The sequence below is a fragment of the Sorex fumeus genome, unplaced genomic scaffold (assembly GCF_029834395.1).
Source record: "Sorex fumeus unplaced genomic scaffold, SorFum_2.1 ptg000129l, whole genome shotgun sequence".
Taxonomy (NCBI): domain Eukaryota; kingdom Metazoa; phylum Chordata; class Mammalia; order Eulipotyphla; family Soricidae; genus Sorex; species Sorex fumeus.
This window is the reverse complement of record NW_026606186.1, coordinates 8,452,016-8,576,094: the sequence shown is the minus strand read 5'-3', so window position 1 is coordinate 8,576,094 and position 124,079 is coordinate 8,452,016. Positions and strand designations below refer to the sequence as shown.

The 124,079-nt window shown below is 51.5% G+C and overlaps 2 protein-coding genes across 2 annotated transcripts; one reads left to right on the top strand and one right to left on the bottom strand.

The window, feature by feature from the left end:
* Window positions 1–10,731: 10,731 nt before the first annotated feature.
* Window positions 10,732–35,402, bottom strand: RBM18 (RNA binding motif protein 18). Its single transcript, XM_056138612.1, has 6 exons — window positions 35,270–35,402; window positions 31,374–31,502; window positions 24,476–24,602; window positions 20,552–20,638; window positions 17,836–17,921; window positions 10,732–12,705 (listed from the first exon to the last, which is right to left on the bottom strand). Exons 2-6 carry the CDS (start codon window positions 31,484–31,486, stop codon window positions 12,546–12,548), a joined length of 573 nt encoding a protein of 190 aa, XP_055994587.1. The 5' UTR covers window positions 31,487–31,502; window positions 35,270–35,402; the 3' UTR covers window positions 10,732–12,545.
* A 10,510-nt stretch (window positions 35,403–45,912) lies between these two features.
* MRRF (mitochondrial ribosome recycling factor) lies at window positions 45,913–99,086 on the top strand. The gene is made up of 6 exons (XM_056138691.1): window positions 45,913–46,106; window positions 53,028–53,183; window positions 59,590–59,708; window positions 66,153–66,244; window positions 90,413–90,572; window positions 98,571–99,086. The coding sequence occupies exons 1-6, from the start codon at window positions 45,923–45,925 to the stop codon at window positions 98,646–98,648; spliced, it is 789 nt and encodes a 262-aa protein (XP_055994666.1). The 5' UTR covers window positions 45,913–45,922; the 3' UTR covers window positions 98,649–99,086.
* The last annotated feature ends 24,993 nt before the right edge of the window (window positions 99,087–124,079 follow it).

The window sequence follows — 124,079 nt, the reverse complement described above, 5'->3', positions numbered from 1 at the left end:
CACCTGCACACAGCGCCTCACCCCTGCCCCACATCTCTGCACCTCTGCCGTCACCCTCATTCACACATGAGCCCTCCTGGAACTGTTCCTACACGTGTGCACAGCTCTGGGCTCAAAGGAGAACAGGCTACCATAAAGCTTCCAGACCCATGTGAAACCTCGTGTCCTTTGCACAGCACAGACGTGAGCACACACACACACACACACACACACACACACACACACACATCTCTAGAGATGGTGAGAAAAATATTTCTAGAATATTTCTAGGCAGAGAAAGCTCATATACCTCTGCAGACACTGATTCCCAACAGTTGCAGGCTCGGGCACGTGCACACACAGTCACATCCTTGTGCACACAGCAGACAGCCTCTGCCTACCAGTGTGGGCTAAAGTCTCACACCTCCCCTCCCCCAGAAATCACAGGATCTGTGTGTTCCAGGACAGACAAACTGAGGTACACGGAAACAGCCTGGTCCTGGCCTTGGCTTCTACCTCCAGTATTCTAAGCCATTCATTGCTTGGAGGTACCAAAGTTTAGAGCGAAAAGTTCCTGTTCTTTTACAGTGTGATTGTGTGGTGAGGATTACTGAGGTGCGTGCATTCACTTGTGTGTGTGTGTTAGTGCGCGCGCATATACTCACATGCATGCACATGCACAAACACACACACACACACATGCACGCTCCCACCTTCAAACACCCACATCACCCACAGATCTCTTTTTCAAAGATCTCTTTCGTGCTTGATACACTCAACTATGACTCCTGGGTACTTTTGTCTGTGAAGGGCTTTGCAGGGGCCTGTTTTAATTACACACTAAGGGGAGGTGCCTGTTACACTCACGGCACTGATGAAGTCACCGAGGTGCGACACATCATGGGACATGCCACAAAGGGTGTCACGTGCCTTGTCATTGTCAGAGCCAGAATTTAAAACCAGATTCATCTGACATCAGAGCTCATACTTTTTATTTCCAGGCTGCATGCATGAGTGTGTATACTCTCTGCGTATGTGTGTGTGTGGGGGCGTGTGCGCGCGCGCGCACACACACACACACACATACACTGTATACTACCTAACAGGATCTGACTCCTGGCCTCGATGTGGGAAATATCTCTTTCTCTTTTTCTTAGTTTTGGGGTCACACTTGGTAGTGCTTAGGGGACCAAAAGGAGGGGGATGAAAATCAAACCTGGGTTGGCAATGGGCAAGGCAAGCGCCCTGCCCGTGGTGTTATCTCTTCATCTCTCTTTTAACTTATCTTCCTCCCTTTTGTCCTGAAGAGAGATGCTGGGTATAAAAGAGCCTAATAAACATTAGGCAGTGCTCGGCAGTGTCTTCTGACGGGACCAGTTCAAGAACTGAGACCAGGAGGATGACTCTGGCTTTGCCATCTCAAACAACAAGTGTGGTGGCGTTTTGAGCTACAGTAAAAGGCAGTTGAAAGTTGACTGCAGGTGGGGCTGGAGTGATAGGACAGCGGGTAGAACGTTTGCCTTGCATATGCCCCGATTTGACCCCTGACACCCCATATGGTCCCCTGAGCACCACGAGGAGTGATTCCTGAGTGCAGAGTCAGGAGTAATCCCTGTGCATCGCTGAGTGGAGGGCCCAAGAGCAAACAAAAAAAAAAAAAAAGAAAGGAAAGTTGGGTGCATCTGGAGGTGAGAGAAAATCTTTCAGAGAGAAGACTACAAAGAAGTGGGGCTGGAGGAAATGCTGCCTCTTCCTCCTCCTCTTCCTCCTCTTCCTCCTTCTCTTCCATTTCCTTTTTCTTTGGGTTTTGGGCCACACCTGGTGGTGCTCAGGGCTTTCTTCTGGCAATGCTTGACCAAATTCTTCATTCCTCCACTCGAATCTCAGTTCTTCATCTGTAAAGTGGGGATGAGTCCACTTCCTGTGCTCATGGGAATGAATTCACAACGGCCAAGCAGAAGATAGCCAGCATCATTCAAGTCCCTTCCTTGTATAACATCTAGTCTCCATGTTCAATGTCATCTGTATCTGTCATGGACGAGGTCTTCCTGTGCTCAGCCCAGGCTCGCAGCAGACCCTGGAGGTGAACTTGGCCATCCTCCTCCACCTGAGTCTAGGTTCAAGGTTTGGCTTTAAAGCAGGACTTTGTGAGTAACCAGATCGTTCTGTGGGAGCGCCCCCAGCAGAGGTTCGACCCCGCCGGGGAGTAATTCTAGGAAGGTAATGTGAGCTGGGGGAGACGGCAGAGCCAGCTTCACATTTATTTACTCTGACAGCTAAATTGCTGAGCAAGGGGGGAAGTCAGATGAAAGCCATTTCAGAGTAAATACGAAGTACAAGATTGAAACATTCCGGTTGGGACAAATGGGAAGGAGGTGATGGGGAGAGACGTGGGCAGCACTCACGTCTCCCCCACTCAGGACCCTCTTCCTGGGTGTCACCCTTCTGGGCATTTCCTGTTTGAGTTGGGGAAGGCCACACAGGACATGGGTGTGGATGGCGTGACCTCAGGCAAGCTTGTGCCTCTCGTGACTTCTCCTCAGCATCCTTCTGGATGTAGCTGAGTTCTTTGAATTGGATAATTGGGAAGGGACGGACAGGCCGGAATCCCAGGTCTTCCCCTTCCTCGCTGGGTGAACTCACATGGGAACCTCAGTGTCCTGAACCAGGGGCGACCACCCTGGGTGGAGAACGTGAGACAGGCAGTGTGATGGCATTTTTGGGCCTCAGAGCATGTGACAAAAGCCAGCCATTCTTGCCAGCCCTCGTTCCCTGCCTTTCTGACACCCGCTGCATACACACGGGTCAGCAGACACTTAGGAAACACTTTGTGTCTGGCTTCAAACCAGACGCAAAACAAACCCCAACAACCTCCATCCCACCTGGGGCCCAGCCAGAGCCAGTTGGACGTGGCCATAGCACAGGTGTTTCTCAAAGGATAGCCAGAAGGAGGGAGGCAGGGAGGATGGGGAAAGGGTCAGGTGTGAAGAGAGCCATGATTGCTTGAATAGGACCACACCAACCAGGATGCTAGGGAGGGAGCAAGGCGCCAGACTGGGGAAGGCGGGGTGCAGAGCTGAAGACTTTGTTTCTTCCAGAGCTCCTGGAGGTCGCAGGCTCTCTGCAGATGGTCAGGGCCTGCTGCATGAGGATTGGAGTCAAAGAGATAGTACAGTGGTTAAGGCGCTGGCTTTTCATGCACCACGTCTGCCTTCAATCCCCACCACCAAATATGGTTCCCTGGAGCACTGCCTGGAGTGATCCCCTGAGCACGAAGCCCTGAGTTCTGTTGGGTGTGGCTCCCAAGTTACAAAATAACCCCCTCTCCCCCAAATGGCTTCAGGTTTGAGTCAGGAGGTCTGAGTTGGTGCCCGGAGATATTTCCCACTGGTTGTGGGGCTCAAGTCACAAATTCTAGAGCCTTAGTTTCCTCCATTGCCACTTTGGCACCCCAAGAAAACTCCACTGATGAGAGCTGTGATGGCTTTAGGCACCCGGGAGCATGTGCAGGGCAAGAGCATGGCCCCAGCCTGGCGTCCCAGCGTCCTGTCATCATTGATGGAGAGTGTCAGGAGCACAGAGGCCTGAGCCGAGTGGGGAGGGAGTCATCCAGTGCTATGTACTGCCTCCCAAGAGAACTTCATCCCAGATACATGATCTGAAGCAAATCTCTGTCTCTCTCTGTCTCTCTCTCTCTGTCTCTCTCTTTCTCTTTCTCTTTGTCTCTCTGGCTTTTGTGATCATACTTGATGATGTTCAGGGCTTACTCCTGGCTCTGCACTCAGAAATTACTCCTTGCAGTGCTGGGTGAACCATATGGGATGTTGAGGATCGAACTTGGGTTGGTCACGTGCAAGGCAAATGCCCCACCCACCATACTATCACTCCAGCTCCTGAAGCAAATCTCTCATTAATCTTATTTTTTTTCCAGTAGAGAGGAGGGAAAACTTAAAACAGGCTAGACTGGAATAAACCTTGAATGAAGGATGCTTCTGATGATGGAGTTTCAAAGTATAAAGGGCGAAACCTCATGGGTGGTTTCTGAGTGTGTAGGAGACCGGGTCCTGTTGGGGGTTTGGGACACGACTGAGATACAGGTTGGGGACAGATTTGAGGGGAGTTCTTTCTGGAGTGTTGAAGGGATTGGAAGAATGTCAGTGAGAATCCTGAGGTAGCCAGAGGCAAGAATAGGAAGAAGGAATATAATAAAAATGAATTATGTGCTACTTGATTATAATATGATCATTTGGGGAAGGGTATGTCACATCTGGTGGTGACCAGAAATATTCCAAGTTCAGGGCATATGGATCACTCCAGTGTACATGGCTGGAGTCCATGTGCTACCAAGGATCGAACCCGGGTCTCCTGCATGCGAAGCATGTGCTCATCCCATTGAGCTCTCTCTCCCCAAGCAATATGATCATTTAAAACATAACAGGGGCCGGAGAGTTGGCTCTGTGTCCTGAGCGCAGGCTCTGCAGACAGGAGGCCTCTACAGAATTCCCCGAGCACTGGGGCATCTCTGGTGTGGCCTCAAAACAAAACCCAGATAAATGTAATCTATACATATTCATATGACATAACCATGTGAACCTTGACACGTGGGACACATAAAAGTTAGATCTGATGTTACACAGAATCCTGTAATATACATGTCATCTGATGATACATCACACCACTAACTTTTTATATGAAGCTGGTGGTTTAGGGAACTGCTCCTGAAGGCCACAAGTGGACAGCTGCTGGATCTCTCATTTTTTTCTTCACTGTGTTGTTTCAAAGACACCACGGCAGTGCCTGGGGAATGGAGGGAGAAAGGGGCCAGTTTCGGTTTCTTGGAGATGGTGCCAGGTGGCTGAACTGGTCGTGTGTGTTTCTAGCTCAGGGGACAGGCTAGAGCCATAGCTGGGCACTTCAGGATGTCAGAACAGGGATGGGGGCAGAAATGGGGCAGTGACCAGGGCTTATTCCGCAGGCAGAGAAAAGGCGACTTGTGTGCTTCCCAGTTTGAGGAGGAAGCAACGGACTCTGGTTCTTCTTTTCTATGCAAATACTTCTTGGTTTTATTATTTTATTTGGTCATATCCAGTGATGCTCAGGGCTTACGTCTGGCTCTGAGCTCACGGATGACTCCTGGCGGTGATCGGGAATCACTCCTGGTGGGACTCGGATCACTTCTGGCAGGGCTCAGGAACGTGTACGCGGTTCCTGGGATTGAACGTGATTTGGCAGCATGCAATACCAGCACCTCACCGGTGGTACTGTCTCCCCAGCCCCTGTATATCCCTTTTATGATGATTTTTGTTCTGGTGCCACACCCAGAAGTGCTCAGGGCTCACTCCTGGCTCTGCACTCAGGATCACTCCTGGCAGGCTCTGAGGGGTAACCACATGGGGTGCGAGGGACTGAACCCGGGTTAGCCGCATGCAAAGCAAGCGCCATACCCGCTGTACTATCTCTCTGGCCCCAGCGATTCCTTTTTTAAAACGATGAAGTATATCTCAGGGATAAGTGCTAAAACAGAAGCCTGTACTGAAGAAGCAGGAAGGAGCAGCAACTGCCTTGCAGGGGTGAGGATGGGCGGGAAGACAGGGAATGGTGCTGGGAGGTGGTGCGTGCGGAAAGGATTGTGCAGCCAGAAGGAACATCCTGTTCAGAGACACCGGGGTTGGGAGGTTGCCTTGTGCTTGGGGTGTTCCGTTGGGGTAGGTGGGGAGTGGATGCCGGAGAGAATGGAGACTGGGTGAGGCCCTGACTCCTAGTTCGCCTGGTGTGGAGAGGTAGCTGGAAGCACCGTTGTTTTGTGAGGGAGAGCGGGCTCATATTACCCAGCTCGGGTCAGGGCTTACTCCAGACTCTGTGCTCAGGGGGACACTCTTGGGACACTAAGTGGGGGGCCTGGGGATTGAACCAGGACTGGCTGTGTGACAAGTGAACCTCTGTACTTTTTAGCCCCTAAATCTACAATTAAAAAAAATTTTTTTTTTTTTTTGCTTTTTGGGTCACACCTGGCGATGCACAGGGGTCACTCCTGGCTCCGCACTCAGGAATTACTCCTGGCGGTGCTCAGGGGTCCATATGGGATGCTGAAATTGAACCCGGGTTGGCCACATGCAAGGCAAATGCCCTACCTGCTGTGCTCTATCACTCCTGCCCCTACAACTAAAATTTTACCTCTAGTTTGGAAAGCTCACAGAGTACATTCCCAACGATGTCATTTTGTAGAAGCAGTGATCTGAGCCAAGTAATGCTGACCGCAGAGGAAGGAAGATACGATCTTAAGTCCAAAGATAAATTATGGCAGATTTTAGAAAAGATTTGTTTTGGGTCTACACCTGGAGATGTTCAGGGCTTATTTCTGGCTCTGTGCTCTGGGGTGACTCCTGGCGGGGCTTAGGAAAACATGTGGGGTACTAGGGATTGTACCTGGGCTCAGCCATGTGCAAAGCATGAGTCTTACCCCCTGTACTATCTCTCTGATCTTTTTTTGTTAAATCTAGAATTCACCCTCCCCCACCTTTGGATACTTCTAGAAAAGCTTGCCTGAGAACGAAACTAGCTAGTCCAAAGGAAAACACAATCTCAATTCCTGGGTCAGACAGATGATATAGAGGCTCAAGGTTTGCCCTGCACACCGCTGACCCAGGTTTGACTCCAGTATGCTGCATATAATCCCCTGAGCCCTGCCAGAAGCACTGAGCACTGTCAAATCCCCAAACAAATCGTGAGCGATTCCTGATCAGATCATTCATTTTTCTGATTTTCAGAAAATCAGATGGGCCGGACACGTAATGCACTTTGGAGATGACTGCTGGACTAGAGCCATTACCGACTGGATTCCACAGGACATCAAGAGAACGCCTCGCTGCCCACCTACGAGATAGATGGTCAGACTTCTTCGTCAAGACCCTGAACGAACGGTTTGATGCTCTTCGTGTTCCTGGAGAGAGCAGACACCATTGAGCTACACTAGCACGCAACAGGGACAAACGAAGACGTTACTGGCGTCCGCTCGAGCAAATCGATGAGCAATGGGATGACAAGTGATGCAAGTGATCATTCATTTGAACATTTAAGACTGTTCTGTTCCATGTGCCGATACTTTTCCCTCTGTTGGGAGTGAGGAACTTTTTGTCATTGGAATCGAGTCTTGCCCGACTGGCTGGCACTGCTGGGGCTGGAAGTGCACCTGAGGCCTAGTTGATTGCCGGACTCTCAGGGCAACCTCACCTGTATGAAGGAACACAACATGCATGGGATCTGCGTGAGACGTGTGTAGAGGTTTGAAGAGGGACCACAACACTCACTGTTCGTCATTTCCTCCTCCTTCCTCTTTCCGCTGCTTCTCAGTTATTTTTTGGGGGGGAGTGCGGGGGGGGGGGTGCTGGGACTACTCCTGGCTCTGTGCTCAGATGTGACCCCTGGTGGTGCATGGGGGAGGCATATGTAGTGCCAGGGATTCAAAGCAGGGTGGGGGTGTGGGGGGACAGACCTGTGCTTGGCAAACTCCTAAAGCCCTATTCTGCCTGTCCAGCCCCCGCTGCTTTTCAACTCTGCTCCTAACACCAGAACTCTGGACCCACCAAAGATGAAAAGACATGGGATGTCACTCATGGGATGTCATGGACAGCAGGTGCACAGCCTGGAGAAGGTGAGAGGGTGGATTTCGTCAGCTCTCTGGGCCATTGGATCTGCTGAATTACTCAGCTGTACTATTCTGCAGTAGGAAGAACAGCATTCAAGGGTATGTAAATGGACAGGCATGGCTGCTATCCAGTAAATGTTTATTTATGGACACCAACACTTGAAATGCATGTAATTCACACGTATCAAAAACAGTATTCTTGGGGCTGGAGCAATAGCACAGCGGGTAGGGCGTTTGCCTTGCACGCGGCCGACCCGGGTTCGATTCCCAGCATCCCATATGGTCCCCTGAGCACCGCCAGGGATAATTCCTGAGCACAGAGCCAGGAGAAAACCCTGTGCATTGCCGGGTGTGACCCAAAAAGCAAAAAAAAAAAAAAAAACAAACAAAAAAAACAGTATTCTTTTGATCTCCCTAAGTCATTTGAGAAACACAGAAGCCACTCTTGGCTTGTGAATGACACAAAAAGAAGGTCATGGGCTAGTTTGCTGGTGTGGCAAGCCCCGCCTTGGTGTTTGCAGATCTGGGTTCTAGCGAGCGCCCTCTCACTGCCTCTGACTCTGGCCAGGCCATGTTATCTCTGCGTTTCCACGTTCTCCTCTTTTGCACAACGAGGCAACACAGCACAGCAGCCACAACGATCCAGCTCTCAAATGCCTCAATCCTATTTCATCAACGAGTATTTATTGAGGGGCTGGAGCAATAGTATAGTGGGTAGGGCGTTTGCCTTGCACGAAGCTGACTCAGGTTCGATCCTCAGCATCCCATATGGTCCCCTGAGCACCACCAGAGGTAATTCCTGAGTGCAGAGGCAGAAATAACCCCTGAGCATTGCCAGGTGTGACCCAAAAAGCACACACACACAAAATTATTGAATGTGTTTCCAACGATGGGGATAGAGCAGTGAATGTTCCTGCTTACATGGAACCAACATCTTTTGTTTTGGGGCCACACCCAGTGATGCTCATGGTTACTCCTGGCGGTGCTGTGGGACCATATGGGATGCCAGGGATCTAATCTGTTTGGTTGTGTGCAAGACAAGCATCCTATTTATTTCTATATCGTTCTGGGGAACTAATATTTTAATTGAGAGGAAAAAAAAGATACATTACCTACCATCTGGAGTCATGATGAGTGGTACTTAGAAGGAGGAGAATAAAAGACTGTGGAGGGACATGGACAATATTAATTTTAAATGTTTGTGGGCCACACCTGGCTTGGCATTCAGGGGTCACTCCTGACTGTGCTCAGGGGTCTACCTGAGATGTTGGGGATCAAACTAGGGTCGGCTGCACACAAGACAATCGCCCTACCCACTGTCCTCTCTCTGGTTCCAGGGCGGGAATTTAGGGAGGGAGGTTGGGATAGATGGTGTCTGGATCACCGACTTTTGAACAGAACCAGGAAAGGGCTGTGTGGAGAGAGACGTACGGGAGGAGAGTTAGGCCAGTGCGGCTGGAGAACAGCAACCAAGGCGTGAGCTGGCAGGCAGGGCTGAGTCTTTACGGCTTTGCAGGTCTCTGCATTTCATGGCGCGGGTGAAGGAAAGGCCTGGGGAACTCTCTCAGGCCGTGGGCATGGAAAGCAGGGCTGATGGGGTTCTTGAAGGACTTGCAAGACTCCAGAGAGAAAAAGAGAAAGCAAAGATAAATCTACGATGATGTGGGGGGAGGGTTGGAGTGATAGGACAGCGGGTAGGGCATTTGCCCTGCACGAAGCCAACCCGGGTTTGATCCCCGGGATCCCATATGGTCCCCCAGAATTAATTCCTGAGCAAGGCCAGAATTAATTCCTGAGTGTAGAGCCAGTAGTCTCTGAGCATCACTGGGTGTGACCCAAATAATTAAGAAAAAAAAAAGATCTACGATGATCAGATTCTATTTTAGGAACTAGCAATTATAGATAGGAAATATTTGTAAGGCAAGAATGAACCCCATTTTCTTTTCTATATGGGGTGTCGGGGATCAAAATGGTTGGCCACATGCAAGGCAAGCGCCCTACCCTCTATAGTATCTCTCCGGTCCCTGAGCCCCATTCTTTTAAGAAATCAGACAGGCTCGCTGATTTAGAAACCAACTGCTCATGCTTTCTAAAAAGGATCAGGGTTTCATTATTTTTTGTTTTTTGCTTTTTGGGTCACACCTGGCTATGCACAGGGGATACTCCTGGCTCTGCACTCAGGAATTATTCCTGGTGGTACTCAGGGGACCATATGGGATGCTGGGAATTGAACCAGGGTCGGCCGCATGCAAGGCAAATGCCCTACCTGCTGTGCTGTCGCTCTAGCCCCCAGGATCAGAGTTTTAGAAAAGTTCTGAAAATGTGCAAGTTTCTCGCTTTTAAAAATCTTTCCTGTGTTCTTCTTCCCCATTGCTGAGAGCAAATGACAGTTAACTGGGGAACATTAACTTTGTCAAGTCGGAAAGTTGGAAATGAGACTTGGAAGACTGTCCTCACCTCTCTGCTGCTGAACAGCTCATTTCCTCATCCCTGTATAAATAAAAACACTTTTAGAAAAAAAAAAAACAGAACCCCAAACCTTTTACTAGACTGCTTTCAGCTTGTTGATGACATAAAACTCATTTGTTGGAAAGCTTTTTTTTTCCCCTTTCCCTCTTTTGGGGGTCTCAAATCTCTCTCTCTCTCTTTGGCTTTTTGGGTCACATCTGGTGATGCTCAGGGGTTCCTTCTGGCTCTGCACTAGGGAATTACTTGTGGCAGTGCTCAGAGGACCATATGGGATGCTGGGGATTGAACCTGGGTCAGCCGCGCGCAAGGCAAATGCCCCATCCACTGTACTATTGCTCCAGCCCCTCACTGGAAAATTCTACTTTGAGAGAGGGCCAGTGTGACCCAAAACACAGGACGTTCTCAGGGGTTTCCACCACAGACCTGCAGGGGGAACAGCTCATCTCTTTGTTCTCAGTGCAGAAACTGGCAGGCGTATATGTGGAGAGGTATGCTGGGTCACGAGAGCTGAAACCTTATGCAAAGAGGTTGATGAGACAGCACACTGGCTGGGGTGGAGTCTGAGTCCCAAGCAGAAATGGCCCGTCGAGAGGCACCGTTGTGAGCGGAGGAAGCGTGGAAGAGAAGACACCACCACACACAATGTCTTGCGTTTATTCACACAGAAGAGTAAGAATCGGTACAAATAAACACTGCTTTAAATACAAATAAATAGCTCTGTTTTCTAAAGGAAACGATTCTCTAGAATCCAAAGTTAAGTATTTTCTAAGATCCTATTAAAAATAGAAGACGATTTTGCATTAAGTCCGTCCGAGTCCTAGTCCACCATCACCCGCTGAGAACTTAAGGAGAAAATGGTGAGCTCTATGTTCTACGAAGTTACCAGACCAAAAAAAAAAGGGGGTGGGGTGGGGTGGGGGAGAGCCAGTGCATGTCCCTCCTGGATCTAACCCTCAGAATGGAAGGGAAGCATGTCAAATCACTAACAAACGCAGAAACTACGCAACAGTTCTAAAGTCTCTAAAAAGAGCTACCCAGGGAAAGGCTCTAAGAATTTCTCGGACTCAGTTCTAAGAACCTGTAGATCTCGCCATGCTGCCAGTTTGGGTTCAAGAATCTTAAACTCACGGAGGCCTCCTGGGAGACTTGATGTTCCTCTAATCCAAGTTTTCTCTTGCTAGGAACAGTCCTTGAGAGAGTCACTTGCCGAGGGAAGCAGCAATGCTGTGGCCCCTGAGACCAAGGTTACGGACAGAAATTAAGTGACTGCCGTCACCGACGCTGCCAGGCCTGTGGCTTCACCCGGGGCTCTGCTGCTCTCCTCAGCATGTTCCATGCAGCAGAGCCTGGCTGGGGAGAAGCACGTTCTGAAAAGAAGTTCTGTCCTCTCCCAAGGCTTTTAAACCGGAAACGGGGGGCTCGCTGCGACAGTGCTGCCAGGCTGGGGCTCACGCCCATGGCCTCTGCATCCTCTCCCTGCACCTGGCACTCACGTGTCCTCTGCTTGGACTCTCGTAAAACAACTAGAAAATGATGTCTGCGAGCCATCAGCGAATGGTGGCTAGGTTTTCAAAGAAAAAGCTTGCTTTCCTATTTACTTTGACCAGGATGCAATTCCAAATGGAACATTCTCATGCGATAAAAACAACCTCATGCACTAAGAGCGATTTAAAAAGTCCCACAGCTAAATAACACTTGATATTACAGAAGGTGGCAGGGCTATTTAAAAAAACAAAAAAATCACTACAGAATAAAAGTTGGGTTTCCAAATAGAATTTCATTATGGTTGGTGTATACTAAATTTTATTCTTGTTTTGCTGATGCAGAGTTTTAAGCCATACACCACGTCTGCCTAGATGAGATTTTTGAATCAATAAGCAACATTTGAAAAAAGACCTCAATCCTTGTTCTAAAAACCAGCTTTCTTTGGCTGAGGACTTTCTCTTTCAGCCCAGCTAGAGGGACTGCTGCAGGGAACTCGGGAACACCAGCTCCTAACATGATTCCAAATATTTTACTTCCTTCCCCGTCTCTCACTTTTATGTTGCAAAGACACTTGAGCACCAGAAAAAAAATGCTCTATTATTTTTAAGACGGATGTTAATAAATTTAGTTTCCTGATTGAAATAGTAACTTTTTAAAAAGTTTGCCTTTCTGGCACCAATATATGTTGTTTCTGGAGCTACAAATTCAAACAGACCAGCCAACTAGCGCATCCCAGAGTTTGAGTCACAGATTTGGAGAGAATCCTATTTATTCTGGACAATGCTCAATTCCACACATACTTCAGGGAAGCAAGAGCCGTGAGAACATCCAAAAACGTTACGTCACCACGGTCTACCGTGTGCTTTGTGCTCTGTTGGACAGTACCGGTCACACCGAGGGAGGACAGAGGCAGAGGAGCTAAGGGGTCGGGATCCGTGTGCTTGCACGGGGACAGGAACTGCAGCCATCACCTCCGGGACTTCCAGGCTGTTCTTGAGTAAGGAGTAGTCCTTTTTTTATCGGGCGGCTTGAAGTAGGAATACACCGGGGCGGCAGGGTACTCGGCATCCGGGTTCTCAGCCATCATCTTCAGCTTAGCCTCAATGGCTTTGATCTTCGCGGTGACACTGCGGAGAGGACAGTAGAGGGTCAGAGTTGGGCTGCAGATGGCAGGCCCAGGACACACACACACACACACACACACACACACACACACACACACACACACACACACACACGCTCGTTTTAAGAAAGATGCAAGATTCTGGACGTTCTGCGGTGAGGTATTCACCTGTCTGGGGCCCTTTACGCATAATAGAAGACCAAGCAAGGCATCCGAATATGGACAGACAGACACACACATGAACTAACGTGCTCGTTTTAAGAAAGACTCGAGAGTCTGGACGCTCTGCAGTGAGGTGCTCACCTGTCTGGGGCCCCTTTTGCATACTGGAGAAGCAAGCAAGGCACCTGAATATGAACAGACACACAGACACAAAGACAAAGACAGACACACACACACACACGAACTAATGTGCTGGTTTTAAGAAAGATGCAAGGGTCTGGATGCTCTGTGGTGAGGTGCCTCCTGATGGCAGGCAGAGTACGTGGCTCAGGTGGCTTTGTGGCTGTGCCGGTCTCTATCATCCAATCACACACACACACACACACACACACACTCTCAGAGACCCTCCAAGAACCACTTTCATGTACCCGCGACACCTAAATGTTGTGAAGCACCAGACAGCTTTACAGGTTCTGCTAGGAGCCCAGATACCTTCGGGAGTGTTTCAATCATCACCACGTGGAATCCCCAGGGCCAGACGCTGCTCACCGCCTCATGCCTGGCAGTGAACAGGGACTCAAAATTAATTTGTGGAGGAAGCAACAGCAGGGTTGGGAAGAGGTAGTGTACACCCAAAATGTTTTGCTTCCCCGCCCTCCCCCTCTGTGTTTTGTTTTTGGGCCTCTGTTCTCAGGGCTTACTCCTGGCTGTTCTCAGGGATCACTCCTGGCAGTGCCTGGGCAGTGGGGAACATTTGGGGTTCTGGTATCTGCCTTTTTGAGACAGACCTGTTTCACTACTTCACTGTTTGATTCAGCTTATGTGAGAGACTAGCAGTCATTCAAATCACAGGCACAAAGTAGGCGGTGGCTGCTGGGGGCAGGTGGTGGGAGAAGTAGAAACAAAGTTACTGTTTAACAGGTATCAAGTTTTCAAATTACAAGATGAAAACAACTACAGAGGTAGATGGTAGTGAAGGTTGGGCAACACTATAAATTATTTAGTAACAACTGATGATATACTTGAAAATAATTAGGATGGTGAATTTTGTCATGGGTGTTTTGTAACGAAAAACATTGCAAGAACAGGGCCAGAGCAACAGTACTGTGGGGAAGGCACTGACCTTGCACGTGGCTGGCCCAGGTTTAACTCCCGGCACCCCATATGTTCCCCCAATCCCCAACTTGGAGTGACCCTTGAACACAGAGCCAGGAGTAAGCACCCCAAGGGTGTCCCGAAAACAACAACTGAAATTGCGAACAAATTCATGAAGGGCTGAAAGCAGTATTGCAAGGGAGGTTTTGGGTTTTATTTTGCAGATAAAAAGAAGGCACAGAAAGCGGTTAGTTGCCCAGTGTTCTCTAGCTGAGACCCGAGGGCAGTCTGACTCTAAGGTCCATTCTACTGACTTGCATACTAACTTCTGGATCATTAACAATGTAAAAAAAACTCATGGGAAATCATTAGAAACCTTTTTCTCTCTTAACAAAATTGTCTGTACAGCTGTCATTTACATGGTGATTACGCAGAGTCAGGCCGTGCCCAACGCCTCCTGGAGCCTCTTGAATCCTTGCAACAACCTTGGAAGGTTTTATTTCATGTATTTTTGCTTTAGGGCCACAGACCCAGTAACTTGGTTCTGGGCCCAGGGATTACTTGGGGACTATATGTGGTGAGAGGGACAGAATTTGGGTTAGCTGCATTCAAGGCAAGAACACTGCCATCTGTACTGTCTCTCGGGCCCATTCTTTTCTTTTCTCTCTCTTTTTTTTTTTTTTTTTGGCTTTTTGGGTCACACCCGGCAATGCACAGCATTTACTCCTGGCTCATGCACTCAGGAATTACTCCTGGCGGTGCTCGGGGGACCATATGGGATGCTGGGAATCAAACCCGGGTTGGCTGCATGCAAGGCAAATGCCCTACCCGCTGTACTATCGCTCCAGCCCCTCGGGCCCATTTTTGTAAGGTTTTAGAAGGAAAAAGCAAATACAGAGGGCAGAGTATGCCCAAGGCTCACACATCTGACAAGTCGAGGGGTGTGGACTCACTCAAGTCCAGTTTGCTGATGCCCAAAGCCCTTGCTCGCTCTTTCTTCTCCACCAGGCTGGAAGCGGAGCAGGGCGTGAGAGAAAAGAGGAGGAAACGGCGCAGAAGCTGAGCGGGATTCCCTCACGCTGTGGGCTAGTGCTGGGTCAGAAAGCAAAGCACACGGGCAACAGGCATTTCCTATTTCTGACGCTGTCAACGGTCTATGGACAGAGGGACTTTAGCGAACACAACGTGGACATTCAGACCCCCTCAAGAGTAATGGCTCCTCTTGGGGTTGGAACTATAGTACAGCAGGGAGGGCGTCTGCCTTGCACACAGCGACCCCGATTAGATTCCCAGCATCCCATATGGTCCCCTGAGCACCGCCAGGAGCAATTCCTGAGTGTAGAGCCAGGAGGAACCTCTGTGCATTGCCGGTGTGACCCAAAAAGGAAAAAAAAAGAGTAATGGCTCCTCTTTATCCAGGGCGCTGGGACATTCGCAGATGCAGCAACAGGGCAAAGGGGGATGGAACTTTACCAAGGGGCAGCCCAGCAGCTGCTCCATGAGTGAGGCCAGGCAGCCACGCCTTCCCGCAGCTTGAATCCCAGGGCAATAGCCTTCCCGAATCAGGCAAGGATGTGACGGGAAAGATGTTAAGCTCAGGCTCTCGAGATTCGAAATCTGATGATGAGCTGCGGCACTAGTGCAGTGGGGAGGGCGTTGGTGGTGTATGACCCAGATCTGATTCACAGGATGTCATATGGTCCCCCGAACACCACCAAGCGTAACTCCTGACCGCAGAGCCAGGAGTAACCTCTGAGTATCACCAGGTGTGGCCCCCAAATTAAAAAAATGTAAAAAATTCAAAAAAAAGTAGATGAAAAACACTAGTGCAAAGTACCAACTTGGAAAATAAACCAGAGCGGAGTTCACTGCTTTATGAGGCTGTCACCAAGCACAAATGCAGCCACCTGTCTGTGATCAAGGTTAAATTCTTAGGGGGAAGAGGCTGGAGAGAGAGCACAGTGGGGAGGGCACTCGCCTTGCAAGCAGCTGACCAGGGTTCCATCCCTGGCACCCCATATGGTCACCTGAACCCTCTAGGAGTGAGCCCCGAGGGCAGAGCCCAGGAGCCATCCCTCAGCACTCCTGGGCGTGACCCCAAAACTAAAACATAAACACCCCCAACCCCAAACATCAGCAGTAGGAAAGTTAATACCAACAAAAGTGGACAAATTAGAAGCTGCAAAAGAAAAATAATAAAAATCTGTTTTGGAGTTTTTTTTTTTTAAAGATTTACTTTTTTAATTTTTTACACCATGCATGGGGTTGCTCAGAGCTTACTCCTGGCTCTGCACTCAGGGATTGTACCTGGCTGGGCTTGGAGGACCAACCATACGTGGTGTTGGGATTGAACCAGGGTTGGCTGTGTACAAGGTAAGTGCCCTGCCCCTGGTACTACCTCTCTGGCCCCAATCATCATTCTTTCTTCCTAACCAGCCGCACCTGTTGTCACTCAGGGGCCACACCTGGCTCCGTGCTCAGGGCCACAGAAGCAGAGCTGGGACTCGCACCGTTGTCGTGGCTGCAGCCACGTGCGAGGCAACTGCCTTAGCCTTTGTAGTAGGTTCTGGACCTGGCACAGTTAATTTCAGTCTGTTGATCTTGTCTTTCTTAAAAACGTCTCAGGCTTCCTCCCTTCCCCGGCAGTTTAACGATATGCATGCGCCTCTTTGGCATGGTTCAGAAAGGATATGAGAAAGCCTTCTGGCTCTGCTCCCTAGCCGCTGTCACACAGCCACTGCCTTCCTGACCGTGGGGCAGAGCACTGACCTCTGAGTCTTTTGAGACAGTGAAATTGCTCCCTAGTACTTGCTCTCGTACTCTGTCTGTCTCTCTCTCTCTCGGCGTGTGTCTAGTTTTCTGGGCCACACCCAGGTGTTGCTCTGGAATCACTCCTGGCAGGCGTGGAGGACCAGATGGGCTGCCGGGAACCGAACCCAGGTCAGCTGCGTGCAAGGCAAGCTGCTGTGTCTCCGGCCCCATCCTTCATGCACCTTCCCTGCTTTCTGGATTAGTTTAGAGCTGCACAAAGCCCGGAGTGTCCCTGAAGAGGTGACGAGGCTGGGGGCCCAACAGTCCCAGCTGTAATCTGGACTCTGCTCTTTGCATTCCAGGCCGAGGTATTTTACCCCACTAGGTTTGTCTCCTCCTATGTAAAATGAGTGTAACAGAACTTTTACCAAAATATTTATGATAATTCACTGACATACAGCATCTGAAGTATTTAGCACGGGCAGTGCCTGCTTCGTAGCAAGCTCCTTAAATCCTGGCTATTGTTAGAGTTATTGTTATAATTTCTCCCGAGGTTAGGATGCAAAAATAAAAAAAAGAAAGAAGGGGAAAAAAAATTCCTTCTACTTCTGCTCAGCCATCCACTTCCCCTTTCTCTACCCAACCCATAGCTCCTTCTGTTTTGAATTAACTCCAAAGAAGTAACTGACAATTTGTACATATTAGAACCCAAACTGTTATAGTTACTGAAATGGCACAGCGAAGGGAAGCACTGCACAGAGAGTCTGACGGGGAGGAGCTGAAGTGACCAACACCACAGACCCTCACGGTGAGTCCAATGTTTGTTTTGAGGTGACCGGCTGGGCTGGAGGCAGCTGCCTTCCCAGGACTAAGGCTGGGAGCAGCAATTCTGCCTCCTTTTTGGAGTGAATGGATTCTATAAATGGGTAACACGCGATCCTGAGGCGACAGGAGGAGAGACGCACATTCTGGAGACTAACCGAGCCCATCTTTCAGTGTGCCAAAATTTAGCGGATGCTATTGTCAATGCCCGTCTGGAGATTTCCCGGACCGCAAAGGAAGGCTTGCCGGGAGGAAGTGGCCGGGCTCTGGGGGAGCGTGTGTCCCTCCCCGGGGCCCCGCTTACCTCAGGTTGGACTGAGCGGGCTCAGTGCTGGAGGATGGCTCGAGGCTGATGGGGAGGATCTTATCATTCTTGTTGTGATCGTACCTCTGGAAGGAAGGAAAAGGGAAACCACTTTGCTGAGCACACACCAGTCCTGCTCTGCGGGGTGGAGCTCCAGAAAACCCCTGTCCCACTAGAGTGTGATCAGCTCACTTACAGACACTTGACAACTGCTTTCCATGGGGAAACAATGCAAACTCCACTATTTTGGCTCTTAAAAAAATTCTTAGAATAAGCATCCCATCGAGTTGTAAGTCCTCATTTCATATAGGAAGAACCTCAACTTTTTTTTTCCTTTTGCTTTTTGGGTCACACCTGGCGATGCACAGGGGTTACTCCTGGCTTATGTACGCAGGAATTACTCCTGGTGGTGCTCGGGGGCATATGGGATACTGGGAATCGAACCCGGGTCAGCCGCGTGCAAGGGAAGTACCCTACCTGCTGTACTATTACTCCAACCCCCAAGAACCTCAACTTTTAAATTCATATACAGCACAAAACACAGCGAGTTGCACTATTACAATCTTATTTTAAAAACTGTTTTTTTTGGGGGGGTTGGGGGCGGGGAGACACAACTGGTCTGGCAGTGCAGGGCTTACTCCTGGCTCCGCACTCAAGGACCACTCCAGGCGGGTTTCAGGGGATCATAGGTGGTCCTGGGAATCCAACCGGAGTGGGTCACGTACAAGACAAGCACCCTCCCTGCTGTGCTATCGCTCCAGCCCACTAGACTTAAATCAACTGTTACCTATTGCGGCTTAGCTAATTTCTTTGGCTGTATTCAAAATATTTACCCCCCCCACCCCCCACCACATGATCCCTGCTCCCTGAGCAGAGCTGGGAGTAGCCCTCAAGCACCACCAGATGAAGCCCAACTTGCCCAGCCCCCTTTCCACTTCGAATGAAACCACAATACTTATTGGTAGGGTTTCACAAAGTACTGAGCATTTAATGTTCAACTCCTTTTTTTGGGGTTCCGGCTTTGCACAGGGGTTACTCCTGGCTCATGCACTCAGAAATTACTCCTGGCAGTGCTCAGGGGACCATATGGGATGCTGGGAATTGACCCCAGATGGGCTGTGTGCAAGGCAAACACCCTACCTGATGTACTATCATTCCCGTCCCCCAATGTTCAACTATTAATTGATCTGCACAAACAAGAAAAGGAGGAACAGTGTTTTCAGTCACTGATAATACAACGTTCTATACTAAGGGTTAAGTTTAGTAACAGATAATCACATACTTCTGGTAAAAGGTATGATATTAGCAGTCAGGAACCTCTGGTCAAAAAAGAGTTGCCAGAGAAGAGAAGCATGAGGCAAGAGGGGGTCTCGAATGAGACAAGAGCCATGATTTCTCCTGCATGTCTGTTCAATGAGACGCAGGAGCGGAACACGACAGCTTGGCAATCGAGACCTGATTTTTTTTCTTGCGTAGAAAATGCATTTGGTAATCCTTCTCGTTGTTTCTGTTTTAACTGAGAAGGCCCTGTGATTACCTGAACACTCAGAAGACTCCTAAGAGTCTGATTTTCAGCTTGGATGCCGAGCTCAAAGTGTGTGGTTCTCTGCGTCTCTCCTGAGCAGTTTCCGTTCAGAGGCCGCTCACAGAGCTACAGAGCGACATGGGCAATCTGAATGGAAATCTCTTGATAGCGAGGCCTGTTAAGACCCCACTGTACGAGGGAGCCCCAAGGGCGTCCTGCAGGCTACATCCAGTTCTAGTCTCAGCACTGCACGCCCCTGCCCCCAGCACTGCTGGGGGGGGGGAGGGGGGAACCCTGAGCACAGAGCCTGGTACAGCGCCTCAGCCGAAAGGTCGCACCGTGGGAGGAAGGGAATCAACTCAGCACCGCACCCACCTCTGTACCGGGTCTGAGGGAATGCCACCCGTCTTCTCCGGCACGTTCTAAGAGACCAACCACCGGATGAATAAAAGCAGTTTGCCCTTTTCAGGCCTTCCAAGGGGGGAAAAATGCAGATACTGTAAAGCTCCACAAAAGAACCCTCCAATTCTCTGGAGTGAGGAGAAGCCGGTGCTTAGAGCAGTCCTTCTGACGACCCGTTTCCCAAGCTCTTAGAATAAACACATGCAAACTCCCCACAGAACTGGGACGCTGGGAAGAGTCTAATAATGCCTAAAGCAGCTAATTTAAAAAATAAATACAATTTTCCTCCCGAAGAATGTGAGAGAGGGAGCATGTGCACGCATGAGAGACAGAGAGAGAGAGAGGGAGGGAAAGAGGAGACAGGGAGGGAGAGAGGAAGAGAGAGGGAGTAAGGAAGGGACAGAGGGAGAAAAAGAGGGAGGAAGGGAGAGGGAGAGAGAGGGGGTTGGAGAGGGAGGGAGGGAGAGAGAGAGAGAGAGAGAGAAAGAGAGAAAGAGAGAGAGAGGGAGTCTGAGCGTACACATCAGCCACATGGAAAAATCAATCAAAAACAGAATCTGTGGGTATGTGGAGAGAAACAACGAAGGAACTTAATCCCTCCTGAGATGTTTCTCAAAAGAAAAATCTGGCAACACACATGGTAAATACAAGTAGGAGACCGAAGTCTGCCTGTTCCAGATGTGGAGAGGCCGGGAGGCGAACGGTGAGTGGAGAGTGGTCTCTCGGCGGCTTGTTTGCGAGGGCCATCACGTAGTCTCTCGGCATCCCCTGACCCCCACTCCGACTTACCTTTACTTGGGCATGTGCCCACCGTACCACCAGTTTCTTGGACAGAGCCAGCTTGCCATTGAGACACTGGATGGCTTGTTCCGCTTCCTGTCCGGGAAAGGGCTGATGTTAGTAGACAAGGAGGAGGCCCAGGACGCTGCCTGTCCTGCTGGAGGACCTCACCCACTGCTAACCCACTGCTCTTGGGAAGCGACTGGCTAAAGGCAATGACTGATAAACACGGGCAGACTAACAGAAAAGGGCACGGGTTCCTTAAGAGTCACGCCGGAAAGAATCTGCACCCTGGCCCCGTCCCTGGCTGCGTCTCACTGGTGTGTGTGTCTGTGTGTGTGTGTGTACTCGGAGCTTGGAGCCTGGATGAGCTGCTTCCCTGGAGTGGACGAGTCAGCAATGTCTCACAGGTGTGTGTGTGTGTGTGTGTGTGTGTGTGTGTGTATGTGTGTGTGTGTGTGTGCGCGCGCGCGCACGGAGCCTGTTTCAAGCACCGCATTGATGTTTGATAGCAGTATTTTTTTGTTTTTTTGTTTTGGGTGCCTGGCAGTACTGAAGGCTCACTCCTGGATCTGTGCTCAGGGCTCTCTGCTGGTGGACTCAGGGGACCAAATGGGGTGCCAGGGGATCGAACCCAGGTCGGTCGCACGCCAAGAAGATGCCCTACCTGCTGTACTATTGCTCCAGCCCTGGACAACAGTATTGCTAATTTTCCACATAGTTCACTTGGGTGAGGTAGCACCTACTCTCTCAAAATGGTTATTTTAGGGGCCTCTATCCAGGGCTAAGGCTATACCCGGATCAGGGCTGCGCCTTCCTGAACTCAAACCGAGAAACAGCATTGGCTTCAAAGGACATGGGAGGGCAGGGAGGGCAGGGAACCAGGCCGGAAAAAGCAGGAGTGAGTCAAAGTGACCATGAGCAAGGTATTGGTGCGGGCCAATTGAGGCACCTGGCTTGCAGAGCCAGGAACTCCCTGACCCTTTCCCTATCGGAGAGGCGAGCAACAAGCTTGAAAGGAATTCCTGACACTGGGTAATAGTCACTCCGGGCCATTCCCAGGAAGCCTGGCCGTACTTTCCCATCCTGCCAAACCCCTGCTTCGTGTGTGTGCAGGAGGCATGGGGCCAAGTGTACCCCATGCTGACCGGGGGCGAAGGAGCCCTTGAAGGAACAGGAAGAGAAACACAAGAGTCTATCTGAGGCCACAGTGGGATCCCACGGGCAGTCCAGGCTGCATACGGAAGAGCTGCTCATTCCCCGGAGCCCGCCAGCACGCCTGCCCGTGAGGATTTATGGAGAATCACCAGGACTCGTCTTCCTGGATTACATCAGTAAGTTGGTCTTTAAGTTTCTGGTCAAATGTCACTTAGTGAATGTGAACTTGGAAGGTCTTTTTGAAACAAACAAACAAACAAACAAAGAAAAAAACCAAAAACGAATTTTGTAGTGCCAGCAGTAATACAGTATCAGCATGACATCTTATTTCAAAGTTAATTTCCTATCTCAGCGTATCATTTCCAAGTTCATGGAGTCGACAATACCATTAGATGCCTATGGTGGGGCTGGAGTGATAGCACAGCGGGGAGGGTGTTTGCCTTGCATGCAGCCAACCCGGGTTCGATTCCCAGCATCCCGTATGGTCCCCTGAGCGCTGCCAGGAGTAATTCCTGAGTGCAGAGCCAGGAGTAACCCCTGTGCATTGCTAGGTATGCCCCAAAAAGAAAAAAGAAGAAAAAAAAAAGCCTATAGTGACTGATGGGCCTTCGTCGATCCCGACTTCCTGTGTCTCCTCCCCCCACTGCTGGTGCTCTCACATTCAGCCCCGGTGCCCACCTGGCACCGCCCTCCCGAGGTTCTCTTATGTTCTGGTCAGGGTGATGGAGGCTGTGCCCTCTCGTGGTGCTGCTGGAGTTTCGGGGAGGCTGGACACTGCTTGCAGCATGGGGGATCACCGACACAACTGCCCGACATAACTGCCTATTCGGGAATCTACTCAGGAAGAGATGGTGGGGTGGTGACTGCCCTGTCTTGCAGGTATAAGGCTATGAGCCAGAGCCCCAACCCCATGCCACAGTCCACTGCACCCGGGGGCCAGGGGGCGTGGAACCCTGGGAGAGCGCCACAACCAGGCACCACAACCTGGGTCATCACATCCCCACCAGAAGTGGGAATGCTAAGCACACGGGCCATGCCTTCAGCACCCTCAGAAATATTTGAAGAATTAGAATACATCACTTATTGTCTATCGGACTTGCAAATATTTTAGAAAATAAAAATTTCCAATATAAAAGACATTTGACATCTTCCTACAATCTCAGAACACAGCGGGTTTTTTGAAGGTAAGTTGGCAGTTCTATTAAGAAAAAAAATGTTTTTTTGCTGATGTCCTTTGTTTTCATAAACATAGAAAACATGCATACTGTCAGACCTACATGAGATTCCCAACGGGTATCTATGCTTTTATGGGACAGCCTGAATTGCAAATTTAGAGAATCTGTCTAATAATTTACCAGATGATCATATGAAATGACATTTTATGCAGTTGTCAAAGTGATACTGATGTGTTCTTGTTTACTTCTGAGTGTTGGGGCCGTCCCTGGCTGTGCTCAGGGGCTACTCTGGCTCTGTTAGTAGCGGTCCTTGGAGGTGCTTGGGGGGCCTTATATGACATCGGGGATTCTAAGTGGGGTTGGTGGCCTGCAAGCAAGTGCACTAGCCCCCGTTCTCTCTGTCTAGTTGCTATTCTCCCATTTTTTGGGGGGTGGTTTGTTTTCAAATTGAGGACTGCTTTTTGTTATTTTGGGGCCACATGCAGCGATGTCCAGGATTACTCCTGGCTCTGCACTTAGGAATCACTCCTGGCAATGCTCAGGGGACAATGTGGGATGCAGAGATCGAATCCAGGTCGGCTGCATGGAAGGCAAACGCACTACCCACTGTGCTATTGCTCGGACCCCAGAGGCTTAATGGATAATAAAATGCATAAACGTCAAGAATACAGCTACCTTGAATTTTCACATGTGTACATATATTCATAGCCACTGTAGTAAAATCACAGTATCACGACATATAATATTATTTTGAAGTGTGTTAGTTGACAGAAAAATTTTAATGCACCTAGTGGTAAACACGATAATATGATCCTATCTGTGCTATGAACTATGAATGAATGTGGAAAAACAAGAAAAATACGTAACTATTAGCGTGATTATTTCAAGCTGAGTGAAGCTACTTATCCATATTTTCATCTATAAATAAGCAGGTTTAAAATAAGAAAAATATCCAAATATAATTACTAATAAAGTAATTAACCAGGCAATGTTTTTACATACGAATTATCAAGCCATCGCAGGTACTAAGAAGTGCCTCTGCGTTTAATAACATTCAGATTCAGTTTCTTTATAAACGCATGTCAACCCCCAGGTGCAGACTGCAGACTGCCTCACGAAAAGATACCTGTGTGTGTCCTGGATGGGGCAGGACTCTCTTTTCTACGTACATTCGCCTGTGCCTGCATTTGTTCTGGGCCCGAGACAGGCGCATTTTAAGGAAAATTCAAAAGAGCCTGTGGGTGGCTCACCACAGACGGGAGGGGGGGGGGCTTCAGCAGCACGGGGCAGAGCTACTGAAAGAAAAGGAGGCTTTGTTGGCCAACCGCTGACGGAAAAACAAAACAGAACAGGGAGGAGGCGGCCATGTGCTCTGTGCGGGCATCCTAGAGCGTTTGGTTGGGAAAGTGGGTCAGGCGCCTTCCCGCGTGGGCCCAGGGAGGGCAGATGTGCAAAGTGGTCACGAGGTCAGTGGGGCTGAGGTGCAGCTCAGGGAGGCGCTCAGAGCCCTACCAGATGTGGCTCCGGCTAGGGAGGGCCACCGGGATCAAGGTCCCCTAACGCCCAGGGCAGGGGTGCCTGGAGGGAGGGATGGTGTTACCTGCTTAGTCTCGAAGTTCACAAAGCAGTACCCGCGAGGCTGGCCCTCCAGGGCACCTGACTTGTGAAAGAGGAAGTCAAACTGCTTCACTGTGCCGAACTTCTGCAGGAGCTTGAGGAGGTGGTATCTGTGGGGAGACAGAGCCTGTGAGCCCGCCGGTCACGCAAAACCTCGAGCTAATTTGTTTTGTATTTTTTTTTTTTTGGCCATCTCTTGTGATACTCATGGGTCGCTACTGGCGGTTCTTGGAGGCCCCACATGGGATGCCGGGGATCAAACCCGGGTCGGCCGTGTGCAAGGCAAGCGCCCTATCCACTGCACTATCTCTCTGGCTCCCGGAGTTAACGTACCCCAGGAATAAACTTGAGAACCCCTGGCCCGTGTCCTCTACCCAAACTGCTGCGCTCCTTTATTTGGCAAGCAGGGTTGTTTGCCTGTAGGTGGAACAGAAACTGTCGTGGCTATGGGTCTGTCCGGCACAAAAATACCAAACAACAACAACAACAACAACAAAACCCCACACCTAACAAACAGCTGTCTGGCCCACAAACAGGGAAAAAGCTCAAAAATAGCCCCGATTTATTTTTAATTTCTTGGCAACGCAATTGCATTTGTGAATAACTCGAACTTCAGCAGAAACACACGCGCCCACAACCCAATGCCAGTCTGTCTATCCTATCTCAGAAACAGAGCAGCCTGCACCCACACGGCCGCGTCAACAATGCGATGGCCTGGCCGCCATCCCCGCTGGCTCCCCCCAATTGCAGTGGGAGACAGCCCAAACCCACGCTGTGGCGAGTAGCATGTCTGCAAGTGCTCGGGCGTGACTGCACATTAGGACCGTGACCGAGGCGGGTCCCACACAGGGCCGGGGGAGCTGGGCCCATCCTACCAATCTTCCCGCCGTGGGTCCCCAGACACCCCAGGTGCCTGCACGGCCGATCTGGGATCAAGAACACAGACAGGCGGAGGAAGAGAGGCCTCCTGCCGGGGGGCTGCCCCCGAGCGCCTGCCACTCTGGCCCTCGTCCTGGGCTCGGTTTCTATGGAGCTTTCAAGTGACTCAAACAGATGTGGCCAATCTCAACTCCGACTTCCTGTCATCTGAGGTGAGGGTGAGACAAACCAACCGCTCTCCCGTTTCCTTTTCCTCTGGCCTTCCTCCTGGCATCCTCCGCACTATTCAAATGGAGTCAAGGCTTTCTCTAAACAATGCCGTCCCTGTGATACTAAAAAGGTATCGGTCCACATGCTAAATCTGTTATTACTGGGAATTCTACCCCACAGGGAGTCAGCGAAGTCCCTCCAGCCACGTTTATATTCACATTGTTTCGAGGAGACACTCATCAGGATCGGATTCTCCAGCAGGACACTCCTTCGGGAGGCGGAGACATCCGAGGGGATCACATGCGGCCCTGAACTGGACCCTGAGGCACCTCCATGAGCCCATCACCAGAGTCAGGGGCCCGACAGTGGACCAGGCAGTCAGATGGAGCTCAGGGCTGGGGCAGGAAGCAGAGATCCCAGAGTGGACCGTGAATATGAATTTGGGCTTCAGACCTGTTTTGAAAGGGAAGACAGTCGAGAGGGCCTAGTTCCCACATAGTCCATCACGAGACCCCACTGCGGGAGGGGGGAGGGGAGGGAGACGGGGCGGCGGGGAGGGGAGAGCGAGGTCCCAGTAGGTCTAAGGTGGGGATGGGGGCTGGAGACTCTTCAGGCTCTTCAGAATAAAGGAGACACCTCAAGTGCGAATTCTGGCTTTCCTTGAGTTTCTGAACAGGCTGATGACGGGGGGCCTCTCAGGGAACACAGGACCCATGATTCCCGCCCGCGTCTGCAATGCGCAGCTGCACCTCTCACTTCCCGTGTCCATTCAAACCACACCATCACGCTAACTGCCACTGAATGGTGGGGCCAACTCGGTTTAAAAAAAAAAAAACTCAGGGTGACTGTGGGCTGGTCATTTTTTCATTAGCTGCATTCTGCTTAATAGCAGGAAGGTAAGGCGATTGGCATTTCCTAGGAAATGAATTTTAATTTATTCGGTGGCGGGGGGGGGGGTGGGGGTGGAACGCGGACAGATTATTCTTTGAGAAGCTGACAAACACACGCTGCCCGAGAAATGTGACCTTAAGATTCCAGGAACATCTGCTTAGGGCTGTGTCTTTCAACTTCTCCAGGATTTCTTTTCTTGTTTGATAATTTCTTGAAATTATCGGAACGCCGAAACAAAAGGAATGAAATGTTTACTATTTTGCTTCCTGGAGATGGGGACTGCAAGCTCTGATAGTGAAAAAGGCCTGAAGAATCTTGCTTTCACATCTGCAAACACTTTCATCTGCCGCTGAAGCCTGCGCGCGTTCACTACTCATCAGCCTGGCTTCTCCCAATGAAATATGGGCCCTGCAGCCCGTAGGAGTCAGGGGATTTATACGCCAGTTCTACGCATATACTGCAACTTCATCGAGTTTTCTTTTTTCTTGGTGTTTGGGTCACACTTGGCTGTACTCAAAGGTTATGCATGGCCCTGTGCTGCTACTGTGTGTGTGCTAATTCATGGTGCTGTGCAGTACGTGTGTGTGTGTGTCCTGGCATTGCTTAGGAGACTGATCATATGTGGTGTTGGAGGCTGAACCCTGTCTGGGCGCATGCAAGACAAGTCCCTTTCCTGCTGTGCTATCTCTCTGGCCCCTTCATCAGAGTTCTCTGTCCTTGGTCTTGGGAAGGACCTTCCTGGGCCAGGGGAAGGGCTGCATGTTCTGCCTGTGGGGGGCTCTGGTGTGACCCCCCCAGCACCACCTAGTCCCCCAAGCACTACCAGGAGCGACTCTGGAGCATGGCACGGAGAGAAGTGCTCAAGCACCGCCCAAACCCAACAACACAAAACCAAGTGATACATAACAAACACTCATTCAAGCTCAGAAGTACACACATAAACACTTTTGTAACCACTCTACCTCAACTACACTGCGCAAACAAAGCGGCCTTCCTGCAGAGACAATCTATGTAAGTGCTACAAGCCATACGGAGCATATGCCAAGTCCTGTACGACTTGCTTGAATAGGCAGAGGAGTTAAGACTGGGCCCCTTTCACGACCTTAAGTCTCAACCTTTTTTTTTTTTTTTTAAGTGTACGTGGGGTGGTTCTGGGGCTCAAGAGCACTGGGTTGGAGAACATACTGAAAGGGTCACAAAACAGCTCAGCATTGCCACAGAGGGACGGGCATGAGCAGAGGGGAAGGGGAGGCAGGCAGACATTCCAGAAAGTAAGGTGCCTGGGCAGTGCAGGGAATACTAGGGGCGGGGGTGGGGGGGGGGGTGGGAGGAAGGGCGTGGGGGAGGCGGTGAGTGCCCAGGCTGAGAGGCAGGCAGGGGGCAGGCAGTGAAGGCTGGATGCAAGCCTAGAGGGACTTTTAACTGATGCTGGAGGCGTTGGGAAATAATAAATGAAAGGGCAGTGAGGATGGTTCTCAGTGTACGACTGATTCAGAGAAAACTCTCAGACTTCTTTTTATTTTTAAAAAAAAGATGATGTGAGAAACGGGTCTGCAATGTTTTCTGAGTGGGGCGTGATTCAAATGTAAGTAAAGGCTATTTCATAGAGACCGAGGCATGAAAAGGAAGCAGAGGGAAGATGAAGACTGGGCTGCAAGAGAAACGGGAAGGCTGGAACGTGGGTCAGGGGGAGGACACCGGCCTAAGATGCTGAGACTTGACCTGCCCTTCTGATTTCCACTCCTGACAGTGCAATGAAGGGAAGGATGGGGGGGAGGTTAGAGGGGGAAGACAGGGAGGGAGAGGGGAAGAGGGAAAGGAAGACGGGGAGGGAGATGGAGACAGAGCGGGAGAAGAAGAAAGAGATGGAGAGAGGGAGTGGAGAAAGAGAGTTCCCAAGCTATTTGGCCTACCACTTACTTTTCAGGGAAAAAAAAGTTACTGGGCGAGTCCCCGGAAACCTCTGTCCCCAGAACAGAAAGTGCTTCCCGACTGCACCTGAGGGTAAGACTGTGCACCCGAAGACTCCTCCAGCACCCCCTGGGGGCAGCACCGTCCACTCTGTAAAAACTGATCATGGCGCAGCAGGAGAGGAACGGGCTGCAGGAGTGTAAGTGCTTGGAATGTTTTGGAAGGAAACTCCACATTTACACAATGTAAGACCTGCTTTACTGGAATAGTAGGACTGTTTTGCTGTGATTGGGTAAATAAGATGAGTTGACTGAGCACTTCGTGTTCGCCATAAGCTAAAACCGGTAGTTATGTCTTTAAAAACCAATTACTCTTTAATAAATTCGTTTGTTTGCTAAAAAAATATTTTTAGACTGCAGAGGAAAACAAATCAGAATGACTTCCAGTGCTACAGAGACAGAAACCACGCATCGAGCCAACAGACCCCGCTACACAGCCCAGGGCTCGGGGCCCACCTGTGGCCCAGTGAGAGAGAGAGGGACACTGGCGGGGTGGATACTGGTTTGGAGCCCACGTCCCTCACTTTACGCTTGAGCGGAAGAAACACTCCGAGCTCTAACCGAGGACATGAACTGAGGTGGCAGATGCCCATCTGAACCTTCCCACGAAGCGGCAAGACACGGTGAGGACAAGAGTCTCGACAGTGACGGGCATTTCTCTTGCCAGACTGCGATGCAGACAGGCAGAAACGAGGACGGAAACCATTCCTGCCACTTAGTGGGAAACGGCTTTTCAGCTCACCAGACACTGAGAGGCTGGGCAGAACCACAGGCCCATCCACCCCCAGAGTAGCATGCCGTAAAAGAGAAGGCAAAGGGCTGGAGCGGGTACAGGGGGCAGGGCGCTTGCCTTGCACGCGACTAACCAGGTTCGATCCCTGGCATCCCATACGGTCCCCTGAGCACTGGCAGGAACAATTCCTGAGTGCATCATGAGCCAGGAGTAACCCCTGTGCATTGCCGGGTGTGACCGAAAAAGCCAAAAAAAAAAAAAAAAAAAAACAAGAAAGAGAAAGCAAATGAATTCTATCAATTCCCTGATGACTGTGGAAGGCTCTGGAGGCAAATGTGATGGCTTGCCGATCGCCCGCTGTTTCCAGAGGGACCCATCAGTCGCCTACAAGGAGCTGGTTTGAGGTCGAGCAGGATACAGGAACTAAGCTTCGTTACGATCCCGATGCATCGGTTCAACTAGTCTTCCTATTTCCTCTCCTCCCTAACTTACACGGCAGGGGAACTCCGGTCTCCTCTATTCTTGCTCTGAGACTATTCCAGAGGGAGGAACTTGATCATTACTGCAGAGGCTATCACTCCAAATCCTGACAGCTCAACCCGCTCATGATTACCCTCTCCCTTACAGAGGACCTGGGGGAACAGAACCGAAAACCATCCAAAACTCAATTCCCTCTCCAGGAACTTCCTTTCCAGTCTAACAGCCACGAGAGCAAGAGGTGGGGAGTCAACAATTCAACCAGCCTTGTGACCCCGGGTCCTTGGCGTCTCCATCTCTTAGGGCCCCTCTCCTCCGCTACGGGGGAAGGGAGCTGGACCACGTTAGACATTGCAAGTGTGCTGCAAGGGTCTGCTGAAACATCGCCAGGCACAGGGTGGCCCCGGCCAGAAGGTGGTGGCTGTGCCTCCTCCCCGATCTCGTCAGACCATCTCTGAATTGTTATTTTTGCTCACTGAGTGTTGGTTACTTTAAGATGAGGCTCCCGAGAGTGAAAAAAGTTTGCGTGCTGCTTAGCACCCAGGAGGCCCCTGAATGAAAACTAGAGGGGCTTGGGGAGCACCTGAGACCCCTTCCAGGTCTCTTCTCAGGGCTGTGGTCCAACGCTGTTTCGCTGTGACCACAGTGGTCTCATGTGGGCTCTGGTCCAATGGTGCTGCTCTGTGGCAGTACCACAACGTCTGGATTCTTCATTTTGAATTATAAAAGTATGCCGGAGGCTGATTCTAGAAAATAACTGCCTAATAAACTAAGAAGTCAAATAATTGAAAATAGTAACACCATCCTTAGCAAGAAGGAAAAGACAATAGAGTATGGAGTACAAAATAGGACTTTTTTGTTGTTGTTGTTTGCACACCTGGCGATGTTCAGGGCTTACTCCTGGCTCTGTGCTCAGGAATTATTCCTAGAGGTGTTCAGGGGACCATATGGGATGCTAGGGATCGGACCCACGTCTGCTGCATGCAAGGCAAGTGCCCGACCCGCTATCTCCAGTCTCCAGGCTGGACCATTCTGCACCCACATTTGTCCATCAAGTGATACGGCCCAAAGGGGCAGGCTTTGGTGACCTTGGGTCAGACTTTTTAAAGTTTTTTTTAAAGGTCACGCCTAGCAATGTTCAGGGGTCACTCCTGGCCCTGCACTAAGAAATCACTCCTGGCAGTGCTCAGGGATGCCCAGGATCCAACCTAGGTGGGTTACGTGCGAGGCAAAGACCCTACCCATTGTTCTATTGCTCCAGACCCGAAAATAGGGTTTCTTAAAACTTTTTTCACTGGTGACTACTTTCACCTAAGAAACACAACACAGGTATATACGCTTCCACAAACACCCAGTCATGAAGCAGACGATTCTGACAATTTCTTTTGCTTGTGTATTCAGACACCCTTTATCGTCAACACATTTTTTTTGAGTCCCCTCCCCACAGTGTTCAGCTACACGGGATTGTTATCCACAGTGAAGAAACAAGGGTGTAAAGGCAAGCAAAGTCTGTGAGCGGGCAGCGCTCAAATGTAACAACAATGGCAACAGACAACATGACATCCCCTCCGAAGAGAATTAAAACACAATTAAAGGTAAACACAAATGCCCCACATCCAAGATCCCTTTAAACATCAGTTATTACTACAACCCCAGCCCCCAGCCCCGCTCCCGGCCCCCCGCCATTTTGTAGACCATTCTTCAAGCTGACTGAGACTTACTCTGTGATTTTGGGGTCCAGGTTGCCAATCCATAAGCGGTGCCCCTCCTGGAGGGAGCCCTCTGAAAGGATGGATGCATTCTCCAGGGGAAGAGTTTTGGTTTCTGTTTCCATCAATCTCTATGAAATACTAAAGAAAACGTGGACGTTAAGGCAGGAGACAGGACAACATGCTACTGAAGGAACTACGAACACGAGGCTTCAGATTTGGCAAACGCTGAGTCGAGGAGGGCCCGGCCTGGACGGTCCCTGGAAGGCCTGGGCCATCCCCCAACCCCAGGCCCTGCACCCGCTCCCAGGGACAGCTCCTAGGGCACTGATGAATTCATGAAAGGGGTGGGGCTTCTGCCGGCAGAAACTCAAGCTTTCCACCTTCTGAATTCTGAAGCCAGGGGCCGACTGGTCAGGGGGCAAAGGTCCCACTATTGCATGAGAACCCAGTTCAACTACGGATTCCAGTTCGGTGTCCCAAGCCACCGTGGATGCCACCAGTGCCTCTTACTGATCTTTTCTCTAATCTCTTCTCATGGGCAAAGACTACGGTTAGACACTCTGGAGTTAGAACTGGGCTGCAGAGCAGGCTGTGGGGCCTGACGAGCTCTGGGCTTTTGTAGGCTTTAGTTTCTTCTTCTATGTGAAGTGCAGAGATCAGGTCTTGGAGGGCTATTGTGAAGATTAAAGATAAAAACTTCTCGACACATGGCAACCGGCATTAGTCTTCAATAGATGTTAGCCCTTTCCATTACCATTAGTACTAATCTGGGAGAGTCTGGGAAAACTTACTTCCTCCCTGGTTATCCCAGTTCCACCTCTTTGGAGGCTTGGGGAAGTGACTTAACCACTCTGGTCTTTGTGGCCTTACCTGTACCCTGGGTAAGTATTCCCTAGGGCTGTGCACATTCAATGAAACAAAACATCTTCAAGCATTAAAGATACAGTGTGGCACCTACAGAGTTTCCAACTAAGGTTAGCTTCTCTCACAGCCAAAATGTATGAGCAGCACAATGAAAATAGTCATGAAAAAAAATTTGTGTCAAAACCCCAACTTTTCATTTTAGCATTTCCACTAAGCATTTCTCTAAGCTCCCGTTGCCTCATCTCTACAGGATAAATCTTGCATACATATTAGACCTGATTACTTAAGCTTGTTGCAAGAACTGAAAAATGCGACAAAGGCTGGAGAGACCATACAGCGGGCAGGGCATTTATCCTGTACACAGCCGACCCGGTTCAAGCCCAGACATCACATATGGTCCCCAGGCACTGCCAGGAGTGATCTCTAAGAGAAGAACCAGAAGCAAATCCTGAGCACTGCAGGTTCTGGCCCCCTGCCTCCCACCCCACAATAAACAAAAGGCTGAAAGATAGAAAACAAACAATGCAGTAGAGCAAGAAAGGATTTTTTTTTTGGGTCACACCCAGAGATGCACAGGAGTTACTCTTGGCTTAACACTCAGCAATCACTCCTGGCGGTGTTCAGGGAACCATAAAGGATGCTGGGGATCAAACCTGGGTCTGCAGCATGCAAGGCAAACACCCTATCAGCTGTGCTATCGCTCCAGCCCCGAAAGGATTAAAAAAAACAAAAAAAAAAAAACCTAGGAAGATGCTGTCTGTGCCAGACTTCAGACTTCCCTGCCGAGAAAACATGTGTCCTTTATAACCAGGGATGCCTCAGGGGCCAGAGCTGCAGGAGCTGGGTCTGAATGACCACAGCTGCCATATACTGAGTGCTACCGTGCCATGCCCTTGTACCCACACCAGCAGACAGCATAGAAAGGTGAGGACACGCTAGCCCCCAGGTAACTGCTGACTGCAGGACCACAGCCCGCTTCCCCCTGCCCCCAAGAGCATTATTCTTCCTTTCCCATTCACACAGTCTATCGAGGAATGAATGAATGACCAGCAAGCATCTACTAATAACTACTAGATCCTGGGCTGTGTGCTGAGAACAAGAGAAGTGAATGGACTATGTCTGTTACTCCTCACTCCTGAAAGATGAAACAGACACGGAATTCCAGGAATGGAAAAGGGAGAAGGAACGTTCTGTCATTTCCTTGCTTTCTTTGCCTCCTCTTTTCCTACAGATCACCCCTATAAAGTTTAACTGCATTTCTGTGTTTTCGGCACTGGTGACAGAGCAGCGGACACGCAAGATCTCAGACCTCAGTCCGTTTATAGTTGGAAGAGAAGGCAGACAAAAGCAAAATAAGCAAGCCGTCATTAGCAATAAATGCTTGCACACATGGCTGAGCAAAGTGACCTGACAGGGAGACTCAACTGGACAACTTCACAGTTACTGGAGAGCAGGGCCAGAGTAGCCCAGGGGTTAAGGCACTTGCCCTGCATGTAGCTGACCCCTGTCACTGCAAGGTCCTGCAGTATCATACAGCTGTCATACACTGAAAGCTGTCATTCCCTCAGATTCACTGCAGCAGCTACCCAGGTGGCAAAGAGCTGGCACAGCCCCTAAACACTGACAGGTCTTCACCCCCCAAAAAGATCACATTAAAGGGAAAAAAATTACTGGAGAGAAGAGCTCGGAAGATGCCACTTGACATAGGTCTGGAAGGATCGGGCCTGATTTTTTCCACATCTAAATATAGCACCGACACCAACAGGCACTTAATCTCACAACAGGGGAAGCATTTTCAGTAAGAAGCATTCATGACATGTGGCTGGAGCGATAGCGCAGTGAGTAGGGCATTTGCCTTGCATGTGGCTGACCCGGGTTTGATTCCCAGCATTCCAAATGGTCCCCCGAGCACCGCCAGGAGTAATTCCTGAGTGAAGAGACAGGAGTAAGCCCTGTGCATTGCCGGGTGTGACCCAAAAAGAAAAAAGCATTCAGGACATGGACCCCAAATCCTGGCTTTTAGAACTCCTTACTGCCTGACATTTGTAAGTCATCACTCTGCAAGTTCCTTTGCACTGTGGCCACTTTCATTTCGAGGCCCATTTACCGGCAATCTGGTGAGTTCCTGTCCCTTCTACCTTGGGTTCCCCTGGCCAGAATCTAAGTACTAGAGAGCAGGGCTTTTGCCCAGGGCTCGATCATCATGCTCAGGGCACTGCTCTGCTCCAGGCTGCTGCTCCATAGACCCTCCATGTTCGTGACACGACCCCCCCCCCCCCCACTCCTGTCCCTGGATGGGTTTCCTTTTCTTCCCTGGAATCGCCCAAGGATTCCTAGTTCTTGGCTGGGTGTGGGGCTGCAATCTGACATCTGTGCCAGCTCGATGCAGGCAGCATGGTGGTGACAGGGCGGAGGGTGGAATGAGAAACCAAGATGGCATGCGACTACCAAAACAAAAAAAAACCAAAACAACAGCCTTTGGGCGCAGCAATGGAGACAACCCCTCTGATTGGATTGGCCATAAAATATGCGTCTCCACTGCTCTCTGGGCTGAGCCCCGGCCGCCCAGAACGCCGGTGGTAGTCGTGTGTGTGCGTGCGTGTGTGAACGCGTGTGCGTCTGTGTGTGTGTGCACGCGAGTGTGTGCGTGTCAGTGTGCGTGCGTGTCTGTGCATTCATGTGCGTGCGTTGTGTGTGCGCGCGTGTATGCGTCTGTGTGTTTGTGTGTGCGCGCGTCTGTGCGCGCGCGCGTTCGTGTGCGCGCGTAGGTGTCTGTGTGTGTGTGTGTGTGTGTGTGTGTGTGTGTGTGCGCGCGCGCGTGTGATGCGGAGCGGCCCCGGCCCCCGCGGGTTCGGCCCGGCCCGGCCCGCTTCCCGGTCCCCGGGCATCCCCCGGCTTGTTGTTTCCGGGCCGGCGGCGGGACGATCCGGGGCGGGGCCTGGGCTGCCCGCTCGGCTCGGCTCGGCTCGGGCAGCCTTTCTCGGGGCGCCGCTCGCGGGGACCGCGTCCAGCTGTGGGGCCCGCGTCGCGACCGGACTCACCTCGTGGCCTCGGCGTCGTCCCCTCGGCTCATGCCCCCCAAAGCACGTCCCGATCCGGCGCCCCCACGGCCCTCAGACGCGTCCTCCCGTACGCCGCCGGCTGCCTGGCCGCCCGTGACGCACTACGCCTGCGCCGCGGCGCCGCCCCGTGACGTCACGCGCCTGCGCCGCCGCCGCGGGCGCCTGAGCCTTCCCCTAGTGTCCTGGGCGGCAGTGGGTGAGTCGGCGTGGGCACGAGGCGCACGCGGGGACGGGTGCCTGGGAGCTCGACTCGGACCTCGGGGGCGCCTGAGAGAACCGCGACCCCCAGGCCTGCACGCGCTCCTTGCGAGGCCGGCTTGACCTTTAAGGCGGGGCGGGGCCTTGCGGGTGGGGGCGGGGCCCGGCGCTGCCGCGGGGACCCTCGGGGTCGGGTTTGCTGGGTCCTGGCCGGCCCCCAGGGGGGCGGCAGCCACGGCCTAGCGGGGAGGGCGTGGGCCTGGCGCGTGGCCGACCCAGGCTCCGTCTCCAGCATCCCACCTGGTCGCCCGAGCACCGCCGCGAGTGGTTCCCGACTGCAGAGCCGGGAGGAACCCCGAGCAAATTAGCGCAGTCGCGGTTCAGAGCAGGTCACTGGGGGGTAGGTGCTCCTCTCCCGAGACGAGAGGAAAGCGCATTGTCAGAGCCGCTTGCTGCTTATCCAAGACTAGTCACTGAGCTTGCCCAGTCTTAACTCTCGGCTGTTCATCGCTGTTCGGTGCGGAGGCAAGACAGTTGCTGTTCAGTAGCTTCTCTGCGAAGTTCTGCATTCCTGATCTCAGTGCTGTTATCCCGTAATCCTGAACACTCTGGTACTGGCGCGCACATTTTACAGTTGAGATCGCGGTCCCGAGAGTTTTTGGCCTGTGTAAAGTCACATTATCTAGGACGCTTTGGAACCAGGACTTCTGGATTTTTATTTTTACTGTTTTTTCTTTTTTCCGATGTTTGGCACTTTTCCCCTTTGGCCACACTCTTCCCAGAATCTGACAGAACTTTATAGCTGGAAAAGAATGAAAACCTAGTTTGATTGTCCATTTAGTAGTTGATGGAACAAAAGCAAGGTTGGAGAAATGACTTTCTCAGCCAGGGTGGTTGAGGAAGCTTTCTCAACCAGCTGCCATGAATAGTTTTTTGAATACAGGGTGGCTGGATATCCAAAGAGGAGGGTTGGCAGGAGGAAGTCCAGATCTCCTAGTTCTTAGATGAAAAGCTCTTTTCCCGGGGCTGGAGCAATAGCACAGCGGGTAGGGCGTTTGCCTTGCACATGACTGACCCAGGTTCAATTCCCAGCATCCCATATGGTCCCCAGAGCACTGCCAGGAGTGATTCCTGAGTGCAAAGCCAGGAGTAACCCCTGAGCATCACTGGGTGTGACGCAAAAAGCAAAAGCTCTTTTCCCATTTTGTGGAGTGCATCAGCCCTCTTTTGACTGTGCCAGGGATGTGGTTCTATTCATATCAATACCTTAACATGGCACTGAAGTTCCTGAAGGACATGCCCTTTTATCTCAAAGTGAAAATCCAGTAAGCTGAAAGATAATGAGAGATGTATTAGGGCGTAGGGTCCAGGACCTGCTTTCTGGAGGCCAAGAATTCAATTTGGATGCTGATTTGCTCGATTTGTTCCAGCGGGCATCAGTAATATGCTGGAGTGATAGCACAGCGGTAGGGCGTTCGCCTTACAAGCGGCCAACATGGCTGACCCGAGTTCGACTCCTCCGCCCCTCTCGGAGAGCCCGGCAAGCTACCGAGAGTATTCGATATGCCAGACACAGTAACAACAAAGTCTCCAATGGAGACGTTACTGGGCCCGCTCGAGCAAATCGACGATCAACGGGAGGGCCTTTACCTTTTACCTGTTGTTACTGTCTTTGACTTATTGAATATATCACGGGTAGCTTGCCAGGCTTTGCCATGCGGGCGAGATACTCTAGGTAGCTTGCCGGGCTCTCCGAGAGGGGCGGAGGAATCGAACTTGGGTCAGCTATGTTGGCTGTGTGCAAGGCAAACGCCCTTCCCACTGTGCTATTGCTCCAGCCCTATTTGAATGCTAACATAGTGTTATTAGACAAGCACTTAATCTTTGTGGGCTTTCGCTCATAGATTTGTTAGATACATTTAGCATCTTCCTTATTCAGGCTCAGAGAGACTCTGGGCTACAGCAGTTTCTGACACTGGAGGTCATTCCTTGCTTGCTGATTGTCTTATGGATGGAGTGAATACAGCCGTTGAATATTAGCTCCTGTGGTTAAATAAGGGTTGTGAAAAAAATCACAAGAAAGTGGTTTTCAGCTGCTAATCCAGGGACTGCTCCAGGGCCATATTTGTAAACAAGGTTAAAAACCCCCACTCTTGGGGCTGGAGCAATAGCACAGCAGGTAGGGGGTTTGCTTTGCATGTGGCCAACCCAGGTTCAAGTCCCAGCATCTCATATGGTCCCCTGAGCACCGCCAGGAGTAATTCCTGAGTGCAGAGCCTGTTACACCTGTGCATCTCCAGGTGTGATCCAAAAGCAAAACAAACAAGCAAAAATCCCCCCTCCCCCCGCTCTAAGGTGTTAGGAAAATGGTCTACCAGACTGGGCTGGAGGAGGTGGCCAAGGAAAGTGTCCTGAGGAAGTGGTGCTGAATATGCAAATTGAAAGGAAAGTGGGATGCCCAGGCATTTGAAGAGGTGGGAGAAGCTATCAGCATCTTGGGTAGTTTGAGTGCAGAGCAGGAGAATGAAAGAGAATGAAATTTCAGATTGCTTATTTGTAAAATAAGGGTAAGAATTATTGTAAAATCTTAGCATGCCGAAGGTTCGCAGGCTCACTGGACGGCACTGTCTCACTGCCCGCGTTCAGTGCTCTTGAGCCGCCGTGTGTGGCCTGGATTAGGACGGCTGTTGGCCAAGGGCAGATGAAGAAAGAAACGAGGACCAGGCTGGTCGATACCAATTGTAGTTTATTCCAGTCCTCTTCACTCCTGTCTCTCCTCTGCCTCCTTTTCTCCTGGGGCCCAATCTGGTACCCCTTCTCCTGGCTCTTCACTCTGGATCTCTGGAGCCCGAGCTCTTTCACTTCTGACTCTCGTCTCCAAACTTACAGTCTTAGTTTATATAGCAATCACGTAAGGCAGTGACACAAAGGTGGGTTGAATATTAACAAATCAACAAAGATAGGTAAGACTACTCCTCCAGGAGATTAACTCGAGGATAAAATCTCATCTAGAGATTACTCCAGATTACTAGGAGATCCGCTCAAGGGTGGGATCCCAACGAGGGTGTGTTCTTTCCTCAGCTAGTAATCTACTTAAATAGTTGTAGTAAATCTACTTCTAATATTTCTAGCAATGTCATTCTGTATGAGCACAGTAAGAGATATAAATTTACAGTTTGGTTCTTCCTGAGAACATCTCACTATACATTCCACAGTCCTCAGGCCAGGTTAGTCTTCCTAGTCCCAACAGGGTCCTAGTCTCGTCATTACTTACTTTGGATCATGACAGCATTTGTCCATGATAATGCCCTCAACTTATAATTGAGTATCATGGCACTTTGGCCTGGCCCATTTCGATGCCAGGGTAGCTCATAGCTTGCCTATTCAGTCCCTCGTCGGAACCCTGCTTTTGGGGTGGTAGGAACTAAGGGCAACTGAGTCAAGAAAGCAGATGCCCAGGAGTAAATATTATTTGGAGTCAATAAACTCCCAAGTTACAAAGCATACTATTAACTGTCTTCCTGTGTCCATACAGAAAGGACATTGCTTTAAGGTAAACTATTCAAAAGACATAAGGAGAGGAGAAAGGCAATATTAACTTATAATACAAGTTCAGTGCCCTGGGATGGGTGTGACCCGATAAATGTAAGCTACCTGAGGAAGGACAAAACAGTGTTATCCTACAAATTATGACCAGTTATTATGAGACTGGTGAGATTCGTACCTTCTTGTCTCGGTCAGACCAATGATGTCGTACTTGATCATTTGTGCTTGTACCATCAGGTCCTCGATGGATGCATCTGATGCTAGCGTACGTGCATTGAAAGTACAGACGATCATTTTTGTCTTCCTTCATTGTGGCAGCCTAGTTCAGCCTTGAGATTTTATCGGCCTCTCCTTTCTCATCCTTCTCAGTGCTGCCATGTCGGTGAAGCCTTCAGGGTCAGGTGAATGAGACCAGTTGTAGTTACTTGTTTTGGCATATTGAATACACAACGGATAGCTTGCCAGGCTCTTCCGTGCGGGCGGAATACTCTCGGTAGCTTGCCAGTCTTTCCGAGAGGGATAGAGACTTTTGGGGCGACCCTAATCGCCTTCGTAAGTGTTACCATATTTGAACCCTATCAAATATGGTACGACAATTCTGGAAAATGGGTATTTAGTGTCTTATGATGTGTTGCTTGGCCGCTTCGTGGCCGTGCGGGTCCGGAAAGCGTCCTGGAGTGTGGTGGCGGCTGGGTAGTGGAGGTAGTGTCGGTAGTGTCTGCCAGTGGGGTATTTATCTGGTTCCGGTAGGGGTAGGGTGGGTCTTCTGTGTGCAATCCGATCCCTGGGTGGTTGGTGGAAGCAGACAGGGCAGGGTAGGGTGGGGCTCCTGATTAGAATCTCTTTGTCACCTGTGGTTGGTGGGAGCAAGCAGAGGATCTCTGTCCCTGGGTCCGCTGGAGCCTGGAGTCCAAGGTCTCAGAGAGTTCTGCTTATCTTGGAGCTTATCTACCAGATGGTCAGACTTCTTCATCAAGATCATGAACGATCGGTTTGAGGCTCTTCTTGTTCCCAGAGCGAACAGATGCCATTGGGCTACACTAGCACGTGACAGGGACAAATGGAGACGTTACTGGCACCCGCTCGAGCAAATCTACGACTAACGGGAAGTTAAGTGATTAAGTGATTAAGTGATTAAGTGATTATGAGACTGAGGTAATACACATGGAAGTATTTTATACACAATGTGTGTTTGCATATATACACATCGTATGTTTAAAAATGCACACATTCTGAAACTGGCTTGGGAGGAGTTTCTGGGGTAATGGATAAGCCTGGAGTTTGTGGTTCTCATCTTGTCCTTTCTAAAATCAAAAGGCTCCTTCTGTGAAGAAAAGGGAAATTTTAGTTTTTTTTTTAAATAATTTTATTTATTGAATCACCATGAGAGCAGTTACAAAGTTTTCAGGTCTAAGTCTCGATCATACAATGAAACACCCGTATCTTCACCCGTGCCCATTCTCCACCCTCATACCACCATACTCCACCCCAGTATACCCCCATCCCACACCCTCTCCTTACCTGTGGGGCAGAGGATTTCCACATTACTCTCTACTTTGATCACATTCAATATCTTGACACCAGACCCACCATTATTATTTGAGATTTTACCCCAACACTCAGATTTGCTGAAAAGGCAACAGTAGACAATTTGTTTTCTATTGCTGGTTATGAATAACATATGATGTCGCATGGCTGCAGTAGTGGCCACGTGATTTTGAAATTCTGAAATTTTAACACTTAAATCTGGAGGGATTTCTTCCAAAACCTGCTGGGTTCTGAGATTTGCTCCTGAGTCTCTGGGGTCATGGCATTTGAGCAGCTTGATCAGGAGCCAGAAAGACTATTCGTGGGCGATGACTTGGGGTCTCGTTGGGGTGAGGAGGACAGGACCGGCTCCACCCCCATCCCGTGAGGCCCTGCGCGTCTCATCACTACGGGCCTAAACCTGACTGTCCAGTGGCCTCTGGAGGATGATGGCCACCGAGCTGTCAGGGGGACGCAGGCAGAGGGACAACACCCTTTTCCCCCTGGGGTGGCCTGGCGACAGTAACCTACTGCTTGCTCCGGACGCATTTCTGCCAAAAGCTGCTGGGTTTCGAGATTTGTTTCTCAGTCTCTGGGATCATGGCCATTAGCAGCTTGATCCAGAGCCAGAGAGGCCGTTCGTGGGCGATGACTTGGGGTCTCCTGAAAATTTTAGTTTTTCGACCCTTCATTTTCGGAGAAAAAAAAAGCTTCAGATAGTTTGGTTATTTTTGTTTGTTTTTGGGGCTGCCCCTGGTGATCCTCAGGGATAACTCCTGACTCTGCATTCAGGAATTATTCCTAGTGGGGCTCGGGGAACCATCTGGGATGGCAGGGGTGTAACTCAGATCAAGGCAAGCACTTTACCTGCTATAAAAGCTTTCCAACCCCTCAAATAGTTTTTAAAAAGACTTAGTAGTTTGAATAATGCTTTAGTAGCTGCTATTTATTGTGTACTGGCTGGGTATTAGGGATTATGCTGTTTTATATACACAGTATAAAATAGTGGAGAAGTAGACTTTGAAACCTGAATGATTGAAATCAAGGCGTGGGCAAATTGTGCCACTGTTTCCTCATCTGTCAGATAGATATAATAATGACAGTTGTAGGTTTATCATTAGGCTCAAATTAGTTAATGTATGAACGTAGCACTTAGAATTATTTCTGGTATGCATTACTACTATGTAAGTATGTTTTTTTTTGTTTTTTGCCTTTGTTTTTTTGGGGGGGAGGGGGGAGGTCACACTCGGTCATACACAGGGATTATTCCTGGCTCTGCACTCAGGAATTACGCCTGGTGGTGGGGGACCATGTGGGATGCTGGGAATCAACCCAGGTCGGCCACGTGCAAGGCAAACCGGCTGTGCTATCACTCCAACCCCTATGTAAGTATGTTTCATTATTATAAAACATAATAATTCTTTTGTTTGTTTTTGTTTTGGGGGTTACTCCTGGTTCTGCCTGTCAGTTTAGTGCAAAGCAAATGCCCTATCCCCTGTACTATTGCCGCGGCCCCCCTGAAACAGTAATTCTTTTTAAAGACACATTTGTATCAGTGTGATAAAGATGCAGTGGAAACTATAGCTCAGCGATGCTGAAAGAACTACCCAAGGTCGCAGTGCAGTAAGCAGAGGAACTGAGATTTCAGTTCCAGATTGCATCCAAAGCCCAGATGCTTCCCGCTACTTAGCTTCTGATTGCAGCACTCTTTACAATAGCCAGAATCTGGAAAAAACCTGAGTGCCCGAGAACAGATGACTGGTTAAAGAAACTTTGGTACATTTACACAATGGAGTACTATGTAGCTGTTAGAAAAGATGAAGTTGTGAAATTTACATACAAGTGGTACTACATGGAAAGTATCATGTTAAGCGAAATGAGTCAGAAAGAGTGGGATAGACACAGAAAGATTGCATTAATCTGGGGAACATAAAGCAACAAAACGGGAGACTAACACCCAGGAAGGGCTCAGATTAGTACCAGGAATTTTGCTCCATGACTTGAAGGCCAGCCGCATGTGCTAGGTGAGAAGGAAGCTCAGATAGAGAAGAGAGCACCAAATAAAGGGTGTTGTGAAGACCCTCCCAGGGTGGGAGAGACATGCTAAAAGTAGTCTATAGACCAAACATGATTGCCACTCAATGCCTCTCTGGCAAAACACAGTACCCAAAAGAAGAGAGAGAGAACGGGGGAATGCCCTGCCACAGTGGCAGGGTGGGGGGGGGGATGGGGGGTGGGAGGGATGCTAGGACCCGTGGTGGGGGAGGATGGGCACTGGTGGAGGGATGGGTACTTGATCATTGTATAACTGAAACCCAAGCACAAAAATTTATAAGTCTATAAGTGTACTTCATGGTGTTTCACTAATAAAAAAAATGATAAAAAAAAAAGTTGGGCTTCCATAATAGTTTCTTTGCTGGACTTCTTTGTGTTGGTTTGAAAATCAGTATGCATGCTCTTAAGGTAAAGAGCCCAAAGAGATTGCCTTTACTGAACTTACACTTTGAAATTTCCTGACTTCCATGCAATTAAAATACTCCTCAAGCATCTCAGCGCTGTGATTTATTTATAGCATTGTCTTCCGGTTCACGTGTTCTGGATCTGCTTTCGGGTGTTGCATTTTCTGTCAAAGGTTGTTTATTTCTAACCCATTTTTATTTCCTGTTTCTCTGTGGATTGGTATTATGACCTACAACAGGAACACCAGGAAACTTAAATGGAGTAGCCAGTTTGAGACCCTGTAGATATAAAAAAAATAAAACCCACAAAAACAAAGCCCAACCAAACCCACACATTATTATGCAGCCATATTTGGAGGTGTGTGGAGGGCCTGAGGTTGCCTGTATTAGGCAAAAACCTAGATTTAGAAACCTCACTTTGAGCCAGATCTTTGTAAACAATTTGCTGAAGTAGGGTGGGGCTGTGAGCTCCACGCCCTTGGACAGTGTAATCTTATTGAACTCAGTTTCTTCATCGGAAAAATGGAGATTATGATGATTTCTTTGGGGCATTATTGCAGGTTAAATGAAATGATATGGTACAGTAAACAGCCCAGGCCTGACTTCAGTTAGTTGTAACTCGATAATAATGGAGAAGAAGAGGAAGAAAGAGTCCTTCCCTTAGAAGGTCCACCTTTTTGTTGCTTTTGTTTTGGGTCACACTTGACTGTGCTCAGTGCTTACTTTTGGCTCTGCTCAGCAGGAAACCATGTGGTTGCCCAGGGTTGGACAGGGTCAGGATGTGTAAGGCAAGCGCCTCCTTAACCCACTGTGCTCTCTGGCTCCAGACACAATTGTTTTTCCTGGCCCTGCACACTCTTCCTTCCCTCTCCCCCGCATGGTGACCACTTCTGGTGACTCTTGCTGTTGTGGGGGTCCCTGACCATACAGTGCCAGGGCCCAGGCTCGTGAAGCTGTATATGCCCAGTAGTGTTGGGTTCTGACAGGCCCACATCCGGCTGTATTGGGGTGGTGCAGGACTCAAACCTAGGACCTGGTACTTCAACCCTTGGAACTCTCTCTTTGGCTCTAAAAAAAAAATTATTTTTAAAAAATAAAACCTTGGGGCTGGAGCAATAGCACAGTGGGTCGGGTGTTTGCCTTGCACGTGGCCGACCCGGGTTCGATTCCCAGCATCCCGTATGGTCCCCAGCACCGCAAGGAGTGATTCCTGAGTGCAAAGGCAGGAGTAATCCCTGAGCATCGCTGGGTGTGACCCAAAAAGCGAAATAAAATAAAATAAAATAAAACCTTATCTGAAGAAATTATTTTTATTTTTATTCGTTTGCTTTTCTTTTAACCAGTTTTTGACATCCATCATCAGTTAAGCAACTGATTCTTGGCATGGTGCTAGGTGTTTTGTATGTATTCACTATTTCATTTTAAGAAGCTCTAGTGAGAAAAATGAGTTTTCTTATTTTTCAGAATGGGTAGTGGTACCCAGAGAATTGGGGTGAATTACCAAAAGTCGAAATTCTCACTAGAACTCACTGTCTCTGGGCTACTCTGTACATCAGTAATTACACACATAATTTCTTTATTGTGTCTGACCCTGGCTTGAAATCCCTTAAGAGGAAGGCGGTAACTCTCATTAGATACCCTCGTTTTTGACTCCTGCCATCCGCCAGGCACTGTGCCAGCTGGTGTACCTACATCACTTCATTTATTTCTCCCAACCCTAAGAGAGAAACATAATTATACCTAGTTTATAGTTAAGGAAACCAAGGTACAGAGTTATTCAGGGGCAGTTAGCCAGGAGGGTATTGCTGGGATTGGATTTTAAATCTTCCTGACGTCTCTTAATTTAGGTCATTCTATTACATCAAAAATTTTGGATGAGGTTTTTTCTTTTTTTAATGAGTTCTGAGAATAATTCTATTTTTGGGCCACACCCAGTTGTGTGCAGGGATTACTACTGGCTCCATGCTCAGGAATTATTCCTGGTGGGGTTTGGGGATCATATGGGGTATTGGGGATTGAACCTGAGTTGACCATGTGCAAGGCAAGCCCCCTACTCACTGTTCTATCGCTCCGGCCCCTGATTTTTAAAGAGAGTTTCGTCCAGGTCTTTGATGTTAAGTGTTCATAATTTTTAGCTGCATTTTAGCCAGATTCCTAGTAGAAGCTATTAATGCTACATTGGTATTTGTCAGTTAGCAAGTTCTCTGTTCTATCTCCGAGGTAGCTTTTGGCTCAAACATCTTTTCATGGTCAGAGGCCCCGAGTATAATGTGGAGCTTGTGTTAACACAAAGCGGGGTACATTTCCCAGAGCTTCAGTTCTATGACATGGAACCTCAAACTTAAACCAGGCTTTAGGCACACATTAAAGTGTACTCTAATTGGTAATCAGTGCATAAGGAACCAAAGAAAATTTTAATTAAATGCTGTCGTGTGAATTTTCCAGTCATTTTATGCCTGTTGAAATGGTTTTCTGACATCGTTTCAAGTCCTCTTCTGGTGCGCTGCCCTCCTTCTTTATAGTATAACTGTGTCCAGATTTTCTGCCTTTTCTCACATTGGGGTTGAGTTTGCATATTTAAAGCAGAGGCTGATGGACAGTCACTTGTCATTAGAGGTGTTTGGTGCAGTGGAAAGAGCACGGGGATTTGGCGACCTATAGACTCTGGGCAAGGGACAGCTCTGTGAGTTTTGGTGTTTCTGTCTTATAAAATGGGCTAGTCACATTTCCTCGAATAGCTGTTGGGAGGAAGACTAGAGAGCCCTAAATTGCCTACTGTGGTAACTCAGCTGGTAAGATTTGCTCAGCAAAGGGGACACAGTCTTCTCTGGCATTGTGATAGACTCAGTTTGACAGCGATCTTTCTCTGTCTCTCTTCTTTTTTCAGTTCCTGTCTTCAGCCATGGCCTTGGGTTTCCGGTGCTTCCGCTGGGTCCAGCCTGCCCTCAGCAGCTCCCTTGCAGCCTTCGTCAGACCCGTTTCAGAAGTTTCACTAAAGACAGTGTGCGCAAGTCGAAACGGCCACAAGCGGATCATGACCTGTCCAGCCGTGCCTGTCCGTCATTTTGCTACCAAGAAAGCCAAAGGTAGAGACATGGGACCTCTTTCTTTAATTCTGTCCTGGCATTGGCATAGTGGGCAGGTGATCTCAGAGGGGTACCCAGCCTCCCGCTCTGTCCAGCGAGTACATGAGACCTCGATTCACTCCATCTGGTCACAGGTCACAGCGACAGAGCCAGCATGTTGGCTCTGTTCTCTCCTCACCCAGCTGCCACCCGAGCTCTTGTGTGGCTGCAGAAAATGTTCGGTTCCGTCTTTTAGATTTCCTGGCAGAGGGTATGAGTGCCAAGCAGATGAGAGTGTTTGTGGCTGGTCTCAACCTCTTCGCTCCTTATCGCAGGATCTGTGCTGGGAGTAAAATTAGAACCAGAAGGTTGCTGGGAGAGAGGGCTAGAGCCATGGATTTAGATGGATGATCTTAATGGCCTGTCTCGCCCGGGAACGAGACCGCTGGGCGGCAGCTCCAGCTGCAGCATCTCCTCCTCCGGGAAGCCTCTCGCTGACCTCCGGGACTGGGCCAGGACCCTGGTGCGCAGCCCTTGGGTGCTTTGTTGTTTCACTTCTGATGTTGAAGAGAGCACAGCACTGGTCAGTTGTTGGGCTGATGACTGTTCCCCAGATGTCTTCCGTGCTGTGAAGGTGGGTCTGGGTTAGCACCTACCAGGATCTGATATGGATGAGGGTTAGTCTCAAAATTTGTGTTGAATGGAGGAGTAGGTGGTAGAATGGATGAGTTCATCCCCCATGATGGAGCTGGAAATACGTTGCTGAGTATTTTTTTCCCCATGGGCTTCTCTTTTAGGGTTTCATACAGACCTCCCCTTTTCCTCTGATAGGGAATTGACAAGTTGCTGAAAAGAACCTGATGTTCTGTTACAAGTGAAGATAATAATCTCTTTTGATCTGTATGTGGTTATTTTGAAAAACACCACATATATTTAATAACTAAATTCTCATAATTATCCTTTGAAGGAATTATGTTGGTCCAGAGAAGAAATTCCTATGTTGTTTTTTGTTGCTGTGTATTTTTTCTTTTGTTTAATTTTTGAGCATCCTGGTGGTGCTCAGGGCTTCTTCCTGGCTCTACACATAGGGATCACCCCTGGTGGTGCTCAGGGCACCATTTGGGGTGCTGGGGATCAAACCTGGGTCAGCCACCTGCAAGGCAAGCGCCCTCCCTGCCGTGCTATCCCTGCAGCCCAGTTCCTGTCATACTTGAGTGAAGCACAGATCTCTCCATTCTGCAGATGAGAAAGTTGAGATTCACGTGTTGACATTAGCCATTGCTCCTTAGAGGCAGTGCTGGACAGCTGGACTCCTGCTGCCCCCAGCTTCCGTCTCCTGAGCACCTTCTTCCTATTGGGACTGATTAGTTTTTGTTGTCTTTTCATTTACCTTTGTAGAAAGTCTTTGGTTTGACTTGTTCTTTTAGCCCTGTTGAATTCTTTCATTATTAGGAATACCCTGTGGATTGTGTATTACAAGAATTTGCTTCATGATATCTTTTGTACAACACGAATTTTAATTTTGCTCTGTTTCCTAATCCTTTTTTCTAATCCTAATCATTTGTGCTTTTGTCTTTAACAAATCTTTCCATATCCTAAGGTCAGAACACTGTTGGGTGTCTTTGAATATTTTAAAGCCTATTACTTTCCATATTGGGTTTCTTAAACCATGTGGAATTTTCTTTCTGAATATGGTGTAAGGTGGGAAATGTGACTTTGAGTTTCTTTTTCTCTGTGGGTGTGTCTCGGCATCCCGTAATGGTTCGCCTATTCTTACTCCGGGATCTGTGATCCTCCTCTGTCATGGCAGGTTTCTTTTTGTATTAATTGCTTCAGTTCTGAGTTCACAATTTAGGTGCACTACTCACTTAACTGTCCTTATGCTGCATTCCTTGCCACCTGAAGCATGGTCCTCTACTGAAGTCTTACTTTGTTTTTTAAAAGCTAGGCACACTTCTCTTTATTCAAGCCAAGGTTAAACTGTCCAGTATGAGATGCCAAGACTGCCTCCAATACATGGTGTCTTGGAACTGGGCATCGAGGGAGTGGGCCAGGGCCCCCAGGGCGAGTGTGAATGCTGCCAGGGAGTTCACAAAAGCAAGAACTAAGTCTGGAGCACATCAGATGTCTCCTTTAAGTTCCCTGCCAAGGAGCCCCAGCCCTCAGGTCTGGAGCGAGAAGGCTCGAAGGGCCCCTCACCACTTTGCGTGTGGGAAACCTTTCTTTAGAAACAGAAACCCGCGCTTTCAAATCGCACAGCGTGTAAACATCAACTTTTCTCTTAACACAAGCGCTCGCAATAGAAGGTAAGACAAAAGTTTCAGGAAAAACAGTGTTTTAAGCCGGAAGGGAAAAAAGCATGAAATTTTAACAGAAGCTGAAGGCTTTTTAATTTTTAATGTTTTGGTTTTAGGGTCATACCTGGCAGTGCTTGGGGCCACATGGCGTGCCCAGGGGCCCATTGGTACAGGGCCATTCCATGCCCCTGCTCTGCCCCCTCCTGTCTGTGCCCCCCCCCCCCCCCCCCCCCCCCCGTCTACCAGTGCTTGTGCTCAGCTGTTGAGGCAACTCTCCGAGCTATCTCTCTCGCCTCTAAAACCCCGCTGTTGAGCCAGAGTTTTGATGGATTCGAGTAAAGGTTCCCAGATTTACTTGGCCTACCACCCTCTTTTCAGAAAAACAAAATTTAATCAGCTCCCGCTCTGGCAATCTGCCATCTTTAACTGAACAAACACGAATCCCGCCCCCAACACACACACACACACACACACACACACACTTTTGCACTCGAGGCTTCTACCCACCCTGTTCCAGTGGGCTTCGGGAACTGTATCAGAAAAGGCTGGATAGAGTAAAAAATAGATTTAAAAACTTGAGTCTGGACACATACAGCAGCTTCAAAATGTCTCTCCCTGTTCTCGAGGATTTTTTTGCAGCAACTTTATGATTCACACATGCGCTGGCTGCTCTGCAGCTCCCCATGGATGGAGTCCTTGCACGTAGGTTCTGGTTCTGCCTTTGTCCCAGCTGCTTCTGCCATCCCCTGGTGGTTGTCAGGGAGGGGGGGTGGGGTGGGCAGACAGGTCTGGCCGGTCCCCTTCCTGGTACCTGATGGGACAGGGTGACCCCACGGGTGCTCAGGGTTTACTCACTCTTGGCTCTCTGCTCAGGGATCACTCCTGGTGGTGCTCAAGGGCCCACATACATTCCCTGGGATGTAACTGGGGCTGGATGTGAGCAAAGCAATTATTTGCCTTACCCCTGTGCTGGGCTGGAGAGATAGCACAGCGGGTAGGGCGTTTGCCTTGTACACGGTTGACCCACGTTTGATTCCTCTGCCCCTCTCGGAGAGCCTGGCAAGCTACCAAGAGAATCTAGCCCTCACGACAAAGCCTGGCAAGCTACTTGTGACATCTTCAGCATGCCAAAAACAGTAACAAGTCTCACAATGGAGATGTTACTGGGCCCGCTCGAGCAAATCGATGAACAATGGGAGGACAGTGACAGTGACCCCTGTGCTATCATTTTTCATAGGATATTGTCAAGAATTTGCTTACTTTTGGGGTAGTACTGTGTAATCAAATATATGCTTTCCCTATTTTGCTAAGGGTTTTTGTTTCCAGTGGTGCTAAGTTTTGATCAAATGCTCTTTCTGAGGTGACTGTGTTCTGATCTGTTCCCTTTGTAACACTCAGACCAGCATTAGTGGCTTTTTCTGATGTTAAACTTTGTGCCTTCTTGGCATAAGCACTACCTGTTCATCACAGAGAATGTTTGCGTACTTTGCTTGATATGGTTTTCTAATAGTAGCTTAGATTCTGGGTCTATATTTTAATGTGAAATGAGCTTTAATTTAACTTTCTGATATTGGTGGGCATAACTTTCTGGAATCCTCCTTGTCTTCTTGAGTTGGGCATTTCATCTATCCATCCTTCCCTCCCTTCCAGCGGTGTGGTATATGGAGTGGTGTCTCTAAAGATCAGAATTCTCAGTTCTTTGCATGATTTGGACCCGATTGTGGATAGGCTCAAATCATCATTCTGATTTCTTTTAATAGTTTAAGATAGTTTAGATTTTTCCTTCCGTTCTTTAACTTTTAGTAAGTTACAGGTTTTTCGGAGATTTTAAACTTTCCTAAAGTTTTCCAAATTATTGGTATAAAGTCCTTAATAATAGTCTCTTAAGAGGATTAAGATCTTTATTACTTTGATAATGTATTTCTTTTTCTTATTTATTTACATCTACATCCTGTTTTCTCAGTTATTCTTGATGAAAGTTTGTCAGTTTAAAATACCGTCTAAGGGGGGGTGGGGGGAAATGGGCACTGGTGGAGGGATGGGTATTTGATCATTGTATGACCGAAACTCAGGCACAAAGATTTGTAAATCTACAACTGTACCTCATGGTGCTTCACTAATAAAAAAAAAATAAATAAAATTAAATAAATAAATAAATAAATACTAAAAAAAAAATACCATCTAAGACGAACCTTTAATTTTGATAAACCTTGTCATTGATCTTACTGATTTTCACTTTTGTTCTTTTCTTTCCCTATTTCCTTCTCATTTCTTATCCTCTAAGCCAGTTTGCTCAAGTTTGACCTTTGTTCTTATAAGCTCTTCAGGCTGTTAAATTTTTGTTTCAGTTCAACTCTAGGTATATTGCTCAAGCTTTTGCTACACAGTGTTTCTAAATTACTGTCATTTCTAGATATTTTAAAATTTATATTGTTTCTTCTCAAATGAGTTATTTTGAAACATTAAAAAAATTTCAAACAGTGGAGTTCATGCACAATTCAATCAGCTAATCAGTGGCTGAATAAATAGCAGTACTCCTACAATAAAAAGAAAAAAAGAAAAAAAATTTCAAACAGGTATTTTTGTGAAGTTAGTTTAATCCCATTGAGGTCAGAGAATATTTTCTGCGTGGTATTTGATATTCATAAAGATTTGGTTTGTGGGATAAAATGGTCATTTTGTGTGAAGGTCAAAGTATGCTTGAGAAGAACATGGATTCTCTTGAAGTTGGGCTCACAGTTCTATATGTAATAATTAGATCAAGTTGGCTAAATTGTGCTATTTCAGTTTTGTTTCGTTTTTGTTTTTAAACATATTCAGTTTATCTGGGTTGTTTCCAGAGAGAATCTCTAACTTTTTTGTGGGGGGGGGGGAAATTGGCAGTTTGGGCCACAACAGTGGTACTCCAGTGCTACACCTGGGTCAGTGGTCAGTGCTCAGGAATCAACTCCAGGAGTGCTTAGGGACCCAGGCGGTGCCCAGGCTCAGACCCGGCAGCTCAGGCACATAAAGCAGGTGCTGTAGCCCTGGGAGCTGTCTCCTGTCCTGCCCGTCTCTGACTTTTTGGTTGCCTTTTTGGTCTGTTTATTGTTTATATTGTGGTTGTAGAATATTTGTATGTGTTATTTTGTGCTTCGTCTTCATTTTCTTTATTTTCCTTCCTTTCTGTTGGATTAATCATGTTTGTTGGGGTGGTGATATTGGGGAGGGAGCTACATTTTTGTGCAAGGGGGCACCCACTTGTGGCATGGGTGGGGGTCACACCCTAACATGACGGAGATCCCAGTGCTCCAGTATTTGGGGGCTGCAGGGACTGAACTAGGACTCAGCACCTGCAAGGACTGCAGTGTGCCACGGAGCCACAGTTTTGGGCCAGGTTAATTGAAATTCCCCTGGGTTGTGGCTCTTTCTCATGGCTGTATCATAATTCATTCATAAATGTCACCACCACATTTCTTTTTTCTGAAAAGTAAGGAGTTAGTAAGTTGGACTGTGCCTGGTCCTCTTTTAGCTTTTCGACTTACTGCACTTGTGTCCCTGGAGCCATCTGGCAATGTTGGCTGGCTCAGGTCCGATCCTCACCACTCATACGATTCCCCCAATCCGCCAGGAGCGATTCCTGAGCACAGAGCCAGCAGTAAGCCCTGAGCACTGCTGTGTGTGGCCCCCGAACAAAACAATAACAACAACAACAAAAGAAATACAGAGTCTTTGCTTTACTCCTGGGAACGGAGTAATGCAAAGGACCATGTATTGCATGACCCCACCTGAGTTTGGTCCCAGCCCCATAATCAGTCATGGCCCATGAACCACAATTGATTATCCCACTTTTATAAAGAACGTGCAAGATTGAAATAACTCACCCTGGGTGTTTCAGGTAAAGCTCGTGCCTTCACTAATAACTAAAAGGGTTTGTTTGTTTTTTTTTTCAGTGTGGAGGGGGGAATCCCAAGTGGTGCTCAGGGGGTCCTGCACTACTTGGTCATTTGGGCAGGTGGTGCAGTGCTCAGCCCCATAGAGTTGGGGGTGGATCACCAGGGATACTCCACTTGACAGTGTTTAGGGCTGCAAAGTCACACTCAGCGGTGCTCGAGACCCATGTGGGGTTGGGATCAAACTCAGGTGGGGTTTGTGCAAGACGTGGTCCTAACCGTTGTTCCAAATCCCTCGCCCTCTGTCTGAGTCAAATAATTTCAGGAGGATGGGTTGGTGGTTGGTCCCAGGCACTGCTTAGCGTGCTCATCCAACTGTCCTCGAAAATGCTCTGTTCAGTTCAGTAGAGCATTTTAGAGTACGGACAGTGATAGAGAACGATCTAGCATTTTCCAGCATCTGGCGTTTTGCCTTGCATATAATAAAGTTTTGCTTTTTTTCCCCTACATGTGTGTGTTGGGGGTGGGGCGGAGGCATTGGATGGACGTTTGAGCCACACCCAACTATGCCCTTGGCTCTGTGCTCAGGGATCACTCCTGGTGGGTCTCAGAGGGACTATTTGTGATGCCAGGGATCGAACCCGGGTCAGCTGCATGCAAGGCAAGATCCTTCTCTGTCTTATGTCTCTGGTCCTAGTCAGCAGTTTTTCACTAACTGTTTATTGTCTCTGTTTATGCTGCTGTTCTCCCTCTCTCGGATGCTGACCGTCCAGCCAAAGGGAAAGGGCAGCCCCAGACCAGAGTGAACCTCAACACTGCATTGGTTGCAGATATCATCAGCTTGGAAGAGGTGGATGGAGAGATGAAGTCTGTGATGGAGGCGCTGAAGGAGAATTTCAATAAGACCGTCAATATAAGGACCTCACCAGGTTAGTGGCCGCCCGGTGTTCTGGGAGGGTGGACGGCGTGGACAGAGCCTGGCTTTCACAGAGCGGGTGTTTTGTCTCAGCTCTGTCGCCTAATAACTGATAACCATAAACGGTGACTTGACTTTCCTGGTCCTCAGTTCTCATGTCTAATTCCTGTTTTCCAGCTTTGGGGAGGGTGTTAAAGGAAAGAAGGTGGCCTCTGTGCTGACTCTAGCACAATGCTTACTGAGAGCACGTTCGCTTTGTAGCTCAGCAAATATTGGTGTCTGTGAACAAGGCGTTTTACTAGTACAGAGTAGTAGAAAAAGTAGGCATGCCTTTGGTTTTGTAGAATTGCGCTCTGAAAAATACGGGAGCTTTATTATAGCCATCCTATCAACCCCTGTAGTTTTATTATGTCTCATAACTCTTTGGTATGATTTTCCCAGTTTGTCCCATTTGGCCTTGCTTATCCCTTCTTGGGAACCTAGTGGCTGCAACCCTGCCCACCTGAAGCGTTTCTGTACCCCCACACTTGACCAGGAAGATTCCATTTGGGTTAATGACTTCCTGAAAACGGCTTTTTTAAGTGGGAAATGTCAGAGCTGTGTGGGAGAACTGTTTGCAGATGTGATAGAAGAAGTGGGTTGTCAGCTAATGGTGCAGGCAGGCAGGAAAAATCCAATTGCTGTTAAATTGGCCTTGTGGAAATTGTCATCATTCTGGAGTCGATGGGACCCCCTCTGAAGCCTGGGACCCTCTGAAGGGACCTGGGAGTGTTTGCACGGCTCCTGTTCACGTGTTGGCTGGCCTAGTCAGTAAGGCAAGTTGGGAACACTTTGTGAACTTGTTCTGAAGAAAACCAAGTGAAAAATGTACCGCTCCGTTTATAAACACCAGCAGAAACTTGCTGGTGTCAGAGACGAGACCCGCTAGGAAGCCAGAGGACCGTTTCATCATTTGTCAGCCGCTGGGCTGGGGCGTTCCTGCCCCTGCTGACAGTAGAGCGTGCCATTCAATCTCCCCCAACTGTTTGCTTTAAACTTGCTTATTATTTTAGGTATGAAGCTGATAAAGTGCTCTGTCTCCCCTGTGCTTTCTGGCCTGTTAACATTCTGCAGCCGAAACCAGAGCGCCGTTTGAGAGGAGCTTGGGGAGAAACGTGATACTTAAAATTAGCCAGCGAGCTCTGCTCTTGTTGAACTTGAAAAGATGATGGGCCTGGAAAGAGGCTGGGAGTGTAATTTGTTAAACGTTAACCTCGGAGAGAGTGAGGGGCAGGAGTGAGGCAGAGGGAGATTCTCACTGGGGACAGATTGAGGGAAAAAGGATTTGATGCATTATGTCGGTCTGGATTTGGGGAACTGGCGCACCGCAATTACACCCTGGAAGGCCCGTGGTGGGACTCTGGGAGCAGGGGCTCTCCTGGCAGGTCAGGAAGGCCGCATTAGGATCGCTTTCAGGAGGCCTCCCCTTGGCATTTCCCCTTTGCTTCTTTTTCTTCAGAGTTATGTGTGTGGAATGTTCCGCGTAGAGCCCGTGGCTGTGAGGAGAATGGGTGAAACAGCCTGAACTCAGCCTTTTTTTTTCTTTTTCCAAATTAGTCCATTTGTTCGTTTATTACCATCAGCACTAATAGGTACTTTTCTCTCTTATACCTCCATCTATCAGCATTTTTTTTTTTGCAGGGGGAGGGGGGCATGTCTCACTTTGCTCAGGGCTTACTGCTGACTGGGCACTCAGGGATCACTCCTGGCAGGCTCAGGGTACCATATGGGGTACCAGGGATTGAACCTGGGTCAGCCACGTGCCAAGCAAGTACCTTACTCACTGTACTGTCTCTCTGGCCCCTTCCAGCAATTTCTGTTTCCAAGATAGTTGATTGCTTTTAAATAGTTGTCTGAGATACAGATTTATTTATCAAGGCATTGATTGAGCCCTCATCCTGTGCTAGTTAACTGGCCCTCGGATACGAGAGAAAGGGTGTTCTTCCTCCTTCTGAGAGCTCAGAGCAGCCCGGAAAGGGAGAGACAAGTTAATCAGCTCATAGGAAGGAGGGGAAGACCGTGGTGTGGAGGTTGACAAAATCTGGTTTGAGTGCAGGCTCCGCTATTAAGATCTGTTGTGGCCTTGGGGCAAGTTGCTGTCTGTGCCTCAGTTCCCTCATCACCGAGTGATGGAGGTAATGGTTACCATCTCAGGGAGGTATCGTGATGATGAGAGCAAATGAAGCGCAGGAAGCAGTGAGCACCAGGTTATACTCAGAGGATGTGTTCAGTGATTATTGGTTATCATTGTCAAAGAAATGTGCTTGGGAAGCATGTAGCTCATAAACGGGCTAGTCACTGAGTCTAGGAAATGACAGAATTTTTGAGATTGGATGCTCTTACAGATGTTAAGGAACAAGCCACGGCAAAGTGAGCGGGGAAAGGCGTTCTAAGGAGAAGGAAGTACACATGCTGAGGGGCTGCGGAGATAGCACAGCTGGGGGGCATTTGCCTTACGCTGCATCCCAGCATCCCAGTGATCCCCCAGCACCGCCGGGAGTAATTCCTGAGAGTAACTCCTGAGTAATTCCTGCAGAGCCAGTAGTAAGCCCTAAATATCGCCAGGTGTGACCCTAAAACAAAAACAAAAACACATGCTGAAGGTCCTTGGCAGGAGAGAACAGACAGGTTAGAGAAAGTGTAACTATATTAGCATGGTTACAATGGGAGAAAGTCAGGAAGTAATAATAAAGTTAACATCTTTCAGGCACTGGCATCTGCGGGACACACACACACACACACACACACACACACACACACACACACACATTTCTGTGTTCTCCTGTAAATTATTTCTTCTTCAGAACAGCCCTGATGAGCCCAGCATTTAGGAATCATGCCCCGAAGGTTGGGGGGACCTTCCGGTTTCCCCGGTGACCGAGTGGTGGAGCTGGGTAGTGAAGTGCACGGGGGCCGAGCCAGGACCTCAGCCCGTTCGGTTGGCCTGCACAGAGACGAAGACATTTGCCATCGTACCTCCAGCCCTTTGCCAGAGTGAAGCCAGTGATGTCACCAGCCTTCTGTCTTGCCATGCCATTGGATCTGGTTCAGTACTTCCGACTGCATTTAAGAAGCATGTGGTGAGCTGGAAAAAAAAAATTACAGGCTCCCTCAAAATCGCAGACTTTCAAGCTCCTGCAGAAGGAGGCTCTCGGGAGATGGGCTGGTGGTGTGGCCACATCTGAGATCGGGGTTCCCCCGAAATCAGAGGCTTCCTGACTGGACCCATGAAGCGCCCCGGAGTTTGGTGCATGGCTCTGACGTCTCCGCCCTTGTGTTCACCTGGGATCTCGGCCTCTTGAGCCCACGGTCGTCTCCGTTTCTCTGGTGTACGGTGGCCCAGGGCTGTGTGACTCAGCGCTCAGTGTCTGCTGAGGAAGCATGCATCTTCGAGTTTGGTCCAGCGGCGCTGTTGTGTGGGGTGTCCGGGTGAGCACCACAGTTAGGGTGTTCTGTGCCCATGATGAAGTGTGTGTGAGCCAAGTTGTCACAGCAACACCCACAAAACAGGGATGATGAGGGGAAGGGGGAGAGGTGAGAATGAAGTGGAGGCCGGAGAGAGAGAGCGCAGTAGAAGACACTTGCCTGGGGTGTGGCTGACCCGGGTTCCACCACCAGCACCAGCTACAGGCCCCCGAGCACAGAACCAGGAGTAAGGCCTGAGCACTGTTGGGTGTGTCCCCCACCCATCCTCCCCCCAAAATAAATAAAACAGCAAAACTCAAATGAAGTGAAAATAGTGATACAGTGTCACTGGGGTTTTTGAGGAACTAAAAGAGCTAATAAGAGGCATTTGTGTTTTCTTTTTGTTTGTTTGTTTTGGTTTGGGGGTCACATCTGGCAATGCTCACGGCTTCCTTCTGGCTCTGCACTCGGGGATCACTCCTGGCAGGGCTCAGAGGGTCCTTTGAGGTGTTGGGGATCGAATCAGCACTCTTCCCGCTGTGCTAGCACTCCAGCCCCAGAGTACCACTTGGAGTTTTTAAAAAATTTTCAAGGCTCAGCTCTGGCATGCTTTTTTTTTTTAATATTATAATATACTTATACATTGGTTTTCTTCTTTTTTTTTTTTTTTTTTTTTTGCTTTTTGGGTCACACCCGGCGATGCTCAGGGGTTACTCCTTGGCTCTGCACTCAGGAATTACTCTGGTGGTGCTCAGGGGACCATATGGGATGCTGGAAATCGAACCTGGGTTCGTTGCATGCAAAGCGAATGCTTTACCTGCTGTGCTATCACTCCAGCCCCCTTATACATTGTTCTTAGTTATGTTCTTTCTCTTAATCCTTTAAAGGATCATATTTGACTGTGTTGTAGCCGAGGTCCAGAAACAATAAATAACGTGTTTGAGTTCTCATATGCAGCAAATGGCGGAGTTTTGCTGTAGGGCTGCAGCTCTTTGCAGTCTTCAAGATAAGAGATAATCTAAAGTGATTAGAGACCTCCTTGCTAGACCTGAGTCCGTACAATGCACCGAGGAAAACACAGAGAAAGCACCGCGGGGTATGGGCTTCGGAGGCGTCTTCAGTGATTCGGTTCCATTGGCAAGGACAACAAAAGGCGAAAATAAACGATGTCAAAGTAAAATGTTTCTGCACAGGCAAGAAGCTATCATTTTAACAAACACATTTTACTTAATGGAAGAAAATAGTCACACGCTACATCTGACAAAGGGCTGCTCTCCACGATCTAGAGGGAACTCAGAAAACTGAGAACAAAAGACCCCACCAGAAAATGGGGCAAGGAGCTAAACAGACACTGCAGCAAAGACATCGCGTGGCCAGGAGGCCCATGAGAAAATGCTCAAGAAAATACACACGAAAATGACAGGAAGGGGCTGGGGAGACAGTGCAGGGGGAAGGGCTTGCCTGGCATGCGGCCAGCCTGGGCTCAGTCCCCAGCCTCCCGTGTGGTCTCTTGAGTCCGCCAGGAGGGATCTCTGAGCACAGAACCAGGAGTAAGCTCTGAGCATCGCTGGGCATGACCCCATCCCTGCAAAATGAAAAAATGACAGTAAGATGTCACCTAACACCAAGTGAAAATGGCCTACATTCAAAAAGGCTAAAAACTAGTGCTGCTGGGGATATGAAGGAAAAGGGATCCTCATTCACCGTTTTTGTTTTTGGGCCACATTGGCTGTGTTCAGGGCTTATTCCTGGCTCTGTGCTCAGGGAGCATCCTGGCTAGGTTTGGGGGACCAAATGTGGTGCTTGGGCTCGAACCTGGGTTGGCCACATGCAAGGCAGATGTCCTCCCGGCCCACCGGACCATTGCTGTGTCCCCTTCTCCTTCACTGTTGATGAGAATGCAATCTGGTTCAGCCTCTTTGGGAAATAGTGTGGAGATTTCTCAGAAATGGTAAGAGGGGCCCAGAGAACTAGTCCAGAGGTTAAGGCGCTGCCTGGCACATGGCTACAGCCATGACTGTGGTTTGAACCCCCGGCCATGCCAGGTGTGGCCCTGAGTGAGCACATAGCAAGGCGTGGCCCTGACCATCGAGCCAGGAATGGAGCCTCTGGATGTGGTCTACCCCCACCTCCCTCACCCCACCCCCCGAAAAGTAAAAGTAGAATTATCATGTGTTCCAACAGTTCCACTCCATGTTACCTATCCCAAGAACACAAAAACACGAATTCAAAGATACGTACAAGCTGTTTATTGCTGTGCTGTTTGCCAGTTTCTGGAGACGACCTAAAGGGACAACAGGTGCATGGATAAAGAACTGAACCAGACATAGCAGAAAGACCACTTAGCTGTAAGCAAAGATGAGATCTTCATTCCACTGCAACGGGAATGTAACTAGTGGGTGTCTTGTTACATGAAGGAAGTCAGTAGGAGAAAGACCAATTCTGAATGATCTCGCTGATGCGTGGCGTGTAAAGAAACACAGCAAGAGAATAGTGACATCCGATGGGAAAGAAGAAGCCCCTTGGACTCTGGTGACTGCTGAGGTTACCAAGTGTGGAGGAGTAGATAGGAAGGGTCCTGTGGACGATGGTGGAGGGATAGTGGCACCTTAGGGGTGGGTGTATTGGGGTAATAGTACGTGCCAAAAACATATGAAGTTTACATGCATGTGAACCTGTGTTACCTCATTAAGAAGGAAGGGAGGAAGGCAGGAAAATACACACACACACACACACACACACACACACACACACACACGCCTATGAGAAGCAGAGTGGTTGGCCACCCTCATTGCTGGGAGAGAATTCCGCGCCCGTGTCAACATTTCTGAGCTCTTTCCCGCACGTGGCCACTGCTTTGATGAAAGCCCCTTCCTCAGCCTTGCCCTGGTGACGCGATTGGTTGCATGTGAATTGGGTAAGGCCGTGGTGGGGGGGCTGTTGTGTCATTCTGAGCCCTGCGCTTTTTCTTTCAGGGTCCCTGGACCACATCACTGTGGTCACCGCTGATGGCAAACTTGCTTTGAACCAGATCGGCCAGATCTCCATGAAGTCACCCCAGTTGATCCTGGTGAACATGGCCAGCTTCCCAGAGGTAAGGCGAGCGGGCTGAGAGGGTCCCATTCCTGGGGTTCGGTTCGAGTGGAGGCATCCAGATGCCTTCAGCTGGGGATGAAACCAGAGGGCAAAACGAAGGGAACTTGAGGATAAGGAAAAGCTCTCTTCCTGTTTCTGTTGAAAAGCTGCAAAGGCCAGGCAAGTCATTTGAACGCTTCAAGTGACCCCATCTAAGGCAAACAATGGTGGGGAGGCAGAGATTGGCACCCGGCCAGGCGGCCAGGCGCTGTTTCTCTAGGCTGGGTAACCCGGGTCCCTGGCTCGACGGGTTTTAATTTTCAGGCAATGATAAGGCACTTACATGTAAGATTTTGTTAAAATTTTGGTAACAAAATTTACTTTCGTTTATTTGTTGTAAAATTGTGAGCCAAATAGAGCACAATTGGGCCTTTGGGCCATCAATTTGTTACCTTGGTCTTAGTCTCTGGTGCTTCCAGGAATCACTGTGTCCTTCAGACTTGAGTGACCATTGCAGAACTCGGCATAGAACTTGGGGCTTTAGAGGCTGGAGAGTCCCCAAAGTGGTTGATGCCACCTCATGGGGGCACAGGGAGTGTGTGTGTGTGTGTGTGTGTGTGTTGGGGTGCACGCGCGCATAGTGGTGGTAGTGGCCTTGGGTGCAGTTGGGGGTAGGGGCTGCTTCCTGTTTGTTCACTTAAGGAAGGTAAATTTCTAGAGGGGGCTTTGAGTAATTTTTTTTTTCTGAAAAGGTGGTGGTGAGCCAAATAAGTTTAGAAACCTCTGCATGAGACTGTCTCAGCCAGATAGCTATGATTTTAAGCCTAGCCGAGGAAGATAAATGGGTTTTACTTTATTGGCCTCAGAGGAATGGGCCTGAGTTTGGCGTCCTCGAGGAGCAAACTCTCGTGCCTTCTCTCCTGCCAGCTCGGGCTCTGCCGTCAGCCGGCTGCCTCTGTACCTCCGGGTCTGTACCAACAGGCGGGGAAGGAGTCCGAAGTCCCTTCCTCCGCCCAGGACCTGTTTCTGTGGTTCTAGTCTAGAGACACACACCAGAGTTGGACTTGTTGCATTCAGGCATGTCATTTCTGTGCATTCCCAGTGGCTTCAGTTCATCTCTCAGAGAAAGTGACTGTAGCCTGCAAGCCTTTAACTTCGTGGTAGTTGCCAGTCTGTTTGCTTCTGGTCTTGCCTTTGTCATTCTTAGACTCTTAAACACAAGCCTCTGTCCTCCTCCAGTATGCCAAGCCCTTGGCACCCTCAGGGCCTTTCCACGTTCTGTTTCTTTGGAACATTATTCTTTGTTGGTCTACTCTTTGTTTGTTTTTGGGTCACCCACTGGGTGATGCTCAGAGATTACTCTCGGAAATTAGTCAAGAATTTCTCAGGCCCCTGCTCCTCGTTTTGGATCTCAGCTTAAATATCACTTTCTCTGGGTAGCTTTCTCTGAACAGCCTAATTTTTTTTTTTTATTGACTCACTGTGGGATACATAGTAACAAAGTTGTCCATGATTGGGTTTCAGTCATACAGTGATCCAACACCTGTCCAGCCGCCAACGCCACCGGCAGTGACCAGCCCAATCTTAGTCACCCCTCCATGCTAACCTCCCTAACGCGACCTCTCTAGTCAATGTTATTACTATTACTGATTGTTATGGTAGCAATGCATTTATTTACACATTTACTTTTTATCTCACTCTCATTACTTCCTATGCGTGGGATGCAGGAATTCTCTGTGGCTCATTCCTTGTGTCTGCACCCAGCACAGTGCTGGTGCCTGGCTGCTCCTGGGGCCTTTTCCCCGGATGGGTGAATCTTGTCAGGAGGTTGATGGCTGGTAGGCACTCATTTCTGGTGTGACCGTGGAGCAGGGAAATGGACCGAAAGGGAACTGTCAACTCTTCCTCACTCTGGCCCCCTCTGAACCTCGGAGGCCCCTCTGCTTGTTCATCTAATCCCATCGGCACTGCAGGCCAATTTAGGGAATGGCCTCCTAATTACACAGCTTGAAGACCTCATCAGGCAGATTGCTTTTCAGAGCCAGCCACTTCTGTTATTAAATAGCAAATGGCATTCACAGAAGCAGCAGCTGATTGGCTGCCAGGGCATCTTAGGAGGCAGGAGGAGGTCTTAACAGCTTAATTTTGTCTTAGGAAGTTGGAGTAGATCTTCATTTTTCAACAAAAAACATCTTTGCCATTCTTCCAAGTTGAAATTCTGTGGGTTTTGAGGAAAAAAAAAAAACCTTTACAAGCATGTCAGTCCAGAGATTCTTTCCAAGGACAGAGTGAGGAAGTGTGAGTTACATTGTCTTTTGAATTCCTTTATCTCATCTGGTGTATATATTAAACAAATAGCTCTAACTAAACATTTCCTTCCTCTGGTTTAGAAGCCGTTCATAGAGTACCCAGGTTCGTACTTCAAAATGCTGAGCTAATCCTCCTGGTGTTTATGTCATTCCTTTCTGTCTCACATGCGGTTGGCGTGCTTTCTAACCTGAGCGTTCTCTGTGTCATGCTGCAGTGACACGATGCAGATTTACATGCGTAATCTTTCCAGATGCACTGAAGACAGAAAACTGTGTTGCATTTGTTTAACATGTGTCCTGCTTGATGAATGAGACACACAGTTGCTGCCTTCCATAAACTTGCCTGCAGCAAGACTTAATGATGGGAAAGAAAAGAAGGGAGTTAAAAAACCACAGCATGATTTGAGCAAGGCAAGTGAAGGGGAAAAAATCTGCCAGCTCATTATAGGTCTCAGGGAAGGAAGAACGTGCATGGGGCATATGTGCTGTCTGCTGTTCCGTTTCACATGTGGAACCCAGAGACTTCTAGATTCTGAGCAGCTAGAGTCCATTTTGCAGATGGAGAAACTGAGACCCAGGGAAGCATCTGCCCCGATTCCCACCATTGCGAAAGGCCTAGATTTAAACGGACTTCTCATGCTCAGTTTGATGATCTAGTTTCCATGGTCCCCCCACGCCCTCAGCCAGGCAATAAGTATGATGTGAGTCCCTGCACGTTCTGAGCTTTTCTGAGGCGTTGGGAATTTCGTTGATCAAGGGGGCAGAAAAGATCTCTGCTCTCTTAGACTTTGCTTTTCAGGGACACGATGGTTGAGCCAGGCTAGGAATGTGTATTCTTCGCAGTCCAGGTAAAGGAAAAGCCAGTCATTAAAATGGCACTATAGAACGGACTTGAACACAGATCCTCGGGTCTTGTTGCTCTCTATCCAAAGTTTTTATTTATTAGCATAGATTTGCTAATAAGCAAAGAAGAAGAACAGGGCCAGACAGATCGCACAGTGCGTTGGCAGTTGCCTGGCCTCTGGCTGACCGGCTTCCGTCCCCACCACCGTACTGTCGCCTCCTTGAGCGAGGAGCCAGAGGTCGGCCCGACACACTGCCAGGTGTGGCCGCCAAGCAGAAATAATGAGCAGCGGGGCAGATGCTGCGAATGATCAGCGGAGCCCATGAAGTTGCTCCACGTGGGCTTTCCACTGAGCACTTGCGATCTGCCGGTCAGTGCTCCCTTTTGCCACCGGGGCGTGGGTGTTCCTCCTTTCTGAAGAGGTCAGTGCCATGGCAGTGAACGCTTTCTCACTGATCACACGTGGCTCAGAAGTGCTATTGGAAAGTGACGCTACGTCTCTGCCTCTCTGCAGCCCTGCCCCATCAGACTAAGGTGTCCTGTTCCCCGTGTTCTGTGTTATTTTCACATCGCTGGAGCTGAGCCCCACCGAGGCACCTTCCCAGCACCCCCGTATTTACGATGGTTTAGAACTCTCCCTTTCAACAAGGGGAATCTCTTCCCCCACTCCCCTCCAAACCAGACCTTTCGCAGTCCACTTTTTTCCCCTTTACACGTAAGGATACTGAAGAAACGAAGCACCAGATAAGGTGCCAGAGGGCTGCACACGCGAGATTAGCAAGGCAGTCCTGTTTCTCTGACAGGCGAGAGCAGTTCAGTGAGACACTGGGGAGACCAGCTAGCGTGGCTCCAGCAGTGCGTCTTGAGGGCCCGCAGGGAAAGTTGTGTGGATGATGGTGCAGGTGCCATGGAGGAGGGAGAGGGTGGTGATGGATGGCACAGCAGCGAGTGTCAGTTGTTTGGAGGGAAGCTACAGAGGAGGAGGAGGAGCAGCAGCAGCTGGAGCAGCCAAGTGGGCTACCCCTTCCTTCTGCCGTTGGAATGAGTCCACGTTTCATTCCATGCGGGCTTTTTTCTTGCAGGGGAGGTGTCCTTTTTTTCTTTTATCCAGCTCATTAATTAATTAATTTGGTTTTGGGGCAACACTTGGCTGTGCCCAGGGCTGACTCCTGGCTCTGTGCTCAGGGAGCACTACTGGCAGGGCTTGGGGGACTCTCGGGGATGCCAAAGATTAAACCCCATTTTAGCTGTGTGCAAGGCAGACGTCCTCCCTGCTGTGCCATCGCTCTTGCCCGTCTCCAGCTCTTAACCTTGGCCTTGATCCACCAGACATAATTCCAAATTATTTTTCTTTACAGAAGAATACATGGAGCTGGAATGATGGTGCAGTGGGTAGGGTGTTGGCCATGCGTGCAGCCATCCTGGGTTCGAGCCCCAGCACACCTTATGGTCCCCCGCACCATTAGGAACAGTTCCTGAGTGCTGAGCCAGTAGTGACTCCTAAAATGTTGTTGGGTGTGCCCCCCGCCTCCCCCCCAAAAAAACAAAACTAAAAATATGAAGAAAGCAAAGTCGGGCCAGGGATAATTCTCAGCAGTGGAGAACACTTAACATCTTGTGCGTGAGCCTGGGGTTCAGTGCCTGGCACCGCGGAAATAAATACTATTAATAAATTAACCTCCGCCCCACCTCCCAACCAATTACTGAATGCATTGAGTGGGAACAGAAGTTTCCAGAGTTACTTGACTGCTGCCTCTTTTGTGCAAAACAATCATGATGGTAATAATAATCATGATAATCACCTTTTTTGGGTAAACAGTGACCCCCGGTTGCACCCAGCGCTACCCCTGCCCTTCAGGATGGTTTCAGCGCCCACTCAGAGGCCATGTGACTCACTGGGGAGACACCTCGGGGCACCGAGGCAGAGAAGCATGGAGCCTCCTTCAGCCCTCCCTGTAACCTGAAGTCATCTGGGGGAGGTGCTCGCTCCGCTGACCTTGGCACTCAGGGAAGGCCAGGTGGTCTTCAGAGGTGTGGCCTTATCCAAAGTGCCTGGCGTCCCCAATGAAGGGACTGGGCTGGGTGGGGTCAGGGGGCCTGGGAGCCCCAGTAGGCAGGTGGGACCGTTTTCAAATGGATTGGAAGCAGTGCAAATGCTCTTGGTTCTTCCTGAGGATGTGATTTGTCTACGTGTAGAAGTTCTGGTTTGTCGTGTGTGGGGGGGGGGGGGGCGGGGGGGGCTTCCTATGCAGTGCTCAGAAGACCAGGAGCTCCTCCCAGCAATCCTTGGACCAGTGGTTCAGTGTAAGCCTTGCCCGCTGTGCTATTGCTCCAGTCCTCGGCACATCTTTATCAGGACGGTCTCCGGCGTGGCTGCCATGTTGCTCGTGGTGATGGGAGGCACTTTAGGATGTCTGTGCCGCCCTGTACCTGCTGGAGCAGTACTCTGCGGGCTGGCAGACCCTCCCGGCCTCAGGCAGGACAGCGCAATGTCATGTCACATCACGTCAGCTCCGTGATGGCTCCCGTGCAGCCTCTCGGTGGCTGAGCAGGTCTGTCCCCGTGTCTGAGCTGGGTGTCCTGGGCACGGGGCAGGGCAGGCACATCTGTGAGGCACCAGGGGCTCCTGGCTTCAGATCACTGAGGAGCAGCAGAGCACGGGGAGGGCGAGCGCGTGCCCCAGGGTCTTGTGGACAGAGTGTTTGCGGCAGGCACCTTCCCACGGGGGTCCACTATCCTCCTGCGCAGACCCCCTGAGACCCTTTGCTCCCCCTGAAATATGAGTGGGGTCCGTGTGAGTGGAGATGCGAATGAGTTAAATTTATTTACCCAGTCCCAATCGGCGCTGGTCTATTTTGAGTGTAAGATGTCAACTGGAATTTTTAATGTATAAAATCTTTCATCTGCCTTTACACCAATCTTTGCACAGACCAGCCCCCCCACCCCCCACCCCACCTCCCTTGAGGATTCATTGTGGTTCTGATCTGTGTTGCCTCAAACCGTTGAAATCTTTTCAAAGAAGCAGAGCTGTTTTCTTTTTATTTTTTCTTCCTCTTTGCTTTTTTCCCTCCCGCAGTACGCTGGTACCAGGAGTGGACATAGTTTGCTATTCAGCTTGATCAAAGCACTCTACACCAATGTAACTTCCTGATCTTACGGCACTCTACACCAATGTAACTTCCTGATCTTACGGGTAACAGAACTAAATGTTTCCATGTTCTGCCAAGATGGGTTGCCAGTTATCGACGGAGGACTTGCATCTGGAAATAATTATTTACTAATTCTGTTTACCTTTTGATCTGGTTTTCAGTGTACAGCTGCAGCTATCAAGGCTATAAGAGAAAGTGGAATGAATCTGAACCCAGAAGTGGAAGGGACGCTGATCCGGGTACCCATCCCCAAGTAAGTTGGGCCCTGCAGATCAGGATGTGATCGGGGCTGTGGTCTTTGGAGGAAGTGAACGTCCCAGTACTGACTGTCAGGTTGGTCGCCTGCTCCCCTGGGACCCCGCATCCTAGAAAACTGACAGCGTCTGAGATCTAGTTTACTGCTGGATCCAGAGATGCTCTGTGGAGAGCCTGCCGTGTCCTAGGGTTGGGGGGCTGTGGTCAGCCTGGCCAGCGTGCTCTGCTTTCCTGTGGTTTGCATTCTGGTCGGGAGGATGGGACACATCAGCAAATCATTCCCGGGAGTGGCCTGCTATGAGGAGAGAAAAGCAAGCAGTATCCATTCAGGAGTGACCTGCGGAGGGGCAGTGTGGTGGGGCTGGAATTGGCCTGGCAGAACTCTGGAAGGACAGAGCAGGTGGTACTTCGAGGAGAGCTGGGTGAGGTGGAAGGGGAGAGCGAGGCTGGGAGGAGCGTTCCTGGCTGAAGCCCCACGTCTAGGCTGACCCTGACCTTGACACTCCCTGAAAAGCCTCTAACCCACACTTTTTTTTTTTTACTCTACCTGGTGGTGCTCAGGGATTACTCCTGCTGTGGCTCAGAGCCCCGTATGTGCTGCTGGGAATCTCACTTGTTGTGGCTGTCTGCAAGGCAAGCACCTTACCTGCTGCACCGTCACCCACATTGCTAATCCACACTTCCTGGAACTAGTTTCGCATTGGTCCCTGTGTATTAAAGAATATTGGACATGAGGAACAGAGTACTGCCAGTTACTTAAATATTTATAACAAAATATTGAAGGAATATATATATATATGTGCATATATATATATATATAAATTAAAAACGAGAAACAGGCTGGAGCGATAGCACAGCAGGTAGGATATTTGCCTTGCATGAAGCCAACCCGGATTCGATTCCCAGCATCCTATATGGTTCCCCGAGTACCACCAGGAGTAACCCCTGATTGCAGAGCCAGGAGTAACCCCTTGTGCATCGCCGGGTGTGACCCAAAAAGAAAAAAAAGAGAGAGAGAGAAACAAGGTTTGGGAAAGAGGAAGCCAGCATGCCTGCAACCCAGAGGGGAGGGCTGGGCTGAGCGTAGGGGCTGCTAGTTTTGGACTCAGGCTGCGCAGGCCACGGGAGTCTGGCCCTTACTCACCGCGCAGTGGGCGTCCACAGGAGAGGCTGAAGCTCCGGCAGGAATGATACTCATGTTGACAGTGTTCTCTGTGGCTGATGCTGAACAGATAGAACATAGGTTCTGGGGCAGACAGACACAAGGACAACAGTCACCAGTGACTATAGTGTTCCAAGTGATGTAAAAATCTCTGATTCCATAGTAGGCAGTTAGTTTCTCTGTATGTAATCTCTCTCTCTCTCTCTCTCTCTCTCTCCCCCTCTCTCCCTCTCTCCCTCTCTCCTTCCCTCTTCTCTATCTCTCCCTCTCCCTCCCTATCTTCTCTCTCTGTCCTCTATTCTCTCTCATTCTGTCTCTCTCTCTCTCTTTGTCTCTCCTCTCTTCTTTCTGTCTCTCTCCTCTCTTCTCTCTCTCTCAGGTTTTTGGGCCACACCTAGCTGTGTGCAGGACTCACTCCTGGCTCTGTGCTCAGGGATCATTGCTGCAGGGGCTTGGGGGACCATATGTAGTGGTGGGGATCAGTCCAAGTCATCCACATGTAAGGGAAGGACCTTTCCCACTGTACTATTGCTCTGGCCCTGTAATTGCATTCTCTGGTTATATTTAAATCAATATTTCTGCAGTGTCTCATGTCAGTTCCATATAAGTGTTGAATCGATTCATTCAGTTGCTCAGCTAATAGTTCTTGAACATGTCTCACATGTCCTTGTTGGGATGTACCAGAAAATAAAACAAGCACCAAAAAAGTCTTTGTCTTTTTAAAAGACTTGTCTTGTACTTGAATGAGTACAGTAAACAGGAAAACAAATATGTGATGTAATAGTGTCAAGGACACTGAAGTAAAAAGCACTATGAAGTGAAAAAAAAATCAGGAAGTGAACTGGAGTGAAGCCAGGGGGACACTTGCTGATCCTGACACCCCATCCGGTTCCCAGAGCATGACGAGAAGTGATTTGGGAGTCATCCCCAAACGTAACATAACTGGGTCAAATCAAAATCAAACACAAGTAAGAGGGAAGAACAGAGAGTTCAAGAAGGTGAGACCCGGGGGCAGAGATAATCGAAGCCTGTGTATGGCTAGAAGGCTGTGGTAGCAGCGATGCGTCTTTGCTTGAGGACACACGTGCCTTTATTTTGTATGCAGTTTCTGTGAGGCGTTTCTTTTCCCAGGCTCGGAGTTAAGGCGTGGGGCAGTCGTGTCTCCGGGGTCCCAAATGCACACTGAAACCAGGACCTAGAGCCAGGGGGTGTTGGCGCTGCATTTGTCCACCACCCACGCTAGCAGTTGGAATGAATTCCTACACCTGGCGACCAGGAACTCACCCCTGGACTTCGTTCCTGCTCAGGGGCTAGAGACGGACATCCAACTCCAGTGCGTCATCAGCAGCGGTGGCATTGTCCAGTGTCATCCTCAGCTCTGTGCCTCTGAGTCGCGTGTCTAAGATCCAGATAGACCCGTGTCTACCCTGCTTGTCAGTTCATTGATGTCCTCCTCCAGGGGTCTGCAAGTGAGCGCCCTACCAGGCTCCCAGCTGGGTATTGGGGGCGTGCAGCTTTCACGGGCATCTTCTTGGCTTTCCTCGACCATCTGCTGGGCGCTTTGTTTCTATCACCGAGAGTTTATTTGTGCACTTAAAGTTTGCGGTCGAGACCATGTAAGATCAGAGAAATTAAGGGACGTGCACAAGAGCACATGGCCAGGGAGTGAATCTGAGTTTTGCTGTTCCTGTTCCTGCTCTCTCTCCCGTATTCTCTCGGGAGGTAGGTGATTAGGAAAGTACTGTGCCTGGACACAGAAGCGAGCTAGGCAAGTGGAGTGGATGGTACTGGGTCGGTTTGCTCTTCAGCTCTTGCTCCCTGATCTGCCTGAAGTCTCAGTGAAGCCACTCGCCCTCCTGGGTCTCCTGTGCCCTTCCAGCCCGGATGAAGGTATGGTTTTCAGTGCCCCTCGGGCTCTGCTGGAACCAGATTTCTGTGGTACTGTGCGTTTATGCCTCCAGATGCTGAGACGGCCCTGTTTTTCTTTCCGAATCTAGCTGATGTATGATTCCACGGCCCCTCGGGAGTTAACCATTGCCCTGGGTGCTTCGTATATAGCTCTGAAGGATCAGTGAGGCTCACTCGACTTTCCACGGGCATGGGGATCCGTTCCTTTATAGTTCCCAGTATTTTATGTTGGTTAATGGGTGTAATCCAAGAGAAAGTTGACGGACCAAAACCGTCTGCTCCTGCAAGCCTCATTTTTTACAGACTTTCTTCTCCCTGACAAGGTGGGGAGGTCACGAGGCCCCTGACTGACTCGTCCGTTTGGTAGTTTTCCAGATAAAAAATGAATGATCTGTTCTTTATTATTGAGGCGGTGTCGCATGAGAGGATAAAGGCTGATTTTGACATAAAGAGGACCGGAGTTCGCCTCAGATTTGGCAGTGACTTTCCCGTGACTCCGGCCCGGCCTTTCACTCAGGCAGCTTGCTGCCTTCTAGGGCTTTGCATATAAAAATAAATGAAGTAACAGCTAACGCTGAAATTTAAAAAATAGGTCAAGTAGTCTGACTTAGCAGAAGGCAGTTATCTAAGTATCGGGTACTAATAGGCAGTAAAATGTGAATTTGCTGTACAGACAGCGTTTTCAGGGAAATGGAGTGAGCTGTAAGTTCGTGCCACACTGTTCAGGAACTGGAACAAGCAGTGGTGGTCATGGTGCTGTTTGGTCACAGAGTCATGGGCTTCATTGTGTTCTGGCTCTTCTCGCTGCGTGACAGTGGCGACTGTCCCTACTGCCCTGGGTTCCCAAGATCTCGCCTGCCGGGCGTCAATGGGCCTCGCTTCTGTGGGCCTCAGGGACGCTGTGGGAGGTCATGTACACGGATCCCCAGATGGTGAGCAGCGCCCAGCTGATGCTCTTGCCCTGGCCTTCCCCAGGTAGGCAGAAACCTCACTCCCTTCCTCAGGTGAAGAAACAGATTATTTATTTTTTGGGGGGGGAGGGGGTCACACCTGGCGATGCTCAGGGTTTACTCCTGGTTCATGCACTCAGGAATTACTCCTGGCGGTGCTCGGGGGACCCTTTGGGATGCTGGGAATTGAACCCGGGTCGGCCGCATGCAAGGCAGACACTCTCCCTGCTATGCTATCGCTTCAGCCCCAGGAAACTGACTCTCAGAGAGGTGGCTCACGGCTTCCAAGATGGGGGACAGAGCAGCCCTCTGGCCAGTGGCATGGCTGCCGAGATGCCTCACCGCAGAGCTGGTGTTTTGAGTCTGGAAGCTGGGAGGGCCCAACTGGTTTCTCTTGAATTTACTGGAGCATACCACTCCTGTCTGTTCCTGCTCTTGTCTGCCCAGAGTGGGACTCTGTCTGGAGCCTCACTCCTTCCCTTAGTCAGGAGCCCTGGAAGTTTGTTTATTTATTTAAATTTTTATTTTATTTATTTTTTTTTTAGTGAAACACCATGAGGCACAGTTACAGACTTACAAATTTTTGTGCTTGGGTTTCAGTTATACAATGATCAAGTACCCATCCCTCCACCAGTGCCCATTTTCCACCACCACGGGTCCCAGTATCCCTCCCACCCCCCATCCCCCCATCCCACCCTGTCTCTGTGGCCGGCCATTCCCTTTTCTTCTCTCTCTCCTTTTGGGTGTTTGGTTTGCAAGAGAGGCACTTTTAAGAAGTTTTATTGGATCACCATGAGATACAGTTACAAACTTGCATGATTGTGTCTCAGTCCCACAGTGCTTGAGCATCCATCCCTCCACCAGTGCATATTTTCCACCACCATTGTTCCCAGTGTCCTTCTCGCCACCCCCACTCCACCCCCCTCCCTGCCTCTGTGGCAGGTACAATCCATCTGACTCTCTAATTCTGGGCATTATGGTTTGCAATATAGATACTAAGAGGTCATCGTGTTTGGTCTTTGGTCTATTTTCAGCACACATCTCCCATCCCGGGTGATCCCTCCAGTCATCATTTACTTAGTGGTTCCTTCTCCATCCCAACTGCCTATTCCAGCCCCCCCCCCCCCCGCCCCCAGCATGCGGGGCTGACTTCCAAACCATAGTGTGATCCTTCTTGGCCCTTATCTCTACTGTCCTTAGGTGTTAGTCTCCCATTATGTTACTTTATATTCCACAAATGAGTGCAGTCCTTCTACGTCTCTCCCTCTCTTTCTGACTCATTTCACTTAGCATGATGCTCTCCATGTCCATCCACTTTTATGCAATTTTCATGATTTCATCTCTTCTAACAGCTGCATAGTATTCCATTATGTAGATGTACCAGAGTTTATTTAACCAGTCATCTGTTCTTGGGCACTCAGATTTTTTGCAGATTCTGGTTGTTGTAAACTGTGCTGCAGTAAGTTTGTTTTGACGGAGTCAGCTTTCTGTCTCACCTGTTCAGGGTCCCAGCTGTACCCACAGACACAGAGCCCTCCTCCCTTCTCCATGGTTCCCCGGCAGCGGCAATGAGAAAGCTGCTCAGGGTGTTGGGGGCTTTCCATGTCTGTCCTCTTGCTTGACTTCCCTTCAGTGTCGCCATGGGTTGTATTTTAAGGAGAATTAAGTGAAAAACCCAAATGGCGCCATCCTTTTGGTCATAGGCAGGCACACTGAGCACTTGGTTTTCGACGCTGTTTTGTGCACAAATCAAACATGGCTGTTTCCCCGGGTCTTCTCTTCTCTTCTCTTCTCTTCTCTTCTCTTCTCTTCTCTTCTCTTCTCTTCTCTTCTCTTCTCTTCTCTTCTCCTCTCCTCTCCTCTCCTCTCCTCTCCCCTCCCCTCCCCTCCCCTCCCCTCCCCTCTCCTCCCCTCCCCTCCCCTCTCCTCCCCTCCCCTCCCCTCTCCTCCCCTCCCCTCTCCTCTTCTCTTTTCCTTTCTTTTTTCTCTTTTCTTTTCTTTTCCATTATACATCCTGGTTCTGTACTTTGTAAAAATTTAGCAATACATCATTGTCTTCTCTAATGAGAATTTGTCCTCACTCCCTCCCCCCCCCCCCCCCCCCCCAGGGCCACACCTGGCCGTGCTCAGGACTTTCTCCTGGCTCTGCACTCAGAAATTACTCCTGGTGGGCTCAACTGTATGGGATGCTGGAGATCAAACCAAGTTGGCCACGTGCAAGGCAAACTACCTGCTGAACTGTCGCTCCAGCCCTCTTTCATTTATTTTTTTGCAAACATACAAACTTTCGTGATTATGTTTCAGTCATACAATGATCAAGTACCCCACCAGTGCTCATTCTCCACCACCAATGTTCCCAGTATACCTCCTGCCACCAACCCCACCCCCCACATTCCCTTTTACTTTCTCTCTTCTTTTGGGTGTTATGGTTTGCAATATAGATACTAAGTGGCCATAATGTTTGGTTCATAGTCTACTTTCAGCACGCATCTTCCATCCCAAGCGAGCCCTCCAAGCATCATGTACTTAGTGGTCCCTTCTCTATCCCAACTGCCTTTTCCCCCAGCATATGAGTCCGGCTTCCAAGCCATGGAGCCATCCTCCTGGCCCTCGTCTCTACTATCCTTGGGTGTTAGTTTCCCGTTCTACTTTACATTCCACAAATGAATGGAGGCATTCTATGTCTGTCCCTCCCTCTCTGACTCATTTTACTTAGCATGATACTTTCCATGTCGATCCACTTATATGTGAATTTTATGATTTCATCTTTTCTAACAGCTGCATAGTATTCCATTGTGTAGATGTGCCAAAGTGTCTTTAACCAGTCATCAGTTCTCGGGCACTCAGGTTTTTTCCAGATTCTGGCTATTGTAAATAGTGCTACAATAAACATATAAATGCAGATGTCATTTCTACTGTATTTTTTTGCATCTCCAGGATATATTCCTAGAAGTGGTATTGCTGGGTCAAATGGGAGGCTCAGTTTTTATTTTTTTGAGAAACGTCCATATTGTTTTTAAAAAAGTTCAGCCCTCTTATATTTTTTCTTTTTGGGTCACACCTGGCAGTGCCCAAGGGTTACTCCTGGCTCTGCACTCAGGAATCACCCCTGGCGGTACTCAGGGGACCATGTGGGATGCTGGGATTCGAACTAGGGTTGGCCGCGTGCAAGGCAAACGTCCTACCCGCTGTGCTATTACTCCAGCCCCCAGCCTCTTTAAAAAAAAAAAAAAACTTTATTTAACCACTGTAGTTTACAGAGTTGTTCCTAATACAGCTGTTTTGAGCACTCATTGTTCCAACCCCAGTCCCACCACCAGTGTGACTTTCCCTCCCCCAGTGTCCCCAGTTCCCTCCCCCCATGCCTACCCCCTTAGCAGGCACAAATATTTTATATTGCTTATTACAATAAAATGGCCAGTGAATCATCAAAAAATACTCCAGCAGAGGAAATTTTGTGAAAATTGTTTTTTCTCACAATGGGATTTTAAAGTCATTGTCTGAGGGTTTGCTGAGTTGCTTGTTGGTTGAGCTTTTTATGTTGTTTCTGTTTATTGCGCTCAGTTGGTTTCTGTGCTACTTCCCCGTACAATTTGCTGTGCTCCTACTGGGCTGTCAGTACTGTGGAATTTGGAGGTGTGGCGTGGCCGCATACACACCCACGCGTACATACCCACGCACTCCAGGAACTCCAGGATCTGTAGAACTGGGCTAATGAGTTTCGGGGCTTGGCGTGGCACAGCTCGCGTCTCTTTGAAATTAGTGGTGAACCTGTGAAGCTGGGCTGTTGTTTGCGTGGTGGTGGCTGTGGGGTGTGGGTATGGCTGCCGGGACCTCCGGCATTCAGGGCAGGGGGCTGCTTCCTGCCCCCACTCCACGAAGACCCCAGAGTTCTCAGCCAGAGAAATTCCAGTGTCCCTGGGATTTTTGTTGGCGTGGCATCTCTGCAGAGAGTAGTCAAGAGGTGGTGGAGTTGGGCTGTTCCCATGGCCCACCCCTCCGCCCCAGGGCACCCCAGAGCGTTCAGAAGGGAGAGTGGTGTGCCCCTGAGTTCTGGTGGCTTGGCTTGACTCTCCCGAGGTCAGTGGGAAGCTGAGGGGCTGGGCCATTGTTCCCGTGGTGGCCTCTCCTCATGCTTCTTAAAGGGTCAGCTCTGCTTCTGTTTTAGGTATGGCTCACTTGAAACACACACAGTTATAAAATCATCTCTCGCAGTGTGTGTGTCAGGCAGTTGTGTTTTTCTCTCTGTGGGGAGAGAAAAAGCCACTGGATAAGGCGGTAAGGGCAGGACCATGGCCAAGTCGTGTGTTTACGGAGGGCTTTGGGGGAGGAGAGGATATTTGAGCAGGAACTGTTCATGTGAGAGAGTCAATTCTGCCTCCCTGTAGCACTGTGGCAAGGCACAGAGCAGCAATGGAGTGGAGAGAAATGGAAAACTAGCTCAGAGGGAGGTGGGGAGGTCAGACCATACGAACGATTTGTTCCTGTCTGGCTTCTTCTGTGTGTGTGTGTGTGTGTGTGTGTGTGTGTGTGTGTGTGTGTATCTGTGTGCGTCTGATAAGATCTGACTGCTTTTGAAAGGATCTCTCTCTCCCTCCCCCCCTGCACCTCCCCTCTCTCCTCCCTCTCCCTTCCTCTCTCCAGTTATTGGGAAGGCCGGGGTGAGGGAGGGGATGAGTTTGGAGCTACTTTAGTCATCAGGTGGGATGGGGGCGCCTGGATTAGTGTGGTAACGATGGAGCTGGTGAGAAGTAATCAGATTCTGGGCGAACTTTAGAGGGAAAATGCCTGGATTTGTTCATAGATTTAGAAAGAGAGGACTCCAAGTGTTTTGGCCTAAGCCCCTGCAAGGGTTGAGTTGGCATTTACTGTATTTCACTGCATAAATGTCATAGACTCCAAACATTGGATGTGACTGTTGTATGAATTTTTGTTTATCTTTTTAAATACGCGACAAGGATGATCCAAAAACACGAGTTCCCACACAATGGATCTCCTTCCTCTCTCCACCAGCATCAGGCCTGCACCCTGGGCCACAGCTTTCGTGAGATGTCACTGGCTCACGTAAAGGGAGAGCTCAGTGGCTAGTGCTGTGTCTCAGGGTCTCGTGGAACCCTCCGCTCTCGGTCGCTTCCCCGGGCTGGGCCAGGCACCCACTGGTGTGATTTCCTCTCCTTCGTTTCCCCCTGCGGGGTGTTTCCTATCGATGGAATCGCACAGTCGGAGGTCTCCCGTGATGGCCTTTTCGCGCAGCCTAACCGAGGCCCCGGCTTCCGGCCGGAGAGCCCCTGGGAGTGTCCAGGTGTGGCTGCACCGGACGTTTGGTTCGTTTCCTGTGTGGCGCTGTTATGAATAACGCTGCTGGGAATATTATTGCACAAGACTTTCTATAAACGAGCGCTTGGTTCCCTCGGGGCTATAGATTTGGGTCTGTTTTTTATTTTTGGCAGTGCCGGGAATTGAGCCCAGGCAACACACATGAGAGGCCAGTCTGCTTCCCCCCTGGGTCTGTGCGTTTGAGAGGGGTTTGTTTGTCATGGGCTGTCACTAGTGTTCTGGGACACTGTCTTCGATGTTCCCATCAGTAATCTATAAAGGCTCTGGTGGCTCGTCTCCTGGCCCACACTTGGTACCTTAGTTTCCATCATTATCCTTGTTACTGTCTGAATTTGCATTCATTTCTCTGTGAACAGTGATGGGAAACATCTTTTCCGGTTTGCCACTTGCATGTACATCTTTAGAAGAGTGTCTGCTCAAGTTCTTTGCCCATTTTTAATGGAATTCTTCTTTCATTGTTGAGTTCTTAGAGTTCTTTATGTATCCTACATGGTAGACTTTCAGAAGATACGATTTTCATCTATTTAGTTTTAGTTTTGGGGCCATACCAGGCAGTGCCTGGGGTTTACCTTGGCTCTGTGCTCAGGGAATCGCTCCTGGCGGGGCTGGGGAAAGCATGTAGGGATGCTGTGGATCAAAACCAGGTTGGCCACATGCAAGGCAAGTGCCTGTCCACTGTACTATCTCTCCAGCCCCATCGTCTTTCTCTTTTTTAAATTGTAAAAATAATTGATACTTATTACAAGTGTTTAAGTTCTACAGAAAGGGGCCAGAGAGATCGTATGCTGGGTAGGGTGCTTGCTGTACATGCGGCTGGCCCAGGTTTTATTCCCAGCATCCCATTTGGCCCCCCTAAGCACTGCCAGGAGTGATCCCAGAGCACAGAGCCAGTAGTAACCCCTGAGATCCACTGGGTATGGCTCAAAAATCAAATAAATAAATCCAACAGAAAAGAAAAAGTTATTTTACTACTCTCCAGGTAATCTCAGAAAAACTCAGTAAATTCAATATATGACCTTCCAGATTTAAAAAAATGAACATCTTTTATGCATAGGGCCAGAAAGATAGTACAGAGGGTAGGGCGCTTGCCTTACGTGCAGTCAACCTGGGTTCTATCCCATATGGTCGCATCACAGTTGGGTGTATCCTTCCCCCCAAACAAAACTAAAGATGCACATACAAACCTCTGTATGAGAATATATGTTCTATATAACTAGTGTTTGTTGCTTCGACATGCTGGGGCCATGGTACCAGCTAGGGAGCTGGCCATGGGAGCCCACCTCTCTCTGCCCATTGCACACCATAGCAGGGGTGGGGGACAGCCCTTTGAGGGAGAGTGAGCACGCGGAGCCCAAAGAAAAGACAAGAGGGGCTGGAGCGGTAGCACAGCAGGTAGGATGTTTGCCTTGCATGCAGCCAGCCCAGATTTGATCCCCAGCATCCCACATGGTCCCCTGAGCACTGCCAGGAGTAATTCCTCAGTGCAGAGTTAGGAGTAATCCCTTTGCATTACCGGGTATGACCCAAAACGAAAAAAAAGAAAAGAAAAAGAAAAAGACAAGACACGCTACAGGAGCCTCTGCGGGGAGAAGACACAGTTTATTGCAAGCAGAGTCTGGTTGTAAAAAGGTTCCCTGTTTACAACCTTGAGAAACCGGGACGAACTTTCCATGGGGGTTATTCAGCACACACTTGCAAAAAGCCCCTAGGATATTGCAGTTTGTCATTCCTTTTGGGTCGGGGGTCCTGTTTGTTCAGTCGTCCCTGGCGCCACCAAGCTGACTGGTTGCCACAGCTGGCTACTGGATGAGTGAGAGCAACGGAGAGGAGAGGGGCCGCTGCTGGGACATCAAAAGGGGCAGCTCTGGGGCAGGGGTCGCCTACCGCTCATCCTGGCGGGGCCACGTCTTCAGGGGCTCCGTCCTCAATCCCAGGTGCTCCCCAGTTGTTCTCGCAATGCTCCACAGGTGTCGAGTAGCTGAGTCCCCAAACTTACTTCTATTTTTAATCTTATTAATATCTTAAGATTATTAAGATGTGCGGCTGGAGCGATAGCCCAGCGGGTAGGGCATTTGCCTTGCATGTGGCCAACCCGGGTTTGATTCCCAGCATCCCATATGGTCCCCCCCGAGCGCAGCCAGGAGTAATTTCTGAGTGCATGAGCCAGGAGTAGCCCTTGAGCATCACTGGGTGTGACCCAAAAAGACCGCCCCCTCCAAAAAAAAAAAATCATGTGTACATCTTTTCACTGTTGTCTCGATATTTTAGTGGCTGCCAAGAAGGGCTCCCGTGAGGGGTCTGAAGCAGGTGAGGAACCCGAAGGGTGGGAAATCTTAAGTTACAGTTCTGGGTTGTGGGGAGGAAGCCAAGGAGCTGCTGCTCTCTGCCTGTGTGTCTGCCTCCACAGCCCGTGCTCTTGCTCCGTTTTGCTTTGGGGCCACATCCAGCTGTGCTCAGGGTTTACTCCTGGCCCAGCACTCGGGGAGGACTCCCGGTGGGGTGCGGGGGATGGAACGGGGGGGGGGGGGCGCGTGCAGGGCGAGTGTCCTACCCACTGTGCTGTGGCTCCAGCCCCGAGATCCTGTGTTCCTGTTATGCTGTCGAGTTGTTCCAGGGGCCGCTGCCTGAAGCTTCCCCCTCCCAGCTTCCGTGTCCTCCACCTGTGGACAATGCAGTTTCAGGAAAGAGAGGTAATCCCCTCTTCCTCCATGCTCCCCTCGCACCCCCCCCCCCCACCCGCGCCCCACGCAGATCATCAGCGCCCTGGCTGGCAGACAGTCTCGCAGCCTTGCCCCTGGTTGGCCTGGGGCAGTGCCAGCTGGTCTGGGTGCCGGGTCTCTGTTCCAGCCCTTCCCCTAGCGCCCCTCTTTCTCCCCTGGCTGCTTCCACAGGCCCTTTATCCTGCACCTCAAGCCCCCGCTCAGCGGGCTTGCAGCTCAGGGGCTCCCTCCCAGGCCCAGAGGTTCTGACTAAAACAGCCCTGGAAGTAGAAGCAGGAATCAGGAGAGGAGTACGGGTGAGCAGAGAGTCGCTCCTCTGCCCTCTCCAGAGGCCGCCCCATGAAGAAAGGCCCTTTTCTTCCACGGCCTTGCCCTCGCCCACCTTTTCACTGGACCTTGCATTTGGCTGCCATGGGTCAGCCCTGTGCCCTTCTGGCCTCGGGAGATCCCCTTCCTCACGCGTCCCCACAGCACTTGGCTCGTAGCAGAGCTGGAGGAAGGCGATGACTGGACACCCAGCAGCCTGCACTCTTTTTTTTTTTTCTTTTTAGGTCACACCCGGCAATGCTCAGGGGTCACTCCTGGCTCTGCACTCAGGAATTACTCCTGGCATTCTTGGGGGACCATATGGGATGTTGGGAATCGAACCCAGGTCAGCCGCGTGCAAGGCAAATGCCCTATCTGCTGGGCTATCACTCCAGCCCCCAGCCCGCGCTCTTTGCAGTTGCTTGAAAGCGATTCTCCCCATCCTCACGGTAACAGGAGCCACTCAGGTCTGTTGGGCAGCCTTGGTTCCCGGGGAGGTCTGGAAATCAAGGCAGACGGGGCTGGGCACACATCCCAGGTCTCCCACGAGCTCGTGGCGTGGCCTTGGCCCAGTTGCTTGATCTGCCGGAACCTCCCTTTTCTTTGGGTAAAATGCAGGTAAAAATCCCACTCGTGTTATCTGCGTGCGGTGAGGATTGGCTGGGCCCAGGCGTGAAGTGAGCATGAGCTGAGAGCCTGGCGCCCAGAAAGGGCTCTACGGATAAAGAGGTGTCGGTGCATTGGGGGGGGGGAGAGCAGGTGGCCTGGGGGCCCAGGTCTCTCAGGTCCCTCCATCAGGGATAAGACGGGATCCCTTCTCTCCCTGTCACACTCTGTTCCCCTCCCTCCGCTCCTTCTCCTTCTCTCGGGTGCGGCAAGGGGCCTTTCACCCGTTGGGGTCTTCACTCTGTTCTGTGGCCCTGGAGCCGGGCCCAGTAGGTAGCAGGTAGGGCAGTGCACTCAGAAGTCAGGGACCCGAGGGTCAGAAGCGCTCAGTCTGCGGCTGCTCCCAGGACTGTGTGGCCACCCAGGATTCCCCAAGCATTCATGCCAGCCTTTCCCTTTTATTGTAGATGAAGAAACTGAGCCACACGGGAACGGCCTTATTTGTGTCCAGGGCCAAAGCGCTTTAATAAGGGCAGGCACGAGGCCGTCTGCACGAGAGCCTGGGCTTGTAGACACTGAACTGCGCCTCTGTAAGACTGTCCTGTTTGGGCTGGAGCAATAGCACAGCGGGGAGGGCGTTTGCCTTGCACGTGGCCGACCTGGGTTTGATTCCCAGCATCCCATCTGGTCCCCCGAGCACTGCCAGGAGTGAGTCCTGAGTGCGTGAGCCAGGAGTAACCCCTGAGCATCGCCGGGTGAGACCCAAACAGCAAAAAAAAAAAAAAAAAGAAAAAGAAAAAGACTGTCCTGTTTTATTCCTCACATCATCAATAGCTTTATCTTTTCTTTTTTTGGGGGGTGGGGGGGGCACACCGGGTGGTGCTCAGGGCTTACTCCTGTCTGGCTCTGTGCTCAGGGATCACTTCTGGCGGGCTTGAGGCACCGTATAGGGTACTGGGAATGAAACCCAGGTGGGTGGCATGCAAGGCAAAGGCCCTGCCCGCTATGCCCCGTGGACAGCTCGAAAGATAGGCAGGTGCCTGCCTGTGCAGAGGTCAACCACTCACTGCCCTCTCTTGTTTATTCTGGACACAAACGTGAAAAGCGATCAGGAAAGATTAGGTCTCTCCCTCTCCTCCACCCCCCTCTGTCTCTCTCTCTTTCTTCCTCTCTGTCTCTCCCACCCCTTTTATCTCTCAGCCTCTTTGTGTCTCTCTCTCATCCCCTTTATCTCTCTCTCTCTCTCTCTCCCAACATATATATGGACTGGAGTGATAGTACAGTGGGTAGTGTACTTACTTTGTACATTTAACTGACCTGGGTTTGCTCCCCAGCACCACATATGGTTCCCTAAGTCTGTCAGGAGTGATCCCTGAGCACAGAGTCAGGAGTACAGAAGTAAGCATGCTGGGTGTGGCCTCAAAATAAAATTATATGTGTGTGTGTGTGTGTGTGTGTGTGTGTGTGTGTGTGTGTGGATTAGTGTTTGGATCATATTCAGTGTGCCTGGTTGCTTCACGTGTATGTGTGTGTGTGTGTGTGTGTGTGTGTGTGTGTGTTTTCAGGTCATACCTCTTCTACTCTGTGCGTGCATTGTGTGTGTGTTCAAGTCATACCAAGTGTGCTTATGTGCTACTGTGGGGGGTGTATGTGTGTGTGTGTGTGTGTGTTGGGTGCTGCTTCCCTCCTTCCAGCTCCTTATTGGGGGTTGCTCCTGGTGGTTCTGGGTTTGGAACTTGTGCCTCCCTCACACAACATATACTCCAGCTTGCTGAGTTCTCCCCAGCACGAAAATTTCTTTTTTCGCTTCCCTCTATGAGACAGCAGCGGAAATGATAACAGATAATGTTTATTGAGTGCATCACCATGTGCCAACTCAGTAATGCTTTTAGCCCTTCCAGCAGTCCCGCTGAGTTCATAGTGTCACACACATTGGTTCATGGGAAAACCAAGGGAGCCAAGTAAAATTCCTCAGGCCCTGGAGCTCAGTAGTACCAGCTCTGGGCCTCATGCTACAGCAGCCCGACCTCAGAGACTGTTCTAGATGCTTTCGAGAGCCTGCTGCTTCAAGCGAGGAGAGCTGTGCTTGGTCCCCCAGCTTGGAGGCGGAGGGGCAGCTGGCCTGTTCTCCTCACCCATGCCCTTTGATCGGTGGCCACAGAGGTGGCTGGCGCTCCACATCTTCCTGAAGGCCCGTGTGATTCCTTCAGGCTGTCGGGCCTCCCTGTGAGTGCCCCTGCCCTGCGGACGGGAGACAGGCTGCCGGGCTGTGGGGTCAGGGGTGGGGACGGGGGAGAGGGGGACCATGCACCCAGCAGTGGAGGAAGTCTGGTCAGGATACACAAACAGAGACATTTCCTCCAGGGCCAGCGGCCCCCCGCCTTGGGCAGTGCCCACCAGCAGACAGTAAAGCAGGGCATGTGTCTCGGCTGATTGCAGGCCAGCGCTGAGAGGAGGGGGGTGCCCAGGAGCCACCAGGAGCTGGCAGGGATGTGTGTGACAGACCAGTCCCTGGAGGCGCAGCTGTCCCCCTGGCTGCCAGAGCAGGACACGGCCTCCCTTCATCCGATTCTTCTCCCTTCTTTCTAAAGATCTTTACCACCATTTTTTTTTTCTTTTTGGGTCACACCTGGTGATGCACAGGGGTTGCTCCTGGCTCTTCACTTAGGAATTACTCCTGGCGGTGCTCAGGGGACCCTATGGGATGCTGGGAATCAAACCTGGGTCGGCCACATGCAAGCCAAGCGCCCTGCCTGCTGTGCTATCGCTCCAGCCCCGACCATTATTTCTTACTGAGTTTTATTTTCAGCAGTGTGGGGTACTAGACTATTCCTGGTAATTTCATATGTAAAACTTGCAGCCCCACTCCCACCCTCAGCATCCACCTCCCTCCACCAGCATCCCAGTGACTGCATCCTGCGGGTCCCTCACCCCGTCACTGCTTGCCTCCCCTTATCTAGCCCAAGTCCGGGACTCTGTCGCCAGGGCAGGAATCTCAGGGCAGCCTCCCTGCGCAGCCTCTCAGAGGGGCTGACCCTGGCCATGCGCCCTATCCTCGCATTCAGTTCTTGCTCTGCCCGCATCCGTGCATTCTTGCTTTGTAGTTCATCCTTCTTGCTTTCATGGGGCCGGGAAGGGTGGCCGGGGCTTCTCACATCAGCTGGGCCATGTGCCCTGAGCGACATCCCCAGCCCCACCTTCTCTTTCTTACACAAACGGTGGCGTTTCTCGGAGTGGAAATTTGAATGACCGCTTGTAGGTGAATCGGGCAGTGAGGATCCTAGAACCCCGGCCTTCCTGGTGAGAAGCCACAGCAGCTTGTTCGGATCTGGACAGCTAGTGCAGGGACCGGGACTCAGGCCCTGCCTACCGCCACCCTGGGCTCCTGGAGCATCGCTGGGTACAGCCCTAGAGACCTCTGAACATGGATAGGTGTAGCACTGCGGGCTCTGGAGCCCCCAAGCAGTGCCCCGAGGACCCCAAGCATCACTGGGGTGAACTGGGTCATCCATGTGACCACAGCGCCCAGGCAGTACTGCATCCTCAAGCCCTTGCACTGAACTGCCCAGTATCATGTCTGGGAGGGGCTCGGGCCTCCTGGTCACTGCCTAGGAGCCCCCTTCCAAACGTATGTCTGGGGCTCAGGGATGTGACTCAGCGGTAGAGGGAGGTTCGGGGGCCAGTCACAGGCACCCCCCACAGTCAGAGGTGATCTGTGAACCCCACAGGTCAGCACTCACACTTCAGGGCACCTGTACAACTTGGGGACATGGCGGCACCCAAGCAGGAAGGACAGGGAGGAAGGAGAAGCAGGTGCTGGCTACCTGTTCAAGGCCGCTCTGAAGCGGAGAGCGTGGCCGGCCCTTTCTGCCTTTCTCCCCCAAGGCCCGAGCGGCTTCCTCTTACCCGCACCTGCTGGAGAGTTTGGAACATGCGTCCCACTCCCGCTGGAATGCTAGGAAGTCTCCTTTCACTAGGGGGGCACTACTGGGCGGACTGCCTGGGGGGCATGCCCTCTGTGCATTGTTCGCGGGAATGTGCTTGGGAGTGTCGGCAGGAAGGCCCCCCTGCAGGATGTGACCAGAAGGCTTGCCTGGTGGGGTTTGTGTCAATAAAGTGTGACCCTTCCAGCTTGGCCCAAACCCTTCTCGTGGGGGGGGGGGGGCTCTCTGACCCCAGCGGAAGGGTCTGCTGCCTTCATCGCCCCTCGAGAAGCTGCTCCGAGGTCTGCCCGCTAGAGGCTGGGGGTCGACTTTTGTGCTGTGCTTCGATGTGGTTCATCACTGGGCGTCACCCCAAAGCCCAGCCCGACCGCTCGCATTTCTCCAGCCTCGTTCCCGTGTTCGTGGACATCCAGATTGTTCCAGAAAAGAGTCTATGGGGTACTCTTGGGAAATGTAGCTTTGGAGGTGGAGGGTTGTGGGGGTGACTCAGGGTCTGAAAGTTTCTGCTTTGGTAGGCTTGAACAGTGGTGGGAAAATTTGAGCAAAACATAATGCCCCAAATTAGAGAGTATTGGGGAAATTGTCTGCCATAGAGGCAGGGTGAGGACTGGGTGTGGGTGGTGGAAAATGTGCACTGGTGGAGGGGTGGGTGTTCCATCATTGTATGGCTGAATCTCAAACATGAAAGTTTTGTAACTCTCATGGTGATACAATAAAGCAAAATTCGAAAAAGTAATGTGGGGTTCATGCCTCATTCAGTCAGCTTAATCAGTGGCTGAACAAATAGCAGTACTCCTACGTTTTTAAAAAAAAAAGTTTCTGCTTTGCCAGCTCGAAGCTGTGAACTCAGTGCCCAAGGCTGCTCCCACAGTTCTGGCGGCTGGGCCTTCTCTGTCCCATTGTGATCCTGCAGTGTGTAGCCGTAGCCAGGAAGTGCCCACCCACCCACCCCACTTCAGTGAGCATGGAAGTGACCCCCCTGGAACCCCAAGGTCCACCTCAGGAGAGCTTGCATGTGAGTACCGCCAGCAGGAGAAGGACGGCAGCAGCATCAGGGGAAGGCCTCACCCCAGCGAGCTCGTGAGGGGGCCGGAGGGACGTGTGACAGGAGACCCCCCGGAGTGGACCCTGAGCACAGCGGCTGTGGATCAGGGCTCCCTCCTCCAGGTCCTAGTAAGATCTACACATTGAGGGGCTGGAGAGACGACAGCACGGTGGGGAGGGGGCTTGCCATGCACCGCCCCGCTCTGCCATGTCTCAGGCCCCAGCCCGTCTTCTTAACTCTAGCGTCTGGCATGAGGGTTACCGGCTGCGAGGTGCCCGGTAAGTCACTGTCAGAGGAAATGACAATTCGGTTTAGAGGGGGGCGAATGCCAGAAGAAGAGCACTTCAAAGGGTCTCAGACAGCAGTGCGGGTTGCTAAGTGATGAGTTGGGTCTCCCGACCCCTGGCGGAAATGCAGATTGTGCGCCATCATCTCTGGAGGTAGAGACTGGGTGAAGTTGCTCCCCGGGTGGCCAGGCTGGCAGATGCCGTCTCACCTCCTGGGGTTTGCTCTCCGCCAGGTTTTGTCCCGTGTCCCTAGTTCCTCCCTCCGCACTCATAGTCACTGAAGGGTGGGTGCTGGCGTGCGCGTCGCTGTAGTTTCTCTGTTCAGGAGAGGAAGATGTGGGTGCTTGGATGGCTGGTCAACTCCGGCAGCGAGAAGTGGGGTGCAGAGGGAAAGGAGCGGGCAGGAGCCGGACTTCAGGGGAACGTGCCTGCCAGCCCTCCTTGCTTTGCTTGCCCTTCCTCCTCGAACGGAAGGTGCATCCTCACCTCCAGGATTATTTTTTTGTGTGTGTGGGTTTTTTTTTTTTTTTTTTTTTGCTTTTTGGGTCACACCCAGCAATGCTCAGGGGTTCCTCCTGGCTCATGCACTCAGGAATTACTCCTGACGGTGCTCGGGGGACCCTATGGGACGCTGGGAGTCGAACCCAGGTTGGCTGCATGCAAGGAAACACCCTCCCTGCTGTTCTATCGCTCCAGCCCTGGAAAAGCACTTAAAAAACTTTAAAAAAATTTTTTTTTAAATCTATGCTATAACTGGTGACTCTACTTCGTTTTCCTTGAAGCCAGGACTTTGTGGCTGAAGGATGTGGAAAGTGCAAGCAGAGTTGGCCCTCAGGGGCCGCTGTGGCCTCCTGTTCTAAGCACCTGGCTCCCACCATCACCTTGCGCCTCCCACACCCTCCACCCTCCACCCTGCACCCTTCCCGGCTGGCCAAGCTGTGCTTTCTCCTTGCTGCTCCATGTGCCTGCCCCTTCTGAGCAGCGGGGGACTCAGCCGCCGGGGAGCTGCACCTGGCCTGCCTCTTCTTCGGGCACCTCGACCTCGCCGGGGGTCTGGGCGGATCACGAGACTCTCGCTTGGCGCCTGGAGAGCAGATGCATGCCAAGGGCAGAACCAGCTGAGGCCGAACCCTGGAATCCAAGCTGGTGCATTCTCCCAGAACCCCGTGAGTGCGAGAAGGGGGTGATCGGATGTATTAATCACTGGCTCGGAAAGGAATGAAAATATTTCCATAGTATAGTATGCTTCTTTCCTAAAACAGATGTGCCCTCATTGTTCCATGAGGAAGTAATTAAGTGTATTTGATTAAAACACTCATGAGCGCGATCATTGATTCGAGGCTACCATCCGCGCGGGGCTCTCCCTGGGGACTTGGCTGTGCGTTGGGGCTGCTTCTCTCCTCTTGACCCCATGAGGTGCTGTGTGCTGCTGGGGACCAAGCCCAGGACCTCACACAGGTGAGGCGAGTGCTGGACCGCCGAGCTCCGTAGCAGAGGTGAAGAGAGTGTGGCTCAGAGATTAAGTCACTGGAGCGATAGCACAGCGGATAGGGCGTTTGCCTTGCATGCGGCCGACCCGAGTTCAATTCCTCTGTCCCTCTCGGAGAGCCTGGCAACCTACCGAGAGTATCCCACCAGCACAGCAGAGCCTGGCAAGCTCCCCGTGGTGTATTCCATATGCCAAAAACAGTAACAATAACGGTCCTCACTTCGTGTTTCTGGGCTATACTACCATGCGACAGGGACACATGGAGATGTTACTGGCACCCACTCGAGCAAATCAGTGAGCAACGGGATAACAAGTGATACAAGTGAAGTGATACCCCAGGATAGTCCGGTCTGTGGCACAGTCAAATCACGCTGTCTTGACTTTCCACGCCCTCAATTACTTTCTGATCTTTCCTGTCTATCATTTGGTTTGGGGCCACACCTTGCTGTGCTCAGAGCTTATACTTGGCTCTGGTGCTCAGGGATCATTCCTGGCGGTGCCGGGGGACTGTATGATGCCAGTCAATGAGCTGACCGTGGCCCTGCGCATGGCAGATGCCTTCCTTGCTGTGTTTTTTCGTATGACCTTGTCTGTGAGACATCTGTCAGCTCTGCACCCAGATCAGCCCTCCTGCCTCTCTTCCTCACAGCCCTTCCGGTACCCTCCTCACTGTGCTTTCTTACCTTTTCCTTAGAATTACCGTCTGTGTTTATATCTTTTGTGTGTGTGTGTCACACCCGGCAATGCTCAGGGGTTACTCCTGGCTCTGCACTGAGGAATCACACCTGGCGGTGCTCGGGGGTGGAGGTGGTGGGGGGAACCATCTGGGATGCTGGGAATCGAACCCCAGTCGGTCACGTGCAAGGCAAACACCCTACCCGCTGTGCTATACCTCCAGCCCCTGTGTTTACGTCTTGAACCTAAAAAGATTTTTGTGAATTCAAGAGTTGCATACTATCCCCTATGAAAGCTGGTGTAAATATTGATGTCACGTTTACATTAAAAACAGCACGTTTTACTAAGGTCAAGCTACATATGTAATTACTATGTTTACTCTTAATATTTTTGAGTCCTATTTTATGTTTTAGGCTATTTGGTCCCCCCTTCCCTGCCACCACTGGTAAAATTTTAGAAGTTGGCCTGATAAAAAAAAATTTTAATTTTCCTAAAGTTTATCTAAACAGTAGGATACCTAATCCCAATTACATATGAAGTCTAAGATTGCAAAACTTCTTGTGAGAGAAGTTTAAGAAGTTTCCTACAGACTCAGGCTTTGTTATTTTCTGCCCCTCCTAGTATTTCAACAGGATTAAGTTTTTGGAATCAGTGGATCAAGTTTTAATGTTCCTGTTCCTTCCCTATACTGACATGTGCTTTGGCAGAACAAAAAAGAGACCTAAACATGTCAGCATGATTTTTGTTCAATGCATTAAAAACCATAAAAGTAACAAGATCTGACCCAAATCCCTAAACTCCTGACATGGTGGTTTTGTCCTTTTCAGTCCCGAAATTCAGATCGCTGACTTTGAAAAGCTCTCGGCCTGGGAGCACAAGTTATGGCAGCAGTGGGTGATTTATTTGAAGTTGATTGTGAGGGGTGGGCAACGTGGGTTAGTGGAAGGATTCCGGGCCACGAAGGATAGGGGCCAGCTCTGTCACTCAGGACACAGCTCATGTCTTGAGTGGTCGGCTGGTCTCTGTCCTCTCTGGCGGTTTCCTCGCTGGACCATGGACCTGTCAGGATCCAGTTCCAGGGGTGGCTGTGATGGTGGGAGTGGGGTATGGTTGACTCTTCGGGTGCTCACACAAACGGGCTTGCTAGCGGGAGTATTCTGTGTACGTTCATTTTGGAAGTGCCCTCCGGGTGGGTCAGTTCCAGTAGGATTTCTTTCCTACACAGTCACCCTCTGGAGCTTAGCTGTTCTTAAAGTTCTCTTCCTGTGAGGGATGAAAAACCAGTGAGATGCCATTAGGCCTCTTGCTTTTGTTTCTGTTTGGGGGCCTCTCCCAGCTGTGCTCAGGGCTCACTTCTGACAGGGCTCGGGAGACCATCTGGGGTGCCAGAGAAGCCAAGCCAGGTGGGTTGTGTGCAAGGCAAGTGCCCTACCTGCTGGACTGTGACCCGGCCTGGTGCCATTCGGTCTTTTCACACTTTCCATCACTGTGCCCCGGGAGATGCAGCCCCAGAACTCCGGGCACCCTTTCTGAGCAGGTATTCGTGGTTTTTTTTTTGTTGTTGTTGTTCTGCTTTTTGGGTCACACCCGGCAATGCACAGGGTTACTCCTGGCTCTGCACTCAGGAATCATTCCTGGTGAACCCAGATCGGCCGCGTGTAGAGGAGCAAACGCCCTACCTGCTGTGCTATCGCTCCATCCTCTCAGGTATTAGTGTTTGAGGATCGTTGATTTGGGAGTGAGGGAGCATGTGTCCACGGCAGCTGTTTGAGGACCCCAGAACCGGAGGAATGTGGCTCACGGGCTCTTGAAACCAGTCAGCCCCAGTTTGGTTCGGTGTTAGATCCCACACAAGCACCTCTGGGTCTTGTTCTCTTTGCTGCAGAAGGTGTCCCTGGCCTTACCAGATGGGGCTTTCTCATCTCGTCTTCCACCCGCTTCTTTGTCACCTGTGCCCGGGTCAGTTCCTCAGATGAAACCTGGTCTCTGCCACTTCCTGTGCCCCCTGCCCTCCCCTCACTCTTCTGTGCCAGTGTGCCCGGGAGGCCAGGTCAGCTGCACGGGGACAGACCCCCCTCAAAGAACACCCCTCTCTGCATTCTCACGCTGCCTGGTGGACATGGTCCTCAGACGCTTACGGCAGCCCCAGCTGATGGACATGCCCCCTCAGCTTGGGACACATAGCAATCACTGGCTCTGGACACCTCAGCCTTGAAGGGACACCCTCTTGGCTCTTTCTGCTCCCTCCCCCCCTTTTTTATTTTTGGCTAAAGCAAGTTACACAGCCATGCTAGTGAATTCGTCCGACGAGTAATGATACCCAACACCTCAGTGTGGTTTCTCCGGAAGTCTCCCTTACTGTCCCTCCCCACGCTCGGACAGACCCCAGGAGGTTGGCTCAGCTGCCCCCATGTTCCCCTGGCACCTTGCACTTCTCTGCCCTTCCCACAGCATGCTGTTCCCCCATTTCTCCCGCCCCCTCAGCATGTCTCATGGCTCCCTGGTCAAGCTCCATAAGGACGGAGAGAGGCTGCCGACCGAGCTCAGTACTCACAGCTGTGGTCGCCGTATTCCTGCAGCAGCATCAGGCATCGGCTTGCTTTAGTGGGAGAGAAAGGGTCAGTGGGATAGATAAAGAAAAGATGATGGTGACTTCCTGTTACTGAGCCCTTCCCAGACTCCAGGATCAGCACTCAGCATTTTTTTAAAAATATATTTCATTTTTATAAAGTTGTTCACAATAGTTCATTACAGATAATATTCAAACACCAATCCCACCACTGTGCACCTTCCCACCACCATAAAATTGTTGAATTTCATCCTGGAGCCATCTAAGCTCTTACATAAGATATTACAAACACATATGTTAAAACCAAACAAACGTGTGCCACTTTTGGTACATCAGTGAGCTAGAGAACGAGAGATTGTGCAGCCGCATTTGCAGCTGCATGCTCTAGAACGTTCTGTGTTGCTCTCTTCCGGGAGCTTTATTTCATAGTCTCTGGATCTTTGCCCTGGATGAGATTATATGGCACCGGAAAGCTACTGGAAGACCAAGGAGCTGGGGGGAGGAGGCCCAGGCCCATTCTGAGCGAGCGTGGAGATCTCAGTCACGGGTCCTGCATACCTGGGTTTTTTCTGCAGGTTCCTTCATGGGTGAGGCTTGTCCGAGCGTGTGGAGAGTGGCCTTGAGCTCTCAGTTCTCAGCTCTCCCAAACAGTTGGGTTCTGGAGGTTTCCGGCTGCCAGGGTTCTGTTTGGAGTGGGGATGGAAACGACCCATACCCTTCCGAGGTACACTGGTGAAGACAGTCTGGCGCGGGGTCAGGATGTTCAGTACTAAGCATCTTAATGCAGCATCTCAGACTATCGAGATGCTGCACCCAAAAAGATCGGTGCTGACACTCCCCTTAGATGAATGGTGACTTTGAGGGGACAAAGTCAGTCCTCCATCTAGGGAGTGGCAGTGACTCTGGGGAGAGGAGGTCAGTCCTCCATCTAGGGAGTGGTGTGGCCCGGGCTTGATGACTCTGCCTGGTCTGAGTGCTTACTCCCTCAGCTCACATCCCTGGGTGCTCTCATGGGTGTTTCACAGGAGTGTGGACACCTGCCACTGTCTGAGTAAGGGGGCAAGCCAGGTTCCTCCCTGCTGAGCAAGAGGCCAGCGGGAGGCTGGTTCCTTGGCCAGGTGTTAATTGTGGAGGATAACTTCGTGTTCGTTCTTGTGTCTCCTGTCAGGGTGACCCGGGAGCACAGGGAGATGCTGGTGAAACTGGCCAAGCAGAGCACCAACAAGGCCAAAGAGTCACTCCGGAGGGTCCGGGCCAACGCCATCAATAAGCTGAAGAAATCCAAGGACAAGGTCTCAGAGGACACCCTTCGGCTCATAGAGAAGCAGGTAGGTGACCCAGAGAGTCCCTGTGGGTGTCAGCAGTGAGGAGAGTGGGAACTGTGTCCCCAGCTCTTGGATCTATGGGACGGCGTTGACCGAGTCTGCTTGGGACTTTGGGAGCCAGTACCAGTGACCTTTGAACTGTGTTCCAGTCTCCCTGCCCAACACAGGCCCCCACTTCATTTACTCCCGTTCCTGCAAAGTTCAGAGGAAACTGCAGTTCAGAGATGCCACCAGCGTGCCTTGAGTCGTGGCTGCTGGGTGCTAGGGGTGGGACCCCTCACAGGCGCACGGGCTGCAGAGCCTGCCCACCCACATTTGTCTGTGTGTGGCTGGGAAGCCAGGAGGCGCCATTGTCCTTACCAGGCTGAGGGCTGGTGTTGACTCTGAAACAAGACCCAAAGGAGATGCTGGGTTCCAACAGTGAGACCAGGTGGGAGGGAGTAGTCGTAGAGGGATGGAGGGAGAAAAGAAGAGAACGTCTTTCAGTCAGACAGAACGGCAGGAGAGAGAAACAGTGGGGAGTTCGCCAAAGGTCTGGGACCCTACACTGCCTCAGCGCCCGGGGATTTCCATCTGTCTCTTTGCTCCTGTCTTTCTGCAGCTCTGCTGGGCCGTGGCTGTTCTAGGCCAGACTCAGTGGCTGGCGCCCGGCCTTGGCTGGGGTTCAAGTCCCCTTTTGTATCTCTCTCACTCCTGGAGTCCACGGGCTTCCCAGGGCACCTTTTTGTGGCCACCGCATCTCATTCAAGTACATTTTAACCACCTGCTCATGTCCGTTCCATTGGCCAAGCGAGTCAACGTGGGCCAAGCCCATTCTCTGCAGGGAGTGGAACATTCATTTCCGTGGAGGTCTGGAAAAAGAAGCAGATAATTTGAAATGATAATCGAACATATCACAGCATCCTAATCATTTGAGGTGCTTATAAGGGTATATACCCTGGGAGCAACCTTTTTCCCCCCAGTTTATTCAAACACCATAGTTTACAAAAGTTGTTCATGATGATTTGTTACAGGCATTTGATACTCCAACACCAATCCCACCACCCCTGCCCTCTTACCTCCACCACTATCTCCATTTTCCCAACCACCTCTCAAGGTTGCCCCTGTAGCAGGCCCACAGTGATTTATTTTTATACTGCTTGCTACCACTAAATGGCTAGCAGAATGATCAAAAAAATACTTCGGGGGGGGCTGGAGTGATAGTACAGCATGTAGGGTGTTTGCCTTGCACGCCGCCAACCCAGGTTCAATTCCCAGCATCCCATATGGTCTGCTTAGCACTGCCAGGAGTAATTCCTGAGTGCAGAGCCAGGAGTAACCCCTGAGCATTGCCGGGTGTGACCCAAAGAGGAAAAAAAAAAAACTTTGGTAAAAGAAAATTTATGTAAATAGTTATATCTGACCACGGGGACTTTAAGTCCTTGTGTGAGGGTTTACTGAGCTGTCATTGCAGGTTAAGCTTCTGTGTTAATGTTTTGGTTAGTTGAGAGTACTTGGCTCCTAGGTTACGTCCCACCCAGCCTGATATCAGTTTGGACATGTTGCTCGAGAAAAGTCAGGATATTTTCACTGGGCAGTGCGCTTACGTGAGAGTTTTGGCAGCTTAGCCTCTCTGTGGAGCTACATCCTGAGGTGGTGGGGTCTGGCCCCAGAAGCCGCACTGTGTACCCCCGTGTACCACCATGTACGCACTGTGTACCCTGTGACACCAGAGGAAGCAATAGATCTTCCTCCTGGGACCTGGGAGAAGTGGCCTGGCTTCTCGCAGTCGCTTCCTTCCGAACACAGAGCTCCTGACTCTTACCCCAGCCCTCCCGGAGTGCCTGGGAATGTATCTCCCTTACGTATCTCCCAGGGCCTCCCACCTCAGTCCACTGTTGGCCTTTCTGTTTCTTCCCCACCCCGAAAGCCTCCGGGTCCCCCAGCCTTCCAGATGGGCCTTCTCTGAGACCTGGGCACCAGTTTCGGTGACCAGACGCCAGGGAAGAATGACCTGAGAACCAGCGTGGAGACACAACCCACAGGCAGACAGAGACCTCCCTGGAGCCGTCCCTGCCAGCCTGGACATTTCCTTTGGTGCTCGTTACTTTCTGTTATTTTCCAAATGGCATGAGATTAAGCCAGGCTAGCTTAGCAGGGGTTTTTTTCTCTTTTTTTTAAGCTCAATAAGAAAGTGATTGACCTTGTTAACATTTACGTGCATTCCTTCTGTTGGTCTCTGCCAATGTCTAGGTCTTGCTATAGGAAGAACCATCCCGTCACGTCCATTTACAGGCCAGCCTATGCAGTCACCTCTGTCAGAATGTTGTCACTTATGCATTAGTTCTTACCGTTACTGCTTACAGCTTCACTTACTGTCCTGCAAGTAAATGTTTGAGTAAGAAAACATTCAGGAGACAGCTTTGTTGAATCTATTTTGTTTTTTGGGTTTTTTTTCCCTGACAGAAGCTGTTGATCTGGAGATTTTACTATGTGTTTTTGGCTTTATTTTTCAAAGAAGCCAGGCAGATACTGCTTGTATAGCTTTATTCAAACAATTTTCCGAAATGTATTTGTTTATTTTGTTCCTGATCGTCAAAGTAACATAAAATCATTGTACAAAATTATAGAAAAATATAGAGAGTTTTTAGTCTTAAGAGGCCCCAATTTTAGAAAAGTAAAAGGGAATAATTTACCTCTTAATTCTGCATCATAGAAACAACTGTTTTTAATATTTCAGAATGATTCTTCCCCTCCTTTTAAATACTAGTGAGTTTTGTTTTTTAACTAGTTTTTAATATGATTGAGAACATGTAGTATACGGACAATTTTATCTCCAGCTTTTAATTTTCTGTTTAGCAATAAAGCCATTGGTATTTTCTTGTTTCTTAAAAATCTCTTTGTAAACAGCCATTTCTAATGGATGCAAATGAATCCATAATTGTGGTTATACCATAATTCACTTTTAAAAGCCCTATCCTTGCTCTGGTCTACACTTTAGTTATTATAAATAAGGCTGGAGTGCATATTTGTGGACATAAATCTTTGCGGATACAATTTTTCCAAGATACAGTCTCTATACAACCACAGAGTTGCAGCACAAAAAGGAAGGCATGTTTTAAGTTCTTGCTTCCTACTGCCTAAATCACTGAGTTTATTTTTTTTATAAATATGTCTATCAAAATTCATGTTTTTCTGATCCCCAACATTTGAACCTGCAATTTTTGATGTGCAGTTGGAATGTGTTACTTCCACACCCCAGAGAAAAGATCGTTTATTTTTTTCCTTCCTATTTTGGTTGCAAGTTGTGGGCTGACGAGAACCGGACCCCTCCCCCAGTGCTCCTGGCTGACCCGGCAGCTTCAGGCGCAGACTGAGTCTCCAGCACGGCCAGGCACTTGCCCTGCCTTTGAGCGTGTCCCCTGTGCATGATTGTTATTTTTTTGGCTAGTTCCATCCAGACTTTCTGGAGGACAACAGAGTAGTAGCATATGCCAAAATGAACTCATTTCTAATTTAGTGGCTGATTTATCTGAAATAAATTGCCCAAAATCTTCTCTTCAGAAGTGTCCCTTGATGTATGATATATGATGGTCGAAAACTAGACTGTCTAAATTACGATGTTGGGAGAAGTTGTTTCATATCCCATTCACTGTCGTCTCTACATAGGTAGTTACAAGAGTATTGCCCAGAGCTGGGAGCAGATGGCTCATGTTTTGTATGGGGAGGGCCTGGGTCCCATCCCTAGCACCATGTGGATCTCTGAACACCTCCAGGAGTGACCCTGAGAACGGGGACAGGAGAATCTCCTGAGCACTACTAGATGTGACCCCCCCCCAAAAAAAAAGGTCTTCTTAGTGCTCCTTTTTATTTTTTGTTATCTGGGCCATACCTGGTGGTGCTGAGGGCTTACTCCTGGCTCTGTGCTCAAGGAACACTCCTGGCAGGCTCAAGGAACTATTTCTATGAAGTTCCGGAAATTGAACCCGGGTTGGCTGCATGCAAGGCAAGCACCTTTGCTGCTCTACTCTCTCTCCGGCCCCTTCTTAGTACTTTAAAAAGAAATTTTTCTGAAGAGGCAAATTACACAACCAAATTACAGTGGACATTCCATTTTTATAACGAAATGTCTGACATGCATAAAAAGGTTGCCAGCTTATCTGCATCAAAACGTTAGTGAGGGTCATTTCAGGTAATGGGATTACGAATGATTTAAATTGTATCCTTTGTGAGTCGTCGTCCCCCCCCCAGATTTATTTTGAGGTCAGATTTTTAAAAATAAATAAATAAATCGTACAGGCATGTTTCCTCTTTGATGTATCGGAGTGAAATGGTTGGGTTGCAAGGTTCCGTCTCTGTAATCATGTCTGACCCTCGGGCCCCCCGGCCCAGGCCAGCTCTGCTGAAGAACCCGCCTGCCCACCCGCCCGCGCACCGTCTCGAGCGCTGCCATCTGCCAGCCTGCTGTTCACCTTCGTTGTAGCGGGCTATAAATGGGCCTGCAGAACATGAAAGCACTTGGCAGACACCGCCAGGAAAGCTGGCCAAGATCCTTTCACTGCGGCCTTTTTCTGACCACGGAGCTGCTCTGAAGTGAAGCTCGGCAGTCACAGCAGCCGGAGGGAGGCTGCGGGCGGGAGCTGCACTCGCCTGCCCGCCTGGCACGGTGGGTGTTCTGACCCCGATGGCGCTCGCTCAGGCAGGACTTGCTCCCGGCCTGCCCCGGGGACTGTCCTTGGCCTCCAGGCCCCCGCCCCCTTTTCCGTCTCTGCCTACCATTCCCCTCACCTTGTCAGAGTAATTGATTCCTGGTATCTCTGATCCTTTTGGGGGGGGCACGGTGGCAGTGGGTGGGGAAGCAGACCAGACAGTGCTCAGGGCTCACTCCTGGCAGTGCCGGGAGGTCACTCAGGGTCAGCTGTGTGCAAGGCAAGCTCCCGGTGCACTCGCGTGCTCCCCCTCTCTCTGTGTCTCTCTCTGTCTCTCTGCTCCCTCTGAGCTGGCGTGTTGTCATGGAGAGGACACCGGGCCCAGCCGACCGAGGTTCAGGTCCTGGCTCTCTCTCGGCAGGTGACCGATGAACGTGGCTGAGCCCCCTTGTGCCGCTGCTTCCCTCCCCATGAAGCAGGCACTTCTCTGAACGGGGCTGCTGGCCCTCTGCGACCGCTGGTCCCGTGTCCATCCCTCCTACTCTCAGCCCCCGTGAGTCTGGATGTGGGACTGATGAGTTGGCAGGCCCTCGCACAGCCCGCCTGAATGCAGGCCGGGTTGGGCCCCGGGGCTTCCCCCCAAAGGGACGTGCCAAGCCACACTAGTTGTCCGCGGTGGGGGAGCTCTTGCTTCATCCCCACAACTGACTGTTGGGCAGGTCAGTTAGTGTCGCATGCCTTGACGAGCTCCTCTGTGTAGTGGGGAGGATGCCTGTGGGCCTGCCTTCAGAGAAGCCCCGTGAGGCGGGCGAGCTGCCGACAGAATGCGTGTGCATCGTGTGAACTTTGGTGCAGCTCTTCCCATCCCTTGTTGGTGTTCCCCCTCTGTTGGAGGGAGAAAGAACGGGGTGGGGGGAGGAGAGTGTCGAAGACTCGGTGGGCAATACCTGCGACGTCTCTAGCTGTGTTGGGTGCTGCGGGAATAGCACGTGGGAGCTGTTGGGGGTGCCCTGTCCTTGGGAGCCCCCATGAAGTCCCCACAAGGAGAGATGAAAGAGCAGGCAGTCTGTCCCCCGGGGCACTCGGAGGGGCACGGAATGTTGAACGTTGGTAAATATTTTCATTAATTGCTTAATTTGAAAAGAACTCAGGAAGTGATAGTAAAAATCAGAGTAACGCGAGCAGCATTTGCATGGCAAATAACCAGTTCGGAACGTACTTGCATATTCATGATTTCCCTTAACCCTCCCCACTCCTTGCATCCTTGAAGAGCGGCGAGGAAACCCGAACTCCAAGCGAGCAGATGATTCACAGTGTCACGGTCCTGAGAATGGAAGCGAGGGCTCCCATATCCGCCTGCTGTCCTCCTCGGCCCTCTTCCTCCCTCACCGCCACCCCCGCCCCCACCCATCCCCATCCCTGTCTGGCCCCCATTTTCCCAGAGGCCTGCATCCCTTCTTTCTCTCAGACAGGGAGTGGTGCTTCTGGCCCCACGTGCCTGCCGGACACTGGGGTTTGGAGGCAGAGGAAACTTGCCTGGGGCTGGGGTGTCCTGTGTACAGCCGTCCACCCTGCGCCCAGAGGCCGCCCTTGTAGTTTCACTTTCCCATCTCAGGGCCAATTCCTGGCCTGTCTCTGAACTCCTTAGATGGTTCTGCAAGTCCATGGCCAAAGATACTCTGAGCACAGAGCTCTGTCCCCTGCACGATGCTCAGCACAAGCTTGCTCCAACCTGAGGCTCATTGGTCCCCTGAGAATATTCATTTCTGAACAGAGGACCTTTTCTTCTTTTTTTTTTCTTTTTGGGTGGGTCATACCCAGCGATGCACAGGGGTTACTCCTAGCCCTGCACTCAGCAATTACTCCTGGTGGTGCTCGGGGGACCATATTGGATGCTGGGAATTGAACCCGGGTCGGCCGCATGCAAGGCCAATGCCAACCCACTGTGCTATCCCTCCATCCCCCAGAGGGCCTTTTCACGCAGGCCATTTGCCCTGCCCATCACCTCACCAGGTGACTAGGACCTTAGCAGGCCTGGCCCTGCTGCTTCTCAGCCTGGACCATCCTTTTTAAGTTATATTTTGTGTCTCAGCCTCATAGGCAGTATGTACTTACTGCAGAAGACCTGGAAAATGCAGAAGCACCTAAAAACATTCACCGTTCCTCATTTAGCAGACATTCCTGAGCACTTAGTCGGTGTTGGGTCTTATGTTAAATGTGACAGATAAGGGCATGAATAATGCATCACCTGTCTTCCTGTCGCTGAAAGATAATCACTATTAATATTTTGACATGTATCCTTCCAGTTTAAAAAATATGCATATTTTTAAAATATATTCGAGATGGTTTCTACTATGAGTATACACAGTTTTGGAACCTGCTTTTTCTTTAATTCAGGGGATAACATGAGCTTATTTCTGTGGTACTATAAATATCTTGAAGCATGTCATTTTTTCTGATTATTAAAGCAATTCGTGCTTGTTATCAAACTGAAATATTCAACATTTCAGAAATATACATTGAAATGTTATCCCTACTTGTATCCTCTCCAAAGGAGGGTTCCATAGGAAATTGGTACCCTGAACTATTTTTAACGGTTCAGTATAGTAAAACTACATTCCCATTCCATCACTTTAGAGCTTCTGATTTTTTATTATTAAAAATAAAAATTAAAGATATATATTTGCATGTAGAACTTAGGAAATTTTTTTCAGATTCTAGTCATGTGGTAACTTCCCAGTTGACGGAGCATTTGCATCAGTGATATGTGAGCTTATCCATTTCACCATAACTTCCTGGCAGTGAATATTGTAATTAAAAACCACAACATCAAATTTTTGTTAACTACGATAAATGAATTGTATCTTGTTTTAATTTGCGTTTCTCCAGTGCCTGTTGCATTTTCCTTGTTTGTTAACCAGATGTACTTCATTTTTTTTAAGACATATTTTTCTGCTTAATTACCGGGATCTTAATATTCTTAGAGTATAAAGGCTTTTTATAGCAAAATGTCTGAGGTGTAGGAAATTCAAGAGGCTCGTGAAGGGACAGATAAGGATACCTTCTCTTGTATTCTGTAATGATAGTTACTCATTTTGAACTGTGGAAAATAAAAAGGACTTGGGATTAAATGTTATCATTTAATATTCAGGATACACTGCTACATTCTGCTGTGTATCCTGAAACAACTGTTCTCGCTGCCTCAGTTTCCCCGTCTGTGACTGTTAATGTTGCCAGCAGAGGTACCGCGTGGCAGTACCTGTGTAGAGAGTTCTTAGGATATCGCCAGAGGGGGCGGGTTTGGAATGTCAGTGCGGTGCCCCTTCCCCTTCTAGGCCGGCTTCTCATGCTTCCTCCTCTTGCGTTTCTGCAGATCAGCCAGATGGCCGATGACATCGTGGCAGAGCTGGACAGACATCTGGCCGTGAAGACCAAGGAGCTCCTCGGGTGAGCCGCCAGGGGCAGGCAGTGCTCCGGAACCTGCTTTCCTGACTGCAATGGTGGCAGATGGGCAGCTCTCTACCCTGCACCCGTGGGCAACTGTCTACCCCGTGCCCGTGGAAGGTGAAGGAAGGCTGATACCCATCGGCGGCAGCTTCAGAGAGACACCAGCCTGTTCCTTGTCTCAGTTCCCTCGCCTGGCCTGGGTCATCGCCTGAGAATCTCCACCTCACATGGCCTTTACGTGGGACATCTGCCCTGACCATCACCTTGCCAGGCCACTGGAACTGTCCACAGGCCGGGCACCGCCTGCTCCTCAGTCCGGAGCCTCCTTTCGAATTCTCAGGCCCTAATGCCAGCTCCGAATGCTGCTCAGATGATGTGCATCTTTTCCTCAGGGTGGATACCTTTGCTGGAGGCCCGTTATGCCCAGCAACAATAAAATCTAAATAAATTGGAGAGAGTCAGACTCCCAAAGGAAGAGCTGGAGCAGGCCTGACCATGCACCCTGAGGGTGGGTGTGCGTTGGGCAGCCGGAGGGACACTGGCCCGAGTCAGTGCCCCCGCCCCCATCCCATTTCTCCCGCTCATCTGTCTCAGCTTGTGTTAGACTTCCTCCAGGAAGCCTTCCTGGGGCTGGGGCATTTCTGCTGCTCGCAGACTGCTGCCCACTGTTTTTTTTTTTTTTATCTGCCCCAAGTGTTGTCACAATGCCTGGAACATGGTTGACATTCACAGGAGTTAGGCTTTGAGTTGAGGTGCTGCTCAACGAGCGCCGACCTCCTTCCCTTCCCTTCCTTCCTCACATCTTCATTCTGTCTTTCCCCCTTGCCTTTGTCCTCCCGCACTTGCTGGAATGAGATTCCTTTTCCTCAGAGCCACTGGCTAGGGACCAGGATAGTGGTGGTTGTGGCTCATTTTTGTTCACTGGGATCAGCTAGTATTTTCCCCCAACTTTTTTTTCCCTTTCACTTGATTGTTTATTCATTGATTTCCTCCACGCCCCCATCCCCCTAAATCTGGGCATGACATAGCCATTGTAAACTCCATACGGGCAGATGGCGCGGTAGGCAATATTTGTCATCTTGACCAATAACTTGCAAGATGTGTGTAAGCTCATTTCAGAAAGAGGGAAACAGACTTGACATTATTTGATGGTTTGCCTAAAGGCACGAAGTTTGTAGGTGGAAGAGGGTTTCATCATTGTGGGTCTCCTGTCCGGGAAGAGGAGGAGGGGGAGGAGGGGGGGGAGGAGGACCTCCAAGAGGTGAAGTGTCCTGCCTGGGTACACAGTGCACATACACCCAGTGTGAAGTGTGTGTGTGGAGGTCTGCCCGCTGCATCACACTGTTCTCACAGCTGTGAGTGCCAGCTGTGTGCTGGGCACACAGAAATGGGCAGGACCTGACCCTTGTCTTTGAGGGGTGCAGAGGGCCCTGGGTTCTGCCTTGGATAGAAGGTGCAAAATCCCCATCCTCCCAGATGTCTGCTCTCAGCATGGAAGCCCCTTGGGCAGCCGGAGCTTGGCTGCTTGATGCTTCTGGTTCCATCTGGAGTTGGAGGTGGAACAGTCGCTCTGTTCCCTCTGCTCGCACCGCTGGGCTGGGGCTCGCTGCCCAACAGCCAGAGGGTCCTCGGAGTCAGAAATTGTCATAGATGACAGACGGATGCTAACACAGTGATTGCCCGGCTTACCTGTCCTCATTCCGACCCCATCCACCAGCCCAGGGGCGCCCTCTGGTAGTTGGAAGTCAGCTGGGAAAAGGAAAGGGAGAGAAGTAGCCAGCGAGGCACCTTTTTTGGAGAAAGCCACATGGCAGGGGCTTCTCATGAGTGGCTGAAATCCCTCACTCCCTGCAAATGTGCTTCTCAAAGATACAGGATTTTTTAATAAACAGAGGAAATGATAAATTATGTTGTAACTCCACTCCAAAGGCATTTGGTTCTTAACAGCCAAATCCTCTGTAGTCTTTAAATAAACAAAAACTTATTTGGTGAACAGACGTGGGGAAAATGAAAGATTTTCAGTTCTTGGGTTCCACATGTCAACAATTTCTCTCCTGTGTGTATGTTGGCCAAAGCCGTATATCATGATAAATGAATAAAGGAAAGCCTCCAGCCCAGGGCAGGCAGACAGCACAGCAAATGGCTTTCAGCTGATTGCTCTATTCCAGTTGACGTTTACCCCAGAGTTTCTCTGGTACTCAGAGCGTCCGAGCGGTAGCACGGCAAGGACGAGAGTGAAATTACCTGTTTGCATGTGCTGCTGAGTGCTGGGTGATGCTGGAGTTAGTTCTCCTCCTTCAGTCTCTCTCTCTCTCTCTCTCTCTCTCTCTCTCTCAAAGAAAGACAGGGGCAGGAAGGTCCAGTGGGTGAGGCCGACCCAGGTTCAATCCCTGGCACCACAAATGTTCCCCCGAGCACAGATCTAGGACTAAGCCCTGAGCACCATTGGCTGTGGCCCCAGACTCCCCTCCCCTCTGCCCCTGCCCAAGGAGAGACTGGGTATGGCTGTCCTCACACTTGCCGGAAGAACAAACCACCGCCACCGCCATTCCATTCATTGCCTTCTGAATCCCGTGAAAAGACGGGCCAAAGAGAATGGAAAGTCCTTTCATCAGTTTGCTCTTTTCTTCTTCCTGATGTTTGTGCAGGCGTGTATGTACCTCTGCACGTATGTGTGGGAAACCAGCAAAAGGAATCTTACAAAAAGTTAGAAGTGAAACTTCTCACAGATTCGCAAATCCTGTTCCCCGTTAGCATTTAGGCATGTGTCCTTCCAGGCCTTTCCACAGAGATGGTTCCATTAAGCCAGGAGCAGGACTGTTCTGGTCACTTACGGGTCTCGCTTCTTTTGACCCAACAACTATTCACAGGTGTCCATAGAGACATCCTTTTTTGGTGCAAGAACATTTGTTGCTGGAGCATAATGGATGTAGGATGTAACGTGACATATTTCACTATTACTCTGTGCTATATGAAAAGTCATTCTAGGGGTCAGAAAGATACGGTAAGGCATTTGCCAGGCACATGGCTGGCCTGGGTTTTCTCCCTGGTACCACATAGCCTTGAGCCAGGAGTAAGTTCTAATCACAGCCCAGTGTGGTCCATCCTCATTTTCCCCCAAAAGAAGATCATTTCAGGGCCAGGATGTCGCTCAATGGTGAAAACGTGCCCCGTAGGTGTGAGGTCACGGGCTGGATCCATGGCAGCTTGAAAAAATAAAAAGTCTGAGGCTGGAGTGATAGCACAGCAGGGAGGGCATTTGCCTTGCACGCGGCTGACTGGAGTTCGATTCCTGGCATCCCATATGGTTCCCCAAGCACCACCAGGAGTAATTCCTGAGAGTATGAGCCAGGAGTAACCCCTGCACATCGCTGGGTGTGACCCAAAATGCGAAAAACAAAAAAGTCATTTTCAGCCGTAGTGGTGAATGTTTCTATTTAGAGATTCTCTTTTGAGATAAAAAGAAATTTTTGTGTTTGTTTCATTTTTTTCCCAACCTCAGACACATCCAGTTTCCACTGTAAACCAGGAACCTGGTGGACACTTTACATATGATAGTGCATTTAAACTTCCAGATCACTCTTGGAGTATATATTGCTACTCCGGATGCTCAAATATGAGAAAACAGACTCGGGAAAGATAACTAAGAGTATTTTAAAAAGGTTACAAAGCCAATAAATATCAGCGAGGACTTTGAAATTCAGATCTCACTTTGTTTTTGGTGTGTGTGTGTGGGGGGGGGGTTTGGTTTGATTTGATTTGGGGGCCACACCCAGCTGTGTGGAAGGCATACTCCTGGCTCTGCCCAAGGGGTTGCGCCTGACCAGGCTCAAGGGAGCCTACGTATGTGGTGCCAGGGATCGAACTGGGTCAGCCATGTGCAAAAGTAAACATTTTAAATAGCCCCCACCCCTGTACTAGCTGCAGCCCCTCAGATCTGACTTTGAAGGGGGCCCTTAATCCCTTCTGCGCTGAGCGTTCATTCAGAATGGACTTGGCCGTGTTCTGGGCCCCAGAGTGAGAACAGGCGAAGCAGAAAGCCCCTTTCGTGAGACAGCTGCTTGCAAGCAGCCAGTCACCAGCGCTGGCAGTCGCTGAAAGAACGGCCACTCTTGGTGATGACCGATTCATGCCTCTCTGCTGGCCAGACTCCTAGAATGTGTCCCGGACCGAGGGGTGAGCAGACTGGCCAGCCGTGGGGAGAGAGAAGCATTTGATAGCATCAGTGAGTAATGCTGGCTTGGTGCTTGCAGTTCTCAGAGTATTTGGACATCCGTTTTCCCTTTAAAGCCGTCAGTTTGTAGCTTTGCTGTTTCTTTTTTTGGTGGGGGAGTGCAGGGGGGGTATCACACACGGTGATGCTCAGGACTTACTCCTGCCTCAACACAGAAATCCCTCTTGGCAGTGCTCCAGGGACCATAAGGGATGCCAGAAATGTAAGCCTGGTCTGCCGTGTGCAAGGCAAGTGCCCTCCCTGCTGTGCTGTCGCTCTGGCCCAGAGCTCTGCAGTTTCTTTTGCTGTCCTAGATAGATGCTCACGGTGTGTGTGGGAATATCAATTTTCTATTTGGGGGCACACATCTTGATATCTTAATATATACATAGGGATGTTTAGAGATGATCTTGCTTGGGGTTTTTTTTTGGGGGGGAGGGTTATTGTCACACCTGGCTATGCTCAGGAGTTCCTCCTGGCTCTGTAATCAGGAATTACTCCCAGCGGTGCTCAGGGGACCATATGGGATGCTGGGAATTGAACCCAGGTCAGCCGTGTGCAAGGCAAGCACCTTACCCACTGTGCTATTCTCCAGCCCCTTGCTTGGGTTTTTGTATTTTTCTTTTGATTTGGGGGCTACACCCAGTGGGGGTGAACACTGGGCAGACCACCTTTGCTCCCAGAAGTGCTTGGATGCCAAACTCTTCCCCTGTGCAAAACACGTGCTCCAGCCCATGGGGCCGTGTTTGGGGCACAGGTATTGTTTATTCAGGACCCCCCTCCCCACCACTACCACCGAATTCGAATCCTGAGCTTTGGTCGGCTCTTGTGGCCTCTGGGATTCTCCCTGCTTGCTTCCTCTAATTCTGATTTCATGAAAGAGCTCTTGAGTTGGGAGAACTGAGCTTCCGGTGCCACCCAGGGCTTGGAATCTGCCTTCTCGCTCCTCACCTCAAGATTACAGCCTTTGCTTTCCCTTGGGATTCCCATTTGTTGGATAGGTCGTTCCTATTCCTTAATCTTCTTATTCTGTTTCGTTTGGGGGCTGTTATCGGCAACTGGAATTTCTCTAAGCAAGCAAGGAAGTTTATAGAAGCCAAAAAGGGGTTAGTCAAACAATCCATTGGTTAATACAGAAGCCAAAAATAAAGAAGTTAAATGATAGTTAAACAGAAACCGAAAACAAAGTAGTTAAAGAATAAAGTAGTCAATCAATAAAGCAGTCAAACAGTAAAGTAGTCAAATAATCATTGTAGGAACAGAAAAGAAATTGGTTGACTACACTCTTTAATGATCCACAGGCCTCTCGAATCCTGTTTTTCTGTCAAGTGAGTATACACATTCTGGATGCCAAGCCAAAAATGAAGCAATTTGTTTCTTCCCCGAGAGAACACGGTCAACCTTCCACAGGGCCATGCCTGGTTGTGCTCAGACTGACTCTCAACTTTGTGCTCAGGGAGTTGGAGGGATCACTCCAAGATCATTCCTGGCAGGGCTCGGAACACCGTTTGCAGTGCCAGGGATCCAACCTGGGTCTTCTGCATGCAGCTCAAGTGCCCTACCTGCTGGACTATTTCTTCAGCCTGAGCCATTCCGAAACTAAAGATAAGTTTTCCGGTGGGGGGGCATATGTGGTAAAATGATAAAGTACACGTAAAATGCACCATGTGGGGCGCCTGTGCGTGTGCATTGGTGTCAAGTACATTCACATAGTTGGGCCAACCACCTCACACGCCTGTCTTCTCCAGATGGAATCTGTCTCTCCGGACGACTTCCTGCCCCGCCCCTAGCTCTGCTCCCTGATTCTGAGGACTCGGTACCTCGGGAGGGGAACCACACAGTATCTGGCTTATCCCAGTATTCGTTGGCCAGCTTATTCGCTTAGGATGTCTTCAAGGTTCATCCATGTGTCAGAACTTCCTTCCTTATTAAGGCTGAGTGATGTTCCTGCATGCACTTTTATGACGCGTCTTTTGTTTTTTTCTTTTTGGGTCATACCCAGCAATGCTCCTGGCTCTGCACTCAGGCATCAATCCTGGCGGTGCTCAGGGAACCATATGGGATGCTGGGAATCGAACCTGGGTCGACCGTGTGCAAGGCAAACACCCTACCTGCTGTGATACCGCTTCAGCCCCATGTGACACATCTCTTGCTAGATGACCTTAGCTCATTCACTGGTAAAGCTGTAGCACAGTTTCATGGAGCCTGTTGGCTTCATGGTGGGGACAACCAACCAGCAATGCTTGGGGACCCCTCCTGGCTCTGTGCTCAGGGACCAGGCAGGCCTGCATTGGAGTGTGTGTGTGTGTGTGTGTGTGTGTGTGTGTGTGTGTGTGTGTGTGTATTTGGGCCACACTCAACTGTATTCAGGGCTTTCTCCTGGCTTTGTTCAGGGGCTACTCCCAACAGGGCTCAGAGGACCGTATGTGACAGTGCAGCAAATAAGATCCTCTGCCCACATGGCAGGCTCCTTCTGTGCTGTCTCTCTGGACCCCGCACATAATATTAACAGGAAGTGTTTCAGTGTCTTACACTCTGCAGATTCAGGGTTAGACTGAGAAGTGCTGTTTTTGCAGCAAGGACTCTTCCTCGTGGTTGAATGAGAGTCAGTGGCCTCCCGTCTCCTGTTGCGTTTCTTTCTACCCGAAACAGCCTTTCCACATTGCTCCTCTGCTGAGCCGCTTTCCAGACCTCCCAGGCCTGTTGAGTTCTGTCCCAGCTCCTCCCGTCCCTCGCCCACCAGGCCCCCTGCACCTCTTCAAGCTGGGCTGCCTCTCACCCCCTCAACGCAACTAGCACACGAGCTGCATGGAGTCACTTGCTTTCCCAAACTGCGTTTTCACCCACTCCCGTGTTTAAAGGAGCGGCCTTTGGGCTGCCTTGGCCTGCACCGGCTTCTTCAGATGAAGCTGACTACCTGCCAGCAGGCAGAGCTCACCTGGTGCCCAGGCCTGCCTTGGCATGAGCTCATTCGTTTCTCTGTTGCTCATCTCGCCTGTTGAGCATCGTTACATGAAAATGCCCAGGCACCTGCAGCTCAGCCGGCTCTTTCCCGGCGTGCATGAGTGTCGCCCCACATACACACACATGCACATATACACACATGCACGCACATGCACACAAACACATGCTCATACATGCACACATACATGTACACGCACACATGCACGCACACATGGACACAACACACATGCAGGCATGCACACACCTTTGCACACATACACACACACATGCACGCGTGTGCACACACACACACACAAGCGCTTTCCTCTGGGAATGACATTGCCCTGCCCTCAGGCACCCAACCCTGTTGTTCCCTCTCCCATGGCTCCTGTCACTCCTGCCTGCCCTGTGCCCTCCTTCCTGGGGACACCCCGGGGGAAGCCTGTGGCGGCAGGAACACTGGTTGGCCTCACTCGGTCTCCAACCCCGCCTGGCAGGCTGACAACTCTAGGTGACTGTTGTCAGGTCCCCTGGGAGAAAGCTCCTGATCTCCTCATCTTAGTGCTTGGTGCGGAGCAGGGGGTGGAGAAGCGTCTGTCCGGTTGGCGAGGGACAGCCAAGTCTCGAGTGCCAGTGGAACCAGGTCACGTGAGGAAGCAGAAGCCCTGCCCGGAGGCGCAGACAGTAACCTCGACTGCCTTGAGCTTCTGGGCACTAGAAGCTGCCTCCTGCAGTTCCGGGCTCCTGGTTACCTGCCCCCCCTCCTGCCCGCTACCCCCAAGCCCCCCGTGCTAGCACCTGGGCCAGAGATGCTGCTGGGGGAGCTTGGCTTTACACCCCTGCCAGCGTCTGGACAAGAACAGGAGCCCCTGAGTGTGCTGGGTGGGTTCCCCCGGAGGCGAGAAATACCCCCCTCCCCTCATTCCCCGCAGCAGTGCAGACATGGGGACCCAGCCCCTAAAGAGTCTCTGCACTGTGGCTGCTCTACAGCTTGGTCACACCCCCCAGGAGGGGCTCTGGCCCACCCTAGGGACGGTCAATGAAACCCGCTCCCCCACGCCCCAAGTCCCCTCTTCGCTCCCAACTGTAGTACTTTGAACAATCGTGGCCAGGCCCTGGGGCGTGGCTGCGTATTATTAGCTCACGCCAGGGCACTGGTTCTCCCTCAGCTCTGTTTTCCAGTGAGGAAACAAGCACAGAGGCCAAGTTACTGGCTCTCAAAAACGCACATGTCCAGAGAGTGAGTTGGAGCGTGGGAGTCTCTGACCCCTGTTGTGTCACCAGGACCCAGAGGAACTGTGTCAGAACCTGGGGGGGCGGGGGGGGGGGGCGCTGACCAGCCAGCAGGCACTCCCGGGCTGTCCCTGTCCAGTCTCAGCAAAGGTCCCCCCAGTGGGATCCTGAAAGTGCTTGGACAAGGTCAGTGACTTCCAGGGTGGCCCAACACCCCCCTACCCCGTGCTGACCCCCTGACATGAACCACCCATCGGGCAAAACAAGTCACAGGCGACCTGGCACATGCTTTCAGAAGATGGCAGTTATTTTACATAAAGCACTAATCGATGATCTTGGAATCTCGCCTCTTCCTTGCTTTGTGTTTTAGTATTAACTAATCTCTTATGACAAGAGGTGGGTAATGGGAAAAAAAAATTCACATTTAGGAAAAAAAATTAGCCACTTTCTGGCAGCCCCTCCATTTTTAATCCCCCACGTGACTTGGTCTCCCTAGGACTCCCGGAGTCTCCCAGGGAGACCAAGTCCAGGCACACGGAGCGCAGTAAACAGGCAGTTCAACCTGTGTGGGTGGCAGGCACCCAGTGGGTGAGCCAGCAGAGGCCGCGAGGCAGGGGTTAGAAGCAGGACAATAGTCAATCAGCGGGGTTCAGAGAGACACGCGCGGGAGGAGGCTGGGGAGGAGGAGGTAGCAGAGGAGCACGGAGAGGCAGATGCAGGGAGGCCCCGGGGAAGGGGTGCAGTGAGGCAGAAACGCATCCTGCAGGCACCCACCCCGGCGACAGAGACCAGCACGTGGAGACTGGGACACCGTTTGCAGAGATAATCCCAGAGACCTAGGGAAGTAACAGAGACACAGGGGGAGAACATCCAGAGAGAAGCACCAGGTCTTGGGAGGTGGAGGGGGGTGTTGGTATTGTGTTTTAAGATACAAGGGAAGAAAACCGGAAGGAGATACCCACGTGGAGGACTCCGGGGAGAGGGAGGCAGAGGAGTGGGGCGGGGAGGTTTGTGCGAGGGGGTCCGGGGTTGGGGCAGAGGGAGGGAGGGAGGGACAGCACCAGCTGGTTCTGCAGGGACCAGATAAGGCGGCCTGCCAAAGGCAAAAGGGGAAGGAAAGACGGTCACCAGTCCTGTGGGGAGAAGGCCAGGGAGGCTGCCCCCGGCCCTGGAGAACAATGGGCACTTGACTTCACTGGGTCATTAATGAGACAATTAATGGAAAGAGTAACAGAGGCCTGGGAGGTAGGGGGGCACTGGCCAAGGGGAGAAGTGGAATTATTGTGCAGGGGATGGCTGGCCCCCACCACCCCAGATGTCCAGCATGCCAACGACAGCTTCCTGGCCTGGGCCTGGCCTCACTCACCCACCATCACCCCCCTCCTGTGCCCAGTTGCCCCCCCAGCCTGGACCCGGGCCAGCCCCCCAGCTGCAGGCCTGCTGGTTTTCCCATCCCATCCGCCTTGGCTGCTGCCTCCTCCTCTACCTGGAATGTCCCTTGATTATCCCCATCCCTGGAAACCCTGCCCAGTCTGGGGGGTGGACAGCCGGGCTCATGTTTCCACAAGGACGGAGCCCTCGAAGCTCCCGGGGCTTTGGAGGCAGGGGGACCTCGGGAATTAGGAGGGTGAGAAGCAATTTTGAAAAAGTCTTCCTGCCTATTCCGCATTACAGCACAGGGGTGAGACACCCCCGGCTCTATGCCAAGCTGACTGCCCAGCCGAGAGGTGGTCCCTGGTGCGGCTTGTGGGGTCGTGGGGCTGAAGACTGAATTCAGGCTAACTGTCTGCAAGCGTGTGCTCCAAGCCTACGACTCGTCTCCCCTCTCTCCACCCCACAGATTATGTTTCTTAGAGGCGGGGGATTGTGAAGAGACTCATCAAACTCGTGCTCAGGTGGTTGCCATTGGTTGTGGGGGAGAGGGAGAGGGAGGAAGGTCTGGTTTTTGGGACCACACCCAGTGGTGTTCAGGGCTCACTCCTGGTGCTGCAGTGGGGACCAGATATGGTACCAGGGATCAGACCCGGGTCAGCCCCGTGCAAGGAAAGTGCCATGACCCCTGTGCTAGCTAGCTCTCTAGTGGGTTGGGGGTGGAGGATAGTTTTAGAGAAAGTTCTGGGTTTTGGTGGGTTTTTTGGGGGGGGTTGTTTTTAGGGACTACATCCAGCAATGTTCAGGGCTGACTCCTGGTGTTTCACTCAGGGATCGCTCTTGAGGGTGTTCAGGGGACCATATGGGGAGCCCAAATTGAATCCAAGTCAGCTATGGGCCCTACCTGCTGTCCAATCTCTCTAGCCCTTTAAAGGAAATTCTAAAGTCCCTCATATGTGCATATGATGAAGACCTGCAACTGCTCATTTTGGACCGTGAAGGCAGGCTGGGTAGTTACAGTATGTTCTGTTCTCTGTCTCTCTGTGTGTGTCTCCGTCTCTGTCTCTGTCTCTCTCTCTCTCTCTCTCTCTCTCATTTCTATACTTATAAGACTGTTTTCAGAGAAAACCAACCTAAACCCAGCTCAAAAGTTTTCCTCTTGCAGGAAGCCTTCCAGGAATTCGCCCACCAGTGCCATACTCTTCATTTCCCTTGGAACTGAACTCTCAGGGCCCAAAGCACTTTCTTCTCTGTATTTTCTTCATTAAAGGTCATAAATATTTTCCCCCGCTGGACAGCAACCCTCAGTAAGAAGGGGGATGCCCAGGTATCTGTGAGACTGTAGTTATTGTCCCCTTCCCCTCTTCTGTAGGTGACAAACCAACAACGCTCAGGTCCTGCACCCAGTCACAGGGCAAGGGGTGTGGAGAGGCACCCACAGCATGATTTCAGAGTAGGGTGTGGCCGTTTGTTCCGGGAGGAAGGACACTCTTGGTGACTGTGGCTGGAGTGAGTCAGCGGGTTATCTGTGACCTCGTTACTACCAGCTCTGGTGGCCCCCACCCACCCCAGGGGGCAGAGGCATTGAGCAACTTACACCCAGTCTACCGTTAAAAGCACCCCCATGGGGCCAGAGCGAGGGCACAGCAGGGAGGGCACTTGCCTTACACGCAGCCGACCTAAGTTCGATTCCCAGCATCCCATATGGTCCCCTGAGCACCGCCAGGGGTAATTGATGAGTGCATGAACCAGGAGTAACTCCTGTGCATCGCCGGATGTGACCCCAAAAGCAAAAAAAAAAAAAACCCAGCAAACAAACAGTGTAAGGCCGCACTCGTTCTCTAAGCCACTGATGTATCAGGAGCAGCACAGCACATTCGATGGGGTATAGAGCAGAAGGCAAATTGATCTAATATATACATATATATATATATTAGCACATAAGACACAACCTGTAACATGTTAGTCATCTCTTATACAAGAGCTTAATCTCTCCAGGGTGAGATGCAACAATCCTCACACTCTTTCCTCTAAGGAAAGTTTATGGATCATTTTTAGTGGGTTATTCATAACAAGCAATACAAAATAAATTATTTAGGGTCTGCCTGTATTTAGGGGCAGGCTTGGGTGGTGGTGGGAAGATGTAATGGTGGTAGAATTGGTGTTGGAATATTGAATGCGATACATGATTGTGAACAACGCTATAAAAATAAAAATTTAAAAAACACCATAAATAAAAGTACCCCTGAGCTCCCACCCCCTCCCCCAGGAAATTGAACGGCAGTTATAGGTTCAGCGGGGCCTCTGTAGAGATCAGAGGAAGGACATGGTCCTGGCCCACCCGTCCGGGTCAGGCACCCTTGCCCTGACCCACACGACCTGTGGAGCTTTTCACTCAAGCTGTGTCCTGGGCGCCGTGACCCTCTGAATTCCCTCAGCAGCCTCCCCTGCCTTGCTGTAAGGACTTGGGGAGGCTGTCACATGCCCAAGCCCCAGGAGGACAGCGAGTGTCCAGTTGGCCTATTAGGGGGAGAATATGCCTTGGACATGAGGTGCTTCGCTCCCCTACCTCGAGGAAATGCCCATTGCACAGAAGGGGCTGCCGAGGCCGAGAGGGAAGAGTGCTCCCATTGACAGATGGTGGCCAAGCCACAGAGCAGGATCCTGACTCCCGGGCGCTCACCCAAACCTGCCCTGTGGCAGAGGGGATGCACCTGTGGCTTCCATTTATTCTGGGGCCTCACCCCATGGCGCATGTGTGCTACTCCTGAAACAGTGCTCTAGGGCTCGAATCCAGGGCTTGCATGCAAAGCATGTGTTTCAGTGGACTGAGCGGTGGTGGTGGTGGTGGTGGTGGTGACTCGTGTGTGTGTGTGTGTGTGTGATATGATGTTGGTGGTAGTGGTGTGTGTGTCTGTGTGTGTGTGATGGTGGTGACTGTGTGTGTATCGTGTGAGATGGTGGTGGTGCGTGCGTATGTGTGTGTGATGGTGATGTGTGTGTGAGATGGTGGTGACTTGTGTGTGATGGTGGTGATGTGATGCATGTGTGTGTGGTATGGTGGTGTGATGCACTTGTGTGTGGTGCATGTGTGTGTGGTGATATGATGCATGTGTGTGTGGTGTGGTGATGTGATGCACTTGTGTGTGGTGTGTGTGATGGTGGTGGTGTGTGCATGTGTGTGGTGGTGGTGTAGGTGTGGTGTGTGTATGTGTGTGTGGTGTGTAGAGGGTATGATTGTTGGTGTGTGGTTGTATATGTATAGGTGTGTGGGGTTTTTTGGGGGCTGTGTGGGTGGGTGTGGTGTAGTGTGGGTGTGGGTTGGTGTGTGTATATGTGTGTTGTGGTGTAAGGGGTGTGGGTGTTGGTGTGTGGCTATGTGTGTGTATGGTGTGTGTGTATGTGTGGTATGTTGCAGGGGTGTGGGTGTTGGTGTGTGGGTGTGGAGGTGTGTGTATGGGTGTGTGGGGGATTGGTGTTTGTGTGATGTGGGGGATATGGGTGTTGGTGTGTGTGTGTGTGGTGTGTTGTGGGTGTGTGTGTGTTGGTGTGTAGGTGTGTGTATGTATGGGGTGTGTGGGGGGGATTGGTGTTTGTGTGGTGTGGTGTGGGGGATGTGGGTGTTGGTGTGTGGGTATGTGTGTGTATGGTGTGTGTATGTGTGGTATGTTGTGGGGGTGTGGCTGTTGGTGTGTGGGTGTGGGGGTGTGTGTATAGGTGTGTGGGGGATTGGTGTTTGTGTGGTGTGGGGGGTGTGGGTGTTGGTATGTGTGTATGTGTAGTGTGTTGTGGGTGTGTGTGTTGGTGTGTAGGTGTGTGTATGTATGGGGTGTGGGGGGGATTGGTGTTTGTGTGATGTGGTGTGGGGGGTGTGGGTGTTGGTGTGTGGGTATCTGTGTGTATGGTGTGTGTGTGGGGGTGGGGCTGGGGTAAATGATAAACCGGGAGGGCGTTTGCCTTGCCCAGGCCCATCCCAGGTTCAGTCCCCGGCCGCCATGTGGTCCCCAAATCCCACCGGGAGTGACTCCCGAGAGCAGAGGCAGGAGCCAGCCCAGAGCACAGTTGGCTGTGGCCCCCAAACCAGCATGGCCGTGCCTGGCCCTGCTAGCAGCCTCAGTCAACCCCATCGCCTGGACGCCCTCCTCCCCGGTCTCCAGCCCCACACCTCACCTCTGCAGCCGTCCTCCTCCTCAGAGGCCAGGGCGCCCCACTAGGCTTCCCTACCCCTGGACAGAGCCATTGCTGGCCCTGCAGCTGCACCGCTCCGGCCCTGACATCTCGCCCCACATGGCCTGTCCCTTCAGGGACTCTGCACGGGGCACCCCTCCATTGGCACACCCCAGGCCCGTCTCTGCACATCCTCTAGAGCTCAACCTCAAATCCCTCCTCCAGGCAGTCTTCCCTGACTTCCCACATGAGGTCACCAGCCCTGGTGTCTCCGGGTGGCTGGCCCCCATGCCACACCCCCTTCCCAGGTGACCACCTTCCACATCTGTCTGTCTTCCACCTGGACTCAGGGCCCTGAGAGGGCAGGTCCATGTTCCCCACCCCTGCCTGCTCCTGGTTCTCCAAAATCACTAACTCGCTCTAAATCACTAAAATCACTAATGCCCCCAGGAGCTCCCAGTCTACTTGGGAGAGGCAGACGTTAGAGATAAATAAATAATATAATGGCAGGCAGGGGTGTGTGTGTGTGTGTGTGTGTGTGTGTGTGTGTGTGTGTGTGTGTGTGTGTTGGCAGTGCCACTTTCGATGGGTGGTCAGGGAAGGCCTCATGGAGGAAGTGACATTTCCTGATGCATCCAGGGTCCAGGCTGTGTGGGGCCCAGGTGTGCCCACCCGGGTCCGACTGTCCAGCTCTCCGACGCTCTCCCCAAGCCCCTGCGCAGGCTGGAAGGAGGACGTCAGCCAAGCCCTCTGGCGAGGCTGCAGCTCAGACAGCCGTGATTGGGTTCGCGAGGGGCGCAGGCGGCCGCGGGCGCTTTGTGCAGAGCACGGGGCTGATTGTGTCCGGGGGACTGGCACCCCCAGGCCTTGGCCGCCAGGGTTTACCGCGCACACCCCCAGCGCCGCTCGGGCCGTGCGCCGCCCAATCTTGCCTCCTATATTCAGAGTTGATTAGACGCTATTTCTGCCGGGATTTTCAGGAGGCTCAAGAGCTTTTTTAATCACTGCAGTGGCTCATTACGGCTTTGCAGTGACACTCATGTCCTTCAGTTCTCTCCTCAGATTAGATTCTATAGTCAGATGAATATTGGATGATTTCATTACATACAAATGCAATCAACAGTTTTGCATAAATTTCTTCTCTTTTCTGGAGTTTCAATTGACCCCAGCACCCATGGTGGCAGGCGCGATCCACATGCAAATGAGCCGGTTTGCAGCCGGGAGGAGGCGGCCCTGGCTCGGGTGCCGAGGGAGCAGCCTTGATTGCGCGGCGGCGACGGTGGTGGTGGTGGCGGCGGCGGGTGGCGGCCAGGGAGGAGCCCCCCCCACACACACACACACCCCGCTCCGGTGATCTGAGGCACCGGGAGGCTGAGGATGTGGAGTGAGCTCCGGCCCAGGCGTGGTTCCGGAGAGCCCCCCACACCTGCAACAGCGCTGCTGATGCAGTTCCCTGGCCGTCGTCAGCACAGCCAGAGAGGGACCACTGGGGCAGATGGGACGGACAGAGGGGGTGTCCTGGGATCAGGCCTCACTCCATGGACCCTCTCTTCCTGCTTTCTGACTGCCCCCACCCCCAGGGGCAGGAGGACAGGACTGCAGCCAGCAGGGGTGGCTGCTCCACCAGCTGCTGGGCCCCTCCCGTGCTCCCCCACAGGGCAGCTGTGAGGCCCCTGGTGTGCCTCGTCTCCCCCACCCGCAGCTTCTCCCTGCAGAAGAGGCTTCAGCCTCCAGCCCTGGGCTTCTGCCTCTGTCCCCCTCTGGGACCGTCACTGCTCCCGGCAAGGCCCGGACACGACATCGGAACGAGAACTGGGGAATCCTGTGCACAGGGGGCTGGGTGGGCTGGAGGACCCGGGGCGACCAGCCGTGCCCCTCCAGGGGTCTCGGCAGCTCTCTGCCCCCCCACAGCCTCACTGCAGGCCACTCCCCGGGGAAGCTCCTCCAGGAACACAGGCTTGGGGATCCATGGAGAGCCACGGGGGTCGGGGGCCCGGGACCCCAGCCAGTGTCATCAGGCACCTAACGTGGACAGGGCCCCCAGCTCTCTGCACCTGGGGGTCCCAGCAGCGGGTGCCTGCAGTGGTTTCTGCCCTCAGGAGGGCTGAGGGAGGGGCTGCTTTCTTGCCCCTCTGGTCTGGCCCTGCCCCCCAAGCCTGAGCCTCCGCATTCTGGGCGGGAGCCCTTCACTCCCACCTGGAAGAGGACCCTCCCCAACCTTGCTGCATTTCTTCTTCGGGTGCACCCCTCCCCTCCCTCTCTGCCCGCTGTCTGTCTGTCTGTCTGAGCCCAGGAGTGTCTGTCTCTCAGCCGCTGTGTGTGTGTGTGTGTGTGTGTGTGTGTGTGTGTCTGTGTGTGTGTCTGTGTAGGAGGGATCCGGGACAGCCCTCCCTCCCTCTTTCCTTCCATACCTTTCTCGTGCCCCAGCGGAGGGCTGTAGGGCATGGTGGGCCAGGAGCACAGAGGGGTCCCCTCCCTGGGCCCCTCCTCTCTGGCCCTCGTCCTCACGCTGCTCCCTAAACTCCCTGTGTCCGTCCTGCTCTCCTTCCAGGCGCCTGGGCAGCATGGACCTGCCCCGCAGCTCCCCATGCCACCCTGCGTGCCGTTCAGCTGTGCCCGGGAGCACTCCAGGAGGAGAGGGAGGACTGGCAGTTCTGCAGAGAGTCCACTCTGGGCTGTCCAACACCTCTCCAACACCTCCTCCGTCCACTGCAGCTCGGCGCCTTCCCTGTCCAGGCCGGAGTGACAAGTACTGCAGGACAGCCAGGTGCGAGCGTGGGCCACGGGACAGACAGGTAACGAGGCCTTGACTGCAGGTGAGCGAGACTTTAGACCAGTGGAAATGGGCTCGGAGAAGGCAGGCCCGGCCGGGGCAGGGGTGGGGGGTGCAAGATCTTGGTTGTCCTCCTAGAGGATGACCGCCAAGTCCGCGAGACTCCCGCTCAGCTGCCGCCTCCCCCGGCCTGTGACATCACGGGCCCCTGGCTCATTGTGGGGCTGGTACTCTTGCCTGTGCCAGCCGGGGGTGGGAGGGGTGGGCATCACGCCTGCAGAGCCGGGGCCTGCGCTGGTGATAGTCTTCCATGCCCCCTCTCTCAGGTGCCCCATTTTTCTTTTCCTTTGTTCTTGATTGGGGGCCACCCACAGCGGTGCTCAAGGTTGGCTCCTGGCTCTGTGCTCACTCCTGGTGGTGCTCAGGGATAACTTCTGGCTTTGTACTCACTCCTGGCAGTGCTCAGGACCGACTCCTAGCTCTGTGCTCACTCCTGGTGGTGCTCAGGGCCGGCTCCCGGCTCTGTGCTCACTCCTGGCGGTGCTCAGGGCCAACTCCTGGCTCTGTGCTCACTCCTGGCAGTGCTCAGGGCTTACTCCTAGCTCTGTGCTCACTTCTGGTAGTGCTCAGGGCTGGCTCCTGGCTCTGTGCTCACTCCTGGCAGTGCTCAGGACCAACTCCCAGCTCTACGCTCATTCCTGGTGGTGCTCAGGTCCGACTCCCGCTCTGTGCTCACTCCTGGTGGTGCTCAGGGGGGACGATCTGGTGAGTCCAGGATTGTGCCCAGGTTAGGGGCATGCTGGGCAAGTACCTGACCCGTGGTACTTTCACTCTGGCTCCAGTTCTTAATGATTTGACTTGAGCTGCTCATGTCTGCAGAGAGACTGGAGAGGAGGGGTCAAAGGTTAGGGCCGAAGGAGCTTGCTGAGGGCCCCAGCACCCCAGGTGCTCAGGGCTGGCCGCTGCTATTAGGAGCAGAGTGTCCTGACCTCCCACCAGCCCCGAGAGGGGTCCGGGGGTGCCATTACCATTTCTGTTGCCCGGCTGGCGAGCCAGGCCTAAAAGGCTGGTGGTGTGTTTCCTGGACTGCACAGCTCAGACTTGTCCTAGGGAGGCTGGAGCGATAATACAGCACGATTGACCCGGGTTCGATCCCCGGCATCCCATATGGGTTCCTGAGCACTGCCAGGAGTAATTCCTGAGTGAGAGCCAGGAGTAAGCCTTGACCATCGCTGAGGGTGACCCAAAAAGAAAGAAAGAAAGAAAGAAAGAAAGAAAGAAAGAAAGAAAGAAAGAAAAAGAAAGAAAGAAAAAAGAATTGTTCTAAAAAGATTTGGATGCCGGCCTCCAGCCCTTTTCCAAGGGAAAGGCGCCCCTCAATCTCTGGGCAGGGAAAGTCAGGTGAATATGGAGGACCAAAGGGGCTGGAGTGATAGCACAGCGGGTAGGGCGTTTGCCTTGCACGTGGCCGACCTGGGTTCGATTTCCAGCATCCCATATGGTCCCCTGAGGAGTAATTCCTGAGTGCATGAGCCAGGAGTAACTGCTGTGCATCGCTGGGTGTGACCCCCCCAAAAAAGGGGGAAAAATATGGAGGACCAAAAACCTTTCCAAGAGGCCTGAGGAAGCATCCAGCAGGTAGGACGCTTGCCCGGCATGTGGTCAAGCTGGGTTCGAGCCCCAGCACCCCCTTGAGTACCATGAGCAGAGCCAGGAGTAAATACCTGGCTGGCACCTGCACGTCCAGGTGTGGTCCTGAATCAGGAAAGAGAACAAAAACCTCTCTCCGAGGGCCTGAGAACTGGCCCACAGTCACGCCTGGTTCTATCCCCAGCACCACCTACTCCCCCAAGTGAGCACTTTCAGGAGCAGCTCAGCTCAGCCCCCCAGCACCTGCCCTGGGCCTGCTGAGCCCTGTCTCCTGCCCTGTCCCTGCCCCCCCCCCCCGCCACTCCCACCCCCCCAGCTGTGCCCTGTACTGTCCCTGTGCTGTCTTCGCCCCGTGCATTGTCTTGCTGTCCTGACACTTGTCTCACTGTCCTGACGCAGCTGGGAGGGGGCCGTGTGGAGGGTCATCTGCAGCTTGTGGAGGACCCCACCTGGCCCCTGGGTTGTCCTGCATTGTCCAGGAAGACCCCCTGTGCTGGGAGCCTACCCCGCCCCCTTTCCCCTGGTCTCTCAGGGCAGATCCGCACCTGCCTGGGAGCGTCCTCGGCCCTTCCTAATCTGCTGCCCCTTTTCCTGCCTTCCTTCCCTCCCTCCCTCCCTCCTTCTCCCCCTTCCCTTCCTTTCCCTCCCTCCCTCCTTCTCCCCCTTCCCTTCCTTTCCCTCTCTCCCTTCCTCCCTCCCTCCCTCCCTCCCTCCCTCCCTCCCTCCCTCCCTCCCTCCCTTTCTCCCTCTCTCCCTTCCTTCCCTCCTTCCTTCCTTGCCTTCCTTCCTCTTTTCCTCCCTCCCCACTCCCTCCCTTTCCCTCCTCCCTCCCATCCCTCCCCACTCCCTTCCTCTCTCCTTCCCTTGTCCCTTGCCCCCAGTGCTGGGCTTCCCGGCTCAGGTTCCGGCTCAGGTTCCGTGCATAGGGGCCTGCACTGGGCTCTGGGCTCCTTCACCTTCAGGGTCGTGGGCAGGTCCCCTTCTCTCCACTCTCCCTCTGCTGTCCTGGGAAAGAGCATTGCGGGGCGCATCCCTGGTCTCCCCGGAGAGGCCACGACCAGGCAGTCTGGGGCCCTTGGGGAGCATGGGCGTGGCTGGCCTGTGTCCTCCCCAGTCCACGAAGCCGCCATTGGCCCAGAAGCTCCCACGGGCACCCCCGAGAAGATTCTTGGCGTGTTCTTCCCTCCCGTCTCCCCTGTCTCCAAATTCCTTGAGTGATTTTTAGGCCCCGGGGCCCAGTCCATGCAGGGGGCCAGCGTGGCGGGGCTGGGGGGAGGCGGAGGAACCACTGTTTGGGGTTGGTGGGGCCTGGGGAGCAGGGGCGGGGTCTCGGGGGCCTCCGGCACTCCGGAGCAATTGCTATAAAATAAACTTCATAATCAGGTAAATGCGTGCGTGCGGGGACGGTTCCCGTGCAGCTGCGGGCGTCCCGGGCGCCGGAGGGGACCTGTGTAATCTCAGGGTAATGGAAACGTGGGTCCAATTACCACGGAGGGCTGAAGCCTGGGCCAGGGCTGGAGGGGGGAGCGGGGCCCCTGGCGGCGGAATTAGAACATTTAAGCTGTCAGGCTGAATCCGGGAGAGGCCTGATTACCTGGCCCGCGAGGGGGCCGCTTTGGTTTGGTGTCGACTATAATTTCCTGGCCGCCAGCCGTGAAGCCAGGACCCGCCTTCCTTACCAGCCTCCCCGACCTCCGCCTCCCCTGGACCCACCCCCGGGGGTTGGCCTGGGCCCCCCAAGCTGCTCTCCTGGGGGCAGATGGGGGAACAGGTACATGGGGGCATACACTGGGGGCTGTGCAGGCCGCGGACGCAAGGCGAATGTTTACACAGCCATGGGTGGAGGGCTCGTGCCGAGGTCTAGCTGGTCCCGGGGTCCAGGAGTTCTGGGGGACCCGTCCAGGAGTTGCCATGGAGAGGCGAGCTGTGTGGCGACTCACTTTCAGGATACGGGTGCCGGGTGCCTGAGTGTGGGTGCACATAGTGGGTGCCAGGCATCAAGAGCCCCAGGCCAGGCTCCCTTGCTGGGGCTGCGCCCTCAGCACCCAGCTGGGCAGGACCACAATGATGGTTTAGTTGCAGCATGAAGGTCTAGGCACGTGAGCTGAGGAAGGCGTGTATGACAGGCGAGTGGGGTGGAGCGATAACCCAGCGGGGAGGGCGTTTGCCATGCATGCGGCAGGCCCAGGTTCAATCCCCAGCACCCCACAGTGTCCCTGAGCCTGCCAGGAGTAATTTCTGAGCCAGGGGTAAGCCCTGAGCACCACTGGGGGTGGCCCCGAAACAAACAAACAAACAATCAGGAAAAAAAAGGGGGAGAGGAGCATACAGAGTAGAATGTGTTGAGTGTATGTGTGCGCATGTGTACACGCATGTGTGTGCGTGTGCATGTGTGCACGTGTGCACACGCACATGTGTATGTGTGTGCATGAGTGTATGTGTGTGCGTGTGTGTACATGTGCATGTGTGCATGTGCGTGGGTATGTGTGTGCATGTGTGTGTGCATGTGTATGTGTGTGCATGAGTGTACATGTGTGTGCATGTGTGTGTATGTGTGTGTGCGTGTGCACTCCCTGTATGGGCCTAAGAAGAGACTCATTTTATGGGTCTCAGGATGCTCAGGGCTTACTCCTGTGCTCAGAGGTCACTCCTGGCAGTGCCTCAGCTAAGTCAGGTGACCTTTCCGGGTGGGTGGGGCAGCTTCTCCCTGGTGCCTCGGGCTCAATTCCTCTACAGTTTGCTTTATCCTGCACTTCCCCGTGTGCCCATGACTGCCATTTCAGCCTCCGGGGTGTCACAGTCTCAGGGGCCTCAGTCTGAAGATGCGAGCATCAGGGTCACCTTCGTTCTACTCAGGAGGAAATGGTGTTTCCCCGAGGTGCCACAGTGGTGAAACTAGGGCGGGGAGCCGGCTGACTCTCCCCCCCCCTCCGCCCCCCGGGGGCGAGGCTTACCCAGGACTGTGGGCAAGAGGCGGTGAGAGCACTGAGTAAGGAGCCAGAGCCCAGGCCTGGGCAAACGCTTGTCGGCGTCGTCACTGGGGTCTGCCTGTGATGCACACGTGTGTGGGACGGGGTGTAGGGGTATGTGGGTGGGGGGTAAGCTGGTGCAGGCGGGCATTTATTTCCTCAGGGCTACATGGTTGAAGTGATAGCACAGCAGGTAGGGCGTTTGCCTTACATGAGGCTGACCCGGGTTCAATTCCTCCATCCCTCTTGGAGAGCCCGGCAAGCTACCGAGAGTATCCTGCCCGCATGGCAGAATCTAGCAAGCTCCCCGTGGCGTTTTCGATATGCCAAAAACAGTAACAACAAGTCTCACAATGGAGACGTTACTGGTGTCCACTCAAGCAAATTGATGAACAACTGGAGGACAGTGCTTTAGGATAGTGCTATTTTTGTCATTGAATCACCCTGAGTTACACAGTTACAAAGTTGTTCATGGCTGGGTTTCAGTCATACAATGTTACAACACCCATCCCTCCACCAGAGTATATTTCCCACCACCAATGTCCCCAGGCTGGAGCGATAGCACAGCGGGTAGGGCGTTTGCCTTGCACGCAGCCAACGTGGCCTACCCGAGTTTGATTCCTCCTCCCCTCTGGGAGAGCCTGGCAAGCTACCGAGAGTATCCCGCCCTGCCAGCTCCCCGTGGCATATTCGATTTATTGGTGCCCTCTCGAGCAAATCGATGAACAATGGGAGGACAGTGCTACAGTGTCATTTACAGCTACATACTTTGAGTTTCTGTGTTTTGGGTTTCTGAGTCATAACTGTCAGTGCTCAGGACTTAACTGCCAGCTCTGTGCTCAGGGATCACTTTTGGCAGTGCTCCCGGGGACCATACAGGGGTCAGCAGAGTGCAGGGCCTGTGCCTGACCTCCTGTACGCTGTCCAGCCTCCATCCACATACTCGGGAATGTACCTCCAAGATGGACTTTACCCCTAGAATACAGCACAAGTGGCCGGAGAGAGAGAGTCCAGCACACAGCCAGCCCCAGTTCTAGCCCTGATTCTTATCCCAAGCACCTCACCCCTGAGGGCAGAGCCAGGAGTCATCCCTGAGCACCACTGGCTGTGACCCCAAAACAAAAACAACGGCAGCGACATGAATATAGCTCGAGACACATCAGCGCATCTATTTTGGTGGTCTAGATTGACAAGTGACTTAGGAAACGAGAAAAACACGCACGACCTCCATATGCCCAGGGTCTGTGCCCGTGAGCAGGGGGTCTCGCGGCAGGGATAAGGAGGGAGGGCAGAAATGCAGGCATAGCTGGGCACGTCGGTGTTTGTTTGCAGACGGGGAGGGGGGCACTATCTTGTGTTCACAGAGGTGACCCTGCCGGGACGGACTCTGTGCCGGTGGTCAGGTACTGTCTGTGGCCTGCTGGGTGTGCGGGGCTGTAGAGAGACCCTCGCACTAACGGTGCCCATGCGTACCCAATGCGCGCTCTCGAATGAACACACCAGTGACTCATGGTCTGTGCGTGCCTGCGCAAACGCCATTTTCTCATTTTCTCTTTTAAGACACCCTATGAGACACAGCCTCGGGACACCGATGTCCCAATCTCCTCTTCACTTTCTCCCAGGCAGAGAGAGAATCCGCCCCATTGTGGGCTGGAGCCATAGCACAGCGGGGAGGGCATTTGCCTTGTACACACCCGTCCAGGGTTTGTTCCACGGCATCCCATATGGTCCCCTGAGCACCACCAGGAGTAATTCCTGAGCACTGTTGGGTGTAACCCAGAAAAGAAAAAAAAAATAAGAGAGTTAAATTTATTTTTAAAAAAGAAAAAGAAAAAAGAATCCCCACTGCATATACTAGACAGCTCAGAAATCTGGGGTGAGTGTGCTGCCCCCCTGGACGGAGCACACCACATCGCACCATTGCAGGGTTGTGTGTGTGTGTGGGGGGGGGGAGGGTGTCGGGTACACGCTTTTCTGTTTTGTTCCTAGCCCTGGCCTAGCAAGGTGGTGGTGGTGGTAGTGGGTGTGTGTGTGGGGAGGGGGTGGGCGGCACTAAATGACAAGGTGTGGAATCCACAAGGGGACAAGGTGCAGGTCTGCCGCGCGCACGGGCGCAGGAGCACCAGGACAGTGGGGTTCGGGCACGCGAGGTGTGGGGCGCGGGTCCCAGGGGTGCGGGGTGCGGGGCCGCGGGCCCGGACGACGCCCCAAGCACGTGGCCGTGGGCGCCTGCGGGGCCGCGACCCGCTGTCCCTGCTGACCCCGTGGTGCCCGGGCTCCAGCCCATTTCCCGGCGGCAGGAAGCGGCGCATTGTTCGCGGGCCGCGGCCCGGGGCAGGGAGTTCCCGGCCCCGCACAGACATAAAAGGAGAAAGCGGCCGGCGGCCCCGCGCTCCGCCGACCCCGGCATCCGCTCGGGCTGCACTGGCCGCGCCCCTGCGCCGAGCAGCGCCGGGTTCGAGTCCGGCCCGCGCCGCTCCGGGCCCAGGCGCCCTCTCGCGTCCGCGCCGAGCCGAGGAAGGGGGGAGGCGCGGCCACGCCGCACGCGCTCCTGCTCCTTTCCGGGTACCCCCCTGGCGCAGGGGACGGTCCCCTCATCCCGCTCCTTACCCGGGTACACCCTGGCACCGGGGACGGTCCCGCTGCTTACCCGGTGGCCTCCCTGGCACCCTGGATGGTCCCCGCGCCCCCGCTCCTTACCTGGGTACCCCCTGGTATCGGGAATGGTCCCCGCGCTCCCGCACCTTACCTGGTGCCCTCCCTGGCATCATGGACGGTCCCCTGAGCGGCGACAGGTGTTGCCCCCCAGCCAAACCAACTAACCCAAACCCTCAAATCCTTGACGGTACCGAAGAACCTCGCAGAGGGGAGCGTTTGACCACCCAAGCAGTCCCCTCCACCCGGCTTCCCCAGATCAGGATGGACCTTCAGTCCCAGCAGTCATCACTGGAGGTGGCAGTCGGGGGTCCCCTCTGAGGGTCTCCAGGCTGCCCACAGACGCCTCCCCCGTCTAGGAGTTATGGCTGCCGTGAGCGGCCACGTGGACCAAATGCCCTTTCCTGGTCAGTGTTACCCCTGGGACCCTTTGATCCTCACGGCCTTCCCACAGTGCCCGGTCAACTGGGGCCTGAGGCATGGTCAGTGCATGTCACTTCAGGTGCCATGTAGGGGCCGACCAGGTTGACGTCACACATGGCCTCGGAAAAAGCTGTTCTTTCTGCAGGTGTGTCCAGTTCCAGTGGACACTTGGCCAAGGCCAGGAGGAACCGCACCCCGAGGGGACAGTATGCCAGGCCGCAGAGGCAGGTGACTGTGCCCACAGGGCCGAGACCCCCCCCCTGGCACTGCACCCCTAGCACTTCCGGGGGCAGTGATGGAGAGTGCCCTCGGGACTCCTGATGTTTGGGGGACCTGTCCTGGGGTGTCTCTCCCTTCACCCCCCGGGGCCAGGAGATCCTGATTAGGAAGGATCTCCCCCTCCCCCTCCCCCCTGCGCACGGCAACCCTACACCCGGGTAATTGAGATCAGATGGCGCTGTGACCTACAGAACGAGCCCGGGAACCTGGAAGCACTTACTGTCTGGAAGGGGTCCTCCGCCCGCGCCCCCCCCCCCCCGCGGTGCCCGCCCCAGGAGGCTGGAGGTGGGGAGGGGCCCCCAGGAGCTCCTGGTGCTGCCCGGGGGTGAGTCCAGGCGGCCTTGATGAATACTGTCGCTGAAAGCGCCTTCCTGCCTTCCTCCTTCCTGGGGATCCAGTTACAGGGGGCCAGACTTCCTGCCCAGCCAGCACCACTTCTCAGTGGCAGGCAGCCCCCCCCACCTCTCCAGTCCCCTCCATCCCCCTCTGCCCAGCCCCATCTCACTCAGAGCGCAGCTCGAATGTCACCTCCTCTGGGAGGCCTTCCCTGACCACCCTATAGGAGCTAGCCCACCTACCCGGGCAGAATCTCGCCCTCCCGCGCTCACTGATTCTTCCGGTCAGTGTTCTCCAGTGGGTTGGTTGGTTTTCTTAGAATAATGTTTATTTCCTGTACCCACCCACCCCCAAGTATGTGAACCCCTTGAGGGCAGGGGCTTTGGTTGTGTCCAGTGAGTTGTTCTGGGGCGGGGAGACTGA

What these genes read in the sequence shown, in the direction of transcription:
- RBM18 (XM_056138612.1), bottom strand. Translation starts at nt 31,486, where the DNA reads ATGGAAACAGAAACCAAAACTCTTCCCCTGGAGAATGCATCCATCCTT. An exon ending in CTGGACCCCAAAATCACAGA is followed by an intron (nt 24,603 to 31,373) that starts GTAAGTCTCAGT and finishes GTCTCCCCACAG; the next exon opens with ATACCACCTCCTCAAGCTCC. An exon ending in GGGCACATGCCCAAGTAAAG is followed by an intron (nt 17,922 to 20,551) that starts GTAAGTCGGAGT and finishes CCTTCCTTCCAG; the next exon opens with AGGTACGATCACAACAAGAA.
- MRRF (XM_056138691.1), top strand. Translation starts at nt 45,923, where the DNA reads ATGGCCTTGGGTTTCCGGTGCTTCCGCTGGGTCCAGCCTGCCCTCAGC. An exon ending in TGCTACCAAGAAAGCCAAAG is followed by an intron (nt 46,107 to 53,027) that starts GTAGAGACATGG and finishes CTGACCGTCCAG; the next exon opens with CCAAAGGGAAAGGGCAGCCC. An exon ending in CAATATAAGGACCTCACCAG is followed by an intron (nt 53,184 to 59,589) that starts GTTAGTGGCCGC and finishes TTTTTCTTTCAG; the next exon opens with GGTCCCTGGACCACATCACT.